Source organism: Cygnus atratus, chromosome 1 (genome assembly GCF_013377495.2).
Source record: "Cygnus atratus isolate AKBS03 ecotype Queensland, Australia chromosome 1, CAtr_DNAZoo_HiC_assembly, whole genome shotgun sequence".
Classification (NCBI taxonomy): domain Eukaryota; kingdom Metazoa; phylum Chordata; class Aves; order Anseriformes; family Anatidae; genus Cygnus; species Cygnus atratus.
The window spans coordinates 61,831,755-61,975,933 of NC_066362.1; the positions used below are offsets into that span (position 1 = coordinate 61,831,755).

General features: G+C 40.0%; 1 protein-coding gene across 1 annotated transcript; it reads left to right on the forward strand.

Annotated features, from left to right (window-relative positions):
* The first annotated feature begins 3,699 nt into the window (after nucleotides 1–3,699).
* On the forward strand, nucleotides 3,700–70,229 carry PTN (pleiotrophin). Its single transcript, XM_050709720.1, has 5 exons — nucleotides 3,700–3,781; nucleotides 58,612–58,721; nucleotides 60,273–60,446; nucleotides 61,506–61,667; nucleotides 70,111–70,229. Exons 2-5 carry the CDS (start codon nucleotides 58,613–58,615, stop codon nucleotides 70,227–70,229), a joined length of 564 nt encoding a protein of 187 aa, XP_050565677.1. The 5' UTR covers nucleotides 3,700–3,781; nucleotide 58,612.
* The last annotated feature ends 73,950 nt before the right edge of the window (nucleotides 70,230–144,179 follow it).

Here is a 144,179-nt window from a genome sequence, read left to right on the forward strand (position 1 = left end):
AGGAACACAGCTCAGAAGTGGTTGATTTCCATGTTTGATGCATTCACTAAATAATTCAGTATCACTAATGGAAATCTGATCTTAGCGGAGGAATAGGGATGCGGGGCACTCAGTTGCCAGGGTTTGGTAGCTCAATAGCTTGGGAACAACAATGGAGCAAAAGGTGAAAAAATCTTTAAGCTGTTCTCCAGTTCTCTATTTTGTTTTCCTGGAATCACATTACATCTTCCTGGAGCTGCTGTTGCTGATGGCTAGAGGGGGCTGGAGAAAGAAATTGATACTTACAGTGTTTGTGAAACAAACAAAGCAAGCTCAGGCCAAGCTGAGCTTTTAACTGGTGCACAAGTGGTTTTGTTTGCTTTTTGAAAAGTGCAGCCTCCTTCTACTCAGCTGTGGGACCAAAACCAGTGAAGCACTTCTTGGGAGAAAATTACTGACTTTGTAGGTTTGGAGTCAGAATTTTTCAAGGGCAGCTTAGAAAAGAAGTGCTAAACTCCTGTTAGAAGGTGACAAGATCCAAGTGTCTCCTTCAGGTTGCTGGTGAAACAATTGACTGAAAGTACAGAAAACAAAACAAAACAAAAAAACAGTTTCAGAGGATAGAATTGTTCGCTACTTTGCAAATGAAGAAAAAAATAAACAAAAACAACAACAAAACCTCAGTAACAGGAAATTTATTATGAGGATCTTTCTAAATTTGGCACAAATCACATCTCATGTTGTGAGCTTCTTTCCCCAAAACTGCCTTGAACATTTACAGATAGAAATATTTGGGATCCAATACTTTGGGATTGCTTACAAGAGCACTTACATGTGGCATGAATAAGAAGTCCTTCTATAATTTCTCATACTCCTAGCCCTCATCTTTCCTTTTTAAAAGGAAATTCAGCTCATTAGGCTATAGTTTTGGGAAGCAAAGTGGATACATGAAAGTGCTTGTTTGATTTCCACAGCTGCTGGTCCATTCTTCACTTGTTTTTTGCTGTTTTGGAACCAGCAGCTGTAAACAAACATTGAGGATGTTAAAGACACTTACAGTCTGCAAGCAATTCTCCTTTCTAGGTTATCTGTGCATCCAGACCAGGAAAATAATAATAAAAGACATTTTTTTTTCTGTATGGATTTTTCTGTATGTTACAAGAAGCTTAGATTAGGCTGTTGTTTCAAAGATCATGTAGGAAAAAGCCTTGGCTGGAAAAAAAAAAAGTCAGGAGAGACAAAACAGCAGAGAACTTCTTGAGGTAACCCCCTCCAACTTCACAGTTCTTTCAATAAGGAAAATATCCCTGTGGCAATTGAATGGTCATAACTTGTCTTCTATCAATCCCTTCATGCTGTCCTGTTCTTTTCCACTGGGAACCAGCACAACAGGAACCTTTGAGGCAGTGATTAACATACAGTTGATGGCTTTTTCTTGGCAAAAGAAGTTACATCGGTCCTTCCAAGATTGTTGTCTTGACCAACTGTCTCACCTCCTTCTGTCTTCACAAGTTCTCTCTCAATAGCAAAGGTTCAGTCATGAAATTCAAGTGTTGTACTCCATTAATTTCAAAGGCATCAAACACTGGGCAGTTTAGGGTAAAGAATATCTTTCTACATCTGGACAGTGCTTATTGCACTGGAAACTTTGGTTAAGCCTCAAGGTGCTATTGAGACAGAAATAATACTAATATTAAAAGACACTTTACTGTTTGTCGATCAAAGACCGAGATACTTTCTTTTTTATTCTTAGGTGCTTCAAACCATTTGTTCCCTGAGCAGCTGTGTTAATCTCATCTGCAGTTTTAGTTTAGCCTTTGAGTCAAGAGCCAAGCCATATCACACAAAACTAATTTCAGTGCATGTAAACTTAGCATCAGAAAATTAATTTCTGAGCTATGGAAAACTAGGCATGGAGAAAAGCTGCAAGGAGGTTTGGTCAAAGATTGCCAATGCTTCTAAAATTCAATGGACAAATTATGCTCCTGAGATCATACACATTTTTGTGAAACACATTTGCTTTCTGCAGAAAGTTTCCATTGTTTGCTGAGAAGTGGAAAATGAAGTTTCAGTCTTTAGCTAAGACTCAGATTTCTGCAAGGAAGGGAAGAAATCTCTTGACTCAGTTTGGTGCGATCCTTTGGTCTTAATCAAGGTGAATTTTCAGGTCAGACATTGTCCTCTCCGTACTTTCTTGTTGCTACTCAGACATGGTTGACCATCTGAAATGTGCTATTGTGGTTGGACAGAGACCCACTGAGGGCTTAAAGTGTCAGCCACCACCAGGTGCTTGTTGATGGGAAGCGTCTTTCTCTAGATGTACGTGGTGCTTAGCATGCCAGGATTTCATTAAGAAGCCCTCAGGAAGGTGCAAGGTAGCTGTCAAGGATCCATTCAACTTCACACACACTGAAACACAAAGACATAGTGTACTATAGAGTGCTTATTTCCACTCAGCTGGCTGCTAGAAAGAATATTCTCTCCATCTCAAGCCACCGCTTTACACTGCTAACCAAAGTTGTTGTTTTAACTTACATCACTGTCATTAAATCTGCCCGTCGTGCAAATCCTTAACAGCTATGCCAGGACTAAACACATAACTCTGTGATGAAAAGAAGATGCCAAGGTGTGGATGGAAGGGAGTAGTTTACTTTACGAAGAAAGACTCCAGGTGGGTGCGATTGCCCACGCTGGGACTAACCGCACAGTGCTTTCCATTGTCACAGATGGTAGGTGTTAGATGATGCAATGTGTACAGTGCCAGACAAATTACTTTTTTAGCTCATTCCTCTGGAAACAGGAGAAGATTCTGAACTGGATTTCTGTGCAAACCTGGAGCAGGAGCCACAAGCTGTAACCCAGCAGAGACCCAAGCAGTAAATGGGCTCAGACTTTCCAATCAAGATGGAGACTTGCTCTGGGGATCAGGAATTAGGCAGAAATTGCCTGGACTTTGGAACAAGTCCACTTCGTTTTAAATTAAGCTGTGGCTTGGGGAACATTCTTTTTCAATGGATGTAATGAACCCAAAAGCTGGAAAAGCCTAAATAAGAGCCTTGACATAACTCCAGCAAAGCACCACAACCAGAATCGTTGAAACACCTCGACAAAAGTTGTCGACGAGGGGGGGGGACCGCCCTGCAAAGCCCGACACCGGCTCAGCCGGGGGCCCCGCGCCCCTCCAGCCCCCCCGGCGGCGGGGGGCGCCCCGGGAGCCCCGTCCTCGGGCGGAGCGGCCCCGTCCCGCACTCGGCCCCCTCCCTCCATCCCTCCCCCGGCGGCGGGGGCGAGGCTGCCCCGCGGGTGACCCTCCCGCCGGCGCCCCCGCCGCATCACACGAGGGGGCAGCGCGGCCACTCGCTCTGCCCCGGCGCCCGCCTCGCCTCCCTCCTCTCGCCGGCTCGCCGCAGCCCAAGCTCTGTCGAGTCAAAGCGCGGAGGATCAGGTTCCCTGCCTCCGGTATAAAAATCTCGGGAAGAAATCCCCCGGCCGGAGAGAGCGGCGGGGCGTGAGGAGGAGGAGGAGGAGGAGGAGAAGAAGGAGAAGGAGAAGGAGAAGGAGAAGGAGAAGGAGAAGGAGAAGGAGAAGGAGAAGGAGAAGGAGAAGGAGAAGGAGGAGAAGAAGAAGAAGAAGAAGAAGAAGAAGAAGAAGAAGAAGGCGAGCCCGTCCGTGGGGAAGCGAAGGGACGCGCTGCGGCACCAGCACCACCAGTAGCACCACCAGCAGCAGCAGCAGCTCCGCACCGGGGACACCTGCGGCGCGCCCCTCTCAGCTGCGGGAGAAGAGCCTCTCGCCGCCCCAAGTAAGTAAGCAGGGACTGGGAGGCGCGACCCCCTCCCGGCTCCGGGGTTCCCCCGGCACCGCATCGGGTCCCCCCTGGTCCTCGGGGGTGCTGGGGAGAGCGGCTGGAGATGATGGTGCTGGTGGTGGGGAGTACCTGTGGCCCCACAGGCACCTGCCCCGGGTCTGGGGCTGCCCACCAGCAGCCCCACTCGGGGTGCGGGTGGCTCGGCGTGTCGGGGAGCGGCAAGAACCGCGGCAGGGGGAGAGGAAGAGGGGTGCTGGTGGTGGTGCTGATGGTGGTGGGGGACGTGGCACGGCGGGGAAGGGAAGGCAGAGTCCTCGGGCTGATCCGCTTTGGGAGGACAAGAGGGCAGCGGGACCCCAGGGTGGCGAAACTCCTGCAGGTCCCAGGTGCCCTATGCCAGGAGTGTCCCGGCTGAGACTCCCGATAACTGAGGTTAAATCGTACCTTCAGACTGAGCACATTAACCAATACATACATTTATATATTATACATATATTTATATATTATATATATACTTTTTTCCTTGGGACTTCGCTTTCTTATCTGTACTTTTATGTTGGTGAAACAACAGATTCTAGCAAGTGCTGATTTACTTAAAACTGCTCTTGTCAGTTTATGTCTTGCATTTCCTCTGGAAGGATGGGTTGGGAGAAAATCTGGGTTAACAATGGTGAAAATACAGTTTTCTCCCATTAAGCATCCAGGTTATTCTGCAAATGTGTTATGGTCTCCAACGCTGATGCTTCTAACTCCTTGCCCTCCTTCATCCTCTCCCTTTTAAAAGTAGAGCTTTGCATAGGGAAAAGGCAAACTTTGAAAAGGGAAAAATCAATTCTTTGGGAGCTCCTCTGCTCCTTTTACATGCTCCAGTTGGCCGTTACACACCTCTCTTCCACACTACAAGTGATCCGCTTTGGTAGCCAATGTCTGCTGTGCATTAGCTCAGTGAAGGTCTGAAGCCACATTATAGGATGTCAGTCCTAGACTAGTTGGTTCTTAGAAGCATTGTGGAAATGTTTGCAACGTGTTAAATCCTTCTCTGTGAGATAACCCTGCCACTATGGATAGCGGTGGGTGCTTTAATTAGATCCTACTTGCTCTAAATGGTTTGTAGTACAGTGGAAGAACTCTTTACCTGTGGCTCATCAACTCTTGAACTCTATGCTTTCTTTCGTCCCCCCTTTGGCCATGATTGTTCTATGCTTCTAGCAAAGTTGAATGTTTTGGCCAAGGAAAAGACTAACTGTGTAACTCTGGTTGTATTAGGGAGGTGGAGAGAAGGAACAGAGAGAGAAGGGAAGGGTATGAGAAAAGTCACTATGAAGAAATACTTGTCCTTAACATTTTCCAGACAGTGGACTTGAGCTGATCTACAAAGCAAAGCGTTTATATATTTTTTCTATGTATTTCTATTTCTTCCCTGCAAAGAAAAAAGAGCTTTTAAAAATAACGAGGTCTGAACTTTTGATCAAGAGAAATGGTCTGAAGGGATAAAGGAACCTGCATATCTGTGACAACAAATATTAATTTGTTATAGTAATAAAAATTTGGAAGTGAATGGATAGGGTATTTCATTGGAGAGGACAAAATGAGGCGGGGGGGGAGAGAGAACTAAAAAAAAAAGAACAGGAAAAAAAAAAAGCAAACAAACTGTGCTGTGCAATTTAGTAACTTTCCCTAAAGAGAAAGGAAATGGCAAGGTTTCATATACCCCTGTCTTCAGTCTAAGCTAAACACTTTGATGACATATTATTTACAAAACTTTGGATGAAATTGAAGGACAGAAACTTACTGACTTTAGCATGCTACAGAGCAAGCTCTTAGGTGGAAAAAAAAAAAAAAGAGAAGCCAGCAACAAATCTTTCTTTTACAAACGGGTAAGTCTTTGTTTATAGCACAGAAGTGGCCTAACAAAAGCAGACTTTTTGCAATTATCCAGATGTCTATCACCAGTTATTTGAGATACAGTCTGTAGCTGATACATCCTTGCTAGCAGAAGGTTGGTTTTACTAAAGTAATACAGAACATGTGATCCCACTACCGTATTCCTGTATACCCATACAGGCACTAAGGAAGGTCTTGTACTGATGGATGTTTTGTGTAGATTCATCCTTCTCTTGCTGGTGTGAACGTTGTTCTGTAGCTGCCTTCCAGCAGTCATGGCTTCAGCAAGGTACTTCTCCATCATGTCCTCTGTTTCTTCTCGCTCATACTAGGAAAAGATAGTCCTGAGTCCTCAGATAATAATTTAAAAATAGTTTTTTGTTTTTGTTTTTTTCTTCAGGAGTTCTGAAAATGCACTCCTACTCATACTCTATTTTATTGTGTTTTGCAGCAGGGAAGATAGGATTATCAAGTGTACCAGTGGAGCACTGAGGCATTAGGGATGTAATGGGTGTTGCTCATGAAATTTAGCACTCTGTTTAGACCTCCTCATAACCTATACTCCAGCAGTGCTGTGTTCTGTGGGAACTGGTCTTTAACAATATAAGCTTTGCTTCGATATTTACAACCTCTTGCTGGTCAGTGTATCAAAAGCATTTTCATTTAGAGGATTCATTTCAGGACTTTAATTGAGGAAGTCTCTTTGTTTCGAGCTTCTTTATAATAAACTATTCAAAATGCTGTCTTTGAATGAACTAGGTCACTGTAACGCGCGCACACAGTGATTCTTGTCTGCTTAGGGTAGCCTGCATTCGGTCGACCCATATCTCTGGTGAGCTTGTCCCTGATTTATCCTTCTTGGACTGGTTTGTTCACAGGGAGCTTATGCTGAAAATTCACTGCTGGAGGTCATTCTCCATTCTTGGCATCTCTGGCAGCCTTAAGCTTAAATTGCAGCCTCATTTTCTGTCCAATCAATACCACTCTTATGTCACTGAGTTTCCATGGTGTCCCCAATCTTCTGTCTACATATTGATGTCTGACAGCAGGAATAGCATTCTGTGTCGCTATATATACTTAGTAAACCTGTCAAAACTATTTAGGGTCTGTCTCACTAATTTATATCCATATCCTGATATTATTTGTATCTGTTGAGCTTTGACTGATGGAACTCGCTGCACTAAGGAATCAGCCCCAACAATGCACTCCAGGGATGGCTCAAGGGATGGATGTTTTGAGAAAGGCAAAAAAGACTCTTCTAGAGTAGCTGGGGTAGTCTAGAATCCTTTGTGCACAATAGATGCATTTTGAAAACATCCAAGTCTCAATGGCTCCAAGTTAATGCTTTGGAAATCATCATCCATTGTGCTGCTCTGAATGCAGAGAGGGTTCTCTCTGATGGAGCCCTGTGGAGGAAAACAGAGAAGTGGGCATTGTCAAATATTCAATGTGCATTTGAGGAGATTTGAGGGAAAGATTTCTTTCTTTCTTCAGAGTCTGTTGTTTCACATCAGCTTTCTTCAGCAGAAACACTGTGGAAAAATGAAATTAAAGGAGTGATCAATGTCTTCTGTAATGTGGAAGTTTGCATTTTACTACAAAAACCCACGGAGCATTATAATTGCATGAGGAATATGTCTGTGAATTGATACAGCAGCAACCAAGCAAGTTGAGAACAGGTATATCTTCCATGTGTCATTAACTTCCCAGGGATGGACACCTCAAATAATGTTATTTGTGCTAGCAGTATTACACACTAAATGGAGACAAGCAGTTTTTTTTTTTATTTTTATTACTATTATTATTATTATTTAGATATGCTTTGCAAACCTTTGATCTTGTATCAAACCGAGATGGTCATGAGCTGGAGAAACTCTTTAATCCCAATGTCTTTAACATGAACTTGATCCAGTCCATGAAATAAGAGTTGGCAGTTAGTATGGAATTTGCTGCTTAAAATTTCATTTGCTCCAAGTTGCCAGAAGAGCTGAATCTGTGGTTGCAAGTTCATTAATACTTTTCAGACTGTCTTCAGGCTCCAACAGTCTTTTCACTAGTAAAAGAGTAAGGACCTCCAAGGCATGAAATGCCCTGTTGCAGGTGATATTTGACATAGAAGTATTAAAGTAGTTCACTTTAAGTTCCCAGCAGTGACTTACTTTATCAAGGTAGAAAGAATTTGTAGGATTTTATCAAACTAGACCAATGTGTCTCACCTTATGTTATTCCAAAGAATGGAATCACTGAACTATTGAACAGATTTGGCACTACCTCCTGTGGCGGCACCATGATGACTGCTGTTTAGAACTGAATATGAACAGTTGAATGTTGAGGGGGAAGGGGGCATTTTTCTAAGACACTTTTCTAATTTCCTTTCTTGCTTACATATGTGGGAGTGACTTCTTAAAAAGTGTAGTCCTCTCACAATCTGCTTTTTAATGTCTTTCAGACCACAGGTTGAGAGAACACAGCTGTAGGCAGTTTCATGGGAGATGAGAAGAGGGAATGTGAATGTGGAAAAGAGCTATATGTATTACTGATGCAATCAGGTGATGCTACCCTTCCACCCCCTCTTCTTCCCAGAAAGCCTCTTGCTTTCCCTGAATAGCACATTCTGGTTTCAGTGTGTATAACCTTATGCTGAGGTTTCCTTATGTTAAGAAAAAATGTATTAAAATGTTAATTTGGTCCCAAAGAGCACAGTGCTTGGTGAGTGCCATTCAATGGCAGGTGCAACAGAAGGGCAGAGGCAGAACAAAAGAGCATTACAGGAGGTGGGGATTTTCTGATAAAAATAGCTTCTGAAAATAAATAGTGCTTGAGGCTCCGGTTCATGATTGTTTAGTAAACTCAAGTTCAATTTTAAACTGGTCCTTGCTCCTGTGAGGCCTGCCAGCACTATTTCAGAGCTCACTGAATGTTTCATGAGAGTGTTATAAAAATTGCCCTTCCTCATTTAGTTTCTGTACAGTTCCCATGTAGCTTGGATCTTGTAGAGCATCCCTTGTTTAGTTGTAGATGATACCATCATTAGATGTCTGTGGGGAGGGAAGAGAAAGAAGAGAAATTCTCTAATACCACAGTCCAAATTCCTGTTTTGGCACTGGTCTGCAGCTAGCTAATGTACATGAAACTGAATTTTTACTGTCTCCAAATATTTTTGGAGCAGCTCACTATCTGAACAAGTTCTCCTCCCAGCAGCAGGAGTAAAACCAGATGGAACAACTGGAAGGGAAAATAGGCTGTGCGTGATCTTCTTTCCTTCAGCAAGCCTCCTGCTACATGCTTGGGATGATGCTCTCAGGTATTGGTGGGGCCAGTCCAGCTGGTGGTGGAGACAGGCACAACACGAGGCATGCAGGCTATAAGGTTGAGGAAGCTTATTTCTGAGGCTTGAGAGCAAACTGATCCTGATTTTTCCAAGCCCATTAAGAAAGATAGACCACTTTACTGTTGTCTTTACCATCTGACTTGCTACCTGCATTAGTCTGTTGCCTTAGGTTGTCCCTTAGGGTTATAAAGGTAAAAAATAGATAGCTGTTCTCAACAGGTGTGTTCTAAGATGTGAGGAAATCCCGGCGTGTTGACACAAGCAATTAATGATACCTGTGGAAGTCAGAATGCCCCTGTCTGATTGCAAACAATGGCCGTGAATGAACTGGCTTCTCAAATTCAGTTCCATGGAATATCAGGCACAAAACCTGCTTTGTTCTTGGGTTTTGTTTCTTGGAATCCTGGGAACAGTGGGATAAGTTTCATGGCCAACTAAAGATGTTCAAACTATTGCATTTAAGGATCCTTGTTTCAGCTGGATCACTAGTGCAACAGATCTATTTCTTATTTATTTTTATTTTTTTAATATTTTCATTTATTTAGCTATAGCTTTCACACATCATGTATCTCAAAGTGCCAGAGAGCCCTAACAGTGTAACACAAATATATATGCCCTTCTATAGTCAGCAACAGAAGGCCCACAGTCTGGACCATCTTTGCCTCTGTGACAGAATTATCTGAAAAATGCTTGACACAGCATGTAAGTAGTTCCATATCAAAATCTTTTTTAATTAAAAAAAAAAAGTAGGATTTTTTTTTTCTTCTTTCTTGCTTGTAGCCTGCAAACAACAATGGGAAGAGTGCTATTTGCTCAAAATACCTAAACTAGTATACTAATATCTCTATGATACTCCTCTAGGCACTTCATTAGATAGTAAAGGAAAGGTAGCATTGTCTATTGCCTTCGAAAGTGATACAGGAAAGAACTTAGACATAGTATGTGAGAAAGATGGCACCTCTAATACAGTGCTGTCCCTTCAGTGCTAAGGCACTACACCTCATAGTCTTCTTTGAGACAACTGAACTTCATCTGCTTCCGTACTGAGATGTTTTCCAGCCCAGTAAATCATGTTCTTCCTGCTAAATGGAGATGAATACTAATATGGGGACACATTCTCCAACCATTATTCAGGGAAAGTTGATGCTTCAGCAAGAGCTTTGTCAGAAGATGGATTATAGAATTCAGCTTAAGATTTAGAAAGAGTGCCCATCCCTTTGTTTGGGTAATAAAATCTTAAAAATAAGACCCAAATGCATTATAATGCTGGCAAATGGTTGTGACTGTTCTCACATTTCTTGTGGCAGAATCTTATTACTTTCATTGAGAGTGTCTTTGGAGTGGTGTATGTATTAGTAAATTAAAGACCAATAAAGTTATTTTTCTGATACTTTGTCTTAATTCTGGTAGGACAGTACTTTGTTTCTGTAGTTTGAAAAATAAAAATTACTTGAAAGTAGCCTTTCTTCCCCATGCTCCCAAATGGAAATAGTTTGAACTTCTTTTTTCTGTATTCCATGGGTGATTTGCCCTTAGTTTTCTTCTGAAAACCCAGCCCTCTATTGCAGAGGCTTAGCTTTCCTTCTGGTGCTGATGAAAGTCCCCTGAGATGCTCTGATTGCTTCCCAGTAGCTTCTGCCACCTGACCGACTGCCTGGTTGGTTGTTCGGATTGCTGCGTTCCCTGAGGTCACAAAGATGTTTTTGTCTGCATGAGAGTCACTTTCTTTTATTAGAAGCCTGCTTAGGTGCAGCTGATATGCAGTAGGGACCAAGCGGTGAAAAGAAACCAATCTACTAGCTCTCTCTCCAAGACCAACAGACTGGATTTTCAGGAATCTTCCAAACACCCTGTGAGTTTTGACTCAGGAACTTTATCACATTTCACTTATTAAATCCTCACTTTGCTAAGCTGTCCCTTCAGCCCATGTTTCTTGCCTGATTTGCATGTTGTCAGATGCTGTTGCTAATCTCTGTAGTTGATGTTTGCTTAAGTGATTATTTGGCAGAAGTGTGTGAGCAGGCGTGTGTTTGATTGCCGTTGGCATGGCAGTTAGTTTGATATGGCATTAGCATACTTGCTCCATGCTGCAGGCTGCCTCCTCTTCTAGGCTTTCTCAAGCAACAGAAGATTAGGAGGTGGGGAACGAAACACAAAACAACCCCAGCCAGCCCCAAGAGATCCAGTTGCAGTATGGGCAGTTTGACCAAAGACCTGCAGAACTCACAGGAGCCTAAAGGTTGTTCCCACTTTTCCCTCGGTTAATAATCATCACATATCCTCCACCAGCAGAGGATTTATAAAGAGCTGCAGGGATTATGGACTGCATAAATAGAAGTAGCTATTTTGAATCTAGTGTTTTAGGAATTTCCCTGCCCTGGCAAAATAGTGTAGAAACTGAGTTTATGAGGTGATAAAGAAGGCAAACTCAAAAGCCCTTTGTGACTTATAGCTTTAAATAGGATGCTGAGGTCAGTTTGTGTTTCGGACTCGTTTGGCCGTTTGGATTATAGAGGTATGTTTGTCTTTTAAAAGCAGTCAGTCTATTCTACCAGTCACTTGTAATTTAAACTACAATCTTTGTAAATCTTATGCATTAGAACAGCTTTATGTGCCATGAGTTATTTTGCTGGGAACAGTGGGATTACTTAGACAATGGAAAAAGCATATGAAACCTTTGCTGGATCAATGCCTTAATCTAGAAGATTAACACAGCTGAAGTGAGTGTTTTATGATACTGTATGTGTTCAGGCGCATACCTTTTATGTGTAGGTGGGGATGACATCTCTTGTGATAAGTTTCAGAGCAATGTGTTTACTGTGGTGCCTTTGGTATCCTCTGTTTAACTGTGAGCTGCTCAAGTATTTTATATTAAAAGTCAAACTAGTGGAGAGCTGATGTGAACTTCTGTCCATCAATATTAATAACTGTACTTTTCCAAGGCTTTCTGATGTAAGCATCTGTCCATCAACATTAATAACTGTATTTTTTGAAGGCACAGTGTCTGCCAGGCATAACCCATTGCCCAAACCTTTTACCTTACAACCTTCTAGCACTGAAAAGTTTGGACTTCATCCTGAGGAGAGGTGGTTGCTTCTGTCTGTCCACTAAGAGCAGCCTCTGTTTTAACCTGTGAAGGGAGAAAACTTTAGGGCATAACATTTTAGGTGGCTTTGTAAAGCTGGCAGAAATCAGAAATGTGGCAATGTGGGGACCATTTTTTCTACCTGCCCACAGCAATCTGCAGAATTGGTAATGTTTTTGTGATGAAAGAATCCCAAATTCAAAAAGGATAGGAATGAGAGCAAGGAGTTTCACCTTCTTTTCCTCCTACTCATAATTCTGAGCTAGGAAATTATTTTGAGGCTACTTTCAAAAATGTATCTTTATAATCTTCTGCAATTGAGATAATATTTACAAACACATCTGTTTGTTCAGTAGCGTAACATGAGAAGTGGTCCTGGCTTTCCTTTGGTTGCTTCTCTGTGCCCAAATGCAGCAAATCTGTGCTGGCTTTCACAAAGGGTGAGTGCTCTTGTGAATGGCTGGAATTTGAATACAGCTATACGAGGAAAGGACTGAAAACCAAGTGCACCGTATTACAGCATGTACTTTGTTCATTTAATCACTGTGTACTATAGTTTAGTTTGAATTATTTATGACTATACCTACAAGGAAGTACTCCTATAATTGAGAACCTCTCTTTCTTGTGCTAATCACAGCACTAGGTTGAGTGGCTATGGAGACTGAACACTTTTATACAAGAAAAAAATAATTAGATGTGTAGACGCTTTGCCCCAACATTGTGCTTTACACACACATCAGAAGTGCCTCTCTGTTTGAAGAAACTTTCCAAACTGTAGGGATGCATCTCTAAAATGTGTTATCTAACTTTAGACTTTCCAATTGCACAACACATACTATAAATGACAAGTTCACTTCTTTCTGTATTGACACTTTCAGCATGTGCAATAAGGCTCTACTTCAAGATGGGATTTTGCCAACTGAGATTTCTCAAGTAATTGTAGGTGGGAATTTCTCATTTTATTTAAATAGGGAATTCTGAAACAAACAAACAAAAAAAAAAACATAGGAGGAGAAGTTTGTGAAGTGTAAATTACATGTCTAAGTCAAGAAAAATTGAAGCTTAAATATTTCACATCAGGCCTATCAAAATAGGAATTCTTGATTACTGAATTCAGTAACTATTCCAAGTCAGTGAAAATATAGTTCATATGTGAACACTTGCAGTATTTTATGGGTATCGAGGGAATGAAAACCAGAAATCAAACCATATATGAGACAGATATGCTATCTACAGCAAGCTTTTCATGATGCACCATGATGTGCAGCTGATGCTGTTCATTTTGGCATTTTGATGATCATGATTTCTAACAAAAAGGATAGTGTAATGTACATCGATAGGCAATGAGGAGTAGAAACTGAAAACTGATCATTTTCTGAAACTTATCCTTTCCTGATCAGCTTAAGTTTCTTTCAAAGTATATATTTGAAAATTAGAATATAACTTACATGTAATTTTTCATAGTTTGTAATTATGATTTACAATTATTTTCATTATAATTATACAATTAATACAAATGAAATTTTGATTCACTTTTTCCCCCAAAGACTTGCACGCTTTCTTTTTCAATTGCTCCGCAAGACACAGTGTTTGGGATTTTTTTATTTTTTTATTTTTTGTTTTCTTCCCATATGATCATAGTTTCTCTTGCAAAACACATTTTAGCTTTGGTTCAATGTTAGGTTGAGACTCTTAGTGTAGAATATGTATAGTTTTCACTTCCTGATGATCGCGTATGATTTTTCTGAAATGGATACTTGTGCTTTTCTTGTTTTGTTTGTTTTCTTTTAAAACTAATTTATATGTCTTCTACTCAGACCTTCTTGCAGTAGCAGAAGTTCCAAGCTGCAGCAGCTGATCCCAGGTAAGCTGCCTGCATTGCAGGGCCCCATCTACTTCTCTAGTTTCCATACTCTGGTTCCCATGCAATCCCAGTTTGCAGTTTTGTTTCTGTTGCAGCAATAAAAACTGTGGAATAGATCTGGATTTTTTTCCTAAGGCATGGGTCATGTCCTGTGAGGAGCAGTAGTCCAATTGCAGAAGATGTGAAAGTGGATGTAAGAGTGTGGGTCACATTGTAGAAAGGGCTTATGTGGACTGTTTAAAACTATTTGCAAGTAGTTTTCATATTCCTTAACTTTAAATGGGCATAGACTTGAAATCGCTTTTCCCCTAACATAAACCATCCCTGTGGACAAAAACCAACTGTTTTGGTTTTGAAGATGTATTTCCATAACTTTCAATAGCTGAGGTTTTCTTAATCTTAATTGTGATTTCCTGTGTATCTAATACCCTTATTTCCATAACCCCAGCTACCATTTGCTTTAACCTCTTTTCTACTTGAACTGTCTAGTAGGTCATTTTTCATAAATGTTACACATTCTCCTATGTTTCTCATTTTCAGTGGTCTTTTACAGCCCCATGTTAAGTTATAAATCAGTGAACTATTTGATTGTTTATTTCTAAGTGTGCTCATAATTCATGCCCTTATCTAGTGGGCACATGTATCTGAAATGTATCCTGACATTCCAGAATTACATTATAATTGCTGTAGTCAAACTCTTTTTCATATTACAGCTTAAAAATTTAGAAACTCTATTATAAATATTTGTCTACTCTGAAACAATTATTGAGCTAAGCACAGGGGTATGTCATCTTTTGTCTCAGGGACTTTTTTGATGTTTAGAATGTAAGTTAATTCAGTAATCATTGGTATATAGTGGCATGTAAATGTGTATGTGTATATATATATTTTCTTTTCTTTCCACTTAGTTTCGATGCCCATGATGATTTTTTTTTTCTTTTTCTGATATTTGTTCAGTTGCCTGGGTAGTTGAGAGGACAAAGGCTTCCATGCTATTGACTAATCTTATTGTTTAATATGAGTAGTGCAACTTGTTACCTTGGTTTGCATTCCTTCTATCAGATGCTTCAGAAATGCACTTAATAACACTGATCCTAGGTTGATCTTTTGGTTACTACCAGCCCCCTTCTGTATGAAGAACTTATTGTTCTTAATATGGGATTCTCAGTTGCTTGACTAATATTTAAAGAGTGACAGGACCTTAGCTCTTATCCCATGATTACCAAGGTATCGTAATAGCTTTTTTCAAAGTCTTTGAAAATCCAAACAATTTATATCTAATGAAGAATAGTCAGGATTTTTAGAGGATTCTTGCAGATTAGAGAGGGATGATTTATCCTTGTGAAAAATAGTTTGTAGGGTTTTTATTTCAGGCTAGCTGGTGTACATCTGCCTTTAACGGATTTTTCTCAGCTCTAGTTCCTAGTGCTGGAATGCAGTTTAGCACAAGCAAATTTCTTGAGGAGTTTGTTTTATTTTATTTCCCCTAACTCTGTCTGGCAAATTCTTTGCTTGTATAACCTTAAGTCTTGCATCTCTCCTCCCTGCTTTCAATTGAAATTTGAAGCAGAGGAACCATTTAAATTCTCTGCAATCTCCTTTTCTGCCCCCATTGACTTCTTTGCATCTCACCAGTCTGCAGGACCCATGAGCTCTTCCAGAGTTCTGCTTTCCCATGTGCTTAAATAATGCCTTATTACTTGTCACTATGTATTTACTTCCTTGTTCCTCAGCCTTGCTCTTGGACCTCTTAATCTCCATTTTACATCTCACCTGTCAAAGTTGTTCTATTAGTTTCACTTGGGTTGGATTTCCATTTTCTTTCTCTTAAGGATATTTGAGTGAATAAATTCATTCAAAAAGTGCCCCCCTCCTCCCTCTGAGTGACCAGGAGTATCATCAGTGACTGCACTTTGGCATCCTTTCAGAATATCTGTGCTCAGTCCTTGCATTCTTTATTAAAGGAAGGCTTGCAGGGAACAGAAGGAAGTGACTCTCAAATGCTGTGCTTGAAGTCTGGTTCTCTTAGGACTGGCAACAATCTCCCAGGCATAATATCCACCATAATAATGTGCTAAGTTAAGATTTCAAAGAATTGTGAGAGAATCCTATATTTGCATACCATGGAAATGTATTGTAACTGTGGCTATTCTCTCTTCCTTTGGAAATTAGTGTAAAAATGTAGCCCAGTTCCTGAGTCAATTATTTTCCATTTTTTTGTGACTAACTTTTCTTCTGTAAGCTTCAAATGAGCTGCCACCATATGAATTGGTTATGCTGACAAGAAATCGTTTATTGAAATCATCTCATTTTCACATTCCCATAAAATGATAATGTCATCGTCATTAGATCACTGTATATTTTACATCGATTATCTCTGGTCTGAATTGGAGGCTTGTATTCTACCATCCTAGATCAGAACATGGTAGTTGGAAACACTCTCCTAATGTACCTCCCAGCAACAAAATGCTCATTGTAGAGAACCTGAAAAGGTAGGTTTATACTTCTGACTCAGACAGTCTTTTTGTTATGTGCTGGGGAGGTGTAGAGTGTATAGCTCAAGACCGTACATTTTTTACTTTTAGAATGACCCCCCCTTAAGCATTTCAGCTAAAGGCTTGATCTACAGTCTGCCAAAGTAACTATATTAAATATATAGTAACTATATGCATATTTATATATTTGTAATGTTATATATCAAGTAGGCTTATTGTGATTTGGATTGGTTGTATAGCTTGTCATTAATGCTTTTTGTTACTGCCTTTTTTTGATTAACACTCAAGCAAACTGTGCTCCAGGAAGCTGTGATACCAGAAATGCAAGCTGATTGTGCTCATGTATATCTAATTTTATGCTGTGATGCTTTCCAGCTGTGGTAAATGGACAATATTTGAAAACAAGTATGTTGTCAGAGGTGGAATATCCTGTGAAAACTACCCATTTTCCCTTAAGTCTGGCTGTGTTCAATTACTCTGATGCTGACTTAGTCTCCCTGCATCTCCTGGAGAATGTTTTAAATTAAATTCTGTTAGTAACACTCATACTTCTTAAATGTCTTTCATTTAACTCCTAGAATTATCCATATTCTGGGCAAAAATGATGTGTCCACCCTTCTAACCCCTTATTTCTATTATGAAAAATCAAGGTTTTAAGGTTACAGGTACTTCAAGGATATTACCCTTTCAGTAATGAATCCCAAAGAAAATCTTGGGCTTTCAAAATGGCAGGCATCTTTTGTTGCATCTTTCATATTGGAGCTACCCCATATGCTCTGTGGTTGTGGTGGTGGGGGCAGAGTTTAGGCACCTCCTGAAGTGCGTTAGAAGACTGTCAGGACAAGCCTCTTCCCCAGCTTGCATCTCTGTCCACAGATGGATTCAGCAATAGTATGTTATCACCAACTAATGTCACAACAAGCAATCTCAGAGCTTCAGTGCATCTTCTTTCTAATTTGGTGCACGCTGGCATCTCTAGCAGAAGTCAATCAACTTACACAGACTTACAGAGCAGAAAGGGAAGGCTAACTGATCAGGATGACAGAAATGTGCTGCTGTATTTATCAGTAGTTTTTGGTTTTGGTGCTACTGGAAGAGGACTTACAGTAATGATTGCTAATCTCAAAGGTCATTTGGGCCTTTTCTTAAATTAATGTCTTTAGAGAAAAGGATCTCTGAAGGAATATATAGAGAGGAAAGGGTTATGAACTGGATGGTATGCTGGATGATGCATACCTACTGTCTTTCTTAATTTTCGGTAAAGCAGTGTGTGCAAGTTAGGTGCATTGCCACTTGTAAGCCCTGTCTCTCAGCATTTCCATATAAGCCTGTTAACTGGATTGGGCTGGGCTTAAGAAAGAGCTCATTTTTATTCTTGATGAGCTCAAGTGGCTTTTATGCAGGATGCTATGAATGGACACAAGGGCTTAGTGCTGCTTGTTACCATGTGACTCTAAATGCATTACCGCTTTTGCTGGGGCACACAAAGTATCAGCAAGAGCAGAAGCCAAGTGAGGTTAGAGTTAACCTGCTGCTTCTCCTGATGATGCTTTTAGGCAAAAATGATTTTTTAGGCAAAATGATTTTTAGGCAAAATGATTTTGCCTGTGCTGCTTCTGAACATGGCAAATGAAAAAGCCCACGAGGTGACAACAAATAGCTTCTGTTTTAAAGTAAATTGTTGTTTAGTCTGCTTTTAATGGTACTCCACTGTGCATAGGCTTTGGGAGTTAAATAACTTGACCTTTCTTAATAGCACACCTGTGTTTGACATTCTGCTGCTGTTGCTGCTGGACCAGGCTGCACAGTTAGGGGATTTAGTGGGGGAGGGAAGAGAACAATTTAGTGTGCTGGCCAGAGCTTGGTGGAAACATTTTTGACAGGAAAAACAAAAGACTGCTGGCCTGGCGCAGGAGCGAGCCTTAAGCTTTGTACAGTGTGTCCATGGGACTTGATGTCTCTGTTAGCACGGCGGTGTCATATCAGCACGCCAGTAATGCATGTGTACCCTGCTGCCCCAGCTCTACTCCTGGCTCGAGGAGAATTCATTATGCTGTCTTAAGGGCTGCTTTTCAATACGTGTGGTTTACAGGCAGCGTGCAGCTCCATGAGGTCCCAGAATAGCAGCCATTGATCTAATTCTCCTTTTTCCCTGTTTGCCTGAGGGAACAGAAGGTACACTTGTAGAACTTGCAAATCACAGCAACAGAGGTCACAAGCGCAGTAAAAGTCAAAATGATCCTGACAAATTGAACAGATTCACTGAAATTGAGAGAGTTCTTCTCAGAGAAATGAAACATGCCATCCTTTGGGGTAAATAAAATGCACTCGTATAAAATTTGGAAACAAAGTAGTTGTATAGCAGGAGAAGGTCTGACAGCAGTTACTGCATGCTGCAGAGGATGCTGAGCATTCACCACTAACCCATTTATCCCTGGAAAGCTGAGCTCTGGTCCTGGTTTGTATTGGTCCCTGATAACTTTGTTGCACATGGGCTAACTTAGCAACTGGGTGCTTTCAGTCATGACAAGTTTTGGCCTGAAAACTTGTATGCTCAAATGAGAATTTGAGAATTGAGTCTGTAGTGGCTGGAATGCATGTGACATTTGGTACTACGTCAGCATCTGTCCCTTTTGAAGCTTTTTTTTTTTTTTTTTTTTTTAAAGCGGAGATATCTTGTAGTATTTGGGTTTGGCATTTGTGATTCCTGTGACATCTACCCTAACTATCACAACAGATGGTACTCAAGAAAGGACTGTGCAAGCAGAGAGATACAAGGCACTCTAAGCTCAAGGACAGAAAACTTCCATGATGTGCCCTGACAAAACCAAGGCAGGACACCCTGAGGAGCTCCCCAGCCTAATGTTCATTGTAAAACCACTGGAGCAACTGTGCTTGGGCTGGGATGAAGGGCTCTTGTACTGCAGGGGCAGAGGATGCTGCAGGAAGCCATTAAGAAATCATGGCCATGTGCTGACAGGGAGTACAGCTGTGACACAGATAACTGGGGTGGCAATGCATCATTTCTTCTCTTCCTTTCTTTCCTCCATGTGGCTAGAACGGGACTGTGAATGCAGAGGAGGTGCTGTGGGGTAAGACACACAGTTTTGTGGAAGTCCAGAGCAAGAGAAGTGAAATGGTGCAGATATAGTGTGATATGCATTTATGGGGTTGTGCGTGGGAAGGCTACATTTCACTTGTCTGCAGGCAGCTTGGTGTAAATAATAGCATTTAATACTTTTGTTTGTTTGTTTCATTTCTCTCCTTTTATATACATGTATATTTTATATACATATACATTTCTCCCTTCCCTTTTTAAAGGGAAAAGAAATCATACTCATATGTGAAGAGCCTTACTGGGAACCAGGAATAGCACAGGGCAGTTTGCATTGTCATAAACAGTTTATTCCTGACTGAATAATCTGTTGCTGAGATGGAGTGGGCCTGTTGGTAAGCAGGTGCGTGTGATCGGAGTTCCATGGAAATCTGTCTTTGTGTCATACTATCAATTCCAGAGATTTCAGGAACTTTTTAAAAGCTGGATGTGATCTGGGCTGATAACAAATGGGGCTAAAAAGGCAAGAAGTGGAGATATATCTTATGCTCCCTGGAACGGACAAGTGGGTGCCGAAGTATCAGACAGCAAGGGAAATCAGTAGCAGAGCTCTTTCAGTAACAATGCTCCAGAAAGATGAGGAGCTGGCTAGTCTGATGGCAGATGGTTTGCAGACTATTTTAGGAGGCTGGTATTATGGTGCTCCTCAGAAGTCTGGGTGTTAAATAGCATCTCTTTCCTATTTTCCCAGTCACACAACTACATAAGATAAAAGCTTCGTCGAGCTGCTAGACCTTGGACTGGTTTTACAGGATCCAGCCAGCCGTTGTGAGAGGGGTTAATTCACACCGTCAGCGCAGAAGACAAAATGGATCTTTGAAACAAATGTGTTGGGGGGGGGGGGGGGGTAAACCCATCAATCATGTAAATACTGCTTTACAGTAATTCACAACTGCAGCTTTTTTTCTTAAGCAAGGGGCTGGCCGAGTCTGATCAATCCCCTGGCTCTCAAATGGTTCTTAGCAGGCAGTAGCTCACTCCTTGTGGGTTTGTATGTACATGAAAGCCCACTTTATATTAACTCTGTGGAATACTATTTTTTTTCTTCTCTAAACCCCTTAGCGCTAATTCAGTGTAATTATACTCATTGAATACAGTACTGACAGCCCCACCCCTCCCCCTTTCCTGTCAGGATATTGGCCTAAAAATCACTAGATGAAGAAAATCCAAAACAACGATGGGATCCTTTGTTCTGGTCTTCTACATAGGTTTTTATTATTTAAATGCAACCCATTGGTCACACTTCCAAGTATTTTTCTTTAAAACTGAAGACTGAAAAAAAAATATTTTCTTCTTTTAAACATTAATGAAGAATTAGACTTTATGCTTTAAGGAAAATGCTAAATGTTGCAAAACTCATTACTAACTGATCATTGGCACTGTTATTAACAGCCTGAGGCTGCTGAAGACCTCATTCTACCTTTTTGGAAATGGGGAGAGTTGCCAGGGAAAGGCAGGGAGCCTCTTTCCACCTGTTCCTTCCCGTGCCTATGTCTGTGTCTCAGGGATAGGTGACATTTTCCCTGTTGTGTTTTCAGGGTTGAAAATAAAGATGCAGGTGTCCTAGCACTGCGTGATCTGGTCCTTTCTAGGTCTGTATGTATGAATGAAAGTCACATAGTGGAAAATATCTGGAAAGCAGTGACTAAAAATGATTTCTAGGGTTCATAGGAGGTAGGCATGGCCATGTGAGTTCTGAATGTAGTGCTCCGGAGAAATGTCTAAAAATGATTCTTAGGCATATACATGAGATGGCCAGAGTAAGGAGACGTTGCTGTTGAGAGACATCAGAATAATGCATTTTGAATCAGTGTCAACATTTTCAAAAGGTGCAAAAGGAAAAGAAATGAAAAGAGGGGGAAAAAAACCTCTCCAACAACCTAATAGCTGGAATAAGTTTGCTTGGTGGCTTAAAGAGCTTAATCCATCTGACAGACTCGAGAAGAACAGATAACCACAGTATAAATATGTTTTAGGGAAGAAAAATTACAAGTTGGAAGGCCTCTAATTTACAGGAGAAAGCCATGATAGGAAAAATTCAATTAAAAACTAATTACAATTTTACAGAGTAGATGATGGGGTGCAGGATGATAATCTCACAAACACTTTCATGGAAGGCAGTGGATCGCTCATTTTATGAAAAGTAGGCAGCAAATGCAGGGTCATGGATTCCAGAAGATTGGCATAAGGAACTAACTTGGGGCTTTTGCCCAAGAATACCTATTTTGACTCGACAGGAGAGTTTTTCCTCATGTGCTCAGAGACGAAATGTAGGCAGGTCAACGGAGCAGAAGTCTGCTTTAAAAGATTGCAAATGTGACATGCTTCATCAAATAATGGAGTTTTAATTTTAACTGTAATACATGAATATTGCAATTTAGGTGCCAATTTACTTCATATACAGGCTGTAACATGTTTTAAGTAATAACTAATGTGTTGCCTTTTATCATATCAAATTGTAACCCAATTGCTGTAGATGTAGAATACAGTCAAACATAATGTCAAAACCAAAGCGAATGGGGAAACGTACATTTTAAAACCAGAAGGGCCATGCTGGGAGGACATTTACCATGAAAAGATGGATTTGTGTGCTCCTTTTATTTTTATTTATTTATTTTTATCACCTTTCTTACCCTGCCTTACTTATAGCCCTTATTTCTGAAATTCTGGTCCTTTAGCACAAATGGTTTTTATCCAAGCATTGTCTTGCTATTCTTAGGACTTTCTGTAAATAAAACCTTTTGGAAAAGTGAATCTGAACAATGAAGGCATACATCTAAGGTGAAACAGATCTGTCTACATAAAGGTCTACCTCTTTAGAGTGAAATAAACTAAATCAAACTAATTCAGAGAAGAGTATCTATGCCACTGTGTGCTATTAGTTACCTACTTTTTACTTGGGGAATGAGCACGGTGTGCAGGGGTAAAGAGGTCTTCTGGACTTTGCAAGACTCAGGAAAGAGAGGCATTAGAGAGAAGGAAGGTTTCAGCTTTATTGGCTTCCTTTGCTGATGGGAGTGAGGAACTTTTATTTATATACTTGTAGTCATATGGATAAGCAAGTTTTGTTTCCAGAGTTGGAAGAAATGATGGCTTTCCTCTCACTGAGAAGAATGAAAGAGTTTAGTAGCTTTGAAATCTAGTTCAATTCAAGAACCTACTATAGTTATAATAAATTGTTGGCTTCATTTAAGAAGATTTTGAAAGATCAAATCCCAAAGAAGGTTTTCCCAAATGGTGAAAAACCTGCTCATTTCTTTCCCATAGAATACTGAATTGTTCTACAAAGTACACTTCCTTGAATTGGATTTTCATGTGTAATACAACTTGGGTAGGGAGGACACAGGGCAAAAAGCAGAAGTTGTAAGCCTGTGATGTGGAGAGTGGTTATAGCTTGCATCGGTTCCCCAGATCTCTGAGCAACCTCTGTTCTCATTTCTTCTACTTTGCTTTGTGTAAAGGTCATGCTTCCCCAGTGACCACTAGGACCCATTACCTTTTCTTTTTTCTCTGTGATTAGCATTTCCTAACTTAATGATGATATCAATGTGGTGTAACCATCTGGAGATACTCAACTTGAAAAGGACTGAAACTCGAGGCTGAAAACTTTGGCAAAGTGCAGGCACGTCTATCCCATGTTGTTCCTGTGGAGCAGAGGGAAAATCTGTGTTTCCAGTGCAGTTTAGATATTTCTTCTCTGGCTTTGTGCAGGTAGCTCTTTGCTATAGTCTTTTCAACAACTTCCACAGGTTAGGCAAGAACATGTTGATTTTGAACTTTCTTTTGTATATGGTTGCCTAGATAGCAAACCTACAAGCACAGGAGAGAACTTTGATTAAATGACACAGACCATAAGTATTACCAGAGCCAGATAATTACAGGTAGGCAGACATCTTGATGAGATTAGAAGGGCAGCAGTAGATAAAACAAACACAGGCATATACCTTATGAGCTATCCTGATTAGCTCCTAATCCTTAAACAGACTTGATTGAACTCTGGCTGGCTGAATTGTTCTCTCTTGGGACACTGTTTCTGAATTTGTATAGCTGACACAGAAGATTCATCCGTACTACCTTTTGGGTAATTGTGAGCTGCCAAGGCTGACAGTTCAAACCCTAGAGCAGGCAAAACTGGGAACAGCAGCCAGGGCTGGTGCTCTCGCGGAACAGATGGTGACCCAGAAAGCTGTATGCTCAGCATTAAGTGCCTAATGACATGCAGGTGTCCTTCATGGTTTGGAGCATTGAAGTTTTTAAATTTACTGTAGGAAGTTGGTTACTTTGAAGACCAAATGAGGCTTCCCACCTCTGTGGAGCCATTTGTGGTGCAATTTACTGCTGCCAAAATCTGTCTGCTTAACAAACAGATGTGCAGCACAGAACTGACCTGAGCTTGCCTACAGTGGGATTTAAGGATGGATCAACCAGAGACATCTTCATTGAAGACAATTCAGAGCCTTAGCCTGAGGCCACCAGAGTGAAGAATCATTTAGACAGTAATTTAGCACTAAGATGTTACTGTTATCTGTTCTTAAAACAAGTTATTTTAGACCAGAACCAAGTGGTTGCTCTGCATTCATGAAATAGCATTATCCTACTAACTTTTGCTATGCCTTGAATGAGTAGTAATTTGGGATAACTAGAAACACCTTTCCATAGTGACCTTTCTTGCTGTTTGCCTCTTCAAAAAATTGGTTTTCAAAGTGACAGGTCCATGGCATTGGGGAGAGAAGAAGAGGTAATGCTTCAGGCCAGAGGAGTGGGGAGGAGAGGCAAAAAAAGTCAGGACATTTACATATTTCTTTATTTTTAAAAAGACTTTGAGTACACTGAGTTGCTGCTTCTGTTTCTTTAGTAGTGGTGATCCTTCCATCGAGCCAAGTAGCTCCAGCAGATTGTGCCTCTGCTGTCAGTGGAGGCACAGCTAAAGTGAGCTTTTCTCTTTGCGTGCTTGAACTACCTTGCCTAGTGTCTCTGGCTACAGCTAGAGTATGAGCCACCATAGAGAGTAATACTGATTATCAAGAAGCTGAAGCTTAAGTATGAACTCTAGGTCTGAGCTCACTGGTCAGTAGAGGTGCTAATACCACTCCAAGGAAGCTTGGCATCTTGTTCGCTGGATTAACAGTGAATAAAGTTTAGTGATTCCCATCTCTTTGGAGATACCTTTTCACTAGAATAGTGTCTTTGATTGTTTGTTTGTTTTCTAAAGGAGTTGAGGGAATGAAAGGAATCATGCCTGATAGCTTTAGGAAGGAGGAAAAAGATCTCATGGTTCAGAAGGGTAATCACTCTGCGAGGGGCAACTATTTCCAGGAGTTATCACTTAATCTCTAGGTAGACTCTCTTCTGAGTAGGACTTAACGGGTAATCTTTGGGCTGGCAGAACTACACTATCATTTCTCTTTCAGGATAAGGCACGAAGACATTCTTAGGTAATAATTTGCCACTTACTGAGAGCTGCCCATTATAGCTTTTCTTCCCATAAGCATCCTGAATTGTCCTGTTGGCTTCTGCACAATTTTTGGTATGCTTGAGATGAATTTTGACAGGTTATTCTGAGAATTCATTAATGGTATGAATATCCCAGTATAATCTTGGAATCTCTTATCTAATACCTCTTAGATTCTAGTTTTAGGGAATTGTTTGCTGCTGCTTCTTGCCTTTCTTCTGTTATGCTTCTCCCCCACCTGCCAGGATGGTGCAGACAAATAGGCTTTTTGGAGCTGTTGCATCTCAGGCTTTCCTTTCTCTCCCTCTTCGTTTCTTTCTGTTGCTGGCACCAACAAGCTCCCTCCTTGACCTCTGTAGGCCAGCATGCAGCAGGACATCTCTCCTTCATCTGATGTTGGGATACATGGTGTTATTAATTTTTTTTTTTTAATGTGCATCTGTTTAAGATGCCCTGAAAGAAGGAGCTCTTTGCCAGTGCTGTCGTAGTGAGGATGTGAAAAATGTAGAAGCTAGAGGAATATGCTAGAAAATCTCTGCTATATCTGAGTGAATAAGCTATTGCATCTTATGTACATCTGATCTCTAGTGCTAAAAATTGCCTTGATATTTGCATAGGGGTAACATACCTACAACATAGGAGATGTGATTAAGGGAACTTCAACACTACAAACACAACTTTGTTTGTAATTTTATTTTCTTTTTTCCTTTAAATGAGCTACCCATCCAACAGGCATCCACTGAAATTTCAGGCACTTCTCTCTTCTCCCTTTAAAATTCCATCCTTTCCTGGTAAACTGTTGAGAAATTCTTTTTGGGAAGAGGCTGAGGAAATAAACCCCCATCCCCAAATAACAACATCTTTCATCGTGGAATCTGCAGTTTTTGAAAATGGACTATGTTCCCTCACACCTCCTGTGCTTTTCTTTTTCAAATCACATAACTTCCTGCATGAGGTAACCTTTTCTATCTCTGTCTGTCTCTCTCTCTTGCTTGCTCTCCTTCTGGCTCGCTTTTCAGCCAAGGTTGCTCTCTGGGTCTGTTGCTCACTGATGAATGAGTTTCATTCATCTTTCTTTTGGGGGCTCTGTGAAAAGCTTTAGACTGCCTGCTCCCATTTTTTCGCTCCACTATTCATTTCCATGGTGATGGAGAAAGAAGGGGGGTGGCAGAGTGGGTGGTAGTGGGGCCAGAGGTCAAGAGTGGCCACTTTCTGACTTAAAGCTTTGAATCCCATTAAAGGTGACACGTAACCTGGAGTAACTCTCCAAGAACTTGGCTGTCAAAGTCATCAAAGCAAAGGGAGGGGGAGGCAGGAGAAAGAGAGAGAGAGATCAGAGGAGGAGGGACCCAAGAGCTTGGAGTTTCTGTCAGGATTACATCTGGCGACTTAATATAGGGGTAGTTCATTTGTGTTACCATACACTGTGCTGCTTCAGTGAGGCTGGGCTCCGAAATCTGCATGCGGATGGGGTGAGTGAGGTAGAGGGGATTCCCCTCTGCCTTTGATCAACAAATGTAATCTTCTGGTTAAGTAAACAGCCCTTCCCCTCCAAGAAATGGGAGGGGGGAATTGAATATAGATAAATGTCCTGGGCATTTTAGATTTCATTGGGTTACTTGCTTTCATTTCTTTCACAGAGGTGCCAGGGGGACTCAACCAACCAACATGAGGGACATTTTCTTGGCATTGTACAAATAGTCACTGAGAGAAAGTCTGTGTCCCAGAAGACAGTATGTAAAGTAGAGGAAAGTGTATCAAGCTGTTTCCAAACATTCAAAATTTAGGTCTTTTTAAACCATTACATTTTGAAACTTGCCAATGCCTATACTTAAAAAACAAAACCAAACACACACACACACACAAAACCGCAAAACTTGCTGGATTTTCTTTTTCACTGAATGTTGATAACAGAGAGGAGGAATTTAAAGGAGGCAACAGGACCTCCTTCCCTGGGTGCATGATGTATTCTGAATTTCCATCCACTCTTTGAATGGTCTCCTCGTGATTGTAATCAGGATCCCGTGTGCAAATTCCCCTTTCTCACTTGTAATGCCTGATGAGCCAGCAGTTCAAAGTAGAATTTGCTGTTAGCTCCTGAGTGCAGGATCTTGCTCCTGGCACTACTGAGTTTCAGATTTTGTTACCCTTCCACACTCAAGATTATCTAGTTCTACGTTTATGAAGGTCTGATCTTAATATGCACTATCAGAAAAGCTTACTAATTTTCTGCTATATAAAACTTTTATCCTTGCTCTCCTGTGTTTTCTGTATTAAATGAAAATGTGAAAAATTGGGTGTTAAACTCCTTTTGAATTCTTTCAAACCTCCCTCACTATATTTCTCAGCTTGTGAAAAATCTGTCTAGATCCCAAACTGGACAATACTGTCCCTGCCAGTCCTGATATGCATTCAGCAACTGAGATTTGTAAAAATCTGTTTGTACTCTGAATTGTATTTGATGTGAAGCCTTCAGCATCCAGGTCAAGTTGGGATGTTTGGAAAGACTTGGTTGCTCCTCTCTCAGGATACATTAGCTAGGTCTGTAGCATCATAATGGTTCTTCTGCTTATCCTATTGTTCACTAGCATACCTGAGCTTCCCTGTGGCACTGTAAGAAATGGCTCAACGCATTTGAGATGGAGGAGGATCCTGTGTTTTCTGTGTTTGTTGTTTATTATTATTTTGTTATATTTTATTATTGTTTTATTTTTTATTTATTTATTTTTTTTTTTTTTAGAAAACTGCTGTTCTTGCTGCTGGAGGCTAGTAGAGTTCTTTGTCTATAGCGCTTTTTTTTTTTTTTTTTTAAAAAAAAAAGCTTATGATTTATTCCTTTGTATCACAAATAATTTCAAGTACCTTTTAAAATAAAAGGTTCTTTTTTTAATTTCTAAGTGCATATTTTTACATCCTTTTCCCCCTGCCAATGGTATATAGGACTTTTTTTATTTTTATTTTATTTTCTGTTTGGCATTTCTTCACTTTCTTAACTAGCATAAAGTGAAAAGAAATACTGGACTTTCAGAAGAAATTGCAGAACTCTTACATCTTTGTGATGCAGTAAAAATAAGAACCGGAACTCTATATAGTTACCACAGGAGATAAAAATGGGGAATTAGGAAGGTTATTACGAAAGTTTGATATTCATGTGTGGCTTTTATTTAATTATTTTTGTTAGAGATAGTGAAGGCATAGCTTGAGATGCCAGAAATATCCTAAACTGAGAAGCAAAGGAGGAATAGATGCTTACGCTACTAAATGAGATGAGAACTCTGTCAGTCATATGTAACTCTAGAGATGTTAAAAGTCCCCTAATTAGGGAGACAATCAATTGTAATATGTATTTCATGCAAAAGGAGACTGCTGAGAGAAACAGATCTAACTTCGGAGACGTGCTGCAGCTAATAAAGGAACTAAACCAGCCAGGGAAAGGATCAAAACAACAGCAGCAGCCACTGGTTCAGAGGTATGCAAACTTGGGCCAAGGGGACCTCAGAAATAGGGCAGAGATGAAGTGAGTGGAGAATAAAAGCATTGTAGCTCTCTTTACATGAGAGGTAGAATGAAGCAGTGCAGGGACTGAGGGGGGAAGAGTTTTTGTTAATAAGGAAGATACTGGCCTAGTTTGGTAGATTTGCACCCTGCCTACAGGCACCAGAGCAGGAAGGCTGTCCTTTCAGCCATCAGATTTGTAATTATGGCATTTGATCAGTGATATCTCTGCTGGATAGTATTGCTCAATGCAGTGTTTGCTTAATGTAAGAGAGCTACAATTTGTCCCAATAGCAGTATGTGTAACAAGCACACTGACCAGTGAGATAGGCCTGTTCTCCACCCCCCCCCCCCCCGCCACCCTTCCTTTGTTCTTGCTGGTGAGATGTTTGTTTGATATAGACCTGCTCCAGCAGGACTTTCAGGTCTGTTAGTCCTCCCTCTATTCCTTTCACTTGAAACAGAACGCACACAATGCACACAATGGAGAGGAAACAGATTTAAGGTGGAGATTTGATTTACCTGCTCTGCTGTGCTCGATACAACTTCTCCACATAGCGTCTTGTACTTTCACCCTCAGAGGTGTTTTCTTGCTTACTCCTCCCCATTTCTTTCTATTTTCATACCCGCTTGTAATATATTCTTCCCCTCTCTGTAGCAAACCCACCTGTTAATGTTGATTCTCCTGTACCAACAGCAATCACAGAGCTAACCTTGTTAATCTGTGTGTTATCTGATGCGTGGGAGTACGCTGCCTTGCAGAGGCTGTAATAGGATTGGTTGGGTATAGCACAAGCAGTTTCCCTTCTTCTGTCAAGCCATTTTGCAAGAGTTAAAATGCAGCATACAGCACTGCATAAGCTAGCTGTATTTTCCACTTGAAGGTGTATCTTGCTGACATGATAAGACCTGGGCTGAAGAAGAATTTAGAAAATCTGGGGAGGGATTTGCTGCCAGTGAATCAGGGGTGAATTGGTTTTATGTCCTATTTAACCTGTAGCATGTCTGGTAGGTGATTGTTCAGAATCTATAGCTGTGGCTCTCACTCAGCTCTAGGGTTATGCATGAACCTTAAAGAAAAAAAAAAAAGTTTAACAGTCTATGAGCTCGTCAGGCCTTTCAGAGAGATCGACTTTGTTTCCTTGAATAGGTAGGGATTTGGGAGAGCTACTTTCTGTACATTAGGTATTAGTATCTCCCTTCCCTCTTTCCCCACACTCGCAAGTACTGTTATTTCTGTTTCCAGTTAAGGAGAGCAGATGGTAGCATTTCTGATCTGGCCTGCAATATCATTCTTAGGGCAATACGTGTTTCTCTTGACACCCATGATTAGGAGCTCTTTAATTCACAGGACTTTTGTCTCTGTCTTGGCTGTGAAACTTGCACACGTTATTATGGATGTCACATAGGGATGTGGATGCTCCAGGGCTGGGAGATGCAAATCTCCATACTACACTAAGTGCTTTTGATCAGGACTTTGTTAGAGTGTCCAGCTTTGTATAAAACCAGGCCTGCTTGTGGAATTGAGTATAAGTGAGACTGTGGGTCTCTTCCTGACTGAGCACTGACACAGGCTGCCCAGAAAGGTTGTGGAGTCTCCATCCCTGGAGATAATCAAAAATCATCTGGACGTAGTCCTGGCCAACTGGCTCTTGGTGTCCCTGCTTGAGCAGGGGGTTGGACCAGGTGACCTCTAGAGGTCCCTTCCAGCCTCAGCAGTGCTGTGATTCCTGTACATGTCAGTTCTGTGACTCACAAATGATTGGCTTGTTCAGGCTTTTACCCCATCTCTGCCCTTCTGTTGGTCAATATGTATGCTACAGATAAGTATACAGATTAGCAGTGTGTGCTAGTAGAGGTGAAGAGAAGGGCATGAACTGTGTTGCATTTAAAGAAGGGGACAAATGATGCTGAACTGGCTTTTTACTTGAAAGAACTACTGATAGAAACACTGCCATTTCAATTAATGTTCCAGCAATGTGCACCAGCTAACATCCTGACAAAGAATTGTGGCTGGAGGGACAATGTTCTTGCTCCTTCATAGAGACCTTATTGTGGTATAAGACATGCTCAAGCTGCAGGAAAATGAGTCCTAGGCATCCTGTGTGGCTCCCTTGGCTGTGGAGGGGGGAAGAAAAAGTTGCCAAGGGCTAGCTTTGGTGGGAAACTAGCTAAATCAGAAACGTGCTTGATTTGGAGAAAGTGCCAAATCTCCAATGTATGTAGAGGAACACTTGGATGTTTTGTAAGGTCTGTGTGGTGTCCGGATGACCTGACTACATGAAGTGTTCAAATATGGCTTTTCTGAAACCCATGAGTATGACTTGCTGCTAGTAAAACTGGTAGGAGTGTTCCAGGAACAAGCTGGTATCATCTTGGTACTGGAATAGCCTGAACTCCTCAGATGCATTCGCTTCTTCCTGCTTCCGGTCTCCAGCCTTTGCCACCACGAGGTCTGCTCTTTCTTTCTAAGGTTATTTCTGGGTCAGTAAAGAGGGAGATATAATCCTTGAGCCTTGTGAGGTAGTTAGCTTAATCATCTGAGCTTGTTCTGGCAGAAAGCTGCTTACAGCAAGCCTGTCTTGTGATAGGGAGAGAAAGGGGGCAGAAAATGGTAGGAGAGCCTGAATCACAGATCTGGAAATAGGTGCTGGAAATCCCACTCTTCTGACGCAGAACTTCCATTGTTAAATCCCTTAGCAGCCTCTGATTTATGTAAATGTTTATGTGAGGTGGACTCATATTACTCTGATCTTCCAGTGGTTTGGAATCTGACATCTACCTGTGACTGTTTTCAATTAAATTCTGTAGGGCTTAGTAGTAATGTCTATTAAATTCTATGTTTCCATCCTTTGAAATCTCACAGGGTGCTTTTCTTTAAGGCTTAGCCTTTAATAAGTTCCAGTGTAATTAAGCTACCATCATCTTGGATTGAGAAGAGAATCTTCAGAAGGATTTATTTTTCTCCATTTCCTTAGGCTGAGTTTCTTAAAATGTCAGACCACAGAAAGTAGTTGCCTGCTCTCAGAGTTTTTTGAGCAACTGCCTCAGCCCTCATGGCTTCAGCACAGTTGGCTGGGCTGAACTGAGCTTCATATTGAGATACTTGTGTATCAGCCTTCATCCTGCAGGGACCCTCCTCAGCGCACAGCCTGCTTGTTGCTGTCTGGCCCGTTCCATTCCTGATCATCATCATCTTCCAAGTCCTTTCTCATCCCATCTGTTTTAGGTTTTTACCGTCTGTGACACAGTCCTAGAGTCTGAAAGGTTTCAGAGTCTGTTTCTTGGGTGACAGAGCTGGGACTGATTCTTTCTCGGTTTAGTGTATCTAACATAAAGACAGCGTTTGTCCCATCCCTGTCAGCTTCTGGAGACTATTTCCCATAACACATCTGTATGTATATGCAACACTTGTAAAGCAGGCCCTTTCCCCCTCACCCCCTTGGGAACTTCTTAGCTGTAGTAGAGAGCCACAGTTGTGTGTTCTGTGCACAGACTAGGCAGGCTCACTCTTTTGGGGTGGCTGTAGCATAGACCATGGATGGCTCTGAAGCAAGGGCCCTACTTCTCTTCCTCTGCTGCAAATGTAAGCAATAATTCAAATATCAAGCATGGGATGAAGAAAGAAACGTGGCAGTATGCCGCATATTGGAGCTGAACCCAATGAGAGATGGATTGGTGTGATGACCAACTGCAAAGCAGAAGTGAGCCATCCCTTTTCTGTGCCCAGGTGTAGTCTGTTGGCAAGGCAGCATTCACTGGGAAGAGGGGTCAGGTCTGGGGGCTCAAGATACGGGAGGAAAGGTGCAAGTGCCAGAGCCCACCTGTGTGAGACCCAGCCCTGGTTCCAAGTGGGCTTTTGGAGGAAATCTGCTCTTGAGTCTCATACTTCAAGTATGACACTTGGCAGAGATCTGTAAAACAGGGTGCTGGGACTTCTTGTGTGCTCACTTCCCTCAGGACCCAGATATGGATGGTGTAGGTGCAAACTGTGCCATGCTTGCTTGTTTCTTATCTATAACTTTTGAACTGAAGTGCCTTTATTGCAGGTGGGGTATGTGGGTATGTGTGCTGAGGCTTTACCTTTTATCTTCAGAAATGAGTATCTCAGGTGACAGGTCCTGTAGAAGCACAGTGCTATGGTGGTTTTGCCCTCCTTCTCCCTCCCTTTTTAATTAAAAAAAAAAAAAAAGAAAGGTCTAAAAGAGTTAGTAGTCAAGGGATACAGACAAATTTGAATCTAAGTCCCTGTCAAACTCTTACTGCATTCACTGTATGAGTGGAATGTGGTTCTTTTTCTGAGAAACTGCAAAACAAGCAAATGTTGACTGAGAAGATCAAGCAAATATTCTGCTCTTTGGTTTGTACTGTAGCAGTATGAAGGCAAATCTGTGGAATGAATCAGAAGTTGAGTATCTGCCCTGACCTATAAGGAAACATGGTCCTTGGGGTGGAGTGAGAAGCTGATGGAAGACACGCTGTCTTTAATTCCCATCCACAGGAAGGGTGGGCTGTGAAGGCAAGCCCTCATCTGCTAGTGAGGATGTAATGCTGATTTGTGTGCATCAGAGCATCGTAGTAACCATCAGTGCTGCTCTGGGGATCTAGGAAGAGCTTCAGACTAACTGCTCTACCGAAGCTTTAATTTGCTCATCACTTTTGGCTGATGTGATTAGCAGTCAAGGCTAATTACCTGCAGGAATGCTCCCTCTTGCCTCCCTGAATCCACACATGAGGAAGGTGGTGTTATGATTCTTGGCAATATAAGCTGTTCTTTCTTCCTTCCATCATAGGAGAAGGTGTGAGTACTAATGAAATGAAGATAGGGGAACACTCTGGGATCAAGTAGCCTCTTTCCTCAACTCTCCTCTGTGTGTACTGCTTTGTGTGGTTTTGTTCCTTCTATTACAAAGAATGGCAGAATTATTCTGAAAAGCAATCTCATGCACTTACAAACATTGTGTGAACCAATATAAGTGTGCCCTGTGACAGCACTTTTTTGCTTGCTTCCTCTAACAAAGAGACGAGTGAAAGTAACTGGCAAACAGATATGCATAAGGTTTATTTCCTTGTAAACGTGATACAGTGACCTAAAGAGGGGGTGGTGAAGAAGGAAGTTAATTGAAATGGTCTGGAACTCCATGCAAGTCTGAATTTAATCCTGCCTTCCTGTGTGCATGCCTGCCAGCCATTCTTTATTGAAGAGGGAGGTAATCTTACTCAAAAGCTGAACTGTGCCTTTCTTGGCAAAAAGTAAAAATAGAAAAGAGCCAACAGGTTTCAGTATACCAAACGTATTGCAAACTATCTAGAAGGGAAAAAGCAACATGGCTAGGCTGGACTTGGGGTTTGTTCCCTTGTCTCCTGTGCCGGCATACATCATAGAAAGTGAATTCAGCTTTGTTGAGCTAATTGTTTAGGGGCAGAATCAAGAATTAAGATTGATGTACAGGGAAAACTAAGAGCACATACCTGAAATCCAGAAAAGCCTGCTGACTGAGTGGTAGCTTGGGTGCTGAAGATTGCATGGCTACAGTAATACAAAAAGATAATTAGGTAAATTAGCTTATTATGAACCCTGTGATGCCAGTTATTTCCAATATTCTAGCTATCCAGGATAAAGCTGAGCTCTATTTATATTTAGCTATATTTAAACTGCACTGCAATCTGAGACTTTATGAGCACTAGCTGGGAACTGAGGTAAAAAAGATCCACATACTATGAATGTAGGCATCTCATATGCCAATAAAGTCTTAAGTCCATTGGGACTTTGTATCCAAGCAGATGCTTGGTTAACCCTCTCAGTATGGCAGGTTACCAGAAAAAAATCATGGAGTTTGTGGGATCTCCATTCTCATTCTTTAAAGGCAACAAGTTCACTTAATGTAGGGTTTATACTTCCTAAAGTGTGCAACCTTACAGAAACGAATACACGCACCTGTAGTTGTATATGGGAGAAAAGACCCGAATCCAGATCCATTGAGCGTTTGTTTTACTTTATGATTTGTGCAGAAGTCAAGGTAGGAAAGATGTGTATGCATGAAAACGTCCAGTATTTCAGGCTTTGTAAACAAAGCATCTTTCAGCTCATGTTTTTCATGGTTTAAAATTGAGAATAACAAACAGCATCATTTTCATAAAGTTTGAATAACATCAAGTAATTCCTTACACTTTTATCAGCATTGCCCCACCATTTGCACTGTTTTGCAAATTTTCTTAAGAGTCATAATGCCAAGAGGCCTGAGTGAATACAAATAAGAAAAAAATCTGTTAGAGCTTAGACTGTGCTACCTTGCTCACACTTTATTGCAGTTTAAACTGGAACTCGATCCCCATAGATATTTTCCCTGATAGGCTTTCCTGAGACTTTTTCTTAGTCCATACTCCAGACATGTATCCTTTGAAATCCATGTTAGACATTTTCTACCTTCTTGTTGGCAGTAATTTCCAAATAATATAATATAGCTATAAAGAGAACCCCCTTCCCCCCCCCCTTTATTTTTTAATTATTTTTTTTTTTATTTTCCCCCTTCTGCATTGGCAGAATTTAACTTGAAAGGAGGCTGAATATTGCCAGAGTCCTCCCACTCCTGTACTGGCCTCCAGGCTCTCTTTGCAAACCACTTTGGAATGTGCCAAGACCTTTGGGACACCCACACCCTGGGAAAGAAAAGAGGAATCATCAGTTTGGTAGCTGTCTTGCATTGGCTTTCTGGCATTGCTATTAAGAATTATCAGGGATATATTGTCACTGTTTTATTTGTGGCCATTTATAGTCTTGCAAAGTCATCTTGTTTTTTTTTTATTTCTTTCGCAATGTGTATTTTTACAAGTAGATAGACTTAAGGCAGGACAGTAGTCACATGGAGATTTTTTACAGTTCAAATTTAATTTTGATACATTGTCATCACAAAGCATTTTCCAGTTTAAAACCAAACAAAAAAAAACAGCTAATGTTGTAGAAAATGTGCTACTCTCTTCATTATGTACAGTGTGTCTGATATTTAAGAACATAAGTAATAATAAATAAAAATTATATTTCAAATAGCAATGCTTTTTTTCCCCTCATATTTTCCTTTTAATGGTTGGGCTTTAACACCTAAAGCAGGGAATGCACCTGTGTGTTGCTTCTGGAGACTTTTATATATTCCCTGGCAACAGTGACTGCTCTGCTGAACCATTTGCATCATGACCTGTTCCCTTGGTGGTAAGCTTCAGCTGCATCACTGGCCTTAGTGACTCCTAATAACACCAACTATTGATTGTTTTGGAATTATTTTGGAGTTACTGCATGACTAGTTTTCTGCCATGATTACAAGATCCATTTTGTGGCTTTGTGTGTGGTTCAGTCACTTATTTAAGATGAGTGGAAAATATTAATGTATCATTTTGCCCTTTTGTTTACACAAATATGCAAATTAAGGCACAAGTCTGAAAAAAAAATGGAGTGATGCTGTAAATTGTTTTCTTTAATGTCTGTACCATAAAACTTTGGGATCTAGATAAACTTTGTATGCAAGATTTGGCTTCTGGATTATGTGAATGCTTTCACCACTTTTTTTACTAGATATGATTCTTGTGTCTGTCAGTCTTTTATCTCTACACTATCCTTGACATTTTCACATCTGAGTGCTTTCATATGTAGTGACACAGACCTTTTATTACACTTCAGTATCCTGATTTCCACAGTTTGCCAGCTAAACTTAGATTATCTGATCTTCTTGACTATTGGTGCTAAGTTCCTCTAAGAGATCAGGCAATGTAGGTGTTTTTTTCTTTTTTTTTTCAAGTAAAAGAAGCAAGAAAAGGACCAAGTGTTTTTTGATACTTTGGAAATACAATATATTGCAATAGTGAAATGTTATGGTGGCAACATTTAATTAGCTGTAACACGAGAGAAATCAAATTGTGACATTTATTTTTAGGAAGATGCCTCCCACAGCGAACTGCAGAATACCTTGCAGAGAGAGGTGGACAAGAGGCTTTTCAGAGTACAGAGATTCTCATCAAGTGACAAAGCAAGAAAGTATCTCTATAAATTTAGTTGTCTGTTGTTTTTGTTCCTATTGTTATTTATTATTACTATTATTGTTGTATATTATTATCATTAAGAATACCACTAACAGAGGAAAGTGGGTGCTCCCACAGCAACAAGTGTGGAAGAGATGCAAGATAGATTTGGAATCATAAGAAAACTACGGATATAAGCAGCTGTTTTTGCAGGCTGCTTGTTAAAAAGAGAAAATAAAGCATGCATTTTTGGTGGAAGACTAAAAATGAAAGAAGTGTTAAAATGAGACAAAGCAGGGAATGTGGCAGCAGCAACTGAAAGAAAGAATGGTGGCAAAAGCTAAAATAAAAATAATTCAATAAAGGATCATCTAAGGAGAGTAAGGATGTAGAAGTAGTATAAATGAAAAACAGCTTTCTTTTTGCCTTTTTTTTTTTTTTTTTTTTTTTTTTCCCTGAAATAGTATTTTGCTAGCTCTGTTTCCCATATATTAGTCTGAATTAGCAGATGTCCTGATTCTCTGGATGTGGTCCCATTTTGCACAGCATCAAGCTATAGGATGCAAAATACCCTGCTGTGTCTTTTACATGATCAGCAGGAATAATAGCTGAAGGAGTACAGAATGGGATTTGTTGTCTTTAGATAGGATGGGTTATAATTAACCCATTGCAGGCAGCTGTGTTTAAATGCATATACACCTATAGGTATACCTGCATGTATGTGTGTGTACTTGAGTAGTTACACCAAATGTCAATAAGCCATGAAGGAATCAGCACATGATAAACACTGAACAGCAAGAACAGCCAAAAAGCTTTGCCTTACGTTGTAGTGCTGTGTCCAGTTTGCCTTTCCTCACCCTTGTCAGACTCTTCATACATCAGTCCATGCTGAGGTAGTATCTGTATGAAGAGATTGGAAATAGCACTTGACTTCTCATAAGGAGATACCAAAAATGGAGTTAACTGTCAGTGGCAGCAGACGTTTGTCCAGCAGAAATGCCGTGTGTTTGAGAATGCCCAATTGGATGTGGAAAGAGACAGAAAGTGGACCAGTCTTGTAAGTACCAGAATGGTGCCATGGCTTTGGCCAGAGTTCACTTCAGATTTAGCCTCTGCACATTCAGATGCCGTGGATCTGAATGTCCAAGGCTCCTGATCAGTGTTTGGTCTCTGAGGAATGCATAATAGTCTGACTGTTGCTGGACCAGGCAAGGACTAATTGAGTCAATGCTACTCCTATCTGAAAACATGCTGAGGAAAGAAAGGCTTAGGAATAAGTGTTAATACACTACTTCTCTCCTTGCTCCATGGCGAGGTGTTGCCCCTGTGATGATTACAGTGCTTGTTTAGAAATCATCCTTTAAAGCTCAGCCAGAGGCAACTTTAGCACAAGTAGGCAGCTTAAAATCCAGCAGAGGGCAATGCTGTATTGCACCTATACAGATATTGCAAATGAGTCTACCTCGAGGACCTTTGAATTATCTTCTCTAATGAGAGATCATGCATTTAATTCAAGATAGATTATAGTAACCTTGTGGTTGGGGTTTTTTAATAAATTTCTGTAGTATGGCTGGGGAAATCTCTCCCATTGGTGGAATATTGTGTTGCCAATACAAGGATGGATAGATTGCATTATATTTTTGAGTTGCAGAGAAGTAAAACGATGACTTGTCATCTTGATAGTTTTGGTGTAAAGTTAATGTCCCCCACTTTTTTTCCTTTTTTTTTTTATTAACCCCCGCATGCCTCCTCCCCCACCCCATACATGCCTATTAACTTCTTTGGCTACTGCAGTTTTATTAGGGCTTTATTATTTCACTGTCATGATTCTTTGCATATTCACAAAGAAGAGGAGACATAACATAGCTCAGTAGTTAAGTAGGACCATATTCTTGGTAGAGTCATTGAAACAATTCCTATTTTACTGAAATTGTAAAGGCCATGCATACCATGATACTTTTCTGTCTATTAAACATCAGTGAAGAAATTTGAAACAAAGTGCCAGTGGGAAGGGCCATTTAGAGTTACAGATCTATGCAGCTCTCTACTGCCTCATGAAGCACGTCATACTCAGTAGAGATCTTACAAGGTCTGCTGCTTCAGTTTTAATTTTAGACAGCTGCAATCTCAGAGTTTGCGTGACTCTGATCCTGTTTGAAGCAACTGCACTTTTGGTGACTCCAGTCTGATCTCTGTGTAGTTCTGGTGCACGGGATGAACACAGAGCCCGTCTTCAGGAGCTCCTTGTTCTGATGGGTGCCCCAGGGCCCAGACAGGAGCCCTTGAAACTGGCTTTGCAGCTGCACACCAGCTCCCCTTTGTTACTGCTGCAGCAGCGAATGGTCTTGGTGCAGTCCCTGGACTGCAGCTTTTACCAGGCTATTCTCCAAATTCCTGAATGAGCAATAGGAGTAAAGGGTTTCAGATGGATTTATGGGAACAAAGATAAAAAGCCTTCCTAAAGGGACTCTGGAGTAAAGTGCCTTTCTTGAGCAAAACTTTTGTACTTTCCTTCTCCTCCTATGTTAGACTACACTCTGCTGTAACCTGCAGAGTGACTAGCAGTAGCAAATGGAGAAGGATTTCACCTGAGAAGTCTGATATACATACATGTTTTTATCATACTTTTCTGGCTTTCTCCTGTTCTTACTTCCAAAACAAGCCAGCAGTGTCTTCCACATCTTGCAAGTCAGTTTGCAGCAGCGGATCAGCCACACTTATTAGGATGCAGGGCAGATGCTGCATTTTCCGAGGTTTGCATTTCTGGTTATAATTACAGAGAGCAAAGGAGAGGAAGGAGGTGCCTTTTCAGTGGCAAAGACAACAGTCTGGGATTTAGAACTAATCTCTGGGCAAACTGTTTTTCCTAATTGATGCGTGCAGCAATGCAGTTGACGTTGCTTGCTTAAAATTCAGAGCCTGGAGCCGGTCACCTTGCTACTTAGTGTGTGCGAGGTGTTCCTAAAGCCACAGACCTCTTCTCAGGAGGAGAAGCCAAGGGGAACGCAGAGCAGGAGCTGTGCAGAGGGTCACTAGGGCTGCCCCGCACTGGCCAGGAGCTGTCTCAGGTGCTGTCCCTGGGTGCCTACTCAGGCTTTTCATTTTTCCCCCAAAAAATCTAGGTGATGAAAATAGTTTCATTTCCTCCTCCATCTCTGTGGTAAACAACAGGCACATACATGCAAAGAAGCATGAAGGAAAAAGACTGCTGTAGCATTCCTCTTCTAGCCAGAATCAAAGCCTCCAAGTGTTTATAAAACAAGCCTCAAAATACAGCTTTTCTTAAGTCTTCAAGAGTGCAAATATAACTTGCAGCCAATGAAATACCATTGTCTCTGCTCTGTGGCAAAGAAAGTGTTTAAATTTTTTTTTTTTTAACGGCATTCGGACTGGGCCCCTGAATACCAAGTCCCAGCTGAGCATGAATTCAAATGACTGAGGCCTAAGCCCCTGATAATGGGGTTTATTAAGGAAGCACTAACAGAGCAGAACTGGAGTGGACTGAATGGACAAACTGAAATAATGGAATGCTTGTGGCAACCAGAAAATGATTGCTTATTGGCATAATTCCAGGATAAACTTCTGCCAAGAGTACACAGTCTTTCCTTGCCAATTTCTTCATATGGGGAAATACAGTACTGAATTTCTGCACATAATAGCAGTGCAAAAGAATAGGAGGAGGAGAAGTGGCAGTCTGCATGAGGAAGAGAAAAAATGTACATCCAAAATGATGTAAACAGCGTGATCCCTTGAGCTTCGCTGATCAGCAGACTCTAAAGAGACCACCTGGGCTTCAGATTTAGGAATATAGTCTGAAATGCAGGTTTTAGCCTGTGGAGTCCTCTCACTTGAATCTCTAATTAACACTGAGTGCAGCATGCAGGGAACAGAAAAATTTGGAACTTTGTTCTAAAACTCCTCCCTTCATGAGCAATTTCTTTCATACACGAAAAAAAGAGGACTGTCTTGCAACTCTGCTGTGAGACACATTCTCAAGAAAAGTCTCTTGAATCACTCAATTATTTTATTCACCAAGAAATGCAATTATGAGATGCAGCTGCATATAACTGCAGGTTAAGTTTAAAAAAAAAAAAAAAAACTAACTGCTGCTCAGACAAGGGAAGAAAGAGTAGTGAAGTTACTCTATATTGTACTGCCTTGTCCTTATATACAGGTCTTTTGCATAGAACATTTAGTGAAAGAGCCCTGATTTGCATCCCCCCTCTGTTGGATTGAAATTTATTTATTTATTTTTTTTTTTCCTCCCAGCCAAAATCTCACATATCTGAATGCTGCAAATATTATCCTACAAGGCATTTTATAGCGGCAGCGTCTCCAAATCTCATGTGAAAGCTAATCGTGTAGTATAAAATACTTAAATAGCTGCTAGGGCACAACAATCTTTTCTTCCAGGAAAATGCCTTTGAGGCCATTAGAAATATCTGTACTATGAAACGAGTTACAGTCTCTGCATGGGAGATTGAGATGCTCACCTGAAAAATCTTTGAGCTGTAGCTAGGACTCTCTTGAGAAGTAAGAATTTAATCAAAACCTCTACTATCAATCACAGAAAGGATCTGAAGACAGATCTTCCAAGCTTCATATTTTTATTTTGAAATCATTATAAAATTCAACAAAAAGCATAACCTTAAATGATTTTTTTTCTTTTAATTTCTACCATTGAATTAGCACTCAGTTTGTGTAACTAACTCATCTTCCAAAGTCTCAGAGGGGTGGTTCTCAAATAGCTTTTGGCTGGATGCTGTGATGTAAGGTCTAAAGCTGAATACAGTCTAGTTTGGAGGGAAGTGGGAAAGGATATTGTCTGGAAACAACCAACCAGTAGATCAACAGCAAATCTGAGCTGTTCTCAGCCTGAATTTTTTTTTCGTAGTTATTATTACATTTTGGCGTGTGGCATAGATATAGCTTTTAAAAAATTGCCTTATTTATATGATAATAAGAACTCAATTTGAATCAAAGCTGCCTTCCAGCAGTAGTACAACCTCCTCCAGGGCTGTAACCTCCGTTCAGAGGTTAAAAATGCCAACTGCTTTCTTCCTAAACTCAGTCTTGTAATTCTGGCATTCACTGTACTTATTCTGTGATGCTGTGATGATACAGTTTGTTACAAGTACAATTCTTGCCACGTCTGCACAGAATGTGGACTTTATTTTAAAAAAAATAATAAAAATATATCTATCCATTGTGGTTTGGAAAGACAACTTTGAGGAAAGCTTTTCATGTCTGACCTGTTGCATTTTTATCAATCTGAATCTTGAAAAAACTGAAAAAATAGGCCTTGGATCATTTTTATTCTTGGCTGGCGATTAACTCTGTACACCACAGATGACCATCTTCAATTCCATTTTGTTTAATACTTTTTTTTTTTTTTGGCTATCCTGTTCTCCTGTTTGGACTCCCAGGATAATGGTGGGTTCAGTCCTCCCTCAGTCAGCTGCCAAAATCTCCAGTTGTTTTGCTGAGATTTTCTATCTCTTGCTTGGACAGTGAATACAGAGATCTCTGGCAGATGCAAAATGGAGAGTATGTGAACATTGTGAAATACATATTTGCCTGTCCACATCTTAATAAGAGTTTGTTTTGTCTTGCACGCTTCACATTAGTTAATAATTTCTTAGTTGTCCGATTATTGGTGCGTATGGTTTTCCCATCCCATTATTCTGTTAAATATTTAATAGTATAAATAACACCCACCATTTTTTTTTTTCTTTGTGCTCCTGCCTAGTTTTCCTCCAATGTTAGATATCAGTCTTTGTTACATAAACATAGATGGAATTAGATATGTGTCTGGCTTTAAAAGGACGTGACTTCTCTTAGGAACTGTCACATTCAATGGTTTGATGAACACTGTCTTCCAGTTTGGAGAGGCGACTTGTTGTTGTTTAAAAAGAATTGTTTTAGTGGTCCTAAGAGTATTCCGTGACCTGAAGCAGCTGTAAGGTGTAGAGTGACTCAAGAATTGATTATTTGAAAAAATGTGTGCACAAGGATCAAGGAGTGAAGATAAAGGGAGAGATCATCTGGGATTGAGAAGGTGAGACTTGGAAGGATAATTAAAAGAACAGAGCTAAATGGTGGACATCAAACTAAAGAAGGGATGTCAGATAATGAGTATTTTTAATCAAATGGGGTTTCCTCATTTTTTCCCCAGGTACATTCCAAGAGAGGAGGAAAGCTAACCAGTCATGAAAACATTTTCCCCTCAACTCCCCCTTTCTCCAACCAGTTAGATGGAAACAGACATTGAAAAAATCACAAGTATTTTGACCTGCTGTGTAGCTGGAAGACAGCTGACAGGCACAGTGACCTCTGAACAGTACTCCTACAACAGCAAGCAGATTTGTTGTTCAGCTAACAGCATTTCGGTGGGAGTATGCAGCTCTGTATTTACTTCCTATATATATATATATATGAATATATATATATATATATATAATATATATATATTAATATAATATATAATAATATATATAACATATATATAATATATATATATAAATTAAATATATATATATTAAAATATATATATATTTTTTAATGGAGTATACAAAAGAGCCCAACAGTCTAAAACACAACGAGGCTGCTCCGAAGTCTTATCCCTATATATCACATACTCTATAAGTTCATCTTCTGCTGTCTGCATCTAATGGTATAGCCACAATACTTCAATTTTCTTTTTGTTTGTTTTTTTTTTTTTGTTGTTGTTTTTTTTCCTGCCTTGGATAGAAATATGAAGCTTAATGCAGGTAAAGTAAGTAACAGGAGTAGAAATGACAGCTCTTCTTAGAGTCCTACAGTGGTTGTGGACATTGGCCAGGCTCCCATAGTTGAAAAGGGAGTTGCTCTGAATCCCAACTCATTTCTTGCTGCTATGAAATGCCATGGTCCATGTCCCTTTATGAATTCAAGGTAGGCTCCTTTCTGGGTGGTTGCTAAATTGCACTGGAATAAGAGAGGCTGTTCTTAAAGCCCTAGCTAAGTAGGAAAGGCTTGGAGTCTGGGGAATACCAGTTGAAGAAGCTGAGGCCTGGGCTTTTCTCTTTCTTTTCTGACTGGTACTATGGTAGGAGAGTGTATGTGCCTCGGAGATGCTGTTTCCTTTCTGACCGGCAGAGGCGCAAATGAGAAATTCGACTGAAAAACACATTGTAGTCCTATGTTACAATGTGGCTAAAAAAATATTCATTTGCATGTCATTATTTTTTTTCCTCATTCATTTTTGCATAGCTGTCCCTTATACCGTGAGATTTTTTGTCATTTGAAGCAATAGTTCCTGTGGCGTGAAAAAATGTGCATTACCTCAAAATGTGTAGTACCTCAAAAAGATTAATAGAGGGCATAGGTGAGCGGCTTGAGGCATGTGCTTTCAGCTTAAATAGGGTTCTGATTGTATTGCATATTTTGGAATGGAATCTGAATAGTCAGGCAGTGAAGGAGACTGGGAGTCATAATAAGTAAAGGAAATAACGAAATGGGCTATCTTATTTTAGGTGTATAGAATATACACCTTTTTCATTATGGATGTCGGTGTTTTTCAAAGGAGTCAAGTGCTATTATCCCTGTTTCATAGATGGAGAAGTGAGGACAGTGACAGATGCTGTGATTTGCCTATATTGCTATTGAGCTGAAAACATCCTCACTGAGGCAGAAGAGAAAAAGAAAATGATAATACAGTGGAGGTAGCTGCCTGGCCTGTATGGTGCAGCTGTATGTTATAAAAATCATATCACAGTTTAAACAGCTCTCAAATTGTGATGCATTCCCCATACCGATATGTGACTACTGGGACTGTGGTGATATCAGGATATATCTGCACACAGGTTCTTTTCCTCATGGTAGAAGTAATAGTCTTTGGCTGTGGTCCTAATTACAAAAATAGTTGTATTCATTGATTGCTTCTGTTCTTTTTTCTTTTTTTTCTTTTTTTTTTTAATCTGTTATCCATAGGCATTGTTACAAATACTGCAGTAAAGAAAATGAGGCCTCTCAAGCTTATTTATTTTCAATAAATAGATTTAGAATAGTGAAGAAAACTTTCTCTTGGCCCGACAGAGACAATGAGAAATTCTTTTCTGTGATGTGTTTACCAACTGGATGGAATATGCCACCCCTTTCTCATAAATTTTCAGAAGCTACCCAAATTCATCTCAGGTAGATGAAAACACATTAGCTGGCCAAGTAGGTGTCAGCTGTGCTCCTTATAGCAAAAGATTCTGTATTATGATGTTTATTTGCCCTTTTCTGGTCCTGTAGTTTCTTGGTAGCCAAGTAGTAGCAATCTAGACACTTCTGTCAGAGGAGCTGCAAAACCATGAAAAAATACCTTGTATGTCTTAACATCTCAGGCAACCAGAAGACTGTTAGCTAAAGCAAAGAAAGTAGCTGGAGGGGTGGGAAGGAAGGCAGAAAGAATAACTGTAATAAGAGCATGTTCTTCCCCAGACAGGCATGCCTGGACCTTCTGCTATTATTAAGCAGTTTTATGTGTATTAAGCTGTGAAGGTGTCGAAGGAGATTAGATGATTTATTGATGGTTGTGGTTGTGGAAACATGACTACAACATACAGGTTCTCCAGGAGAGACGCGTGGATGCAGATGATGCACAGGAGAGTTGAGTCAGGAGCTTGGCTTTCCTATAAATGAGAAAAAATGTTGGAAGAACAGATGTGGGTCTCCTGTGGTCTGCCTAGGTGTTGGCTGATCAAATCCAGGATTGTTTAATCTCATCTCTAGTCTTGGAAAAATGAAACCATAAATAAATTTTGTGTGACTTCATAGATAGTGACACAGCAGGTGTGATTGTTGTGGAAAGAGCAGAGCAGAAAGAAAAAAAAATCACAGAGAAGTGACTTAAAAGAGACCTTCCTGATAGGATCCAGGAATACAGCAGTATGAACTGAAATTTCATTTTTTTAAAATATTTTTATTTTTCAACTAGTGCTGTGGGAGAGGAAGGTTAATACATGAGACAGTCACAGAAGTCAGTGTTTGTTCCCACTGACTCACTCAGAGCCACATGAGGATACCAGAGGAAGTAAATGTGTGCATTGTGGATGAGGGTGAAATAAGTAGGATGCCTTGTAAAGCCTGTATATATATATATATATTTTTATGGTAGGGAATATAGTTTGATACTAATGAGCTCATAAGAACAAAAATAATTTTATTTTAATTTACAAAAATACTTTCATAAACTTGCTGTCTTTTCTTGTTAAAATTGTTCTCCATGAAACATTTCAATTCTGACAAAACATTTTCAGTGGAAAAAAAAAACTTTTTTTTTTGACTTTTTTCTTTGAATCTTGAGTCATTCTGAGTTTATGGTCTGCACTAAAAGGCAGAATTCTCAGGGGTATGTTATCAGCTTGAACTATTAATTTATGTCTGGAGAACCAGAAGTATAAAATATCCACAGCATGTGTTTGCCCTAGCTGGATGCAAGAGACAAGCATGCAATTGATTATGCAAATATCAAAGGCTAGGGGAACTGTTATCCACAAGTTAACTAATTACTTTAGCTTATTTACTTGAACAAAGGTAGATGAGGCATGTTAATTGATCATTGTTTTCAACTTTTTCTTTGTTTACATTTAAATCATTTTCTTCAGTTGTGCCGCTCTTAGTTCCCTGCTCATTTGTATAGCATTGGCATAACCTGCTGGCCTCAGTGCTCATTTTTTCTGGCCCTTAACGATGCCTATGTTGGAAAGAGAACGTGAAGTTGATTACATATTGGAAAATGTAGTCCCCGAGCTGCACACTGCAATTTTTGAAGTGAAATGTTTGACTTGGGCTTATCAGCAGGGTCATGCTGTGATTTTATTTTTCCTTTTAAGCTAACCGTTTGATTGTGGCTTGTTATTATGGGGTGCCCTGTGCTGTAGCTGAGGGTAAATGCTGGTTAAAAAAAAAGAAAAAGAAAGTTGACCAAATAAAATTTCAGCTCTCTAAAGTTTTCCTACTTCTCCCTGGCTGATCTATAGTAACAAACAGATAGTTATACTCAATTATTATTATTTACTACTACACCACTGAATAAATTGCAGCTCCTTCCAGTACTGGTTCTCATTTGAGGTAATTGCCTCCTCCCTGCCAGCTACCATTTAGCAGCTTCCCTGATCCTACAAAAAGGGGAGAGCATTGCTGGAGCTGCCTCCATGTGGGGTGGCCCTTCTTTTCCCCCACACAGGGAAGTGAAGTGGAAGATGGAAAAATGAAAAAAAAAAAAACAAAACTGAGATATGCCTGTTAGTGTAAACTCTGCAATTCTGTATTGCTTTGCCAAACAGAGCAACCTGCTGGCTGCAGTGTTTCATGTGTGTTGGAATGGCGACCTGGAGGCTGGAGTTGAGATGTGAACCCTGCAAGCAGCCGTTCTCCTGCAGCTGAAATACGAGGAGCTTTTCTCCAGTAGGGTTTGGGCTTTCCTACACCGCTTTCAACAAACTTGTTAGCACACAGTCCAAGACCAGTAGCTACTGCTATTTGGTGTTGCTGGTGCAGGCCCCAAAATGTCATGTACAGATCATAGAACTGTAATGATCCCTCAGAGGAAAGTAAAAGGTGCAAGAGAATTGAGGACAAAGATTATGCTTTGTAGAGGATTGCAGGACTCTGAACAAATGCTTTTTGTTGTTGTTGTTGTTGTTGTTCCCTGCTCTTCCTAGATGAGGGTAAAATATCATTTCATTATTTAATTTGATCTATGGAAACTCAGTGTTTCATGATTATTCTAATAGGTTTTTCTTTAATAAAATCATTCTGAAACATAACCATGGTGAGAAATGAGAAGGCTTTTTTTTTTTTTTTTCCAAGACAGATAGCAACTGATTTGTCTACCAAATGATACTATAATTAAAGGTACTTTCCTCAGAAAACTTAGCTTGTTTATAGCCTTAGTGGTTTAAACATAAAACATAAAACATAATATTTCTGTTTGAAATGAGCACAGCATTTCTCTTTGACCTGTGAAAGTGCAACTAAATGATGGACATCAGCAAGCTGGCCCTAGGCTTTGTGCCGTGAGGAGGGCTTGGGGATCTTTACCCATAAGGAAGCATACAGAGAAAAGTGTGTCATTTCCATATCTACTTACAGTACCCAGAAAGGAAAAATAAACATGTAGCATTAGATAAAGAAACAACATTATAGTGGAGGGACAGCTATAACAAAGAAATATATTATGTATTGATAACTGCAGTGGTTAGGGTGGAAGACATGTAAGGAAAAGCTGGTACCTGAAAGACATTTGGGTAAGATCAGACAGAAATATCAGATGGAAGTGGTCTGTGCAACGAATTGGAGAAAATGGAAAAAGGTGTAGAACATGCAAATATCATTGGGTTAGCCCAGGCACACGCTGAAATTGTAAACATGGCCAGCAGCCAGGGCTTGAAAAGTATGTCCCAGTAGAAATCAGAGTAAAAATGATGTAGCTGTAATCAAAATTAATGATAGACAGTAATCAAATAAATACTACTGGTATACAGAGGATAGAACTCATGATTCAGAATTAATTTGGAGGAGTATAGAGAAATGTCTGTGTTTTTAATGTCAGCCCAAAGGTGGATGTAGATTTAGTTAGAAGTCCTGGTAGAGTTATGCATGAGGAAAATATAGTTCTCTTCTATAACAAGAATATTATGTTTCTCATTATAGAAGGGTTTATCTTTCTACATTTAGATTAGATGGCAAAAGGCCCTAATAGTAATAGGGGCTAGGTATCTGTGGATAGGATTTCTTTACTACCTACCACAGGACTATTATACGTTGATGCTATTTTAGAGTTTATTTCAGTATGACCACAAAGCTCATCCTTAAAAATGACCACTAGTAAGAAATGTTAATAAGATGATTCAGATTATATTAAATTGGACTATAAACTAAAAAAGTCTAATTAAGGTTTTCAGTTTTAAAAGACATTTTAAAAGAAATTAGTTGAACTGGTAAAATATGTTGGCCCAATGCAAGATTTTTAATAAAGGACTTTTTCAGATCTTGGTATCAAATTAAAAATAATCTGTTTCCTCAAGAAAGAGAAGAAGGAAAAGAAAGCCCCTAGAAGAATTTCAAGCCTAACTGGGAATCAACCCATTAAAGGGCTATCAGGAGCCTAAAAGAATTGTGGAAAACATACTGATCACCCAGGAAAGTAGTGTCTTGAAAGTCCAGGACTGGCCTGCTGCTGAGAATCAACAAAAATCAAGCTGACTTAAGTCTTTCAAGGGAAATTATAAGCAAATCTAGATTTTCTTTCTATTTTATTTTTTTCCCCTCCTGTTGCTAACAAAGACAATAGAGGAAATGTGTGTGTGTGTGGGGAGGGTGAGCACTTTACAGTGGGGTGATTACAGTTCACAAAGGTCTAGCTCTGAAAGCGAGTAAGCATTTGGCTCAGTTTTCAATACAGGAGATCACGTAGGACACAGAGGCACATGTCAGGTTGTAAATGAGAGAGTACTGGGGAAGCATAAGTTTCTGCAGCTGTTGCAGAAGTCGAACTCCTAAGAATTGAATCCTCTCAACTTCTTTAGAGAGAAAACTACTTCCGTCTCAGAGAACTGCCAAAGTGACAGTTGACATTTTGGGTTCATTAGAAATGATTGTTAAAACATGCATCAAATGCTTCCAGCTTTTGTACAACTGCAGTATAACAAATATAATATTTATATTTTAGAAAGAAGAAATAAATGGATTCAGGTAACTGTTTACCTGTTAATCTGCCCCGATAGACTGCAAAATGAAATGTGTTTTGAATAAGTAAATACTTAAGAAATAGATGTAAATGTAGTAATAGATGTAAATGTTCATTAAACATGGCATGTGCTTACTGAAAGGAGACAGATCTCCCAAACTAGGTCACTTAAAAACTGATTTTTCTAGCTGTGACTAATCTGTGACTAATCAAACCATAACTTATTAAAGTATTTGTTTCGGGACTTGACGATAAATTGTTAATTCAATCGAGAAAAAATATAAGGGGGGTGGGTGGGTATCAATGCAAAAGGTTGTCCTAACATTGGTAAGGAGCTTATAGAGGAACCAAAATGAACAGTGATGTGAAGAGAAATATTGGGCTGTAGGAATTTCTTAAGTCTGCTATAGGGATACATTTTATGAATTCATGATCATGGGATGAAAATGATATTGTAATAAATTGTGAATCATAGAATGCTCAAAATACTGCTTGTGGCCAAGGAGTAATACTGTTTGTGGCCTTTTATATATATTTGTATCATGAATTTTGTTGTTCATAAGATTGAAACCTTAGCAGTCTGATGCAAGAATTATTATTAGTCTAGATGTAGTTACTACAGAAGGAGAAAGAATATGTCTATCAGATATAATAATAGCAGTTAGAATAGTTACACATACACTATGATTCAACTGCTTTTCCTGATATTATGCTAACCCTTCCCCAACTCCTTTGAACCCTGAGGTCAGTGGTTTCATTATAATGTTGGTGATGCTGTGGTGACCTGTCAGCATCTAGAGTCCTTTCCCAGGAGGAATATGATGTCCATGTTGATAGTTCCTTTCTCCTTACTTTGGGATCAGCTTAGGGTTGCTTTTAAATGTTTGCTGACCTGCTTTTGTACCTTTCTGTTTCTCCATTGGTCTGTAGCTCCATGTTATACCCAAACTTACTATATATGTGTTGTCTTTTGCATATATTAGAAATTATTTATTTGTTCTCTTTCTTACTCCTATTTCTCTCTAGCTGCAGGTCTTCATTTCTTTATCTGACCATTGGTGAGATTTCTTTTATAGCTTTGAGGTCTGCACTGCCAAGCCCATACCTCATCTTGTACCTCCCATACACATACTCAACACTGTATCCTGTGTCTCCATGTCTCAAGTCCTTTGCTAAGACACCAGTCCTATATTTCTTTAGAGTACATTATTGTAATAGAGTCATAAAACCTGAGTGGCTCCACACAAAGATAAACAAAAGTAAATCAAATTAGCCATAGCCAGCTGGTCAATCAGAAAAATTGCTGCTGCAGCTAAACCAAATGTGACAAAACTGTGGATAGATTAAAGAAAGCTTGGACAGAGCAAATCATGACAAGCCTCAGTCTCAAGGCCTTGCAAACTCATTACAAAGCCTCTGGCCTGTGTTAAGGAACAGCAATACACACAGCATTGCAATACTTGCAGGGTAACAGCATTGTCAGCACAGATGATTTTATATTTTATTGGAAGAACTGGAGGATATCACAGAATCACAGAATTGAAGGGGTTGGAAGGGACCTTGAAAGATCATTGGGTCCAACCCCCCTGCCAAAGCAGGTTCCTTAGAGCAGGATGCCCAGGTAGGCGTCCAGACGGGCCTTGAATATCTCCAGAGAAGGAGACTCCACAACCTCCCTGGGCAGCCTGTTCCAGTGTTCTTCACCCTCACTGTGAAGTTCTTTCTCATGTTGGTGCATAACTTCCTGTGCTCCATCTTATGGCCATTACCCCTTGTACTGTCCCCACAAACCACTGAAAAGAGGTTGGCCATATCCCTCTGTCTCCCACACCTCAGGTATTTATACATATTGATGAGATCCCTTCTCAGTCTTCTTTTCTCCAGGCTTAACAGACCCAGGTCTCTCAGCTTTTCTTCATAGGGGTGATGCTCCAGGCCCTGTATCATCTTTGTGGCCCTCCGCTGGACTCTTTCCAGGAGATCCCTGTCTTTTTTGTACCGGGGAGCCCAGAACTGAACACAGTACTCTAGGTGAGGCCTGACCAGGGCAGAGTAGAGGGGGAGGATCACCTCCCTTGACCTGCTGGCCACACTCCTTTTAATGCATGCCAGGATCCCATTGGCCCTCTTGGCTATGAGTGCACACTGCTGGCTCATGGTCAACCTGTCGTCCACCAGGACCCCCAGGTCCCTCTCCTCAGAGCTGCACTCCAGCAGGTCGTCCTCCAGCTTGTACTGATATGTCGGGTTGTTCCTTCCCAGGTGCAGGACTCTACACTTGCTCTTATTAAACCTCATTTGGTTTCTTCCTGCCCATCTTTCCAGCCTGTCCAGATCTCGCTGAATGGCAGCACAGCCTTCTGGCATGTCAGCCACTCCTCCCAGCTTTGTGTCATCGGCGTACTTGCTGAGGGCAGACACTATTCCCTCATCAAGGTCGTTGATGAAGATGTTGAACAAGACCGGACCCAGCACCGACCCCTGGGGAACACCGCTAGTCACAGGTCTCCAGCTGGACTCTGTGCCGCCGATCACCACCCTCTGAGCTTGGCCAGTCAGCCAGTTCTCAACCCACCTTACTGTCCACTCCTCTATCCCACACTTTCTCAGCTTAACAATCAGGATGTCATGGGAGACAGTATCGAAAGCCTTGCTAAAGTCAAGGTAGATGACATTCACTGCTCTCCCCTCATCTACCCAGCTAGTGATGCCATCATAGAAGGCAATGAGGTTGATCGAGCACGACTTCCCCTTGGTGAATCCATGCTGACTACTCCTCATAACATTCTTCTCTTCCAATTGCTTGGAGATGACATCCAGAACAAACTGTTCCAACACCTTTCCAGGGACAGAGGTGAGACTGACTGGCCTGCAGTTTCCCGGATCCTCCTTCTTGCCCTTCTTGAAGACCGGAGTGACATTGGCTATCCTCCAGTCTTCAGGCACCTCTCCTGTTCTCCAGGACCTTTCAAAGATGATAGAGAGTGGTTTGGCGATCACCTCTGCCAACTCCCTTAGCACACGTGGATGCATCCCATTGGGACCCATGGATTTGTGTGCGTTGAGCCCACTCAGATGCTCCCAAACCACTCTCTCATCAACCAGGGGGGAGCCCTCCATTTCCCAGCCCCTTTCTCCTCCCACCAGGGTCGAGGAGTCCTGGGGGGGGAGTCCCTGAAGCAAAGACTGAAGCAAAGAAAGCATTCAGGATCTCCGCCTTCTCGGCGTCTCCCGTTACCAGGACACCCCCCTTATGGATGTGTTAAATCACGTGACAAAATCTGGAGTGGGAGATTACACTCATATGGACTAATAATAAGACAGTTGTTTCTATAAGCTGGGGCCTTGCCAGTTGCTTTGGGAAGAACAGATGAAGGGACAAGATTTTGAGTAATAGTTATTAACAGGAAAAAAGCCACCTGCAAAAGGCATATGTGATCCTAGGATATGCTGCATATGCTAACTTCAGTAGGGATAGGAAAAATAAAGGCTGCTGCTCACCAATGGATCCTCATCCGAAATTGTCTGTTTTGTTCTGGATGTTAGGGTTCAGGAAAAGACTTATTCTGATTGGAGCAGGTGAGAAATGGAGAAACTGTGTGTCAGTTAATAGCATTTGCTCCAGGGACTACGACTTGCATTAACTGAGGTCCAAGGGTCTAAGGAATGCAGTGTGAAAACATCAGGGACATCAGGGCTGCCTTGGGCTGCTAACTTGGGTATGGAGAACACAAGCTGCGTTTGCAGGGTCTTGTGCTGGAGAGAGTAAACATTTTTTTTCTTAGGTTGCTGATCACTGCATGAAACTGTCTGTAGTGTTTGTACAAGTGGATGTGTCTGCCTGCCACTGTGCTACACTATGTGGATACCAATTTGGGTCTCCGTTAGATCTGGGATGTGTGTCCATGGGATAGGTGTTTCTTGGAAGAGTTGGTGCACTTAGTCATGTGGACTATAGTTATCACAGGAAATGAATGATTTAATGAATCAGGTTCATGAAAGATGTGTGTAATTGTAAAATCAGGTCAGGAGGCCATGAGGGGTTTGGAGTGGAGGTTCAAGCTCTGCACAGAAGGTTCTTTAAACTCCACACACAGTGTGACATCTGCCTGACTCTCTCAGGTTCTCAGAGTAGATGGATGGTGGATGAACTCATCTATTTTTTGATCACCTCTTTTTTTTTTCTTTTTTTTTTTTTCTTTTCTCCCATTTATTTTTTGGTCTCCCAAGCAGAGATTGATTGGGAAATCAGCTGTAAGATTGAAGTAATTCCTATGCCTCACAGTTGTTTGAAGAAGCCATTTGCTACAGTGCATCTCAGCTGGGCTTCAGTTCTCACCTCGTTACACACTTCATGCTTTCCTAATGCTTTCTGTTTCAGTGTTTAAGTCTCATTAACCATTTCTCTCTTCTGTAGTTCCTGTTTTGGTGCTCTTTTGATGGTTTTAGCAGTGTCTTTTCTTATTAATTTTTTTTTCCTGATCTTGTTCTAACTTATCATTTAAACTGTTCTAAACTTTTTCTTCTCTACCTTTTCTTTGTTGTTTCCTGCAGTTCCTACCACCACAAAATTCTTATTTCTTTCCTTCTCTCTCTTTTTTTTTTCTCTTCCTGTTGGTTGTAAATATCACCTGATCTTGTTACCATTGGTGTAGATGGAAGTCTCATTACAAAAATCAAAATGTCAAAGAGGAGTCCATTTGCTAGTAATATCTTTGACAGTTCTTTACATCAAAGGTTGAAATAGAAATGTTATCCATATTTGTAATTTCATGGGAGCACCTGCCCTTGCTGTTCTATTATGTACAAAACAATGATGGAAATTTCTGTAGTCTCACTTGTTATGTTGGATTTGATGTGTTTGTGTGGTGTGAGATGAGGCTTCATTCTGTGCAACATGGTTTTCCACTTGCTTATAATTAATAGCAAAGGCTGTTAGGAAGCAGCCTGGCTCCCTCTGCCAGAGGGATACACGTGTCTGCAGGTTTAGTGTTTCCTTAGACAACTTGGCAAGGATTTTGGCTGCAGGGAGTCTTTGGCAAATATGCTACATCAGGGCTCCATGGGGTTTTGTTTATAGGGCTTCTGGAGCATTTCAGACTCTACAACCCAGGTATTTTTCCTGCCAGTTTTGTGGAAAATAATATCGATGAGATTTGAATTCAAGTCTCTTTCAATTCAGTATGTCAGCTTCCCTAGAGAGAGATATTCACAGCTCCCAGTGACTCTGTGGGCCTGTGGGGTTGTGCATTACCACATCCCAGGTCCTCGGGGTGGGCAGCAACGATGCAGGAGGAAGCTCTCAGCCCAGTTCTTGTATTTCTTTGCATTTGGTGGCACCCTGAGCTGCAAAGCCCCTGGTGCTGCCTTGCTTCATCATCTGACAGTGCCTTGAGATTACAGAAATATTTGTCCCTCTTTCCCTTTGTGTTTTCACACAAGCTATTAATATTTCTTCAATTAAGGAGTTAGTTGTTTGGAAGAGAGGAAGTGAGAAGTTAAACTGTAGTGGAAATGGGATGTGAGATGAGGTGCAGTGCTTCTGGTGGTGAAGTTTCTCCAAGGAATAGGGGCTAAAGGGGGAAAGATCAAGTCTTTATTGTAACTATGTTTAATTATGGAGAACCAGTTTGTGTGCTGAGTTGAATAAAAAGGCAGATTGGTTATTTTCTTATTTATTGCATAAGGTATTTATGTATTTATTTATTAATTTCATTTTCTTTAAAACAGAAGAGGCTCTAGTTGGAAACATACAGTAAAAGAAAACAAAGCAAACAAACAAACCTTACACAGGATTCATGCGTGCCTCAGCTTCAGGCTCTGTTTGAGTTCCCTGTGAACAGTGCTGGTCCTTTTTTCAGTAAACCAAACTGGGGTTAATGACAGCTGCTTCAGGCACTTGAATGCCAAGTATCTTGTAGCTTGCACATGAACTATATTGAAACAAAACTATTAAATTTTCTCATCTGGCTTCTAGCATCTATCTATCAATCTAAAGGTAGATACTTAAAAGTCCCTGTGTTACAGATTCCTTTCCTGTTGTCCATGTCAATTACAATTATGTTGCTTTTGAACAAGATGGTTGCCAGCAAGGAATAGTGAGAAGTGCCAAATTAAATTTCAGATACATTTTATTCTTTGTTCGTGGTGAGAATTATTTCTCTCTTCTCAGTGAAATGATCTCAGATATCCTCTAAACTCTGTGGTATCAGTTTAGTGGAGTGTTTAAGGCTGTCTTAGTGGCCAGCACTGGTGATGCCTCCTTCTAGGCTCTCGCATAGACCTGTTTTGGAAAAATTAATTAAAATAAAAAATAAAAAGGTTGGGGAGACCTTCCATCCAAGCAACCATTAGGCCACCGTCTTGGTACCCTGCTACCTACTAGAGAGACACCTCTGGGAAATGGGGAGGATTCCCAGTTTTCACATAAGTAGTTGTTATGGCCCTGCTTTCAGGTGAATGATGCCAAAATGTGACAATGCAAATTATAGCCAAGTGAGAAAGAAATGTGTGTAAACCATTTCACAGAGTGGTTGAGGTTGGAAGGGACCTCCAGAGATTATCTAGTCTAAACCCTTGTTCAAACAGGGTCACCTAGACCCTGATTAGATCACCCAAATCATAAAGAAGTTCTTCCTCATATGGTGATGAAACCTCCTGTGATTCAATTTATACCTATTACTCCTTGTCCTATCACTGGCCACCACTGAGAAGAGTTTCACCCCATCCTCTTTACATTGTCCCCTCAGGTATTTGTAGAGTTTGATAAGATCCCCTCTCAATCTCCTCTTCTCTAGGCTAAACAGGCCCAAGTTGCTTAGTCTTAGCTGGCGGAGGAGCTGGCCGAGCCGCTTTCCATCATTTATCGGCAGTCCTGGCTATCGGGGGAGGTCCCAGTTGACTGGCGGCTAGCCAATGTGACGCCCATCTATAAGAAGGGCCGGAGGGCAGACCCGGGTAACTATAGGCCTGTCAGTTTGACCTCAGTGCCAGGAAAGCTCATGGAGCAGATTATCTTGAGGGTCATCACGCGGCACTTGCAGGGCGAGCAGGCGATCAGGCCCAGTCAGCATGGGTTTATGAAAGGCAGGTCCTGCTTGACGAACCTGATCTCCTTCTATGACAAAGTGACGCGCTTGGTGGATGAGGGAAGGGCTGTGGATGTGGTTTACCTTGACCTCAGTAAGGCTTTTGACACCGTTCCCCACAACATTCTCCTCAAGAAACTGGCTGCTCGGGGCTTGGACTGGCGTACGCTTCGCTGGGTTAGAAACTGGCTGGATAGCCGGGCCCAGAGAGTTGTGGTGAATGGAGTCAAATCTGGTTGGAGGCTGGTCACAAGTGGTGTCCCCCAGGGCTCGGTACTGGGGCCGGTCCTCTTTAATATCTTTATCGATGATCTGGATGAGGGCGTCCAGTGCACCCTCAGTAAGTTTGCAGATGACACCAAGCTAAGTGCGTGTGTCGATCTGCTCGAGGGCAGGAAGGCTCTGCAGGAGGATCTGGATAGGCTGGAGCGATGGGCTGAGGTCAACTGTATGAAGTTCAACAAGGCCAAGTGCCGGGTCCTGCACCTGGGGCGCAACAACCCCAAGCAGAGCTACAGGCTGGGAGATGAGTGGCTGGAAAGCTGCCTGGCCGAGAAGGACCTGGGAGTATTGGTTGATAGTCGGCTGAATATGAGCCAGCAGTGTGCTCAGGTGGCCAAGAAGGCCAACAGCATCCTGGCCTGTATAAGAAGCAGTGTGGCCAGCAGGTCTAGGGAGGTGATTGTCCCCCTGTACTCGGCTCTGGTGAGGCCACACCTCGAGTACTGTGTTCAGTTTTGGGCCCCTCGCTACAGGAAGGACATGGACGTGCTCGAGCGAGTCCAGAGAAGGGCGACCAAGCTGGTGAGGGGTCTGGAGAACAAGTCTTACGAGGAGCGGCTGAGGGAGCTGGGCTTGTTCAGCCTGGAAAAGAGGAGGCTCAGGGGCGACCTTATCGCTCTCTACAGTTACCTTAAAGGAAGCTGTAGTGAGGTGGGGGTTGGTCTGTTCTCCCACGTGCCTGGTGACAGGACGAGGGGGAATGGGCGAAAGTTGCGACAGGGGAGTTTTAGGTTGGATGTTAGGAAGTACTTCTTTACCGAAAGGGTTATTAAGCATTGGAACGGGCTGCCCAGGGAGGTGGTGGAGTCGCCATCCCTGGAGGTCTTTAAAAGACGTTTAGATGTACAGCTTAGTGATATGGTTTAGTGGAGTACTTAGTGTTAGGTCGGAGGTTGGACTCGATGATCTTGAGGTCTCTTCCAACCTAGAAATCTGTGTCTGTGTCTGTGTCTGTCTTTCCTCGTGAGACAAATGCTCCAGTCCTCTAATCATCTTTGTGGCTCTACGCTGGACCCTCTCTGGAAATTCTATGTCCCTCTTGTACTGGGGAGCCCAGAACTGGACACGATATTTCAGGTGTGGCCTCACCAGAGCTGAGTAGAGGGGAAGGATCACCTCTCAAACTGCTGTCCACACTCCTGATGAAGGCTAAGATCCAGATCTGACACATTTAAGTCGGACAGCTTTGAGTGACTTTTGGTGATTGGCTAATAACTGATCCTTCAACACCAAGCAAATTATTTTAATTCTTTTTTTTTTTTCTTTTTTTTTTTTTTTCTGTATTTAAATATTTGTTTCCCAAATACAGTTTTGGGGTTCATTAGAATGCTGTGGATAGCCTCTGTGTGCACAAGTCCTATCTCTGTGCCCATTTTGCATTTCAGTCAATTAGCTTAACTGCTATTAAGAAGAGACACTAATTGGTGGGGAAGGAGAAGATAGATAGCAACATGCCAATAACAATTAAGGTAATGCATCGCATATAACCTATGCAAGTCTTTTTCTTAAAAAAAAAAAAAAAAAAAAAAGCTCTTTTCAGATGTTGTGTAAGCCTAATAAGAACCTTGCAAGGTAGACTATGTAACGTTCCCTACTTTGTATGAATGGATAAAGTAGAACACAAACTGTGTGCTCTGTGTAGTTTTACACAGTAAATCACAGCCAGAGGTCAGGAAAGATGAGAGAAGTTCCAGGCTCATCAAGAGACTCTGATGCTTTCTCACAGAGAGCAATAATCATTGACTTTTCTGGGGCAAAACTCATCCACAACGTCAGTGCTGTAGATCAGGGATTTGGTACAAGGGATGGAAAATAAATGTTAAGAATCTTTGTATTCTCTTTGTAAGGACAATAATTGTTAATTTTGCCAATGGCTAATTGTGTTTGACTTGCTTGTGTCTTCAGGCCCTGAAGCAGAGCTTCCCCAAAACGCTGCAGTTCAGATGGTATCCCACTTTTTGCAATCTAACTAAACCTCATTTTACTCTGTCTGGTTGTTCCCCAGAATGCCACAGCAACAACAGCAACGTCGACTGTTCACAGCTGCCCTCCTGGCACTTGTTTTCATTCTGGCAGCAGTGAGTACCACTGAGGCTGGCAAGAAAGAGAAACCAGGTAAGGTCCAGTTAATCCAGGGTTAATCTCTGAGCTACATTGGATGTGTGGAAGAATGTAATATGTTTTTGGTTTTGCTGTGAAATTCAGGGCATTCGTTAACCTTTTAATATGCAGGATAGGGATTTATAGCTTTGACATGTTATTCTATATTATATAGGAAGACTGAAATTAATTTCCATGAAAGCTAGCAGCTTGAGAGCCCCAGCAGCAGGAGTCCTCAGTTCATCACAGAGTGGGTACTGCAAGGCAGCTTTCCTTAAAGTTTGTTCTGGGAATGGGTTCCTGCTTGACGTAAGGAGAGCCACATGGGTGATGAAAGAGCAGTTATCATGTTACTTGTTTGGTGTGGTATATGTAAATACTACACCAATGCTGCATGATATGGAAATCTTTCAGCAAAGGTTTGAACTAACTCTGTGCTGCAGATAGACAGCCAGACATCCAGCAGTAAGTACTGTTAGTGATGAACTCAGACCTCATTGCAAGAGAGACAGGCCTAGAGCGGAAAACTCACATCCGTCAAACCCAGTTTTGATAGTTTTTAAGGATCACATCTTAATGGTGTTTTTCTTGAGGTCTTATTATTTACAGGCTGCTAACATACTGGTTAATAATGATTTGTGAGTCCGTCAGAGCGAGTGTTCCCATTAAAAACGAGTGTTTCTAACCACTGTGGCTGTAAGGAAGCATGAGAAAATATGCAATAACTAAAAGGCAAATCAGTCCATATAAGGTTATTTACAATTACTTGTGTTATTTGGGGGGCTAATTTATTATTTTTGTGAACATTTGGATTTCATAACATTGCTGCCTTTTCTCATCAGAGTTGAGTGTAAGGATTTAAATGAAATCTCGCTTCTTACTTTTCTCCCTGAGTAACAAAACCCCTATAGGTTATCAGCGTTTCAAGCTGTACTGATAAGATTCTGACCATTTACATGCAGGAAGATCAATAACCATAAGTAACTCGCATTAACGTGCTGCGTACCCTTCTCCATGTGGTTTGTTCTTTGCCTTTGGAGACATATTGATTGTAACATGGTGTTCACCAAGTGAAAAGTCTGTAACCCACTGCTCTTCCCTAGAGGTGCTCAAATCCCAATACATGATGTCAGCACATAAATTCCTTATCTGTACAGTGTGGAGTGCTTCAGATGAAACTGAAAATATTTACATCAGTTATGGGGAACAGAGGAGTGTCCCTTTCTGAGTGCTCTCTCCTTCTTGTTTTGGTCAGTGGTCTCTGAGGGGGTCTAGATGACTCCCCATTCTGAAGGTGAGAATCTTCTCTATTAGATGTAGTAGTGGGACTGAATTTGAACTATCCACCCTGCTTCGGAGTCCAAGCCTAAGAGGCTGACTTGGCTCTGCACAACTGTGAAAAGAATGGCAGATCTTTTGCTTGTGAAGCAGTTTTACAAACCCCTTCCTTACTCACCCTTTCAGGTGCTGTGACTGTTTAACATGTTTAGTAAAGAGACGCTGCTCTATCAGCTGTGGGTACTGACCACTTCTCTTGATTGGGTTTGCTTCCTTGTCTTTGTTCAGAGAAAAAGGCGAAGAAGTCTGACTGTGGGGAATGGCAGTGGAGCGTCTGTGTGCCCACCAATGGAGACTGCGGCCTGGGGACACGCGAGGGCACCCGCACCGGGGCGGAGTGCAAGCAAACCACCAAGACTCAGAAGTGTAAGATTCCCTGCAACTGGAAGAAGCAATTTGGAGGTGAGCATCGCAGTCTCAAGAGGCTGGACTTTTTTTTTTTTTTTTTTTTTTACTTAAATGTCTTGAAGGAAGCCTATATTTTCTGCTTAGCTCTGTAAATGTCTGTGAAGGTGGTACCTCCACATTTCAAGTCCATTGCAACTAAAGCATTTAAGGCATCAGAAGGCATCTTCCCCAGAGCAAAGCAGCTCCTCCAGCAGAGAGTCCATATAATCTACTTATTTTAAACTCAGTATTCCAGCAGCATGCTTAAATCTATTTTCCTGTCGTGTACAACCCTATTTAAGGCAGCAATGTAAGCATCATCTGTTCTCTCACAGCTGTGAATCTCTGCTGTGGTTACCACAGGCTTTACGTGACCTTGTGATATGTGATTTACAGCATGGAGCATGGGTGGCTACCACTGTGTGTGCATTGAAAGGAGTGAATGGAGACCAGGGTATTTCAACTATATTATTCAGTTCATAAGGTTCCTTTATAACAGTTCAGAAATATGTGTTAGACAAGATGTCTGTCCAGGACTCTGATTACTCTTGCAAATTTGATATTTTTTTTTTCTTCCAGTAAACAGCTTGTATGGCTTTGACATCAGCATGACCTTACCAAAGCAATCAGTGCAGCAGTTTCAGACTTGACAACTTCATAGTTGCACATACATTCTTGAAACTGTTCACGCTTTGTCTGCTAACCTTTGGCATCATAGAAATGGAGGAACAATCATATAGAATGTGAACGATATTTCCCATTGTTGTTTTTTCTTCTTTTTTTTTTCTTTATTGTGTATCTCCCTATTTGATTGCATTTTCTTTTTTATCTATATTATGAACTGACAATAATTCAAAAGCAAGAAGATTTCATCCTAAAGCATTTCTGTGCCAGGGGAGACAGCCATTGTTACTGCAAATCATCTTTAATTTTTTTCTGGGATTCCTTTCACCAGTTGCATGATCATTTTGTCTAGAAGCACTGGCTGTTTGTGATTTACTATTGGATTCTTAACATTTTTACTTTCATCCTGTCATTCTGTTTTAAAAATTGCTATTTACTTACTCATTGCAGCGGAGTGTAAATACCAATTCCAGGCATGGGGAGAATGCGACTTGAATACTGCCCTGAAGACTCGAACTGGGAACCTAAAGAGAGCCCTTCATAATGCTGATTGCCAGAAGACTGTCACAATCTCAAAGCCCTGTGGGAAGCTTACCAAACCCAAACCTCAAGGTAAATTCAATTTATGGAAAGTTGTACACTAGTTCACTCAGATCAATGATGTCCCACGTGCTTCAGCAGGAACTCAGTACTACAAGAGATTGTACTCTAATGGTCTTTCCTCATTCTGCATTGCTCCTGTCTGCCAGCTATCGGGTAGGCAATATTACTGTGTTGTATAGTCAAGGCAGACTAACAGACAAGAGGTGAGATGAAGATTAGGGACCCAGTTTCAACCTTACACTACATGTGTTGCCATTAGTTTGCTGATGCAGGCCTTCAGAGTTCAGATGCTTTTCATAACTTGCATGTTGACAGGAACACCACAGTAATAGTATGCAAAAACATCTCTTGGTGAGATAAACACACCTTTCATATTGGCATTTGGTATTGAGTAATGAGTAGTTGAGAAAAGGGACTGCTTTCCTTCTGAACACATAGTGTTGAAGGGATGTTTTGCTCACTTCATGCTGAAAAGAGGGTATGCAGATGTCCTGCACATTGTGGGTAGTATATTCTTTATTAAAAGACAGCAGGGAGGAGAGTATGGAATGTAAATGTCTTTTATAACTGGGAGTGACAGTGTAACTCCTGGTATACAGAAAGGCATTTGCCCTGCATTTTGATGCCTGGTGTCCTAAGTTAGACAAGCTTGTGGTTTATTTTTTTTTTCCCTAATCATTAAGGCCTTTTAATATACTCTTTTGTTGGAATAACTGTTGTTATGTATGTAGAATGACTTATAGTGGGAGCTAAAGCTGTGAGATCTTGTTTGAGCTACCAAAGTAATGTGTTTTTAAGTGGATGATGCAAGCTATGCTACCCTGGCATTTATTATGCTGAAAATCAGCTAGGTTAAACATAGGCTTTGAGTACTTGGATAATTATAAAAATAAATGTGATTAGGAGTGACAGGTGGAACTTGGATGACCAGTTTTCAAACTGTGGATAGTGGTGCACCAATGATCTGTAGGGTACCTGCAAGTGGCCTGTTCTGCTTGTGCAACCCAAGAAGTGTCTGATTAGGTGACAGATGCTTTCTGTATGTGTGCGTGAATCCATGTACTGTGCAGTCAGTGCATCTGTAACTGGCCTTCCTTGCACACTTTCCATTGAGTTATCAGACAAGTGCTGAGTCTAGAACCTGTGTAGATAATACAAGCTGTGAAGCAGAAAGGATACAACTAGATTTTCAGAGACAGCTGACTTGGTCACGTTGACAGCAATAAACATCTTCGTTCGGGGACAGAAGTGACTGAGTGGGAATAAAAGTAGCAAGGGTGCTTTGAGCTGTGTGATTTTATTGTTTGTTAGTTTGGAGGGAAAGACATTATTTTTTTAGCAAGTTTTCATGCTTAAGTGGCATTTGGGATTTTACTGAATGAAGCTTCCTGTTGTGCTGCCAGAGGAGCTCAACCACTCGAGCCACTGGAAGCCTTCTGCCTTGTCCTGCCCCTGTGGAGTCAGTGGGCTCTATCGATGGCTGTTGGAAGAAAAGGGAGACAAAGCAGAGCTTGGTGCTGCATTCTTTTGTGAGAATGGTGCTGTTGGGTGGTACAGGGTCATTTCAAGTTACAGTTTTAAAGGCAATGTCCTAGCAGAGCATGTGTAATTTCTGGACTGGGGTTCCTTTTAACTGATTCTGGATTTTAGTGAGTTTGTGCTGCTCCTGAAAGTTGGATCATGACTGGCTGCAGCAAGATAATTATGAGGTGCAAGTTAATTAATAAACCTGACTTCATTTGATTTGAAAGATTGCAAATAGAGAAATAAATACAAATGTAGGTTTGCGGTCATAATAAACATGGGCAGAAATTCTGCTCTCCTGTTTTGTCTCAGAAATCTTACAGCATCTTCCTGTGTGCCACCTGCTTGTTCATCTGCTGTTCACATTAGTAGGAGCACCAAGCATGGAAGTCAGCACTTACAGTTTGCCTGGGCCTTGAGCTAAAGATAAGACATCAATATGCAGATGTGTGAATAACTGCATAGGAACTATGCTGGAAAGTGTGTTGACAGCAGTAGGAGGAACTAGAATAAGAAGTTAGGTCAAGCAGAAGAATACTGTATGATATGTAGTACCCTACTGAACTTTATTTTTGAGTTAAAAATCTGAGTGCTGACATACAGAGTATTTCTGTTTTCTTCCTGAGGGGAAGGAAATTACAGACTGGACTAAGTCCCTACCCACATCTATCTAAAGGAAAATTCAATCTATAGTTAGAATAGACCATATTTAATTCTTTGGAACCAAGAAGTAAGATCTAGATTATTGTTTGAGCACTTGAAATGAACTACAGATACATACTAGGCTCCTTTTTCTCCCATAGCTTCACATCAGTGGCTTGAGACTACAAGAGAAAAAAACAACAACAACAACAAAAAACAACATATAATACATTATTTGGAAGCAGTAATCTTTTTCCTGAGATGTAATGTTGTATAAGGTCTGTGTATATATGCAGCTAGACCTGTAAAAGCTGCTCAACTGCTGTCAGTTCCCACTGCGATTGCCTGGAGTAGAAAGGCAGTGGCTCTCTAGCATTTGTGAGTGCTGGCAGCAGAATAGTAAGTGAGGGTCCTATTGACTAAAGGAATCTGTTCTACTGCTAAACTGTTACATCTCGGACTGGCGTAAGCTTCAAGAACTATATCACTGAGTACATCTCTGACAGCAGTAGCTTGGGAGTGCGAAAATTGGATGTGAACTGACTAAGAATATTTCCCTGAAAAGTAGCAGTATATTCAGAAAAAGGGTTTTAATAATTTTATTGATTAGCCCTCTTTCCCATGCCCTGAAATTTTCCTTTTATTAGATCATTTTTGTAGCCTCTTCATTACATCACTTTTCCTTTTAATTTGGTAATATAAATAGGGTCAGTAAAAGTCCCCATTTAGCTTCTCCAATCAATTGCAGCTCCTGTTACTTTCTGTCACTTGCCTGCTTTTAAAGGCAGCACCTCTGACTTAAGTATTTTATTGTATAACAATTTGCCCATGATAAGCATATTTCTACCGGACTTGCCCAAATTCCTTTTATTATTGCTAAATTATATCTGAGATTAAATGACTGGACTGTACAAAGTGTTCCAAGCATGTTCTCTACAAATTTGTATTGAAAAGGAAAACAGCATTGTAATACTCCTTTTTGTTGTTCATCATTATGCTCAGCAAGTAAACTAAATGTTTTCCTTCTGATCACAGCTTGCATGTGGAGCAGCTATCTTTATCTGAGACCTCCACAATTGTCCCCAAATCTTATTTAAAAGAAATAAAATAAAAATATGATTAGTTAAGAACTCAAGAATGAATGTAAGTGGGTAAATCAGATTTTTTTCATCTAGACTTGCCCAATTCAGTATTGTGCCTCAGATTTCACCAGGCACGTTTCCTTAGTGTGGTTGAAGTTCCTCCTCACCTTCGCTGCTCTTTGAGAATAACACAAATGAATTGATGTCACCTGTAACTGCTGCTCTTCTGTTGCTTATCCACCTTCCAACCTCATGAACATAGAAAACATATGCTGGTAGCATGAATCCCGTATCTCCCTTATCTCACTCAATTTGGAATATGAGTGCTGTTTCATGGGCCTTTGACCTGTGTTTAAGGGAAAGGAAAACTGTATCTATAGAAAAATCCTAAGGGTTAGCATTTTGCAGATTCACTGATAAAAGTACTTTATTTTTTTTTTTTTGAGGAACTTTGTTCTGCAGCAAAACTTCTGATAAACTAAGCCAGGAGATCATCATTAACCTTGGCAATCAATGCCTGCCTGATAAACTGGTGATCTAAGAGTTCTTATGGATTTGTTTTATCATTAGTCATCATTCATGGAAAGGACTTAAAATCTTTATGAAGTACTCTCATTAGTTTGGAAACTAATGTTACTTCCTGGATAATTTTTTTTAAATATATTTTTTTTCCTTTTTAATAATTGCTCTGTATTGGTGTTTTCCTTCTGAACAGCTGACACTCTAAGTATGGATTGTAGTCTTGGAGCTTACAGTTTGGAAGAGGAGAATTATTTGAGAACCTCTTGAGAACCTGAAATTGGATTTAAGGGGGAAAGCAGACGATGAATCAGGACTCTGAATTTTACCTGTATTTCTGTTGAGCTCTTTTCTCCTTCGTTTTGCTGAGATGTTCTCAGCTTGGATGACAGTGGCTTGGTCTTGGGCTGCCGTGCTGAAATACAGTTATCACAGGATAAAAATTGGTGAACGTTCTTGAATGCCGTCTGTTTTTGACAGAAAGATTGTCAGTGATGTGACAGCAGTATCCCAGACACTAGGGTTTGTGTATTTAGTACACAAATGAGGTCATGAGAAAGCCCGTCACAAAGGCTGGAAAAGATCAAAGGATAATTTTTATCACAGGATCCTCTTGGAGGCAGCCACCTCTCCTCTAGCACACACAATTGCATATTCTAATCAGTGTCTGAAGTGCTGGGGATGTTCAAGGTCTCCCTAAACCATCTTGACAGATGTGAAAGAATCAGACACTTCTGTTGAGCAGCTGCTCTGATGGCCAGCTTCCACTGAAGAGCAGAAAATGCTTCCGACAAACTCCATCTGGCCTACTTCACAGCCACCCAAACGTGATTGATGATTGTTTGGATTCCAGCCAGCCAGAAAGTAAAAGAATGGGGTATTGTCAGGATTCAGGAAACATTTTGCTTTTACTGCTGAGAGAGGAGAAATTTATTTTTATTGAGCGAGGTAGCCTGATAGGCTTTATTTCTTTTTTCAGTATGTCTTTCTGTCACTCTCATTCTTCCTGTCTCTCTCCATAATTCTTGTACTTTTAGCTACTTATTCTTCTGATAAAGATGAAACTAAATAGGATAAGCAGTCTACCTGCTCTTTTAGCAATGTACCCTTCATTTTTTTTTACTTCAGCTACTTTATTCTCTGATAACTTTCTCACCCAGATGTATTTAGTTCTCAATATATCTCCCTTCACAACTCTTTATCAATTTACAGTGTATCCGATCTGTGAGTTTCTTAATTCTGGCTCAGCTCAGCCCTTGACACTTAGGAAAATAATTCCAACTACAGCTGGCAAATATTAACATTACTTATGCCGCCATCTTTAATAATTGGGGTGGCAACCAAAGGTTGCACCCTCCAGCACCCAGTGTTTTGGAAGGTTGCTCGTGGGAAGGCCTGCTGTAGATAGTATTGGCTGTAATCTCTTTCCTGTAGTGCAGATCAGGTGTGGCATCTGAGAGTCCAGCAAGGTGTCAGTGCAGTTCCCTGTCTTTGGCACAGTGTGCATGTTCCTACATTAGGGGAAAGAGTGCACTTTGTGTTTTTACTAATTTCCCATTGTTTGATGAGCTTTATTTAAGAGTTAATTCAATATAAATAATCTGCATTACATTGCTTCTTCTATCAAAGAAACTTTACAGGCAGCAACTATGTTATCTTCCTATCACTCCCTGGAGCTGAAGAAGTGTTGTTTCAAGAAAAGTAATAACTGAAAGTCAGAAAGACTAAATGATTTTCCAGGGTAGTACAGTATCAGTGGCAGGTCCAGCTGCCCAGCTAGGAGCTGTTGACCCTTGGCTCCCTGCTCTCTCACTATTAGCTCTCACTGCTGTTCCCTTTGTCCCAGTCTGCAATTATCAAAATGTGACAATTCACTTCAAGGTGTCTGAACTATGGCCTTAACTAGGGTCTTTGGTGTTGATGTTGGTAATCTCAGTGGATTTATGACAGTGTTTGACATTAACTTGCCTTGTGTCTTCTTAGGGGAGCTTGCTGTCAAAGCGTAGAGCTGGGCTTTTGGTAGTGAATGGTTTTATCCCTGTCCCTACTTTGGTGCCAGAAGCAGAATGCAACGTGGTTTCTGAGTGCTACAGACTTGATTCCTACCTGCAGAAAGGACATCTTAATAACAGTGCTTTGCTGGGACAGACCATCTGCACATTGGCAGAATGACTTGGCTGCTGGTATGTTGCAAGGAGCTGACAATAATGTCTGAATTAATTGCTCACCTGATATGCAGCTATTTGTTACTCAGACAAGCTGGGTGCTGCTCTGACAAAACGGAGCACTTGTGGCCTACCCCATTTTGCAAGGTGGGCGGTCTGCTTTTTCTGTGGTGCCCTCCCTCAAATTTGCCTCTTTGCAGCAACAAAATGCCTGCTTCTGAAGAGTAGCTGGAGGGCATGTAGGGGAGACCCGTTATGACTGTGACTCTGTTTTGTTTGAAAGATGTTGGTGTCTCCTGTTTTGGCACCACTCTCTTCCTGTATCTCCTTCTGTAGGTTGCAGAACTCCCCATCTTTAATGTAACTCATTAGTCGTGCAGGCACGCAGCTAGTGTAATAATTAGTATTACAGGAGGCAGAAAAATAGGCTGTGCTCAAACTAATTAGATAAAAAATGAGATTTTCTCATATTAGGAAAAGCTGTTATAGTTAAACAAAACCCTGAAAGGCAAAAAGGGGAGTTTTTTTCCCTTCCCCTGAAGGATGAGGCATGCTTATTCAAGAAAGGTCCCTGGCACTGACCAGGAGCCTGCAGTGTATTTCACTGTATTTCAGTGATCTGAGCTCTGCGGGGCAGACACTGGCAGTGGATGCCCAGTGGGAACAGCATGGTTGGCTGTTATTGTTGTTGCTATCATCATGATTATTTGTATTGCATGAGTGCCCAGAGGCCCCATTTGAAAAAGGGGCTCATTGTACTGAGCACTGCATAAACATTGTGAGTGGCAGTTTTGTCATGAATAATTTATACCTTATGGAGCTGAGAAATGTGAAAACCAAGAGGAGAAACAGTGGTCCAGAGGGGTGAGATCGGGTACTAAATGCTTGGTTGTGTTTCTCACTGCTCCTTCATAGTCTTGAGGACGTGGCTAGTTATTTCAAGATGAAGTAAAACTCAGTGGGAACTTTAATATCTGAGAAGTGTCTCTGTGACTTGGCTCCCTGCTGCAGTATCATCAGGAAATATGATTTTTCTCATTAATTTAAGTGAGAACAAGAATAAGCTATATATGAAAAATAAAACACAATGTTGGCTAGAGTGTGGACCGGCCTCAAGTTGCTAGTAAGCTGCCAGTGCAACCCTAACCTAATAAAGTTCAGATGTCATTTAATGGATTTTTTTCTGCTTCCATTTTCTTATGTTTCTTGGAGTCTTTCCACTGTAGTTTCCCTTGAGACTGCTTTTGTACCTTTGAAAAATTAGACTTTTTGGACAAATAATTTGAATGCCTCATCAGATGCACCATCAATCTGATTCACACAGCTCTGATTCCAGGGAGCAAGAAATGCTTGTAGGAGAGGGAGAAAGAGAAATATTAAGTACTATTTTTCAGTTTCTAGTTGTTCTGCAGCTTTAACAGGTGACTTTGAAAAGAAAAAAGCTGGGAAACTTCATGGGAAACCTAGATCTCCATATTTTCTCACCCCCTAGTTTGTATTTCAAATGCTCTTTAATGTGCTGCTCCAGAAGATGGAAAAACTAGATGTGACAAATGTTCTTGTTTAACCCTCTTGTGCCTGCAGGAGTTTCTTTTAGTGCTTAATGCAGACCGTTTGGGGTGAAAGTTTAAACAGCCCACTATGTGCCAATTCTCTTACATGCTCATTGTCTCACTTTCCTGGCTTGCAACAGCATCTAGCCTCCTTGGCAGTAGTTGCTGCCCTTGAGCCATGAAAATGCCTGAAGCTGTGGGACTTACTGTGATAAAAGATATGCCATCAGCAAATGTTTACACTCATTACTGTTCCCAGCAGTGAAACAGAGAGAAAGCTCTGTTCCTTCCTTTCTGTCCTTTCCTTTTCTACTTCTTCACTTCCTTTCCTTTCAAGCTTTATTTTTTCCTTCATTCTTTCTCCCTCCATCTCGTTTTCCACATCACCTTCTTTGTAGCTGTTCTTCTATCTGCACTTAGTGTAAAAGTTTTGCAGGCAACTCTTCATTGTGGAGCACTGACCAAAGCAAAGTCTGTGTCCCATGCCCTGAGGGAAGATGCAGAAGATGTCCAGGCTGGGGAAGATGCAGAAAGCACAACTAAGAAATGTGCACGTCTGGTTTTCAAAAAACAGCTAAATAAAATTAGGTTTCTATTCACGGTTAACCACAAATAATTGTCTGATAAACAACTATTTACTGATCTCAGTTTGACATAGAAACTGCCTCAATGTAGCATTTTGCTTCTCTGTGGATGTAGGTAAACGCCAAACTTTAAAGGAATTATTACTACTTTGTTTTAAGCAGTATCCTGTAGGCAAGTGAATGTAGACAGTAAGCTCTGAATGTGTCAGTCTATTCGTGCACCTGTCTTACTGGCATTAAGATGGATCTTGTGTGCAGCAGGGACAGAGAGCTGAAGAACCAGCTGAGATGGGGTCCCTCTTGTGCTGAGCGCAGCACATGACAAAGAGCAGTCAGAATGTTCATTCCTTGAAGAATCATCAGTGCAAACATGCCAGATACAGATGAAAAGAAAAAGAAAACAGAAGAGAAAAGAAAACAGAAGTTAGCTTCTTCTGGAAATCACTTTCCAGTTAGCCAGACCGCTTCAGCAGCTTCCAAGTGCAAAACAGACATTGCTTGAAAGGTTTAACAGTTGTGGTCTTCTGAATACTTACTCTTAAGTCTCTTCTCTCTTCAACACATATGATCCAGGATAAAAGAAAATGAGAAGAACTTTCCTAATTCCTTGTCACTGGACAAATAGGACATCTAGCAAAATCAGAAAATGCATGAATCTCTATTGTCTTTTGTGTGTCTGTGTTTAGGCAATCTTGAGGTTTTTTTTTATTATTTTTTTCTCACAAATTTCAACAAATTACATCTTTAGGAAAAAAAAAATCCTGTAATACCTGACTAGTTTGAAGTTAGAAAGCTAAACTGAACAACATTTAAGTCTTACCTTCAAATGACAGGTTCAAATGATGGCTTCTGCCTGTCTAAGAGAATTTTAGAGCTTCGTGGATGGTTTTAGAATAAATTGGATTAATTTTTCCCTGCATTTATTTCTTCCTGCCATACCAATAAGAGAGAAATTAGAGAACTTTTTCCACAAGTGGCTCCTTTGTCCATTTCTTTGTCAGATACGTTAGTGTTTGTTACAGGCATAAATCTAGCTGTTTCCCCATTGATAACACACACAGCAGAACACCTTCCTAGCATATATTCACCCTTTAGGTTGAGTTGTTTGAATGCAGTGTTCAACTGGGAACAAATTCAAGGCTATCCCAAACAGAAGTTTAGCAAAGTGAGAAACAGAACAAAATCTGCTTGGAGAAGAGTGACTGGAAGAGTGGAGAAATTGAGAAACACTTACAGACAACAAGAGACAGTGATTAAACAACACAGAGCTTACTTGTGGGGGATATAATCAATTCTAATACATTAATGAAGTAGAATCACATCAAGGTCATTGATTCGTTGGAGAGTTGCCTTCTATGGCTTTTTAGCTAGTGGAATATTGCTTTTGTTACCATCCAGTACAACTGGGTGTTGTTCAAAGAGCCTTTTAAGAAGAACTCATTTTGGAACAAAATTGCTATTGCAATATTTTTTACTTCTTAAACTGATTTGGAATAAATAAATGCTTTGTGTGAGGCAGGAAATAGGAGCACAAGAAACTAGATGGCCATGAAAGGCTCTCTTCCTCTAGAAACAGAAGAAATACTATATTTAAAGGGTATTTCAGAATCAATAGATTTGCTCTACAATCATGGAAATCACAAGATAGTACTGTTCCTCTTCTTAGAGAGCAGGGTAAAGCCTTTTAGGGTGAGATATTTTTCACCAAGGGATAAAATCCTTTGCTTTGTCAAAATCAAGTCATCTTTCTTCTACAGAGGTTGGCATTTTATCCCTAATTTCAGAAGTGCCCTGTATCCAGTAACTACCACCATAGTAACTAGGTGCTTCAGGAAACTTTTCGCAATAAGAAGCAGAGAGCTCTTTAGGAAACCTGCCTTCCTCTGTACTGAGTGGGACTGAGCACTGGTTCCTGAGAAAACTCTGTCTTGAACACCTGGTGTTGAAATGCATAGGTCTAACCCTCTGTCAGCACAGCTTTTGCTGTTCTGAATGCTTTATTTTTTTATAGCTTTTAGGGACATTGCTTGACTTTCATGTATAGGAGTTCAGCAATGCCACGAGTGAATTGTTACCTTCTCCTAAACCAATGAAAATAAATACCTGGCAAGTCCTGGCTTTCAAAGCTTGGATTCCATTAAAATGCAGTTACTTCACTTTTGTGCCTTATGCATTAAGAGGGGCTTCAAATCTTACATGGCTTCTGTTTGATGTAATTACTTTCCTTTATTGCTTGCATAGTAAGAATAAGGCTCCAGAATAAAGATGACTATTTAGGGAGAGCCATTGCCATTCTAAATTGCATGTGAAAAGTTGGGCTTATCAAATTAATTTGTTTACTTGGTAAGGTCCTCAACTTAAATTCACTGGATTTTTGTTATTGGTAGACAGTATAAGCAGACAGAAGTGGGCCCAATGCTAATCCACGACCGTGCAGTTTTTAATCCTGTGAATAGTTCTTAGCTAATGATTCATAGGTTTATTCAGGTTGTTGAATGATTAGAATATCAAGTGTGTGTACATCAACACAGTTTGTTCTCGCAGGGCTATTTGTACAACGCCACATGGGTGTTTTTATCTCACTGGAAGTGCTCTGGGCTCCGGGGGTGGGGAGCAAGCTGTCTGTGCACTGCTTGGATGCTGCTCTCTGCAGGAACAGCAAGGTGTTCTGAATTAGCTCTTTGCATGCGCCCTGATCCAGGATTCTGGCCTCCTGCTGTGCAAGAGCTCTCTCACAGTGGGATAAGAGGGAAGGGGGAGGGACAGTAGAAAGCACATACTGTAAAAACGGGCACAAAAACTGAGGACTGTTTTGCCATCCTCAGTAATATTCTGGACCATTCATAGCTCACTGTCCTGGTCGTTTGTTTTGCTGCAAGGATGTACAGGGATGGTAAAGCTAAGTATTTCCTTGATGTGAAGCAGGCCTGAGTGGAGGAGACATATCCAACTACTGCTGCTGCATTCCTCAATGTGGCTGTGTGCTGAGGTGGAAGGTGGGCTGGAGAACTAATGCCCGGTGCACTCAGAGAAGTAGGCAAAGAGCTACCTGTGCCCTTTCCCTCCACTGCACAGCCCGCTTACTTCGTGTTGAGAGACAGTGAGAGAAAACACAGCTCCTAGCTCAGTGCTGACCCTGGTATTGGTGTCCATGGGATAACTACCTTTGATAAGGCCTTTAATGGATTTGAGTGTAAAGATCAAAGTTATTCACTCACCTTTGATAAGGTTTTATATCAAGATGTTCCAGTTTGTGGCCCGTGAACCAGATGTGGCCTCCAGGATAATTCTGTCACAGAAAGGCACCTAGTCCTGCTGAGCAGGTCCCTTAGTTGGCCAAAGTCTGTTCTCCTGAAATTCAGGGAAGTGATCCTGCTTTCTGCTTTGTTCCGTCCTCTCAGGATCCTGAACTCCACCACAGGTAGCTCATAAAGATACCTCCCATCAATGTCTGACTCAGTACTGAAAATATTAAGCCACCTGTTTTTAAAGCTGCTGGTGCAGTGAGTAGATTCAGTTTAGAATTCAGATTTAAAAATTTGCATGGTCTGGATTTTATCTATTTGTATCATCTCATCATAGTCACTCTGGATATTATTGGTAGTACCTGTCCGGGCAAACACATCCCCTGTAGCCAACGCACAGCTGATGCACAGCTCCGCGACTCTGTCTTTGCAAACATTGCATTAATCAGCTAGGTGAGGTGCAGGATGCTGTTGTTGCCCCAGGGTGCTTGCAGATGGCAGCATTCTGCTCAAGGTAGCTGCCATTCACCATATTGCTTCCTTCTGCCTCAAAACCGAGCATCAGTGTGATCAAGCTGCTTTGCAATGCCAGCGAGATGTGGAGAGCAACAAAGAGGCTTCCCCATCATAAAAGCTATTTCCAGTGGGCTCAGCTTCACGGGTTACTGCAGACTCTGATGGCAGGCTAGGTTCACATTAAGAGGAAATGGCTGAGCTGAAGGATTTACATCCAATCTGTGCTAAGGTAGATTTAATTCAGGTTATCTTCATGTATGGAGTAGAAACCTGAATGGGATTATTAGTGGTAGTGTATCTCAGTGACCTTTCCTTCACTTTACTGGAAGGGGTATGAGGCTGCTGAGTTTTCAGATAACTGGCACTGTACTCTGAATTGGTCAGGGCTTTTGAGCAGGGCGTCAGGGCTGGCACTGCTGGTGTGGTGACCCAAGTCAAGTCTGGCTGCCTTGGGAAGAGAAACATTGGCAGACTGAGTGAGCAAGATGGTGTGGGTCCCAGTGTGGCTGTGTGAGCTGACTTGATAGCATGTGATAAAAGTTGAGATAGTAGTCTAGGGTGAACAGCAATGAAGACAATGAAAGCCTGAGTGACACATGCATACATGCATGATACATGCATAGTGTAGGTCTAAGCAGTGAGAAAACATGAAGTACATCTTAAAACAAAAATCTACTTCCACATACCGTAGTCTGTAGCCTGACTACAGTCAAAACAGGTGAAGGGTACCCATGAACAGACTTGTGCAAGACAGTATGACCAGCAATATTTTCAGAGGTTAGTACCTTGGTATTGGTGTCTGGGGTAGGATTTTTAAAAGAGCCTAAAGAGACCGGGAAACTTTTGAGCTTATATATATATATATATAAAATATGTATATAATATATATATATATACACATATATATATTGCCACAGCTCTGAGGGTGCATGTGGTTTCATGGAGTAAATATGTTTTTCATCAATACAGCATACCCATCCAAAAGACTAAGCTCTGGTGGTGTGAGAGGAATTAAATCCCAGACAGGAGCCTTTTATTCTCCTGAGGCATGAAGCAGAATCCCTTGTCTGTGTAGGTAGACAAGTTTGGAGGTTTGGATGATATGCAGGTTATCACAAGGTGGCCAATGGGGAGGATTTAGCTTTTTCCCTTTTACTGAGAGGCTAATAGAGGCAGATACAGACACAAGGGGTTCAAGTGCAAATGAATAAACAGTAAGTTGTCTGGTACCTCAAGCCAAGTGCAAGGCAGGTAGTCATTGAGGATGGGGATCTGATGTGGTCACACAATGACTCCTGAATAAAAACTTCTGATAATAAGTGACTTCACCCCAAACATGAACTGCACATACTCTTTGGTAGAGTACTCTCAGTGGTCAGCCCATGGTCATGTCTCCTTTGCTTTTAGTAAATATAGTTGAAGTCTGCAGAGAGACTTTTTGTTTGTGGTGAGATTGAATAGATATTACAAATTCCATTCCTGGTCTGATTGATAAAATCTTTCTGTTTCTGAGTCAAGAAAGGGAGAGAGACCAAATAATACAGAATTCAGGAGGGTCTGTGATACAGTGGGAAAATGAAACGAAGAGAAAGACATGGGTAAAAGAGGCTAAGAGGGGAGACAGAAAAGTAATGTGTGTGAGGGAAGCTTTATCTGAAAGCAAATTCTATATTAACTTATTGAAAAATGACATTTTGGAATGACAGTTTGTAAAATAGTGCCACATACTGTGAATGGCTCTAGGCCACAGGCATGCATACACATATGCACAGACAAACACCAACACATATACAAAGGCAGAGGAAAAATAATAATAATTAAAAAAAAGTTTTCACATTTTCAAACTGAAAACAATTGCTTCTTGTTTTAAGTTATTACCTCTTTAAATGTTTAAAAAAAAATTTAAGGGAATGAGACTTTAGAACTGATTATGTGGCTAAAAAAATGAAACCAGTATTTTATTTCACATTGATGAAAGGATTATTCAAAATTTTTGTCCTGTTGTATAAGCTGAAGAAAAAATGTTGCTTTGAAAAACTAATGGATAGGAAAAACAACAGTCAGAGAAATTAGAGGTCCTAAGTCTACTTTCTCTTGAAGGTACCGTGGCCATATGCATAGCTGAAGAATGTCAACATAGCTCCCTTGGCTTTAATGCAAGTAAGCTGGTTTTACCACAGATGATGATTTCTCAACTATGTTACCAGAACTAGCCAAAGAAAAAAGAATAGTATTCATGAAGAAAAAGACCACCTTAAGGCCCAAGTGCTCATCTTTTACATTTTCTGTGATATTCATTGTTTAACCTGAGATCCTGAGATTTTTTTTTTCTGGTACATTCTGACAAGGAAGAAATAAAGGCAGTATTCAAAGGAGGGAAGTGCATATCAGTGAAATCTAGGTTAAGGCAAACATGGGTCTACTGCTTACTGTTTTGTTTCCAGGCAAGGTGCTCCACAAAAACTGTTTCTGTCTCTTTTCAGTAACCGTTTTGCTGTATTTCACGGTGGTATCTGGGAGGATTTATTCATGTTCCCAGTGAGAGTTATTTCCCCCATTACAAGGTTATATGTGATAAGAATATCTCATCCCCTTAATTCCATATTTAGTTTTTAGGCCTCTCTGTCAGTTTCTTCTACCCATAGAACACTATGCTACCTGATAGCATGGTGGAATTTACTGCACAGTGGTATAATACATATGCTTTCACTTGTAGCTTCACATCGTTCCCTTACTGACCCCAAATTAGTCAGAGCAACACATGCTCCCTCTTTCCATCCCTATCCTATCAGTAATAACTGGCTGGACAGACCGTGCTTGAATGACTGCAGGCCAAACCTCAGCTGCCTCTCAAGTGTATGTAGGTGTTTGTCCCAGACAAAAAGGGACCTGTTGGCAATGGAGAAACTGAAGAAACAAGTGAGGTTTCTCACCATGCTCTGGAGTTGCTGTCATATTCAGGGAAAGCCAAAGACGAACAATGAAATAGAAAGGAAGTAAGGGAGGGAAATATGTGTGGGTAGTGTGTGCAAAGCTTTCTTCCAGCTCTCCACTGAGCCATGACCCGGTTTCTCCAGGAGCTGCCTGCTGTTTTCTTATTTTTGAAGCAAGTTCCTGAGACAATGGTTTGCATGCCAAACAGGGTCAGCTGCTCAGATAGGAAGGGATCTGAACTGGACGTGCATCCCCTTTCCATCTCTAGCTCCCTGATTGTTCTTTTTATTATTCTTTTCCTTCAGTTTCCCCTTCTCCTATTCAGAATGAGGAAACAAAATTAGTTCTTATGTGCATAGAGAAAATAAGGGGAAATTTCAGGGGTATTTGTTGTTGATTTTTTTTGTGGTTATTGTTATCTTGACAGAATCCAAGAAGAAGAAAAAAGAAGGCAAGAAACAAGAGAAGATGCTGGATTAATCGAGCCAACTTGGGCAATGTGAGAAAGGGACATCAGCAAACACGATCAGTTAACGGTTTCACTTATAACTAGGCATTTTATTCTAAAATTATTTATAGCTTAATGGTACAATAGAAGGAAACAAGCAAACAGAAAAAAAATCATTTTTTTATTACTTTAGTATTTTTAATGTATAACCCTAACAACAATTTTTAGAGGCCTGTAATAAAGGACTCCAAACTCATTTAGAAAATTGTCTATTATATATTGAACAATGTAGAGGTTTTTAAAACATTTTTTTTCTCAAGTGTCAGTCTTGTAATTACTCCATGCAAGCAGAACCTGAACCTGTGTAGAGCCCTGCTGAAGCCAGTGGTGCCCTGTGTGGACATAGGAGTCTGTCTGGATGCAGTTTTATTTAAGATTGGGACTGTATGTCTGAAAGAAAAACAGATTTTGTTTCTTAAGTTCTTGTTATTTCTGGATAACTGTGTAAAGTTATTTGTCTGAGGAAACGATAGGGGCATTTTGTTGAGTATTTGTGGGCAAAGATTTTTCTTCTATGTGTGGTGATGCTCCTTCCAAACTGTCAGCATCTATGTGTTAAAACCAGTAACATTCCTCTATCCTTGGCCCTATTTTGGTTGATGGCAGTAAAATTCTAAAATCTTTTAGTGGTTGGATATAGCAGGGTCCTAAATTTTCACAATTTTTTAGCAATCATTTTTCAAATTGCAAAATACTTTTTTTTTTTTTAACACCATATCAACACTGGTGGATGGTAGTATCCACTGTTTTACCTGCAAAAGCCGAAAATGCTTTCTTTTGTTTGTTTATTTTGTGAGAGAGGAGAATATCTTTTTCACAGAAATCTAGTTGAAATTGTGATTCTGCCTGACCCTACTCCCTTTTGTATTCGTAGGAATCTTCCTGTTGATTTTAACTACAGCTGGTTGAAAAATAGAAAGTATGTCTGCTGGGAAGTGACAAAAGAAATCAGTTTGAAAACTGAAGTGGTTTATATTTTTTACCAAAAAAGGGACAATTTGTGAGACTTGAAACCTATAGGAATGATATTAATTTTTATTTCTCTACTAGTAAAACAGAAGGGAAATGCCAACATAGTACCTTTTGCTTTCTTGCATTTTTATATAAGCAAAAAGACCTTGGGAAATCTCAGCCATAATAAAAATAGTTCTGTACTTTATTTATTTATTTTTTATTTTTTATTTTTTTTTTAAGAAAACTTGGGGGGGGGGGGAGAAGAAAACTTATAACCTGCTGTTTTTCAGTTTGATTTTTACCTGTCTCAAATGATAATGAGTCCTGACAGAAATCACAAAGTAGAAAAAATATCTGGCAACGGGTTGGTATATCCCCAGGTAAAGGGTTGTCTTACAAACCAAACAACCTTCAGACCAGACATTTTAGAGGAAACATATAGGATTTCAGTGTCCAAATTCTTTTTAAAATCATTGCTTTTAAATTATAAATCTTAAATTTCAAGTCTAAGAAGTAAGCTTCATCATTTATGTAGACTCCAGGCTTGCCTGCTGGTCAACAGGAAATCACCCGTAGTCTCCCTTGTATTCCTGCAGATACCCACTGACTTCAGTGAAGCTGCATCATGGTGCATTCATCTGGGTAAATCACTCTGCTCTTTTGGAATTAGCTTGTAGAGATGCAGAATCTTTTTCCAGACTAACTTCTCACTTCCCTTTTCTAAGCAAAAAATAAAAAAAGCAGAGCTTGACCTTTTTTTTTTTTTTTGACATGGGGACTATGGCCGATCTGAACCCTCAGTGAGTCAAGTCCTTCTGGATATTCCCAAACCCTTTTGAAGCCAGCTAGCCAAGGCTGCGCATAGCTCAAGATAGACTAGTTACACAAGTATTTCTCAGACTCCTTGGGTGTGTTTTGCAGTCTTTGTTGATATCCTTGTTATTTTGACTATACTATTAGACATACCTGAGACAGTAGTATAATTAAAAATGTCCCAAATGTTGTGGACATGCAGTGACCAAACCCAAAACTACAAGCTGCCGTTCATAAAGGCTTTTATTTGGGTGGTTCTGGGTGCTATTTTTTTTTTCATGGTCTAATGAGATCTACCAATGCTTGTGCCTCAGACTTAAACTAATGCATTGGTAGATCTGATTGAAAGCAAAGGGAGGAAGAAGCTTTCTCACTCACCAAAGGTTTGTCTGTCTAAATGCTGCATCAGTGCAGTTCACTTAAAGTGGTTCAGCTTTGAGTGTAAACACTGTTGCACCGTTGTCCTACACCAGTTAATCTACTCCATGTTTCACAGGCACTCGCAAGAGTTGGGATTGATGCTGAGACCAACAGTTTGACTTTCCTTTAGGAAACTTTAGATATGACTTCTGATTTCCATCTCTGTGAGTAAAAAAAAATAAATTCCCCTGTTTCCCCTGTTATCTTATGGCCCTTAAGAATAACTGCTCATCTGGATTGTTAAAGGAACATTCCTAATAGTTTTTGAAGGAGGCCAGTCAAGATCCCATTGTTGTGATGGTGGTATATGGACTCCATGGAGAGAGTTTACAGAAGCAAATAAGCAAACAAAATGCCATGTTAGGACCAGGAGAAAGCACAGCAGTCCCCTGAGCAAAGGGTGTGAAATAGAGCACTTCTTTGTACTACTCAGCCACATATGCTTGGATCTATATTGACATATTGTTAATAATAATTGTATTTGTGTATGCCATACTTTAGAAACAATGAACAAAATTTCCAGCAGAAAATGGTCTGTGGGAACTCATGCTATGAAGGCAATGATAAAAGTATTTGATGGTAGAACACCGAGGAAGGTTAAAAAGAAGAGGCAAGTCAATTCAACTCTTTAAGGAGGCACCTGCTACCTAGGAGAACAGGTGTAATTGCTTCACTAGTGACATTATTAAGAAAGAAAGAGGCAAATATCTGAACAAAACCTCTTCCAGCTCTATCTTGCTCAGTTCCTACCAGAGTTATTATGAAATTTCCTCTTATTTGTTTTCTAATCCTCTATCCACCACCCTCTGGAAGGCAAGCTTATGTGACAGTGCTGTGGGGTTGGCTACTTTGGATGAGGTATGTGTTTTGCCCTCTTCATCCGTGAGGCACTAGCTGAATTGACTGAAACTCATTTCAAGAATGTACCACTCACAAAGTGATTTCCATTCTCATTTGCTACAGCTATAATATGGTATGAGGAGATGATAAAAATCCCCCAAATGACAGCCTTTTTCTAGAAGATCTGGATGGTCAGAAAATAAAGTAGTGAGTTGCTGAACATTAGCTAAGGGTGAATCTGCATCCACACCCTGGAATCCAGCAAGATTAGACTGAGGGGGATTTGGATTTAGCTCCATTTCCTTCTTCTAGGTAGACTGAACCATGCTTCCAAGCAATTAGGCATGTCTATATCTTGATTTAAATCAGTACTTGAGGACTGGGGCATTTTCTCACTTTGATATGTCTCCTGACAGAAGTGCCCATATTGAAAGAGAATCATTGCTTGTTAGCCTGGCATATTTAACAGATTATGAAGTGCAGGAAGACTATAGCATAAGGTATGTATTATGGTCCTAGAAAGGGAAAGCAAACTTACCAGTTCTCATCTTCTAATTCCATAATGACATTCTGAACTGCATAATTTTTTCAAAGGGAGAAATTTCAAAAGGGAGAAATTTTTTCAATAAGTAGAAATAAAAGTGTAATAATTATAAATACATCTCAACAGGCCATGTAGGGCCCATGTCAAGAAGAGACATATACTAAGTCAGGAACATTTTATGTAAACTTCTTTCACTTTCTTCTTTGAGTAGAGAAGGCAGGATTACTGAGTGGCACATTTGCTTTTATGCTTTACTTGGTTTGTGCCTTAACACAAACTGGACAATAGTGGAGTGTTACTGAAAATACAGAAGAATTCCCACTCCAAGCTCAAAAGAATGTGTCCACCAGAAGGCAACCTGGCTTTCTTTCAGACTGGGAATCAGGATTTTTTATTTTTATTTTTATGAATATATTTTCTGAACTCAGATGCTGCTGAAATTGGCCAGCAACAACATTAGCAATGTAACCCTGCCACATTTCTAAAGCAAAATATTGTTCAGGTACACCATTCTGATATGACACAATATCATTTTTCACATCTCCCAAATTCTTACAGTAAGGGGAAACAGTATATGAATGAGGGTAGGCATCTCTTATTCAATCTTTTTAAATTCTATAGGACATTATCTTCTCTGAACTTTTGTGTTCTTCCTCTGTGGGGACAGACTATACCTGTTGTTTGCCTTCTACTACTCAGATCTAATTTTGATAGTTTGTAGTTTTTCCATTGATTTTGCTAAGGCAATCTACCTCCCGCCCAATCTTCTGCAGACATTTTTGATCCTTCTCATGCTGGAGGGTATATTCTCCACTACTTGCTGGCTTGTAAAACAGCCCAGCAAGCCCCTACCATTAGGTACCTTTTATTGTGTCCTTCTAACATTAAAAATAAATGACAGAATGTAACTTGTTCAGCAGAAGACAACAATGGACAAAGAAATGTAAGAATAAGCTATAGATTCTCTGGGTTCAGTGAGAAGGTGGCTTACTGGTAAAACCTCTGTCATAGCTCAACCTGGGTGAGGCTTCCTAGAGAAAAGAAATGATTCCTATATGATGGAAGAGTAGAGACAGTGATGAAAGAATAGCTACCCTCAAACAGAAGAACCCCTTAGTCAGATAAACAGAGCAAGACGTTGCATCCTCTCCCACTGAATTCTCTTTACCTTCAAGTTAAAGGGAAGAGACAAGGCACATAGAGCTTCAAAGACAGTGAGAATTGTATGAGTGAAGTAAAGCATGGAAAGACCCTGTTCCTGCCCATGGATTTCTGAACTTGGAGAAGGTCTAGATAGTGTTTTTCATAGCAGCAGAAAATTTAATGTGCTTTTGGACTAAAAGTAAATGGTAAAGTCTAATCATTCTCCTAGTATTCCTCTTCTGTGTCTCTTCAAAAATGGCAGTCTGCCTTGAGGCCCCATCACTCTGACCTGAGCAGAAATGAGATACGTCAAGGAAAACATGGGACCTCAGCTATATTCCCTAGGTCCCAGGTGGCTAAAAAATCAGTAGGTATCTAAAAACACGACAAAACTGAAAGCATGGGTCCAATATATGGTTTTACTGATGAGACAAAACAGAGGCTCTCCAAGTGTTCCCATTTTGGAAAGTCATTCAAAGTTAAATACTGTACAAAAGCTTTAGCTTGAATTCTGTGATGTACAGCTAGGATAAATGGATAGCCTCTGCTGGACTGTCTTATCCTAGCCAACTTCATTTAATTAATTACACTGTTTGAATTCCCTCATCATAATCAGCCTGGCAACATGATGCTAACTTCTCTCAATGGGTGAGTCATTATGCTTCCGATGTTATAATTATGTGGCACATCTAGGTTTTTATAGCTGAAGAAAATGCCTCTGGTAGTCCAGAGACTCTTGTAGTTGCTGAGGGGATTTGTAGCAGATGCAGGCTAGTACTGCTGCTGCTTGGAGCTTGAAACCACCTCATCAGCTTGTCACAATCAGATACAGCAGCTCTCTAAATATACATGCATACATACTGCATATATATATATGTCCATATATGGAAAAGCAAAACTATTAAAAAAAATGTACCCATAACTCAAAACCTCTCTCACAAGTCGTGCTGCCATGTTTTAAAGCTAAAGCAGAAGTGAAAGAGCTTTTGGCCTGTGTTATTATTATTATTTTTTTAATACAAGGGTAGTATATAGGCTGAAGAGACAGTTTTCTTCCCTCCTCTATTACAGGGTATTAAGCAATTTAAGGATGATTATGTTGAAGGAAAATGCAAAACACACACCAATGAAATGGCTGATAGGACTTAGTATAAAGGTGACATTCTTTTCTGTCACACCAAGTACATGGAAGGGCTTTATTCAAAGCTTAGAAGTGGAAGAACCGATTGGATTAAGTAGAAGCCCAGATATAAAAAGGTTTTTTCTCTGCAAAGAAAAAGTGAGGAAAAGTGAAAAACAAAACAAAAACAGACAACAACAACAACAACAAAAAAGTAAAAGAGGAATCCTCTTGACACTTGTAGTTCCGGTGTTAAAGAAAAGAAGAAATGGAAGTCAAAATAACGTTAAAGCCTGAATATTGTGTTCAATGGATTTCTAATTCTGTATATATCTATTAAACCAGTGCTATATAGTATCTTCTAATGGGTTACATTCTTTACCCTGTTCAATTTCCTTTTTATTTCCAGTTTGTATATTGATTTTGTAAGCTAGTAGTCTGTTACCTTTTCATTTTTTTTAAACTTGTATGAAAGCCATATATCCATATTGTAGAATGAAAGCATTAATCCTGTAATATCCTTTATTGTTTCCCTTAGCTCTGTGGGATTGTGGGAGGCTCTAGTGAATGTATATGTTTACCAATTGTATCAACATAATTTACTTGCTCTTAGATAAAGAATTAAATAAACTAATACACAGAAATGTGGTGTCATCATTTGGTTGTTGCAACTGGAGAAGACTTTTGAATTTCCTTTAATTAATTCCTAATATTATTAGTGGTCTGCCTCTGCTGTACTAATTTCCTGTCAGCTATAAGTGTTGCATGTTACAGAAATATTTAGCTCTGTAAATTCAGAAACAGTAGGAAGAGTAAGAATCTGTAGGAAGTAATCTACCAGAAACGGTTCTAGCAGAAAATGGCTCTTTGGTTTGGGAGTGCTGAAAACTGTCTGCCCCAAATTCTCCAAACTTGTCAGTTCTATAAGGGAGTTTGTTTTAGTATCTGGTGTAATTGACACAGTGGTGGGCTTAAGGAGTCTGTATAAGGAGTTTGGAATTACTTTTTTTTTTTTTTTTTAAATTATTTTGTCAGATAAGCAATTGGAAAACCTTATTCCCAGCCCTGTCATGCTCAGCTGTTTTACTTTAACAGTGACTTTAATGAGTGTGTGTTTGGTGACAGATGATTAAGCCTCATGAATAGAGCAAAGATGTTAAATTACATTAATGGACTACTCTGAATGAGGAAGAAATTCAGGTAATGTTCATTGTATGTCATTTCTTTTCCTTTCTTTTTGTCCTTTCATTATACTTTTTTTTTCTTCCTAAATCTGCTTTCCTTTCCAAAGCTCTTCCTGCTTTTGTTTCTATGTCCAACTATTAGTTAAAATTTTAGAAAAAATTAATTACTATAAGCCATTCCATCAGTCACCGCCAAAAGAGGGAGATGCTCCATACCAGTTAAAAGACTAGGTGATTATACAGTCTTCTGAAATTCTTTGGAAGCAAATGGACTACTATAAACCACGAAAAACGATAGTGCATTCTTCAAATCATCAATGGACTCAACAACCTAATTTGTTCTTTGGAAAGGAAACCAAGTGCTTACTATTGTTTAATTACAAAAGAAAAGTCTTTATTCCCATTTTATATGCTACTTACTTTTTTAGGTTAGTAAGTAATGATGGTTTTAAAATTCTCTTGTTCTTGGGAGCTATCTGATCTTGTCAGTAAGCCTGAGCTGCTTGAGGACTGTCTCAAGTAGTGCTTAGTGTCCCAAAGCTCCATCATTCAGGACACCCAGGTCTCTGATTTCTCCTGTCCTTCCTACCTCTGTACACAAATGCTGACTAAGTCATAAACAGGCTTGGCAAGGAGTTTTTGGGTCAGCTCTGTTCTGGTGATTGCCTTCATGGAATAGAGTTTTAGAAGGCCATCTCTGTCTTTACATAGATTCTTTTTGTTATGCATGGGTTACATGAATGGATGGGACTTCATGTAGAAGGGACCCGAACTCTGCTACCACTCTGCTCAAAATTTCTGAGACTGGTGGTTCATGAAGTGAGTTTATGGTTACAAGAAGGACTGCCAGTTGTGAGTGGGTGGAGATGTCCATGCAAAAATAGCTGCTAGCAGAACCGAAGCCACCTTGAGAACTTTGAAACCCCATAGCTCAACCTATACACTGCTACAGCTAAAGCTAATAACTTGTTTGTAATTCATCATCCCTCTGGTCTTGTACAAGGTAAAATTGTAATTAATACATAATATTGATGTAAATGCATAATACTCACACATGCAGACACACTTCACCCCTTGCCTTGTAGATGAGAGATGACACCTGATTTTTGCTCAGAGTGGAGATTTTGTACAATCAACTGTTCATGTACAAGATGAAGCATTCCTCCAAAATAATAGTTCAACTCCTTGCCTATTGTCCTCTTTTATGATGATGTGGGAAATCACCCTTGCAGAGGTCTTCTCTCAGGTTATCTTACTTATTAGTCTGTACTAATCACCCCTACAAAAACCCAAATGAAAGAAAAAAAAAACATAATCTTATAGTGAAACACATCTGTTATAAAATCTTCACTGTTTTCTGAGAACTTTTCTCAAGAAACACCATTATGTGTGACTTATGGTCAAGGGAGATTTGACATAAAGTGCAAATATACATGTACACACAGACGAACACTTGTGCACACATGCATACACACACACAAGTATGCATGTGCACACACACACAGAGTCTCTTTTACAGTCAAAAATAACTCCATCCCTTCTGGGTACCCTGAGTTATAGAAGGGCTTATTGCTACACAATCACCATGGAAACTATTGTCTCCATTGGCAAAGAATATTATTATTTGTATTTATTCTGTCTCTTTTTTTTTCTAAGTTGCACTGTAGTCCTTTTAATTTGCTGCTCCACTTCTACCCCAGGAGCAAAAGACAACAGCTCAGATCTGAAAGGTCAGTAACTTTTTTTTTTTTTTTCTGTACAGTAGATAATGCCTCTCAAGATCAGTAATGCTCCCTCTTAAAAAACAACAACTGATAAACATTAAATATTTTCTGTTCATTGATAGCTATGTAGTAATACTATGGAAGGCTCTGGAGAGAGAGTGAAAGAGAAATGCAGTATGCTGGGGTTGGAGGAAAGGGAAAAGAGCTTTCTATAATAGTGACAGTTAACTTGCATACTATTGCATTTTGAAATACAGACAGATTTTTCTTTTCTTTTTTTTTTTAATATATTTTTTAAACTTTGATATACAACTTCAGACACCTGCTGTTGGTAAAGAAGAGGGCTACACCCATGTAATTATACAGTTCTTTAACCATCTGAAAAGCTCTAGGTTTTTTATTACATTAATTCATGTATTGCTACTATTCACTGTGTAGCACCACAAGTACTCATGGGACCTAGATACTCAGCCTTGGTCAAGTGTGGTTGGTGCTGCTGCAGGGTGCACAGTGGGCCTCAGTCCAATGCAGCGGCTGCTTGGCTATGAGTGTGGTGCAAAGTGAATCTCCAGCTGCAGGAATGGACCAGCTTCCACTTTCTCTTCAGAGCACAAAAAGGTGGAGGTAGTGTCCAGAGAGAAATAACATGGTGTAATCTCATTCTTATTAGACTTCCTTCCTTCCTTCCTTCCTTCCTTCCTTCCTTCCTTCCTTCCTTCCTTCCTTCCTTCCTTCCTTCCTTCCCTCCTTCCTTCCTCCCTTCCTTCCTTCCTTCCTTCCCTCCTTCCTTCCTCCCTTCCTCCCTCCCTTCCTCCCTTCCTCCCTTCCTCCCTTCCTCCCTCTCTCCCTCTCTCCCTCTCTCCCTCTCTCCCTCTCTCCCTTCCTCGCTTCCTCCCTTCCTCCCTTCCTCCCTCTCTCCCTCTCTCCCTCTCTCCCTCTCTCCCTTTCTCCCTTCCTCCCTTCCTCCCTTCCCACCTTCCTTCCTTCCCACCTCCCTTCCCTCCTCCTTTGGAAAGTAGGTATAAAAAAACAAAACAAAACAAAACAAACGCTTAAGACCGAGGTGCTGAAGAGCCCTGTTCCCAGTTCCCAAAATAGGATTACCTAAGCAGGAGATGGAACTGGTTGCAAGGAAGGCCAGAAATTCCTCCTCTTATCTTGAGGCAAGGTACACTAAAAAAAGATTTGTGTTGAATTTAGATATTTTAGACTTGATTTTAGATATATTCTGAACATGAAACAGCTCATTTTCAGCCTGGAGGAATGTCCTGAGAATCATGATATAGTGTATAAAGATCCTCAGCTGCGTAATATCTCAGTCCTGTAACAATTTGTAAAGTGCTGTGCTTTATGTGCTGTGGATAATCCCACTGATTCAATAGGGCACTTCCTGGTGTAAAAAGCCAAAGAATGACAGAATCAGAACTTTAACTGAGACTAAAGTAGAAAGTTTGTGTCTTTGCTATTATCCTCCCTTGATGACAAGGGTCCATCAAGCCACCTGCACAACTGAGTGACACAAAGACAAAACACACTCTTCCTGAGATAGAGACTATTTTATAAGTAGCTGAATTTGAGCTGGGCCTGTGTATTGTCATTGCTACTTGCTGTCTTATCAGGAAAGCTCCCTAAATAAGCCACTGTTCTATCTAGCAACATGGGAAGGAAAAGACAACTATATTTTATTTCTGTCCAGTGTGTATCGAAAGCAGTAAGTGCTCTGCAACCTTAATATCAGGGTCACGATAGGATGGCACAAGAAAGCAGAAGAACTAGCTTGTGGAGGAAACAAAACAAAACAAACAAACAAGCAAACAAACAAAACAGACAAAAAACAGAAAAGGCAGCCACCTTCCTACTTTGTAGTATTTATGCTATGAGTCCCTGAAATACATGGATTTCATCAACAGAGATGGAAAACACTCTAATCTTAAAAACAGAAGTATGCATTTTTGTTGCTAGTAGTAGCAATGACAACAGTAATTTAACAGCCATTATTATGCTTTGTACAGTATTTTAGCAACATGCTCTCAGTTAACACCTTTGATTGCAAAACTTCTAAGCAATTTGTCAATGCTAAGTACCCACTATCCCTGTGTATGAGGTAGAGGGTCAATCTCTGATGTTGTCCTTAGGCTCCCTCTGTAGTCAATGGAGCATGACAAGTCTATTCAGAAGGTGATTCAAAGTAGAGGGCTAATTTAACAAATCTGATAGATGTCATGAGGGGCTTCTCTCTTTGCTAGCTGTGGAGGGAGCTTAGGGAAATTAAGGGTTTTAGGCTGATCTGAGTTTTGCATGGTACTTTGCCCTCCCATTAAGATAGCAAGCTGCAACACTGAAGGCCAGCACTTCAAAGATATTTAGGAATTTTAAAAGTAAGGAGTCTTAACTTAAAAGAGCCCCCAAAATGTAAGACAAACGGGCTAAGACCGTGCATTGTGTCAATGACTGTTCCGGTATAAATCTTTCTTGTGGAGGGAGGACTGTCCATGTAACATGGCTCTGAATGGGACCAGAGAGAATGATAGGGGTAAAGCAGGAGAGCTCACTACCTCCTTCTTGGCCCAGCTGATGGTAGTGAGGCAGAGGGGAGAGAAAGCCTCTGCTTTTGTTCACTTGTTTGGCTCAACCACAGTCTGGAGGCTGGGTGAGGGCTGTGCCTCCCGCGGGGCTGAGGGAGCTGAGTCCTTGTGGCACTCTGCAGCCTTTGTGTGACACAGCAGGTGTAATGGGAAGCTCCTCTCCCCGGATGAATGCGCATGGGGATGCTGATGCCCCCACTTCTTTCACAGCCATGCTGGGAACCAGGGCGAAACTGCATTTCTCAACGGCAGGCCAGTAATTCCTGGAAACAAGCGCGCACAGGAAGGGGCCATGGAGCAAGAAGGGGCTGGTTTGGGAATAGCGCTGCAGGACCACTCCTTATCTAGAATGGCCCATTGATAGATTTAGGGCTTCATCCCACAAGGCATTCAGCATCTCCTGAGAGACCTAAAATTGGTATCCTAACTAATTTTCTCTGTGAAAAGCTGTTCTGGACAAAAAAATCTCTATAAATTCTTCAGTTGAAATGGGCTACGTAAGCTTTTAAAAAAATTATCACAGTGCCCACAGGCCCCTCTTATTCACATCCCAGTTGCCTGCTTGCTCTCTATTTGGCACAGGCGAGTTCTCATCAGCCTGGCGTTCTTCCTCTTACACCCATATCAGCTACTGAAGTGACAGGAGCTCCAAGCCAAATACCTGGCATGCGGGACAAAACCCTGCCAGGACAAAACCAAGTATTTATATCTGTGCTTTCAGTGCCAGGTGGGAGGTGTGAACATTAGAGAATGGAGGCTGAAGTCTGTAGCTGGCAGGCTGTGCTGTTGCTCCAGGGGAGCAGGCGCTGTCAAGGGGCTTCAGAAATGCAGATTTAAGAACAGGACTTAGAGCTGATGGGTTGGGGTGATGAATTTGCCACATTTTTTCTTGACATGTCTCAAGTTGGTGCTGTTTTTGCCTCAAAGCCAAGTCATGTCATTTCTGAAAAGAAAGGCTGTACTTGCTTTTAAAATTTGGTTTTGAGTATGATTTTAGCAGTCTAGCCAAATAAAGAAACAATCATCTCTTCTTTTCTGCAGCAGATACAGTAGGCTGGGCTGGGATAACTACTGCTACCAGGGACTGAACCTCCAGCTTTTGGAGATAAAGCATGTGCTGAATTAAGGGACTCATTGCCCAAGTATGTTCAAGCACCCATGATTGTGTCCATATAACCTTAACACTCCGTGAGAACAGTATTCCCGACTGGATGGGCTCTTCTGAAGGTGTAGAGCAAGTGGTTAGGAAATACAGTGTTCTGGACTTTAAGCAGGAGCTAGTCCAGATGATCTGGATACAAAGCCCTCAGAAAACTTCAGCTTCATAGCAGAGAGAAACCCAGAAACACAGAATCACGGAACAGTTAAGGTTGGGAGTGACATCTGGAGATTATCTGGCCCGAGCCCCTTCTCAAGCGGGGCCACCCAGACCAGGTTAACCAGGACAATGTCCAGGTGGCTTTTGAACGTCTCTGAGGAGGGAGAGTCCACAGCATCTCTGGGCAACCTATTTCAGTGCTCTGTCACCTGCATAGTAAAGTGCTTCCTGATGTTCAGAGGGAACCAGTTGTGTTTCAGTTTGTGCCCATTGCCTCTTGTCCTGGAGCCGGGCACTACTGAAAAGAGCCTGGCTCTGTCTTCTTTGTACCCTCCTTTCAGGTATTTATAGACATTGATAGGATCACTCCTTAGCCTCCTCTTCTCTAAGCTGAATGGTCCCAAACTCAGATAAACTTCTGGGCTTAATGTTTCCTGGCAATGTGAGGATTGCAGTCACCATATTTAATTTTTTTCAGAATCACCTACTGAAATATTGCAAGACTTTAATTAGATGTCCAAAAATACCTTTGAGAATCTAAGCCAAAACCTGGAAATCAGTTCAGACTTGTGTTTTTTATGAATCAGATGCAACCAAAGATGCCAAGCTCTCCCTTCCATCACAAAGAGTAAGTTAAAAAACTTTTCCAGACTTTTGCTTTGCAGGTATCTGAGATCAGAGCTAGAGAGAATTAGACCCTTTGGCTGAACAGAGATAATCTTTTTATTATAATGAATTTAAAGCTCTGCAGTCAGTTGATTGAGTGTGATATGATATTTGATATGGAAATCAGGGCTGACTGGGACAGGAATGGGCTTCATCAAGCAGTAGTTTCCAAGGGATGTTACGCTTGGAAGAAGTGTGCATCAGCAGTACGCGCTTGCAGCCCATAAGGTCAACTGCATCCTGGGCTGCATCAAAAGAGTTGTGACCAGGTCAAAGGAGGTGATTGTCCCCCTCTACTCTGCCCTTGTGAGGCCCCACCTGGAATACAGCGTCCAGGTTTGGGACCCCCAGCACAAGAAACATGTGGTCCTGTTAGAGAGAATCCAGAGGAGGTCTACAAAGATGATTAGAGGGCTGCAGCACATCCCCTATGAGGAAAGGCTGAGAAAGCTGGGCATGTTCAGCCTGGAGAAGAGAAGACTCCTGGGAGACCTCATTGTGGCTTTTCAGTACTTAAAAGGGTCTTATAAAAAAAAATGGAGATGGACTCTTTACTTGGGTAGATAATAATAAGACAAGGGGGAATGGTCTTAAACTAAAAGAGGCTAGATTTAGACTAGACATTAAGAGAAAATTCTTCACTGTAAGGGTAGTGAGGCATATAATTCTGCTGGTGCAGATTTTGCTTTTCTGATACAGCACTTTCACCTGTGGAGAGATTTTCTGAGTGAAATTGGATAAAACTTTCCAGGAACTGTGAAATGGACATTCTCTAAGCAAATGGTTCATTTAAATATAAAGTATGAGCGGTGAGACAGAGAGGTTAAGCCAAAAGGAAATGCGAAATCATAAAGCAAAGAAGTGTTCCATCACAGTAATATGTTTTTGGAAAAAGCACCTGATTTTCAGCATCTGTAAATTGGTCTGGCTCAGTCAGTGAGAGAAGAACCCTGTTATGGGATGTAGCCCTCAAAATATAATGGGAGAGAACCAAGGAAAACAGAAGAACATGCTTCTTGCTTAAAGACAATAGCAGGAGTGGCAGACATATAGATTACCTTGTGCACAAGTGAGCAGGAAAGTGGAAACCAAATTACATAGATTTTTTTCAAGCAATTTTACCATCACAATCCAAAGAGTAGAGTATACACCTAGAACATGATCGTAACATGGTCAGAAAGCTGTAGTGCTGCTTTCCTCAGAGATTACAGGCCTCCTTCTTCTCAGCTGTGCAAAGCTGGCCTGGCCTCCCACCTATGAAATGAACAGGTCCCCCCAGATCTCTGACAGGAGTACACAGTCCAGGACTTCTGGGCTCCAGCAGAAAGCCCTTCCTCTGTGACCTTTCTTACCTTCCTACACTCTCAGATGGCAGAAAGAAGAGACACTGAAAACCTGTGGTAAAAACATATGGGAGATTGAGAAAGGGGTAGAGAAAAGAAAGCAAACACAGATTCCCACCAGAAATAGTGCAGATTATAAAGCCGTCTTTAATCCTGAAAACATACTTTATACATATCCATGGGAAGAGAAACAATTGTGTGTAAGAATCTGAATTTTATAATGTCAACCAGCATGAAATTTTGGAAGTACCAAACTGACATTCCTAGGAATCACAGCTTTCTATTCACAGAAAAATGCATTGAACCTCAGCCATGTTATGGTAAAAGAGATGGGCAATTTTTATTTTATTTTATTTTTTTTCAGTCATTTTACCACAGTGACAAAAGGGATAACCCATAGCTAGATCACAAAGTAAAGCTGAATTATGTGAAAAAAAGGACAAGCTGATAAATTCTGAATGAATATTGTGTGAGAAAGATGACAAATTCACAGTGACGCACACAAGGAAAATGAGGCAAAAGAAAACTAAACTTTCAAGCTTGCTCCGTGGTTTCAAGGAGGTTTCTCCTGGCAAGCTGTATAGATGGCAGAATATGTTTTCTTCCTACATTTATCTAGTGCTTACAATGCACCTCCTGGCCTTCTGCCAGAGAAAGCATCTTTTCCTTAGACGTTTGTTTACATAGTCTACCAGGTAGGCTTGCAAAAGAGCACTTGTAAAATTAGACAGACTACTGCTCAAAACAGTTTTAAAGCTCTGCATCAAGAAACTTTAATGAGTGAGAGAATGGGTTAGAGATACATTTTGGCTTGGAACAGTAAGCTGAAATAAACTCTGCTTCCTAAGCATCATACCATACCAAGAGCTTGGGGAATTTAACTTGCTGTTCTTTGGTGAAACACCTCTATTTCAATACTTTGCTCTCTGTCACAAGACATTATGCTCCTTTAAGCTACTTGCTTTCTAGTTTTCACCTCACAAGAAGAGGCTGCTCCATGAAACATATTCAACAGTCACGGGATGGAGCTAAAGGCTTTTCCCTACTCATTGACTTTCTCTGCGTGAACTCTTAAAATTTTAAACTTTCATAATCCCCTTTAACTGCTTACATTGAAAAGTTTTGGAAGGAAATATTTTTTTTTTTTTCCTTCCGTGGAACCGAAAGAACACATGGCTCACAAACAAAAAGCTAGCACTAGTTGCTTTTCCAAAAAGCTGGTCTGGAAGAGCCCTGAGCACCACTTCAGACAGTTTTATGCATAATCACTCTTGACCCTTTGGAAAATGCTTGGGTTTGAACTAATCTGTGATGTTCCTTTATCCAACCACAAAATCCCAGGGGAGGGACACTCTGCAAGGGACATCGCATTTACAAGCACCATTTGGCAAAGCTTTTATCTCTATTTAAAGAGCAGACTGTAAGGAAAGAAGTGGCACGGTGGAGAGAAATACAGTCAATGTTTTCAGCATGCAATCGCTGTTCTTTCTCTGTCATGATTTAGGAGTCTTTTTGGTGACAGTAGGAGATTGTGGTGATGTGGTATTAGGACTCAAAGATATGCCTGTAAAAATGCTTCATTTCTTTATCAACTGTTTGTGTTAACGATGTTGCAGGGAGTCCATTTGCTATCTGGCACAGGTGGAGAGCACACCACTATTGATAACCATTTTACATAAGGCTTATGCAGGTCATATTTTTTCATATTTTCAATGCAGAATACTATTATTAGCTTCCAGAAATGCTCAATACATGAAACTGCCACCTAGACCAGGAGACCAGCTGGAAACCTACCCCAGTAACTCCAGCCTGGGAAGCTGTCAGGTACTTGGAGGATGTAAATTCAAAACACAGCGGAGAAGTGTAACATGAACCATCAACACTGCTTTCATGTACATAGAAGCATGAGAAAACTATATAGGGGAGAAGGGGAACAGAGAGACATAGGTTTATGCAAGATGGAGGTTGATGTCTGAGTAGCAGGAGAACTGCAAGACAGCTGGGTCTTCTGTTCTGCAAGCTGGTCAGCATGCTAGGACTGGCACTGTATGAGATATAATGAAATGATCTAAAGCCAACTTACTCATGTACATATATATAATAAATACAAAGATAGAACTATATAAATAGATATATAGAAAAGGTAAATACACATGTATATTTAGATACCTGGCCTATATCTAAATATATTTTGCATAGACTATATATGCATTTTGTGAGTTATTTTCTTGTGAACATAGTGTGTGCTTAAGTTGTGGGACTCTTTCTGGTGAGTTATTATTGCTATTTTTTCTTAACAGGTTCAAAAAGTGACTGGGCAAATTCATAGTAAGAAATAATCCATTCAGACTACTAAATGCAAAGTTGCCACCTGTAATTTAGGAAGTCTCTGATGTGCAGCTGAAGAGTTTGCAATAGACACAAGCTAGGAGTTGGAGACTGTCTTACTTGCTCTGTTCATATTCTTTTCCCAGGTACTATTGGCCATTGTCTGTACTGGCATCTTCTTTAGAACTGGGCTGATGCTTGACTCCTAAAAGTACTTCACAGTCTCATCCCCTTCAGGGTGGAAAAGGGCAAAATATGTTAGATATACCAAAGGTATTGAGGTTCAATGACTTAATAGGAATAGAAAACAGCACAAAGTATTTTGGCTAGATGGAACCAACACAGAGCTAGCTGGACTTCAGCTCTTACCTGGTTGTTTGTCTTCCTGCTTTCTGTAATGTTTCCAATGTTAAAATATAAACCCATTGAATCCCTTACCTTTATTAAACACATTGTATTTTGGTATCCCTGCAACAGCAATCTAGTGTCAGGGAGCATAATGAAATGGGGCTCAAGTAGAGCAAATGGAGGGACCTGTGCCCAGAGACATGCCTAGGGAGTCTGACAGGGTGTCCTGCTGCTGCAGTGCACAAAGGTGAGGGCTGCTACCTACCATTCAACCATTTCTTCCTTCTCGTCTTTTCTGGGCTTGAGCAACAACATTGCCACAGGCTTGGGTAAAGCTGGAGATGTCACATATTAGACCTATGTTAGTTTTTAACCTGTTATATTTATCCCAATTTAATTGGTATTTTTAAAGGGACAGATAATTCTGTATCTCTGTTGTTCTTGAACAGATCCTACAAACTGTTCTACATGTGAGGGATTCATTGTTGGGAGTTAATTGCAAGCACCATCCTGCAGGGATTTGTTATGTGAAATCTTGTCCTGCATTGACTGTTTTCTAGCTGGGCACATGCAAAAATGGTGTGAACCCTAATCTGTGGCCCTAAGTGATTCTGTGAAACTTTTAGGATTGCATAAATAGCAGGAATAAAATTTTCAAATTCAGAAATTGACATAAATGAGCTATTTATTCTGACTTCCTTACCAGCAAAACACACTGTTACAATTATTTTCAGAAAGAAAATAGAAAAAGGAGATCTATGTATCTAGAATGAACCCATTTATAATCTGAATTTGTATTAGTGGAAGAAATTTCCCACTCAATTCACTGAGAGGTGGTTTTTTTTTTTTTTTTTTCATGACTCTCCCTGAATTTTTCCTTTGGCTAAATTTCCACAGAGCTACATGGGAGCCTAAGCTACATGAGAAGCTGACAACCAGAAGAATTGAATGATCATGTCTTCAGGTATTTTGATCAGTTATAAAATGCTTTATTTCAGTTCTAGTAAGCTGGGAAATTTCAGTGACAGGAGAACACCCTTGCATAGTTAATTATTTTGCCTAGTCTGAAATATAATATGGAAAGTTACCTTTCTGTCTAGGGAACGTGTTTTTTTTTTTTTTTGTGTATGTACAGTTTGAACTTGTGCTGACTTTATAAAGTGGCAGCATGTACTCTGAATGCAAAGCAGTGACTGCTGAAAGGGGCTGGCATGTACTGTGACCCCATAAACAAACAATAAAATTTTACTACTGTGTCTGTATATTGCTGAAGGGAATATGAGCTTTCCAGGAAAGCGGAAAAATCCATGTGATTTCGTGAGACTAGTAATAACTCGAAACATTCCCCTCCAGTCGCTACTAAAAAAATATAGCTGGCCTACCATACAAGTGAATTTGATCAAAAGACATATTGTTCACTGATAGTGAAATGATTTGTTCTCTACTTATTTCTGTGAGTTCAGCTTTGAACACATCATTACTGATATCCCCCCCACCCCCCCCCCCATTACTCCCAATCTTTAAACTGTCATGTAATTTTCAAGGCACAACACACTCCATGAATTTATCTCCTCTCAGTCTCATACCTGTGAAAACACATTTTCACCATTTAGCCATCTCTGCCTTTTGAGATGGCCTCCTGCAAACTGGGCTGACACCAAGTCAGCCTCCTGTGATTTTGCAGGCTTTCAGCAGAGAGCCCAAGGCTGACTCTCTCTCAGTCAAACCATTGTTTCTTCCCAACAACGGACAGATTAGAAACAGATCTGCTAGGTGGAATAGAGAAGATGTTTTAGTACCAGACAGGTAGAGATCTTTTTATTTCTATTTTATTTGTATTTGTATTTTTTTCAAGGGGACTCTGACACACTGTACAGTGCTTTGCAGGTCATTGCATAGTGCAGTCTGTAGCAGGGACATCTATAGGCCTGTAGCAGGGTTATCTATAGGCCTGTCAGTTTGACCTCAGTGCCAGGAAAGCTCATGGAGCAGATTATCTTGAGGGTCATCACGTGGCACTTGCAGGGCAAGCAGGCGATCAGGCCCAGTCAGCATGGGTTTATGAAAGGCAGGTCCTGCTTGACGAACCTGATCTCCTTCTATGACAAAGTGACGCGCTTGGTGGATGAGGGAAGGGCTGTGGATGTGGTTTACCTTGACCTCAGTAAGGCTTTCGACACCGTTCCCCACAACATTCTCCTCGAGAAACTGGCTGCTCGGGGCTTGGACTGGCGTACGCTTCGCTGGGTTAGAAACTGGCTGGATAGCCGGGCCCAGAGAGTTGTGGTGAATGGAGTCAAATCTGGTTGGAGGCTGGTCACAAGTGGTGTCCCCCAGGGCTCGGTACTGGGGCCGGTCCTCTTTAATACCTTTATCGATGATCTGGATGAGGGCGTCCAGTGCACCCTCAGTAAGTTTGCAGATGACACCAAGCTAAGTGCGTGTGTCGATCTGCTCGAGGGCAGGAAGGCTCTGCAGGAGGATCTGGATAGGCTGGAGCGATGGGCTGAGGTCAACTGTATGAAGTTCAACAAGGCCAAGTGCCGGGTCCTGCACCTGGGGCGCAACAACCCCAAGCAGAGCTACAGGCTGGGAGATGAGTGGTTTGAAAGCTGCCTGGCCGAGAAGGACCTGGGAGTACTGGTTGATAGTCGGCTGAATATGAGCCAGCAGTGTGCTCAGGTGGCCAAGAAGGCCAACAGCATCCTGGACTGTATAAGAAGCAGTGTGGCCAGCAGGTCTAGGGAAGTGATTGTGCCCCTGTACTCGGCTCTGGTGAGGCCGCACCTTGAGTACTGTGTTCAGTTTTGGGCCCCTCGCTACAGGAAGGACATGGACATGCTCGAGCGAGTCCAGAGAAGGGCGACCAAGCTGGTGAGGGGTCTGGAGAACAAGTCTTACGAGGAGCGGCTGAGGGAGCTGGGCTTGTTCAGCCTGGAGAAGAGGAGGCTCAGGGGCGACCTTATCGCTCTCTACAGTTACCTTAAAGGAGGCTGTAGTGAGGTGGGGGTTGGTCTATTCTCCCACGTGCCTGGTGACAGGATGAGGGGGAACGGGCGAAAGTTGCGACAGGGGAGGTTTAGGTTGGATGTTAGGAAGTACTTCTTTACCGAAAGGGTTATTAAGCATTGGAACGGGCTGCCCAGGGAGGTGGTGGAGTCACCATCCCTGGAGGTCTTTAAAAGACGTTTAGATGTAGAGCTTAGCGATATGGTTTAGTGGAGTACTTAGTGTTAGGTCGGAGGTTGGACTCGATGATCTTGAGGTCTCTTCCAACCTAGAAATCTGTGTCTGTGTCTGTGTCTGACATTTTCATGCTCACTTTCATCTCTTCAGGTGCTCCCTGATCCAGAGCTTGTGGCTGAGCTCTCACTGCTCAGCCACCTCCTGGAATTCCCCTTTGCAATTGCCATTGGGTCTCATTTTCACCTCTGGCACAGTCTTGTCTCTTGCTGCTTTTATTGAAAAATCAAGTGAGGACTGAGGCAGTGTTCAAGGAAAAATATTACTGCAAATCATTTTATTGTGCTTATAAAGCCTTAGGTAAGTTGGCAAATTTACTTTATGGTCTTAGTAAAGAAAGCACACTACCATCCTAGGCACTTTATTTTATTCATCCTTTTCCCATCTCAATGTCATTTAATTCTGATATTTACACCAGGGGAATAACCAAAAAGCTTTCTCTGTATGTATACCTACATAAACTAACATCCTATACGAGTTAAGTTGGAGAGCATGCGGATTGCCCTGGAAGAGCAATTAATGCAGAACATTTACTGACATTACATCACATCAAAAACAATTACACTTCCATTACACTCATCTACTTTACCCCTTCCTGTGTGTGTGCTTGTTGAATCCTGTCCATATTTAATTTAGAAATGAATTAGTTAATGAGGTGGTAGCATCAGTTACTAGCCTGGCAGCAAAGCAATGAAAGCCATCCAGCAAACGCTTTCTGATTTGGAAGTTTTTGGTGAAGGGAAGTAAAAATAAACCGGAGCAGGCCTTCTCCATAAATCCAGCTTCCCTTAGGAATGATATGACTAGAGTTTCCTCTTGCAGTGAATTATCTTCTCTTCCGTCTCATGGTATATGGGGTAATTGACAATAATAGCTACTGAGAGAGAAAAAACAAAACAAAACAAAAAACCATTTGCAATAACTATTCCAGACTTGAGGACAGGCTTAAAAATCTACACAGACTCCAGACAAATTCACTTTGGTGAAACAGTAAATAATCTGGGATAAAAGTAATGTTCCAGAAATACTCTAGCAGTGCAATTATTCTGGAATAATTCTAACACAGTATGTGATTTTGCAACTTTTTGCTCTGCAGAGTTTTCTCAAATAAATTTCCCCTCGATGGTGCAGGTGAATGAGGACAGAAGCACAAAAATACTTCAGCCAAGCTTCTTCAGGCTTTCTTACACTTTCTCTCTCTGCTGAGCGCTGGGGTCAGTAGCTATTTGGTACAATGCTCTGGGAGCCAGCTGCTTCACTTCAGTTTAGCTGAATTTCAGAGTAATGAAAACTAAAAAAAAGGAGAGGAAATGCCTCTCCTCAAAGGAACTTGCTTTGGAAAGAAGGCTTAATTCTGCTATTCAGTGAAATATTTTTCATTTAGTGCTGACAATAGTTACATTTTCCTGACCGTGCAGATAAAACTTGTTTAGCGAGGTGTGTTGCAGAGTGCTGGCAAATCCAGCTGGCCAAGTTTACCATGGCAGTGCCTCTGTTTTTCAGCTCTGTTCATGTCAGTTTTACATGGGACAGAAACAGAGCTTCCAGCACTCATAGCCAAGCAAAGTCGAGTGGCATCAGGTAGATGTGTCCCTTTTGATGGAAAAGAGCATATATTCCAATAACAGGAATTAAAAGTGAAGTTCAGAGGACCAAGCATGGACATGAACTAGGAATTTGTTAGGGGGAGAAAGAATAATCCATGCTATCAGGGAGATAGCAGAAATGTGCCTGAGTCCAGCCCAGACAAACAGAGCAGAAGAGGCGCTGGTTCCCATCACAGCAGATGAGTGCTGAAGGCCACACGGTGCCTCGGGTATGTAAATGAACTCAGTTTGAAGAGAGCAAGACCATCTGAGCATGCAGCTCAAATGCTGTCAGAGCTCACTCACTGAGCAAGAGCAAAAGCAGGCAGCATCAGTAGGGCATGTGATTTTGCAGCAGTTAAGGGGGAGGAAGGTAGCAGTGCTGTGAAAAGCTGCAGTGTGGACCAATTTCAGGTTGGTTTATATTGGCATTGCTTCATGAGAGTTAAGGAAAAGGAGCAGACTTGAAGGAGCTAAGCATGTTTATGTCAACAAGTACTATAGGATGTTTCTATCACAAAGCTGTGTGTTGTGAAGAAGGTACTTGAAAATACTTGAAAAGCAATGAAATTAGGAAATTTTGTTTTGACAGTAATGCTATGAATTCTGTGGATGGAGAGGGGAGAGAAATAGGAAGACATGGATGCTGTTACCTCAACAGTTTATTTGCTTCTTAGTATTGCTCTTATACTGTTCTTTAGCCTGGTGTTGGTGCCTGGCATTTTGAACAGTGATGACTGTTAGGTACAGCTCTATCTAGCACGCACAGTCAGAAATCAGTTGGTAGTCTGCATTTTAAAAAATGACAAGTGACTTTAATAGCTTGTAGCTTTGAATTGTGAAGGGAAGAGCAAACAAAGCCTTTTCTACTGATAATGTTTATACAAGTTCTAGGGCAGTCTGTTTTATCCTTTCCTACAGTCAAGATAAAATAAACCAAATCAGACAGACCAAAGAAGGGAAGAATGAAAAATTTTTTTTTTTCTTTTCCGGCCTCTTCCCTTCAGTTCTCCACCCCTTATTCTCTACAACAAAAAATTTAGTGAATCTTGAAAGATGGGAAATCCAGCATCACAGATTACAAGGAAATGCAGCTCATCTGCTTTCTTTAACAGGAGACAGAACTGCCTTCTAGTCACAGCCTCAGCCAGCCCTTTTTAGAACCCTGTTAACAACAATCTGGCTAAACATGGCAGTTTGACAGGGCTGGGCTGATTCTTATTGTTTTGCTGTTGCCTTTCATCCAAGCTGCCATCATTCTGCTGTTTGGATACTTTGATTGACTGTTTGCAAGTGCCATGTTTTTGACTTGGGGACCTTTCTGTGGTCAAGTTACATGCAGCTTCATGGATGAGAATTTAAATGAATGGAAGTCACAAAATTAAAACATTGAAGTTACAATCCCCACACCAGTGTTCAGTCAGCCACAAATTCAAAACATAGTAGGGAATGGTGAGAAGAGGAAAGTGAGAATTACTTCAACACAGAGTTTTGCACCACATATTTTTCATGGAATAAAATCTATATTTTGCTTTATACAACAATCAGAACTTTTTTTCTTTCTTCTTTTTCTTTTTTTTTAATGTTTTTAGTTCTTTAGTTCTGACATTGTACCAAATTTTTGTTTTATTTCAAAATAAGGTGCACAGGAAGGACTGGGTAGGCATGCATGTGTGCTGCTTCTCAGTAAACTACTGTTATTTTTATTTTGCACACATCATGGATATCATATGGATGCTTGAGAAAGTTTAATCATGGCCATAGAACCACGAAGTTCTTCAGTTACACTCCTGCATGGATTAATTTACAGTATGTCTTAGTTTATAATAACTAAGACTCCTTCCAGCACCTGGACTGTATGGTTTGGAGATCATCTGAGATACATTATAGTCTATACCAATGTAGACATGCACTAAATGGTAAATGACTGAATAACATTGCAGTAGTATTAGCCAACAAAAGCAGTAATAAAGAGATTTGGCAGTAGGAATAGAAAGAACAATGATATGAGTTTTGGATACTGCGAAGATTTCTAAGACACTGAAGAAACAGCAGCCACAGCTACTAGCAGCAATATAAATACAAGACTGTAGGAGTCAGAAAAGAGAAGACAGCACAGAAGCTCCTGCTATTATTATTCATTGCGAAGAAGGCCTCTTATTCAAAACTGGGAAGAGAGGGACTTTGGGATCTGACTTGTTAGAGTTGAGTGCATGGAGGAAGTTGGAGCTGTGACAGTCTCTTAGGGCACCCTGCCACAGAGTTTGCCTTACACTTTGCCCTTCCAAGGTCATATTTAAAACTCTAGTGGATGCATGCACTTACTGGGAAGCCAATGAGATTTAAAGACAGTCTAAAAACATTTGAGCTGCCCTCAGCCATGCGTCAGAATAGCTGCTGTACTCAGCACATCACCAAGCAACTTGGAGGGGTACACAGGGCTTTTTAATGCAAGACATTTTTGTACAGTCCAAAGATTCTGTCATGACACATGCCAGCAGTGATTCACTGCCTCTCAGCTACCACGTGATTAACCCCTCTCTCATTCATTCTCTCTAATTATTACTTCTTCCTTTTTTTTTTCCTTTTTAATCTTCATGTTCTTTTCTTTTTCCTTATAAAAATGTCAACTTGTCAAAAAAGAGAGGAGCTGGAAAAAATTCCTCTCCTTTTCACCTTGTCTGGCTTCTTTCAAACTGATCTATGCAAAGCTGTAGTGCAGCTTGACAAGATCTAACTGCTGAGATTTCACAGACGCTGGGGGAATGGAGGTGGGAGGGAATGGGGATTTGTTCCAGTAAGGGCTCTGCTGCAAGCTACTGCATCTGCAGGGGCTCTTGCGGATGCCCTGGTATCGGAAGAGGGTTGCTGAAATGGAACAGAGGGAACCACATTGAACAGGAAAGCAATGGATGTAGGAACAGAAAAATATGACGATAAATCTGTTTAAATGTAAGAAAAGGTACTGATTTAAACATTTCTGTGACGGGACTTGCCCCTGAAAAGGAAGCAGAGCATCCTGAGTCATTATTTGGTATGTTTTATTTTGATGGAGAGGACGTATTTTACAGCCTGAAACTGTGTTGAAGGATTACTGTGTTACACGCAGACCATCTGTCCATGACTGTATTAGACATGATAACATTCTTTTCTTCACAGCTATTAATACCATGGCTCCAGTTGGCCTGCTCCTCTGCATCGTCTGCCTGGATCTGCCTGGTAAACAGGCAGCGTAAGAGACTGCTATATTCCTAAAACAAAAATATTATGTTGAGTCTGAAAACCTGCACTACAAAGTTAGTGAAGTGAAAGGAGCTTCTGTCTTCTACCACGCAGTATGCAAAGACCTGGTAGTTTGAAAATTTGGTAAGTTAGTGCTCAGTGGCAGATCTAGACCTCTTTACAGTGGTGGTATCATTTTGACATTCACTGCATGACCATGGCACTAGACCAGGACAGAGCCTTGTTCTTAGTTTACCCTTTCATATCATTCCAATGATTCTTAATGAAGAGAAATATTTGCTCAGTCATTCCTGATTTGTTGCTTTCTAGTGCATGTCTCTAGTTTCCTGCCAGGAGCAGTTATAAATGTTGGCATACTTAGGGAGAAACATAATATTTTACAGGTTACACTAGTAGCGTGGGGAGCAAAGGCATGATGAAAAGTGAGATCTGCAGAAACAAACCTGCTTTTGTAACAGCTAGGTTTCAGCTTATTTGCAGCTTTGATTGTGACACCTTTTGTTTTTGCAAAAGGGAGCAAGTTGTAAGTAGCAGTTAAGCACCACAGAATACACAGGGATGAAGATACTCTGTGATCATATTGTGACTTTCTTCTGCCACCATCTGGAACAGCAGTTGAGTTCACAGCTGGAAAAATCTCTCTCCTCATCTTTTTTCTCAGTTGTTACCTTTCCAGAAAGCCAATAGGAGCTAAGTTTCTTTTCAGCAATTTTCAAGCCCAAATTCTTAATCAGAAGCTGTTGCAGGAGATTCTCCTAATCTTAAGTTATACCAGACTCTCACTGTCTTTTAGGAGACAGGAGTTCATTCAGGAACTACCCTTGGAAGATCCTTTACAGTTTTCCTACAGTCATGTACCCAACACCTAAGTCATGGGATGAGCAGCCATCAGGTGCATTGGTGACCACTCTTCACCACATATTTTCTACTCCTTCAGGTTTGGCTCCCCAGGTGAACACCACCTTCCCTTTCTTGTACATTCATCATGCTTATCCCCATGTCCAGAGCTCTGTTTTCCCTGTTTTCCGAGAGCTCAGAGCTGCTAGAGCTGCTGGTGGCAGGGCTGGTCTTGCGGAAGGAACCCTTCTTCCATCAGCATCCCAGAACAAGTGGTGTTTCTCCCAGAAGCCATCCAGCTCCTGCAAGCTGAATATGCCAGAACAGTCACACTTTCAGGGTATTCTGGAAGCTTTTCTTCTTTTTGCATTTGAACCACTCACCTTTGATTAACAGAGCTCTGAAATGGAAAAGTGGCTTGTCATAGTGATCATCACTCCGGGCCCCCTTTGCAGATCGTGAGAAGTGATGGGAGGCTTTGAGTACCCTGTACCTCAACCAAAAGGAGGCACAGAAAAGATTCATAGGGCTGGCACTTTGGAAGTGCCTATGCTTCTTCTATTGTATCCAGAGTGAGCCTGGAGTACCTTGCTGATCTCCACATATCCAATGTGTAGGCAATTGCAATTAATTGAGTCTTTCCCAGCCTAGACATTGGCTTACCTTTCAAAGGATTGAATATATGAACTATATACTATATACTTCTATATATAACCCTGCATTTCATACAGTGGTTGATAATCTTTATTTAAGATTATGATCATAACCTCCTATGTTAACCTCATGGGTCTACAGAAAAGTAGGCCTATGTGCAGGGAAGAGTGCCCTAACTGCTGCCTCATGCTGAGCTGTAGCAGAGAGGCTCCCTGCTCCAGGCACTAACCAAGGCAACACTGAATGGAGGCAGAGGAAACTGAGTCTGGCTGACCAGCGCTTTTGTACAGGGAAGGGGTTGGGGTTCAGTGGGAGCAGTGGCTAAAAGGAACCTACTGGGAGAAACTATATGAATAGGGAGATGATACTTTGAGGAGGCATTTGGAGCCAGGCATGGCATGGCATTCCATGAGGATGGGAACACAAAGCAAAGAAGAGAACACCAGGACCCATAGCTCTAGTCCTGTGTGATTTACCTTCTGTCTGGCCATTGTCTTCAGTGGAGAGGTTCTTATCACTTTAGTTCATAAATAATGAGACACCCTACAATGCGGGTTGTCTCAATTCAGAGGAAGTGCTGTTACACAATTACAGTGGGTGCAGTGTAGTTATAAAAAAAAATTGAAAGAATGTTCCTCGGACATAATGGCAGCATTCTGCCAATATTCTGTAACTCAATAAACAAGCAGTAGAGCACTAATTCATAGCCAGGAAGTGAAGGAAGTGAACCTATGAGTTAATGTGCAATACTGTATTGCATAGACTTAACCAAGGAATAATTTGTAAAAATTGCTGATGGAAACCAAACCAAAGGAAGGAAGATTTCTATGACAGAAGATTGCAAGGGTAGGTGACATCCCCCTACTCCTTGGTTAGAGTCCACAGGGTGTTCTATCTTCCATCTGAGCCTGGATCCAAACACAAATGTAAGCCCACGGTTTGCTCTTGGTAATGAATTCTCCTTTGAATGTGTAATTTCTATCTGAATAAATACTCTTCACTACAGGGAAGGATAGAACAGTTTAGTGCCAGGTTGAGAGGAAAGATAAAGAAAAATGAGTGAAAACACCATATGTGGGGAAATCAAGGGGCATTGTATTCCTGGGGCCAAAGAAGAGTTTCTCAGGTTCTCCTTGACTCAGCATGTCAGGTCAAATCATCACTTTGATAAGAGATGCTTTTTTACTGGGGCTGCTCTTTGTGGTTAAATGTTTTGCACTTTGGGTTTTGATGAGGAATGTGTGAGGCTGTAAGCTAGTCAGTGCTTTTTATTCAAGGCCAGAGTTTACAGTAAAGGGCTAAGTTACTGTCATGCCTCAGTCTGCATTTAACTTCAAATAAAAAACAGTCTTGATCACTTCATGCTTCTTGTCCCTCCGGGTGATCACTGGGCCTTTTAACACAGTCTGCATGGATATGATTCATATACTTATTCAGATTCGTCTCTGGTAATCAACCAAAAACAGTTCCAAGGGAAAAGAAAGGGGTTTTTATTTTATTTTTTTTCCCCAGAAAGCATCGCCAAGTGATTTATAACACTAGTATATACTAGTATATGTAAGTCCTGAATCAGTTTGCTTGAAACCAGATTCAACTCTTTTTTTTTTTTTCCTGCATTCATTTCATTTGAATATAGAATCAGTTTCAGGAAAGCTGTTCAGAGCTGTTCCACTTCTGTGGATTAACTATTAGCACAAGAAGACAAGAGGGGCTGACCTTGCCACTGCTTTGAGCATGCAGGTGCAGTGTGGATGGCCTATGTTGATGACCTTATGTGAACAGCAAAAAGTGAGAAAAGATGCAGTGTCTTGCCACTGGAGAAACAGACTGTCCTTCCTCAGCAGTTCTTCAGAGATATGGACTAATGTAATGTGAAGTAAACTGATTTTCATGTCATTGGAGCTGTTAAGGCATGCCTGGGAGCCTTTTAGTGGTACAGAGTAGGCTAGCTGTCTCAGAAATGGAGGTCATGTTCCCTGGTAAAACTGATCACTCACCTAGTTCTCTTTCAGGCTTGATGGACCTGTTTCATAGTTTTTGTTTCTTGTTTGTTTGTTTGTTTCCTCTTCAGGAGAAAAATTCTTTAAGCTTTGCTTTTGGAGACATAAATCCTCAATCCCATCACAATGACAATGTAGAAACTGTCCTTCCATGAGTCTCAGATGTTCCTTTCTCTTGCCATGACCAACCTGCAATACAAGTATGATGTGATGCTGAACACTGAAGCTTTCCTGTCCTGAGGAAAGATAATATGTAGAAGGTAAGATCAAACAAAGTGGAAATCTCTTCTAACCCATGAGATGCAATGCCTTGTGCTGAAGTGAAAACAGCCTGTCTGATAACTTTTTTTTTTCTTTTTTTTTTTTTCCAAGAGAACAGTGAACCAGGAAAGTTGCTCTACAAAATATATTAGTTCTCAGGCATGAAGAGTGGTTTGCTTTCTTTCTTCTCTTTTCTTTCTTTCCTTTCTTTCTTGCTTTCTCTTCCTTCCTTCCTTCCGTCCGTCCTTCCTTCCTTCCTCCCTCCCTCCCTCCCTTCCTTCCTTCCTTCCTTCCTTCCTTCCTTCCTTCCTTCCTTCCCTCCTTCCTTCCTTCCTTCCTACTTTTTCTTTTCCTTTGTGCACACTGAACTAGGTTCATAGAAAACCACACAATTTATCTCATAAAATATCCTGCCTCACCTGGGGAAATATTCTCCAGGTATAGAAAAAATGATTCATTAAATATAAGAAGATACCTGTGGTTAAAACAATTGAGACTGCAAAGCCCCATTTTAAGTTTCTACTTTTGAGGTACCTTCAATATATGTTGTTCATTGGGGAGGGTAATTTCACAATGAAGAACTCAAATATCTACTGATAGAACCCATATAGAGTTGTAGCCAGCTAGAATATGAATGCTGTAGAGAAAATAAAAATGGTAGGTACTATTCATCCTGCCAGTTCTTATCCACATTTTATTTATTTATTTTTTTTTGAGCATGTCTTTTTCTCCCTTTATTCCTGAGCACACTGTGTTGCAACAAGCAAATAGTTTCTGCTTTGTGGACTCTGTCATTCCATACTTGGTTGTTTCTTGACAACTGGAAATCCTTACTGGGACATTTCATTTTTCTCATGTGAGCTTTGGGAGCACCATGGAATAACATCTAATCAATGCTAATTCCTGTAGCTTGTATTAACATTAGTTACTCAACTTTGGGAACAGAATGAATGATCAGCAAATTTGCAGATGATGTGAAACTGGGGAAATACTTAACATGCTTAACAGCTGAGTTGTATTCCAAAAAAAATTGATCATTTGGCCAAGAGGAACCTCCCAAAGTGCAGGGAGGGGAGTGCAAAGTTCCTTACCTGGAAGAAATTGCAGCAGGCATCAGTGCAGGCTTGGGACAGACTATGTGAGCAGCTGCCCCACTGAACAGGACCTGGGGGTTACAGTGGATGACAACCATATGAGTTAGCAGTGCGCTCTTGTTGCAAACCACACAAACTGCATGGCTGCCAACCTTAGGGGCAGCGTGACCAAAGGGAGGTGATAATTCAGCACTGGTGAAGCCACACTTCACAGTTTCCAGTTTAGGGTCTCTCCAGTCCAAGAGGGAAAGGGAAAAAATAGAGGGTAAAGTTGAGGAATGGATGATCAGGGGCCTGGAGTACAGACCTACAATGAGAGGTTTGAGCTGGACTAGTCTAGCCTGGTGAAGAGACTTTGGGGCAAAGTAACAGCATAAAGCTTCTTGTTCACACATTACAGAGAAGCTTGAGAAAAATTCTTAGCAATAGTGGCAGATGGTATAACAAGGGATAACAGTTACACATTGCAGCTTGGGATGTTCATGCTAGATATTAGGAAAAAAATTCTTCATTGGGAGGGTGTTGCAGCATTGGAACAGGTAACCCAGAGATGTCAGAAACTCTTTGTCCTTGGAGGTTTTCAGGACTCAGCTAGACAAAGCAACAGCTGATATAATCTAATGTTGGCCACAGTCCTGCTTTTTATGTGAGACAAGCCAGGAGGTATCTAGAGATCCCTTCCAGCCAGCACTCTGATGACTGTATGAATTTGAGGGATGCAGTAAGCCAATCTAAAGAATCGTGTTGCAGTCAAATTTTAATTGAAAAGCCTATAGGTATGAAGTGTTACTGAGAAGTGAAATGCATCTTCATGTATAATGTGGAAACTATTCTCTCAAATTGTGCTTTACATATTAGAAAGCTGCAACAGAATACATGACTCCCAGATGAGATGAACCTAGGGCAACATTTCGTACAGGCTTGAGCCCCCATTCTGGAATATTTCTGGCACATGCCAATGTTTAAGTATAGACTTTGTTTTAAGCCTTTTCATCTATCTGTTGTTTGGTTAAAGTCCAGGAGTATGTGCATAATTCTTTCATGAATCAAAGCATTCATGAGGCCTTAGCTGGCTCCTGGTGGTTGTTCAATTTCTGAGGTACCTCAGCTGTGGCTTGCTCTGAAGAATGTACTCAGACAAACTGAATGTATGTTTTACATCGTGCACATCTGTGTCCCATATTCAGATTATGAATTCGCAAAGTAGCATGTCTGTCTTCTAAGTGAAACTTCCATGAAAACACAAGCTGCTCCCATGTCCTCATGAGTGCAGTCCTTTACAGAAGGAAACCTCAACATCTGCAGAAGCAATAACTATTTCGATGAAAGTGTTTGCTGTCTCTTTCAAAATCCACACAAACAGCTGAGGGGCAGTTTTAGATGTAATGTAGAACTTGCAAGAAGTCCATGACATTCTCTAATACTTCATCAGGTTATTGGCTTGTCACAATAGAGACAAAAATTTTATCACTATGGTTGATTCATTATTTACCAGACTGACTAATTTGCTGTTTTTTCACAGTAGCTAGTGTCAGTATGAGTGCAAACTGTAGAGTCTGAATTCAAAGGGTGTTTGAAGTCTGTGGAAAACTTTCCTAAGTTTTTTTGTTTTTTTTTTTGAGTACCCCTGTACAAAGCTCTGGTGAGCATTATAAGTTGAGACATTCTTATTTGACTGCAGAGCCTGAATAATATGCATATCTATAAGAGCATATAGCTATGTGAGTTTAAGCCTTTTAAAATTCCAGATGCCCACCAGGAAGTTCAATGTACTTTTTTTTTTTTTTTTTTTTCCATGTAAATTTCTGATACTCTTATGCCATGGAGGTGGCTGTTATACCTATTGTAGAGTGATCCATTGCTCTATTCAAGCCCCATTATATGACCAATGTTTTCTTTGTCTGATAAGCTTGAAAGAATTACAAGATATTACTTCCAGCTAAGTACAGGTAAGTTAATGAATCTCCCATTTGATAAAGACTTCTCACCAGTAGAGGGCTAAAAACTGTAATAAAGTTTACATGTATGTAACAGGAAGTGAAGTTACAGGGCCCTACTGACAATTCTTGTCTTTTGTCTGCTTTAAAAAAATACAGTAGTTAGGGACTGAAAGGTTCCCAGTTTGAAACTTGGTTTCAGAAAAAATGTAAAATTATATGTTTAATTAATGCCAAGATCTTCTGCAAATCCTTTGGTTAGCATCTTGTTGTCCTGTACTGTCCTTGGTTTCAGAAATTGATATTTGCTTAGTGTAACTGAGTTTGCATTACTGTAATATGAATGACTTGGTCCAGGAAAGGAAGAACAACAAAGTACAAGTACTGTGACTTTTTGTTTGATCTCCACTCATGCTTTAATTTCCCTATCAGTTATGTATTATAGGAAGCCAGAGACAGAATTAGTGTCAAGAAAAAAAACAGAAAAAAAATATTGCTTGAACATGCAAGATTCTCCAGAGTCAGCTCATTCAGCTATTATACTAAATACATTTGTACAAGGTTTCCTTTGTCTCATCATTTTATCCTGAAGCTGTGATTTAGTCAAATGAAGGAATGGAAAAGTACCACATGCTATAATGGATGTGTGTGCAAAACACCCATTTGTGCCTTTTCCGAAGCTGTTATATTGTTTGGTTTTCAGCCCATTGGACAAGCTACAAGGCTCAGAGATCATTTTGTACCTCTGCCGGCTAACCTCTGTGAAATGGTAGTGCTCATTCTCACCTCCTCTATTTTTACAGCACAAGTGCTCCATCCTCAACAGAAGTAATATGAAAAGAAACAACATCTGCAACAGCTGTGTCTCAGTAGCTACCCCTTAGAAGGACTCATGGCTGGATACTTCAGAAAGCTTTAGATCTAAATTTAAAGCAAAGGCAGCAACCCACTTCTTGAAGACAGACAAAACATATGTTTTGAAAAGGAATCTTTTGTGAAACAGCAAGCAAGTAATTAGAAAAATAATGTTTGGGCATAGGCTGTAATCAGGTATTGCTATTAATTTCTGTCAAGTTGTTATTCTTAAAAGGGTGTTGCTGAACTAATATGAAGCAATATGCATATATAATTAGGAGAGTGCTGTGTAAAATACAGCTTTTTTAAACAATCCCTGTTACTAACATGAATACTTGATACTAAAACTGCTGTTTGGTGTGTGGCTAAGCATTAAAACTCACAAGCAAATATATATGGTTTGGAAAGAGAGGCTGAAACTAAGGATGAGATTCAGCTCCAAACTGTAGACATCTACATTAGGAATATAAAAGAGGTACCTCCATGTTAACTGGGTCTATAAGTGCCAATTCTAGTCAAACAAGAATCAGGGTCTTATTCTGTTTTTTTGTTATTAGTTAGTTCTAACTATTATTATTAGACTGTTATTGATAGCTATAGTTATCCAAAATCTGAGCTCACCATCTGGGCCAACAGTTGTGCAACAGTAACCTTCCTGGGCAATGACAGAGCTCAGAAGGTCCATTTGTAAAAGTCCTCAGCTTATGTGTCTTCTTAAGGGAACTATCATTTTGGTGACTTACTAGGCTGGTCTGGGATTTATGAGGATGAGCCAAAGTATTTTTGGTTTCTTTGGTCGGGGTCAGTTCCAATGTTATTGTCTTTGATCTCTCTGGTAAAAGCCCTGGGTGTAGACCCCATGTGGATATGCAAACTCTTGGGATACATTTATGTCTGAAACTGATGTGGACACACAAGGTTCCCCAGTTCCTTGTCATTTCCAAGAGTACACTGTCTTTTTAAAAGTGTTTTTTTTTTTTTTTTTTCCCCCCCAGAAACTCTGGTTAGAAGATTCTAACATGCTGACGAAGAAGTTTTCACTTCCAGTTGTGCAAAAGACTCATGGACCTAGACAAAACTATAAAATGTCTTAGTTTCTACCCAACCACTGTGTTCTTTGGACTTAGGCCAGATGCTTTAGGCTGTCTAGAATTTCTCCTATGCACAAGTCTTCTGCACAACCTGGTGTGACTACGACACTGGTATTTGCATTGCTTACTCAAATGTCAAGTGAATTCAAAGAGTTAATAAAGAAGACAACATCCTTACACTGAGAAAGAATACATTAGGGACCCAGTACAATTCAGACATGTTCCTAATCTGTATCCTTCCATTGAAGAATACTGTTAAATACTCTGGTTATGAAAGCTTTCAGAATTACACAGATTTCACCAAATAATGATAATTTACAGTAGTTGAGAGCTTGGTTATGTTCATATTTTTAAAAATAGTCCATAAGACAAGAGCAGTGAATGTAAATCCTGTTTGTAGTTCATTCTATTATGTATCTCACTGGTGTCCAAAATGCTTGTGTGGTTCTCTTTGATGTAATAACTTTCCCATTTCAATTTTGGTGTCTTCATCCTACCTGTTGTGTTATGAGGTGTTCTTTTTTTTCCCCAGAAAATTATCTTGCAGCAGAAGACCACAGTATTTTGGGTGAAACAGTCAGTGGGTAGAAACTGCAATCTGGACATTTTCCAGGGGAGATCAAATTACGCAGCTTGCTGTAAAAAGTACAAACAAGTTTTAGTCTGGATGGTGCTTATCTATTTTTGCAAGTGCATCACTTGGAAAGCATCTTGCTCAGCTGATCTATATAGCTGTTGTAGAAATGTAAATTTTCCCTCCTCCAAACCAATAATGGGCACCTGGCAAGCTTGCTTGTGCACCCATGCATTCAAGTCTGGCAGTTTCCATGGAAACCCATCAAACTGTTGCACCAGTTTTCTAACATGCTGCCACTTCACAAACTCAGGACAAGCTGTTTTTCACAAAATTCTTGTATAATGCTATTTTGTTTTCTCTCTGAAAACAATTCAGTAAGACTCAATGTTTGCAGACTGCAAGAATTGCTTTTTATTCTGTCTATAACAGTTCATATATATTAGAAAATGCAGGCTGGGGCTTTCACAAACTCACTGAAAATATATTTAAAACTATCGTACTCCCCATCTTGAATGAGTAAAATGAAAAATTCCTTTAAAAAGAGTATATTTATACTACAATTTCATTCATACACTGCATATGTCTCTAGTTCCCCTCTGGGAAGATATTTTACTTCCAAACTCAAAATGCGAGACATAGCTGCCTCTTTTGAGAGGCTCACATGCCTCTCAAAGGCATGTTAACCTTTTAAGTTAAAGTTTTATAAATTTGTTCAGGGAGTTAAAGAACATGGTCTCTGTGGGAACAGAAAACTCAATGATCCAAGAGGCCTTGTATATTGTATGGTTTAAAGCTCATCTGTTGACTAAAAAAAAACAAGCCTTCTTTGATTATGAATAAATCATATTTCAAGCTGTATCCTCACACACACAACAAATAAAGTTTCAGAGGAGCTTCAGAATACCAGAAGGACAGAGGACTCTGGTACTCTCTCATTAAGAGTACAGCAAGCCTTGTAACTTTCAGATATGGTCCACACAGATAATCTTCTAGGTTTTTCATTTTGGGGAAATTCATGGCAAATACCCTCCCCACTATGCAATTCAACATCTATCTATCATTCAGCCAGTGACAAGGATTTCCTGTGAAGACAAATATTCAGATATGACAATTTTTTATTCATACAAACTTCACTTTTAAAAGTTATTCTTGAATCTTAGAATCTGCAAGTTCATGTAAATGAAGAGTATGTCCTGGCACTGATTGTCTTTAAACAATATCAAGCCTTTTTCTACCTTTGTTTCTTCCCTATGCATTGCAATTTTATTGATATCAGCAGCTGGTCCTCATACAAATTGGACAAGCATCAAACGCTATGAATTAATCTTGTGGAACAGCAAAAAAATGTTAGTGATGTGTGTGAGGTGAAGCTCAAATGAAAGGTTCAAAGAAAAGGACAATTTGTTGGCAGGAACCATAGAATTAATGCACAGCAAAATTTACAAGAATGTCTTTTCTAGTGAATATTTATAAAAGAAATCAGATGAAGCTAGAAGCTAAAGAGGCATAAATGTGACAAATGACCATTTATCAAGAAACATCTTTCAGCTGAGGAAACCTGAGACTGAATGGTGCATATTGTAAAAGATTGAATACGCTTAATATGGGCTTGCTTAATGGAGAAGTTTGTCTATGCCATTTAGCACTAATTTAATGCTAATATGCACATTTAATAACAATTTATATTAAACAGTTTCCTATTTAATGTTAATTGAAATCACTGGTGTCCTGTTCCAGATAGTACTTACTGTCACTTATTTCAACTAGTGACAAAAAATGCAGTTTTATTTTGACCTAAAACTTTACAGGAAACCTAAAATGCAGGAAGCACAAGTCAGTCACTAGAAGTAGAAAATTTAATTTATCTGTGTTAATTAAAAAAAAAAAAGTGATCATCAAAGACATAGAAACGTAATTAGATACTACAAAGCACAAAGGATATATCCAGCTGACTCTGAAATGACGGTAAACTGCAGTTCTGCAGTTCTGGTTGTGCATGGGCAGAAAATGGTTGTATTGAGGAAAGGGATTCTGGTTTGACCACCACCATTTCCAGAGCAAAGCCACAGTACTCACCTTCTGGTTGTCTGGGGCAGATGCCACTGGCTGGACAACAAAAAAACAGTGGCATAACCCTTGTCTAACTGTACGGATATAAACTCAGAATATGTCCCACAAGGTTCAGTCTGCTTGTGAACTGTACAAAGAGCTTCATCATCCAACAACCTGTCCCTATAGGTATTGAGAATGCTCAGAGTTCTGTGCTCTAGGACCTAATCTACTTTTTAGATCCAGGTTGTAACTAAATTGGAAATTATATTCTATTTACATTGCAGTTGTTACTTGTATCACATGAACTCTCTCTGCAGCCTGTTCATAAATCATCTTTGTCCCTTCCGTCTTGCATGTACATGCACAGACTAAAAAGCATGTTTAATGCCTGAGGGAAAGTTCATAAAATGAAATATATTCATATGCTGTGTTAAGTACAGCTGCATCATTATATACAAACGGTCTGCCAGTCTAGCTATCTAATCTGTAACTGATATCAGGGTCTTAATGCCCTGAGTTTCGCTCTGTTTCTTTGCTACCCTTTTATTCCATAGGACTTGCGACTCCAGTTTGACACAAGTATCATGATTATGTTTTCTGTATGTTGTCTGGCTGGTTTATTTCAAAAAGTGCAATGAGTCAATTATACTATTGCCTGTTTTCTAAGTGCTGGAGAGAAACTCTAATTGCTTTCTGTCAGTAAACTTAGGCATGGCTATTTCCTAAGTCATTTCTCTTTACCAGCAGAATAGTGTCCCACTGAGAATATTGCCTCCTTATTGTGGAAACTTTCATATTTTGGTGGTTCACAAACAGTGATGTTATTAATCTTCACTGTATTTTATAACATTTAAAGCAAAGAAAAGCCTAATTTATAATGCTAAGGAATAAAATTATGGCACACTCTTTCTCTGAGGGGAAATAGGTTTCCTGCATAATTTGTAATTCCTTCCCACAGTGAATATAACACGTATCAGGCTTTTTTAAAAGGAAAGCTAATTGTAGAGGAGTGGGAGACCCTACAGATGAGGTTACTTTACTGTTTGCCTGCTTATTCTCGAACAGAAAAAAGAAAAAAAAAAAAAGAATGAATTCAAGGGTATGCTAACGGTAATCGGTTTGTTTTGGATAGGAAATACAGGAATCCATTGTGAGTGCAAGTGACGGATCATCCTGTTTCTGATTCTGCTGACACACAAATGTCCATATACCTGAATCAGTCTGAAGCATTGTACATGTCAAATTGTTGCTCTCCCAGTGCTTGCATTGATAATCCATCTTGTGCACTAAAATTTGACAAGCATAAAATTTTGAAAAGGCCAAGTCTGGAGTCTCCTGAGATTATTTTTGACCTCAGCTTTGACAAGAAATCAAGGAAATCACTAGCTGTATGTATTCTGCAAGTTCATTAGGCAACTGAGGCCAGGCAAGTTGCTATTAGTAGGGTTAGTGATAGCAACATTTCTATAGTTAATGGAAGCCATCCTTGACATTAGAGGCTGGCATCCACATGATGGTTTGTGTCACTGCTGTGGCAGAATAGATACATGCATGTGATCCATTTAGGCACTCTGTGGACAAATAGTGTCTTTCCAAAACTGCAAATCCTTTTGCTTTGACAGCATGTGTCCATATGCTGCTGGGGGCCTTGATCCCTGAGGTTTCTGCATTTCAGAAGGACACGCTTCTGACACAGGGCTTTAATGAGGTTTGTTGTGTGTTCTTCTTCATGGTGACCTGAAATCTCTGAAATCTGAGATTGGAAGATTCAAGAAAATACTTCAGACCAACTGTTGCCTGAGGAATGCCACCTCCAAGAACTACAGTGGGAAGGGGATACTCATCCAGAGAGGAAATCTAACTGTGGGCTTACTCCCCCCTTCTCTCTCTCTGACATTTGCAGAAGCACTGTAATGGTACACCTTTCTTAAGCCAACATTTGCCTGTGCAAAATGCTCTCTTCCTTCTTTCCATACTATTTTGTCTGTCATTCCACCTTCATTCCAAAAATTTCTTAGCCAAAGATCTGTATTTTACCATTTCTATTGGAAATATACTACACCTGTGGCACTCCTACTTGCCTTAAAGAGTGTCTTACACTGAGACAGTGTCAGTGATGGAGCTACTTATACAGCATAGGTATCAGAATCTACTCTTATATATGTACCAGATCAAGAAAATCCTTAACTGAAGCTTAGGAAAATGTAGGAGCTATATGGTAGGCAATGATGGTGCCTGGAAAAGCAACCACTCAGAAATTAACAGTACAGGTATGGATTGGAGTCCTCTTTCCCAATTTTATGTCTTTGAAGTAGAGTTTATGTGATATTTACAGAAAGAAAAGGAGGAATAACTGTAACGAATTCTGCTAATTTAGTTTTCATGAAGGAGCTCTGTGCTATCCATTTCTTTTGAGGGCAGCAGAGAAGAACAAACCAGCAAAGATGACAAAAACAAGAGAGACTACATTTTAACAGATGGATATTCCAGCTTAGTGCAGGACAGTGGGAGAAGCAGAAGTAAAAGCTAGCTGAGATGCTAAGGAAGCACATATATTGCAAAACACCTTTGTAATAAATTGTTCTGTAGTTTCGTGTTTGTTGACTTTTTCATTTGATTACAGCCATATTTTAAAAGAAATATTTTGTTGTTCAAGTGAAGTGATGAAACAGTCTCTGAGTAATTTGATTTGTCACTGGGCATTTCATTCCTAAAAGTGTGGTGGCCCTGAAAACCCTTCTGGCACAGCAAGAATATTCTAAGACCTCTCCTGTCTTCTGCAAATATAATAATTATATGCTTTTCTACCTGGTTTGCATGGGCTGTTTTGAGCATCAGTGCAGCAAAGGTGCTTGACATTTCCACCTTTGATAATATGCTTTATGCTTGTATCTCCAAAAAGCAAAAGTATCAATCCTGATTAGCAAGCTTGCCAAATCCAGCTCAACAGAAAAATTTATGAAGCTGCTTCTGACAATCTATAGTAACTATTGCAGGCTTTGGATGAATAAAAATAAGTATTACTTATTAATACAACCTTACAGAACTTTGTGTGGTGGTCTGGTTCAGTTTTCTAAGTTTTGATGGTTTTACTTTTTTTTTTTTTTTTTTTTTTAAGTCACTGGAATTTCAGGCGATGTGCTCCTATTTTGTTTCCTACTCAATTTTCTGTTTTAGCTATACAGTATATCAGTTTATTTTTTATTTAAAATTGTTTTTAAACACTTGAGCAGCACAGTCAACTGAGCTAAATGAGTTCATCTTTAGAAACAGACTATAATTCATTATGAATTATTGTGAACCATATAAACTATGACAATCTTAGGCACCTGTGCCTTTTTGGCATCGTAAGACATGCAGAGTGCAGTGATAAACCTTTCATACCTTCAAGGTAATTTTCCTCTTCTGTATTATCCTAAAGTTCTCCAGACTTAATCAGCACTGAAATTAGCCTATGATTTGAAGGAATGAATGAAGGGAAGCAGGAAATGACAGAGGTTAACTTTGACGGTATTAAAAGACAAGATGCAGAGAAAATATCTTGTTTGGGTATGAAAAAGTGCTAGCTATACCTAGAGAGAAAAAAAGATGAAACAAGCTGTTTTTTAGGAGGTGAAATGAAACTTTAGTCCAGCCTTGAGTTATATTGTGACTGCTTTTTACTTTGGAGGATCCCTTGTCTAAGGGTAATGTGATGGCATTCAGCTGTTTTGGAAGCTTTGACAGTTTGCCTTAATACTACAGAAAGAGTAAGAGGGTGCTTAGAAAATGAGGTATGATTTGGGCAACACTGGGCTTCAGCACAGTTAACATCTTAAGTTAAGATGTTAAGATGTTAACTAGGTCCTTTTGGAAACTATATTGAGTGTATGCTGTATTTTTTCTTCAATGTGTGCCCTTAACTTGTTCCCTGGAGAAGCCTTCTAGTATACATGTATACATTTTGGCCTTATCTAAGGCTATTTGTGGTCATTTGTAGTCATCACCAATTGCTAATGTTTTACACTTACTCTAGGTAAAAGAGGATGATAGGCAAGTAAGCCTATGAGTTCCCTGTCACTGGTGCGCATTTGGAGAAATGCTAGTTTCTCTGAGAGGGTCCTGCACTGTGCTGTTAAAAGCAATGTAAAAGATGTGAGTGATGTAAAAATGTTGTAAGTACATGATGTAACATTCTGGCTTTGAGGCTTTAAAGCAATACAGAATCTATGACTGATGATTTTATTATCATTAATAAAAACTGTCAAGGACATTGGCAGGTAGCAGAGGAAGACCATCAGTTTGATTTACACTGCATTCACTTTTCTTACAAAAAATAATAAAAAAATCTGAAGGGTTTCCAAAGCAATTACTTCTATTTAGCATTGCAAATCACCATTTTTTCCTCTTCTGTGAAGAAAAGAAAAGAAAAGAAAAGAAAAGAAAAGAAAAGAAAAGAAAAGAAAAGAAAAGAAAAGAAAAAAGAAAAAAAAAGAAAGAGGAGAGAAAAGAGAGAAAAGAGAAGAAAACAGTGGCTCTGTCTTCTTGTGCTGATTTGGGCAAAATTTTAGAGGAGCATCAGTTGTCATTTTACTGAATTCCTTTGGTTTCTATCTGACACTGACCTGCTGCCCTCCCCAGGCAAACATCTCTGCACTCAGTTATACTCAAGCTGATGACACTTTCTCATAGGAACTTCTCTTGAACCAGATTTCAGCAACAAACAGTTAGTTGTCTTATCTCTTTGAGCTATATGGACTCAATACCCTGCTGTTTGGATGCCTGGCATAGGTCAATTTCTTAATATTAGAAGTTGTTGGAAAAGCTGAATCTATTTAGTGCAATTTTCTTGTAAAAACCAAAATGATTTAACATTCCAACAGTTAAAGCTATTTCTTTTATATTTTAAATATTTATGAAATCTTTATTTTCAACATTTTGAAAAAAAAAAAAAGTGTCTCTGTAGTTGGTGAAGAAACATCCCACTAAAAGGACTCTGAAGTCATAAACCTTAATCTATAAGAAAAAAAAAATCAGTTGGAAAAATGTAGAAATTTCTCCTTAATTTGGAAAGTAAAACATGAAAAAATAATTGTCATTTTTTCCTTCAAATTTTGTCTGAAATACTTATGTATAGTAGTGTTTGTTTCATGTTTTTCATTAAAAAAATGAAATTATTGCCATTGATTAAATTTAATATGTTTTTATAGAGTATGCAAATGTAAGGTATGTAAATATGCTAGTTTCTTCTGAAATAGATGGGTAGAGCTGGCATTATGCATTTGTGTTAGCTTACATACATAAGGGATGAAAAATCATGTGTCTGTGCCAGACTGTAGGATCAAAAGCCACACAAGAAACTGAAATCTTAGTTCTTTTTTTTTTAAAATTATTTTTATTCATGTCATAACACAATTTATCTCTAACTAATTGTATAAATATTTGCAATTAAATTGGTTATTGCCTTCTCTGAGCCCATCTCCTCCTTTGATTGTGTTTGAGCTTCTAGTGAAGGAAAATTATGCTGACCTTGTGACATCCATAGCAAAATATTATCTTGACATTAAAAGCAGGGTCAAGTGAGGGTAGGTGCCTTATTTCAAGAATAAGCTTTTCCAGGAAGCCTGTCCAGTGAAGTAAACATTCCCATTACTCCAGGTTCCTTCAAGGGAGCATTAGCCAGCATACATATGTTGTTATCAGTGCCAAATGGTGCAAATGCCCCCACTGAAATAAAAGTGAAGGAACTTTTTGCTTCTATAAAACACCTCAAACAGGCAGAAGGTAAGGTAGAGTTATATTTTTCAAACTTTCAGAAAATAACGACATAAAGAAAAAGTAATCTGCGAAAGCAACATGTTCTGTTCTGCAGAAAGTTTATTTGGACTTTTTTCTCAACTTGAAGCCATCTGGTACCCTACACATCTTAAATGACACTCCTGAGAGACAATTCCTTAAAATATGAAGCACGTTTTAAACTGTGGAGGTAATTAACCCTAGGAAATTTTCTCCTGAATTGTGATGGATTCTTCATTCTTGAAAACTGTTACATTAAAAGTGGTCATTCTTCCATATAGGAGACAGTTGTCTGAACAGAAAAAAAAAAAATGGTTCCTGGAAGCCATGTGACCTGTGTAGGGCTGTTGGCCAGACTAGATGATTAGAGTGGTATTTTTTATGGATGTGTCTGTGAGACTTTGGATGTGTCTGTGAGACTTTGCTTACTGTTTACTTGCTTATACTCTTGCTTTTGCTCGAGAAGAAGAGAATTTATCATTGATGATCACTTACATTATTTTAACTCACTTTTTTTTTTTTTTTTGGTTGCTGGGCACTTAAGAGAAATGTTAGTTACAAATTTGTGTGGAAAAAGGGGGAAAAATTTTGGCTTTGTTTCCTTCTTCACCTGTCCAGTTGCTAGCCAGGATCATGGATGAGAGAGAGAGAAAGCTGTAGGCAAGGGCTAGTCCAGTCTGATAGGTATATTGTGTGATGGAAGTCTCCTGATGTTCACTCTGCTGGAAGTCTTGGCAGCTCCAACCTGAGCAAAATCACAGGCACAGACCACAGTAGGGTGTACACCATTTTCAAAGCATGAAGGAATAATTTTACTGTTGTTTCGGCTTTGGGGAAGTGCTTCATTCCTTTGTTCTCCAGAAAAAGCAGCTACTCAGAGAGGTGAGGGCTAGGCTGCAAGTAGAGCAAGGGCTAGGAAGGAAAGTGCAGTGTTGAACAGCCCCAAATTACCTTCCTGATGCCATCAGCAAACGGAAACTGTGCGAAGTCCATGATGTTGGTCCTGCTCCTTTATCAGGTGTAGAGTGAGGAGGGGAGCCATCACCCTGCAACTAGCTCTTTCCTGTGCTGACTGGGAGCAAAGAAGCACACAACCTGTCTTGATGATATTTGCATTTGCTTATGCAACCTGCAGAGAAGTGTCTTACTATTAAATTACTGCAGTTTGCATCCAGGTTGGTCTAAAATTTAGCTTTTCATGTTTGAGAGCTGAGATGGATCTGTGAAATCCTTCTGTTCTTCTCCACATCCCAGAGTTTTTTACAAGCCAGTTCTCTTGGGGTATTTTTGGTTGAGGAATGATTGCAATGAAAGCATAACTTCTTTGTTAATGTTAATTTATAAGCTCTTATGACCAGAGCAGTTAAACTGTTGCTGTTAAAAGTGGATATATATGGCAGGAATTTATGCATATCCAGAAAGAGCATGAGTGTGAGCCCAGTGGAAAAATAAATACTGGCACTGTGCTGAAATCTTGAAGTGCAAAATGCTATGACTAAACCAGTGATGCTGTTTTATGTAATGTCTCCTTTAGTGAAAAGAAAGCAGGACACATATTCATATTACATTTTCTTTTTTGAATTTTTTAATACTGTGCGGAAAAGCAAAAATTCACTGTGACTATTTCCATCTCTGGTGTGCTGGATCAGTAAATTAGTGGCCACATACAGTTATTGTTTTTTATCATCTACCTACAGCTTTTCCTGTCCTGTCCCCCCCCCCCCCGTCCCCCTATCCCCCCCCCATCCCCCCCCCCCCCCCCGAAGGTAAACAGTCTGAATTTCCCCAAAAAATAATAGAATATTTTGAGAGTTCTGTTGCGGAAACATCTTTTCAGTGATTTGAACTAGACTTTAATTAAAGCACAGAAGGAGAAAGAAAGAGCAAGAACATGTAAGAGAAAAAGATAATAAAAAATAGCTATCCATCACCTATCTAGCTTTTTTTTTTTTTTTTAAGAATTCTTCTAGTTTAAGTTAATCTCTACATTAACTTCAAATTTCTGATTTCATAATTTCTATTAGTTTTGGCACAATCGTACTCTTTTACAATCTGTCATGACATATCATTACACTGAAAGTGCACTTAACAGAGGTAATGAAAGATGTGTCACAACATCTTAAATGATGTCATTCTCTATCTTTGGAAATCTTTCTGAAACAGATGTACTGCAGCACTGAAGAGGAAAGATCATAAGTCAAAGATGCTTCTCAAATGTCATCCTTATTGTATCCTGATGGAGTGGTATCTGCTAATCTCTAGTTTCCACACTGAGAAAATTTTTCTTTAAATTGATAGGGAATTGACATAACTCAGAGGTGATACAAGGAGACCCATAAAGGTACCTAGATGCAGTACAGATAGTCAAGAATCACACAGAAGATGAATTTCAGGCATATTGTAAGATTTTAACTGACAATATTCAAACAATTCCACCTTATTATTTCCTCTAACTCTCAAGGAAGTTGAAGTTCCCTGCAGCTCTAGCAGTAGGCAAGAGTGAATACAGTTGATTTGTCAATGTGCCAGTGACTATTTCAGGATAACCTGTAGAGTAGCTATGAATCCCAGATTTATTTCTCTCGTGAGGCACTGAAAGTGGTTTTATTGCAGATAAACTGACACTGGAAACAAGCTCTCCCTTTCCCCTGTAGCATTCCTATGAGCAGCAACTGTTTGCTTAAAAAAATAAAAAATAAAAATCACAACAGAGCTGTAGGAGCCTCTGAAGGATTGTGTATAACTTGAAAGTTTCAGTGCATAACAAATAAACACTCAAGAACTATCAGATACGTTTCTTGTGCAAAAGTAAGCCACTCAACGCACACTCACACACTTACACAGGCATCAGCCTGTGTCCACGTGTATATACATGTACCTATATGCTTACATACAAAATGTATATCAGCACATAGACACATACCACCCATGTAAGATGAAGCCAAGGTATTTCTATTCCACTGTAACCATACAAGTACAAAAGCTTATTATGTACTCACCTTCAGAATGTAATATCCAAAGAGGGAAGAATGATTAACCAAGTGTTAACCTCATACATTTATCATGTCAGTATTCAGGGCAACTTATTAACCTCAAGAGAGGATTAAAAAGGGGGGTAGTACATTATACAGACTTGGCAATTTCCTAGAGAGAACGAAAGTGAGGAAGGGCCTAGCAAGCCCTTTCCTGGTAGATCCCTGTAATTCATGATCTCCAGGAACGTAGAAGAGAGTTCGGAAAGACCTGGGACTTTTGGATCTCGTTCTTTTCCCCTGGGGCACATACCATTCCCAGGACAAGTGTAGCTGTAATTCTCTCATTTGCTCGAGAACTGGGGTCACTTATCAGGAGCAAATTGTTTCCCTGTGAGGGATAAATTTTCCTATTCTTCTCATATTTGGTAGGAATAAAATGCTCCTAATAATTTGAAAAACTGCAGCTCACTCAGTTTAAAGAAATATTTTTATTTTATTTTTCAAGGGCCTTCTCTGTTAGCTCCATGCCTTTGAAACTATCCACAGAGCAACAGAATGTGACTGTTTTCTAAATTCCTCTTGAAGTTTCATTAGATTTTGCTGGACCCTGCAACAAGATATGACAAATACTTATATAAGTGCACTTTTTTTTTTCTAAAGTTTATTTTCCTCTCCTCTGTTGCCTAGAGCTAATATTTGTTTTGTGTGCCACCTTGTAGAAGTATTAGAAGACTGTGGGTATGTGTAGAGGGAGGTGACTACAGTTAAGTAGTAACTCTCCGCATGTAAAGAACAATATTTAATTTATTCTTGAAATCACAGGGAAAAAAGAAAAAAAACTGGGAGAAAGTGGCGTTTGTTAAAACCTTCCCCATTAAAGCCTACAAAGGAATTATCAATTACATCAGCCTCAATATTGATTGCATTTGTGATGGAATCACAAATTGTGATTCGTGAGTTGAAGCATTAACAATCAGCCCCTTCAGCAATTTCTGTCAGGTGAAAATGGAGAGTGCTGAGGTGAAGAAGTAGTGGGGGGTATTTTAAATGTCTCGTGCTTGTGTGGTGCTTGGCTTCGGAAAGCCACGTGCTCCCAACACTTTCCTGAGACACGCATGCATTACAAGCAGAAGAAAGTTCATGTTTTTAGTCCCAATATCCCAATTTACCCAACTCCCTCTCACAGTGTACAGACAAAATGCAAAGTGAGCCAGAATCCAGTACCATCCCTGGGATCCAGGACATAAAATGGAAACTTTGAGTCCAAGTTTCTATTCCTCTATTTTACAATTAAGCAAATAGGATTGAAAAGTTATAAAGAGGTAAAATCTGTCTCTTTAGGCTTAATGTTTTGCATATTGAAGCATAATTTAGTCATATCAGTTCAAAAGGAATGCAAAATGGATCCTATTTAGACATGACAGTAATTAGACATGACAGTAATCTACCTGGTACAGACTGGAAAGCAAATTGAGTGTAAAGCAGAGTTGAGCAGCTCCTTCCCCCCCTGGGCTGGGGGAAATTGGAAGTTGGACCCTTCTCTGTCTTTTCACTGAATTAACTGGGGATACAGCCCATGACAATATGACAATGTAAGGACATGTTATCATCGGAGAGGTAATATATCTACCTTGGTGATTCACTACCAATTATTTAATCAATAAAGAACTGATTTCTTTTTCAAAACTGAGCTTCTAAAATTTTCATGATTACTTAATGGAAGGGACAAAAAAAAACCAGCTAAAGCCTGTTGGCTATTTGGAATTTGAATATACATAAATTTCCATTCACAATTAATGTAGCAGTACGCTCTGGATGAAGAGCAAAATCACAGGTTCTGCCTGAAATGAATTTTAGATGACTTGGAGGCACCCTGTTTTGTACTTTGATTGTCTACTTATGACATTAAAAGCCCAGAGGGATCCTAGAGGGGACACGTCTTGGATCCTTTATGCTAATTCAAAGTGAAACTGTCTTAGCTACAGATCAGAAGCATTCATTAAATTAGTAATTTCTTTTAAAAAGTTAGTGTAATTTCTTTCTGTGTTTTTTATGTGTTTTTTATTTAAAAATTCAAAGCCTCATTAGAGCTGAATATGGAATGTATTTTAAGTTTTTGTTTGTTTGTTTGTTTGTTTGTTTTAGTAGAATACCGCAAATTTGCCAAGATAGCATGTCAGATAGGATGGATTTCTGGTCAAAGCAGTAGTAAATCACTGTTAGGGATGGAACAAGATAAGAATGGGAACAGCAGTTTTTCAAGAATGAGTAGCAATAGCTTAACTTTAATTAGTGTAACAGGAAGCTAGATAGCTGGGAAACTTTAGAGACAGAGGAGTTTGGTTTGATCACAAAGCAGTGGGTAGATGTGTTTTATACCCTAGATTAAGATAAGGCACTACTGTAATATTTGATTACCCTATGTAAAATGTATAATGAACTAAATTTAAGTGAATAATTAAAATAAAATAAACACCATAATGGAGAAGATGTTCTCTTTTCACTAAGCTTGTGCTCATGTAAAGGTTATCATCTATTGATATTTTAAAAATACCCTTTGTGACTTTAGCTAACGATTGTAGGTAACCTCGGTAATATTTTCAGCCTTATTAAGTCAATTCCTTTTAAATGCAATTGTTGGCTGCATATTCTTTATATCTCTGTGTGACAGCATATGTACAAAATGTTATTTACTAGTCATTGCATTGCATGTTTATAGTTTCAAACAAAAATTCTTTTTATCCACTGCTGTAGCTTGGGGTGGGTTCCTTGAACTCTCTTGATTCTCAGCTAATGTCAACATGTGAGAGAGGAAGAACCTATCTGGTTCATGTTCCCCTTTACACATTTTTTACTTTTTTACTATTTTTATTATTATTATTATTATTATTATTATTATTTTTTATGTACAAAGAATGTGCAGCATTGCCAAATGGATAACCTGATGGATATTGACATTATAGCTTGCTGTGTGGAGCTTGTGCTTGGGATGAAGCAAATTCCAGAGCAGCAGGGACCTGAGCCTGGTTCCTCTCCATCCTGTTCCGAAATTAGAGCATGGTCTGTCTGATGTTACTAAATATTTTTAAGAGGTCTGGCTTTGAAACCAATATAAGAGGAAAACAAGTGGTAAAGCTTCAGGTATTTTCTCAAAATACAATTCCTGCTTGATATTTATCTAGTCCCATGTATTCTGGTGATCAGGAGAGCATTGCCAGAGGAAATGAACTACTGCCAGGCTGAATTCTACCCCTGCAAATTCTGCTTTGCTCAATTAGCCCAATCATTTCTATAACGCTTAGAAACAGCAACCAAGAGTTTCTTCAAATGGAAGGAGACCTGTATTCTTATTGCTAGTAAAAATCCTCTACATTTCTTCCTCAGCCACCAGCTGTTTTCTGTGAAAGGTTGAAACAAACTGCTAGAGTTCTTTGAGTCACCTCATCTGGAGGGTAATCTTCAGTTGTCATTCTCCACAGAAATCATAACAACTGGAAAAAGGTAAGCTAGTAGCTCTGTATGACTGCTTCCACTCTTCTGTTTCTATCTCAACTTTCACAGGGTTAGCAGTATTTTACCCATGTTGTGTATTCACCCTAACTCATCCACTGTTCATTTTCTTCAGCTTCATCAAGACCAGTTTTTGGCTTTGTTTGTAAGGTGTTGCACAAAGGAGTCCATAAGCAACACTTCAGTGAAGGAAAAAAAAAAAAAAAAGGAAAATCAATTTTACAATTTTATCTGGTCTAGGAGCTGAAAACAGAGGTAAAGGGGATGTTAAAATGTTGTGAAATCGATGCAGAGGTGGGAGGGGGGAGACAACCACACTTTGCTTTTGCCCAGTGTTCATGCTACCCTTTGAAGATTTACGTCATTTGGGGATTGTCTTTCCCTCTTCCTCAAAAGCCTGGATCAGAGCTGTTTGCCCTTGGAGGCTTCTTCTGGTTAGCAGGAGTTGTCCTCCCACACTCCTGATAGCTGTTCCTGGTGAGGATGAGTGAATTAAAAACCTGAAAGCACTAGAAATGTCAGAAATATACTCTTTCTTGTGATATTTTAATGAGGTTGCAGCTTATCGTAATCAAGAAATTCCCCACTCTGGAAATGAAAGGGGTTTATGTTAATCTGCTATGACGCTGATTGTTTTCCCAGTATGAAATGGTGGTGTGTCTGTGTAGTTGTGCAACAGCAACCACAGCCTGTGCCAGCTTGCTGCTGCAGGGCCTGGAGGCTCAGAGTCAGGTTTGGGAAATGGGGGACAGAGAGCTACTGCTGTCCGATGCGAGCTGTCTAGGTCTCTTTTAGGGACATTGTAATAAAGCTTCTCCCTTTGATCACAGATTTGTCTTCAGGGATGGTGCAGCTCTTTGCATTTTCCTTTTGCATTTGCAGTGGTTTGTGAAACCAGGAAGACACCTCATTTTTAAAACATGCAATTACAGTTAATGAGAGTCTTCCTCTGGAAATATATTTTTATGGGTATGTTAACTCTCTCCCTCAAATGTTGCTTTCATAAAAACTGTCTGTTTTCACTGGAAATTGTATTGGTTTGTGTTTAGAAAGTTTAAAAAACACCAGACTGGACTTTCATTATGAAGAGACTTTCATTATGGGTGAAAGTGTTGGGCAGTTTGGGATTAAAACTTTTTAATTGCAGGATTTTCAAAAACTTTCCCAAAGAACATCACTTTGAAATGTTGTACAGTTGGACTGTACGAATAACCAGGAACATATTTCATAAGAAGTGGAAGCATATTACCAAACTGAGAGAGCCTGGGTTATCTTTTAGTCACAAAACTTGTATGTCCTGAACACATTGTCTTAATTATACATACAATGGTCTTTCATGCAGGGATATACCGTGCTCATTCAGGTAATGTGCAGGCCGTGCTCTATGGACCCTGGAAGTGTATTAGCTTTTGGGAGGTGAATGAACGGTAAAACAAAAAAGAAATCTTATTGCTAGATGGCAAAAAAAGATCTTTGCAGGTGGCTGTATTTCAAAGAAAAAATGTTTTTGGTGTACATAAATGAACAACAGGTAGAAAGGTGTCTTCTGGATTGAAGGGGCAATTCAGGAGCCTCAACAGTACACTAAAGGCTTCAGGAATCACTCTCTCAAGAAAATTGAATTTGTCTTGAGATAAAAGTGGGGATGAATAAATACCTTGTGCATCCTGAGATAAATAGGAAAAACAGACACTGATTCAAGGTGATGGATTGCAAATAATCTACTATATGTGTGTATTGAAAAGAAAAACTCCAAAGGCAAACTTACACATAAAAAGTATAGTCCTACAAAACTGCTTATGTGCATCTTTGAAAAGCTGCATTTTCTATGGGGTGAGCTGGGAACATAGCTTCACAAAGGACAAGCCAAACAGAAAAGACTCCTTTGAACGTGGCCTGGGACAGAGACAGTCACTTCAACAGTTCCTACCATTGTGGGAAGTTGCTCTGCATTAGGAGGCTAGAACAAATACTAAAAAACACCTCAGAAGTTAGCTAGTCATTAAAATAATAATATCCAATAATATCCAATCTGTGCTTCAGAAAAATAAGAGACTGGTTCCCTTGTGTTGTTGGGCCTGCAACAGTTCAGAACTGAATAATTCCTTTACCTGGAAGAGTTGTGCAGGACCTAGTTGAACTGTGAAGCTGTGTGCCTTTAGGCACAGATTTTTTTTCTCCATCTCTCTTTCTCTTTGCCTGAGGCCCAATAATTACATCTGTATCTTGGGAAAATACAGACATACCCCCCACCCCCAAAGCCCCCCCAACATACAAAATCTCCTGTCTGGACTGCCTTTTATTTCTTTTCACATAGAGGGAGAAGGGCATGACTAACTTTCAAATCTGTTTGCCTGTATGAGGGGCTGAAGCTGCAGGAGGCATGAACTGTATTAATGCCAATTTGCAGACTTAGAGAAGACTCTGGAAAGTGTAGGAGGCTCCACTTTTCTCAGAGGCCTGGTTTTCCTGGACAGAAAAGATAGCCAGTAGGTAATTAGGGACTAAAAATCTTTTCACTGCAGTTTTCTGAGTTACCTTCCTGTATGCAAGCAAGGAAGAATCTCCCCAGTTTTCCTGTTTTCATTCTCCTTATTATGAACACTTTCCCTTTGCTCAACTCACGCAGGCACATCTGCTGTGGAAATCTTTTCTCCAGCTGGAAGGATGAGACATATGGAAACTCTCCAAAGCTGTATGTCTATGTCAGCATATGGGGCTCAGCTGAACATCGAACATATTTTTTCAATATAGCTAAATGCAAGATCATTAATCTAGGAATGAAAACTCTATATCATATTTATGTAAGGAGAAGATTGTATTTTGAAAAGCATGATTGAGATAAAGGGCTGCAGGGTCAGGGTGGATATTCATTGCAACATGAGCTCTAAGGATGAGTAGTAGCAAGAAAAAAGTGTTTGCAGTCCTTGATTGTGTAAACAGAGAAAGATCAATCAGAAGAAGAGGTTCTGTTACCACCACATGTGGCATGACTGTATACAGCTTTTGTATTTAAACCAAGACTATATAGAAAGCAAAGATTCTGTTCCACAGAATGTTTCAGGGTGTAGCTATTCTTTTTAACCCTGCAAAACTGAAATGGTTAGACTTCTGCTGTGTGAAAGTAAGAAAAGGAACATAGGAAGCCAAGCTAGCTGGAGATAAGCAGTGGTGCTGCTCCTGTGGGCCACCATGGACTGAAATTCAAATGGCTGTAGTCTCCATGGGGTGATATGGAAACTAGGTACTCGACGTATGGTATGTTTGAGACTCCTCAGTGGTCACAAGCAGCAGCTGCCTACTTTTTCTGCTACCACAGAGATCCCACAGTGGGGCCTGGGCATGTCCATCCTGTCAGACAGCCACTCAGGACAATCAAGATGATGGTGCTTCCTACTATGTCAAGGCTCAAGCTCTGCGGCATCTGCTCTACCTGGTTCAGATCAGGGATATGAACCTGAAATTTTCGTGCCAGGAATGTGCTATGTGTCTCATAGCACACTACAAATGACCGTTTTCTCAGTTTGGGTCTGCTGAGTGTTGAGTTGCAAAAACTGGAATAACTCCTCCAACTGGAGACAATCAATGTAGAACACTAGTCAGTGATTGGGTCAATCCCTTGGATTATGGGAGTTAAAGATTCAAGATGCCTGCTTTGAACTGGGATCATCTGAACACGTGTCAGCCATGTCCCTGGAAAATATTTTCATTGTTCATCTAATTCTGAGGCAGTTCAGAAATCTCCAATAAATCAACATATTTTCATGTAAAGCTTTGACTTCATAGAGAAAAGGTGTTTCAAATAAAACAGTATTTCCAATCAGCTCTACTTCACATTAAAACAAACAAACAAACAAAAAAACATATTGGCAAACTGAAACTTCCAAAAAAGAGCTACAACAACTATTGGAGTCCTGAGAGTATTCTTTATTACAAAAACTCATGACATTTAGTGTTTCCAGTTTATCTTTAAAGGTAAGTGGTGTCTGTTCACAGCAGATAAGTGCTTATATGTGGAGCAGATTTACTAGAAGACAACAATTTAACCTTCTGAAGGCATAAAAAAATGCAACAAGGCTCTCATTGCTGGAAGCTGAAGCTACTCAAATTCAGAACAGAAATCAATGCCAAATGTTAAAGATAAGGATAATCAGCCTCTGAAACACCTTCTAGAGAAATGGGTTATATCTGCCAGCAACTGTAGTCATTAAACCAGGATTATTTTAAAACTGTTTCAAGATTCAGCAAAAAGATTTTTTTTTTCTATAAAATAAGTTTTAATTCAACTGGAATTTCAGAACTTGCTTTACGAATCATTTGATAGTACCCCATAGTCTGTCTTATGCAGAAGGTCAGACAAGGTGATCACACTGCTATTTTTCTAGATAAAGTTTTGCAGTTACTTTTTCAGGCTCATATGTTACAGTGAATTATAATAAAAAATGCTAGGTCAAACAAAATGATTTCTCAATAGATTTCCTGTCAAAATCTATTTAAATGAAGCAAAGCTTTTTTCCATTCCCTTCCTTAAGTTTTTTCACTTACTAAAATGTAATTTAGGTGATTTTTCAAAAATATTGCTTCCTTTTGACATTTTCATCAAAATATTTAAATTATTCATTCTAAAACTTTGTCTTCCTTCTTCTCCAGATAAAACTTGTTTGAGAAACTTTACACAAATAGCTTGCTTGACTCAAATATTTATTTTTCACTCCTACACTGAAAACGTCTGTACCTTGTTTTCTGGGCATGAATGACAAGACTTCGAGAAAAGACATCTGAACTCACTTTCTGTTACTTTTCCCCCCTCCTGAAGGGCATTCAGTCCCTGAACTTACAAGTCAGCTTTCTCCCTTGAAGATTTGCTAAGCTGTAGTCTTAGTTCTAGAGAGATGATGCCAAAAAAATTGTAGATTCTTGTTTATATGGATGGTTGCAAGTTGTTTTTATTATATAGTTTCAAATTAGCACATTTATCAGGATGAAAAGGGAGATAAATAGCTTATGGGGCAAATAAGTATCACTTATTTCACATAAGAACATACCTCACTGCTGGACTGCTGGATGGAGTGGGAAAACTCACCAGTATCAGTGATGATTTCTGTAGAAGAAATATATTTTTTTCCTGCCCAAGTTTACTCTCTTTTCACTGGGATTTTATAGCGCAGTTCTAAAGGGTATGCTGAGATGTACCTCTGCAACTTTCCCAAAGGTGAAAGAGAAGGATTATAGAAAGATTTTAGTCATAAATAGACATTTTTTTTTTTTTTAAGTCCCCTTTGATTTCTTACTATGCATGCTGTAGATGAGGAAAGCTCCCAGCAATATGGAGAGGTGAGATACATAAAAACACAGAGATGGCGTTCTGGAATGACATCCCTCACGTTTTTTAATGTGCCATGGATTTAACACATTTTTAAAAATATGTTTCTTTTGAACATTCCCTCATTTAGTGTAAAATGCAAAGCTTACAAATGGATTAAGTTTCAAAGAAAGTTCAGTACATGCTTTGGGTTATCTGAGCCTCTGCCTGAACTGTTGTTTTATTTCTAAAGTAAATAGTCCATCTAAACAAACACATTTCAGCTAGAAAATGGCAGTAATCACCTAATCTCATTATTTTCAAAATTTTGCATACTTTGACTCTAGAATAGAAAAAAGGTTCAGAAACCACCTTCTCTGGTTTTGTTATTTCACTTTGAATAGTCCTAAAGGTCAACAGGGGTGTTATGACCCAAAACATATTCTGAGTAAGGTTGCTGCCTACAAAGACATGAGTCCATGATCATATGTTGCTTCTTACACATAGAGAGCATCACCACTAGCATCTCTGTTACTCCAGAAGCCTGTGTCCTTCAGCTTTTACCTTGGAGAAAAACTTAGTGACAACCCTTCACCTTCAGCTGAAGGATGAGAAGAGAGGAAAAAGGAAGGGTGGCAGGGCTGGGGATGTTCAGGTGAGATCAATAGCTTAATTTTTATTCAACAAATGGGGCTGAGTGATGAAGCCTTAGTTGATTTGTTATCTCAACTACCAGGCCTGTTTCTGCATGTAGTCCTTAATAACTTGCTTTGCGCTCATGATCGGCTGGGAAATGGGGTTATAAAGCTACATATGAAACATCTCTCTTCTAGGGCTGGAGAGCAGAACCCTTCTTGGATCCTGATCTGAAGAGCCTGATGCAGTGGACAGGTGGTGGAGCAGCCTGGGTGGCAGCCTGGGGTCCCCAGCTGGGAGAGCCACCTGCGAAGCTCCTCCACAGGAATGTTTTATCATTGCATTGCATTTCCCTCTAATTAAACAGCAGGCAACAATCATCTGCAGACATAGACGCATTAGTAATGATGAGCATTGAAAGCAAGTGTATTCCCCCCCCCCTTTTTTTTTTCCTACTGCTATAATTATTCTGTTGGGTTTTAATTGCTCCCGTTATATGTCATAGATAGGAATGGATCTTCTGGGTTTTGGTCAGTTGCAGACCTCTTAAACATTCATCTACCTCGTTAATAAAATTGTTGGGTTAGAGACACAAAAGTAGCTGGGCACTGCAATGCCAGACATTTTTGCATGCTTCCTTTCAGTGAAAGAGCCTTGAAGGTCTCCCTTTGTAAAGAGCTGAGGGCTTTAGAGAGGGAGTCCTGAAAGCTGGCTTGCTGCGGAGGACCTGTTTTTCTCACTAGCTGGCAGCGAGGCAGTGTGGAAAAAGAGAAGGCTTAATAATATTGAATATTTTCTTCTATGTTGTGTTCACAGATGCAACTTTTCCCCAGCTTGCTCTCTGTTTCTTAGATTTGAAACAATAATTTAATGGCACAGGAATGCTTGCCTGGCTCTAGACGACCCTGGTTCACATCCCTAACTGTCATGACAAAAAAGATTCAAGCGTACATCTTCCATTTCGTTCTATAAGAATGATTGATCCAGATAAAACACTTTCGCTTATTGGACTAAACAAAGTTAATCTAACCACCTAGCCTTGTGGTTGGGGCACTGACAAGCAAGGGGGAAAGTAAGTGCTGATTGATGTCCCAGCTAATATCAAAGCATCCACTGGTATCTGCTGCCCCATCTGAGTATCCTAATAGCAGTATATGAAGGGATCACTGGGATCCAAAGGGTTTCTACAGAAAAGTAGGAGTGTTTCAGCTATGATATACAAGGGGACACTGCTGATGGTCTGGTCACTTGGCCAGTGTAGAGAATGGCTGGGAATCAGAGCCCTGCATCTCTCCAGGACACAGGAGCTGGGCTGGCATGCTCTGCCCAAGACAGGGAGGATGGGTCAAGGTGGGTCATGCTGCTTTGCTGTGGTGTGGGCAGCTGAGACCAGCTGGTAGGTCTGCAGACAGACAGAGCGATATTTGCTTATGAGTTAGTTAATCCCAGCACAGCTTGGGGATGAACTGAGCCTTCTCATTCAGCACTTGGCAGGCTGAGGCATTCTAGCAATGCAACTGCAAGTATTTAGGAACTAGGGGTGTTTTTACCAGCACTCTGTTTAGTCTTCCACGTACTCTCCTACACAGGGAGCCAGTGCCCAGCACTTGCATACTCAAAGTCCTTGCTCAGTTGCCACCTAAGTTCTTTGCTCCTTTAAGTAACTGCATTTTTCTCTATTATTTGGTATGGGTGTTTCTCTGCCCTCATAGCAAAAAGTATGGGCATGCCGGGTAAGGTCTGTTACCTTACTGTGTTATAATTCTTGCTGAAACTTCTGGTCTGTTTGTTTATTACGTCAGAAGTGTGGGTACAGGGGAAATTAGACCTGTTTGGCATTGCTGACTTCTGCTGAATATGCTTGCTCACTTTTTCCCCTTGCTGTGGGCTAGTGAGCTGAAGTCAGTCACCCTTCTCTTTTTCCTTTGCTGTCACAGACTCAGTATGGAAATGTAATAAAGCCAGGTTGGAAGTTACTTTACACTACAGAACGTAGCTTGGACTGTTTAAAATAACTTGTTTATTACTAATACAAACAACAAGGGGAAAAAAAATTTCATCTTACTTTTTCTGGCATGACGATATTACATCTATCCAATTCTTTTCTACTTGGCCTTAAAATCAAATTAATTTGCTCTGTGCTTTGCTTCAATTACTTTTTTCACATGCACCCAACAGTAAGGTGCTAAATGAAGCAGTGAAAATGGGAAAACACCTGTTTCCTCATACCTCCCTTCAAAGGTGCACAACATTTTGGGTTTTCTGGCCAGCAAACTGGGCTCAGTCCTTCCTGGAAGCAAGCTGGAGGGGCTCTGTGACCCTACAGAAAACTCCTGGTTAAGACAGCAGCAGTCAACATCTGATTGCTTTGCGTGGGAGTTTTCAGTGAGACATCCTGAGAGTGTAATAACTTTTACAATTGATAGCACTTCTTAGAGCCCTTCTTGTTGTTATTTAATTGATTCCAGGCTGGTGCTTGCTAAGAAAAATACTGTTTGTTGGGTCTTGAGCTGTTTATTATCCATTAATAACCACGTGGGTGGACAGCTGTATTGTGCTGATCAATACACAGAGCTGTTCTCCTGAAAGCGAGGGGTGCAAAGAATCTGGCACCCAGGTTGTGCAGAGAGGAGAGCACCCTTCTTGCCTTGCAAAGGTCCTTGACCTTGCTCAGGTGGCATAAACCCTTGCAAGGGACCATTGCTGCTTGGAGTCTGGAGTGGCATGGGTGTACCAGGCACCAAGTAAAGGCTCAGCCACCTCCTCCCACCTGAGGAACAACACAGAAGTGGGACAGCAAACATCTGTGCTCTAGACTGAGAAAGAAAGATTGCTTTCCAGTGTTTTCCTGAAGTTTAGAATAACAGATTTCATTTTTGTTCTGTTTAAACCATACTCGCTGCACAATTACGTTTAATACAAGTTTTAATATAAATCTTGCAAAAATATTTATACTAAGGAAAAGGTAGTTATTTATACTTCAGCTTCTGTGCTTGCTTGTGTACAGTGTCCAGCATGTCAAAATCCTGGTCTTCAGCTTTTTCAGTGAGACTGAAAAGTATTTTCAGTTGTGCATATATATTTGTATAAGTATATGAAGAAGATATGTAAATATCAGACATTGAAATATGGAATTTCCAATTCATGGAGAACTCAGAAATTAGTTTTCTGTTTTGTTTTGTTTAGGCTTAGAAAAAAATATATTTCTTCCCATGAAATAGGATATCCTGCAAAAAATATGTGTTTAAAATTGTGTGTTATATGAAGCCTGACTCCCACTGACTTGTCATAACACCATATGGAAATATATACAAAAAAGCAATGGATATATGATGATATTGTGTTAAATGAAATTTTCATTTTTACTTATTTTTTCATTTCTGGTTTTGGATTGCTTTTCTGACTCATGTCACTAGAGGTATGACATTGAAATCAAAATTCACAGTAATAAAATTTCCTGACAAATACGTGGGTGAGATGTATTCAGAAACTGTTACTGGGCTCATATTTGGTCTGAGCTGAAGGTTAGTTTTGAATTTGTTTCACGTGAACTGCTGACCTGATGAAAAATAGCAGAAATGAAAGATAAAAACTATAGTCCTCCCTACCAAAGTTCTACATTTTTATCCAGGTTCTTCATTTAAGTACTTTGCTCTGGGGCAGCAGTAGTCACCACTATTAACGTATTTTGTAATCAACAGATTGTGAACATGTTTAGCCACTGAGGATCTAGCAATGATTTCAAGGCAGTGACCTAGAGATGAGAGGTACTTTATCTCATTAGAAGATAATCAGCACTTTTTGAGCCCCTTGGGAATTACTGTTTTATGATTAGGCCAATAACTTAATGGAATATAAACCCCTTAGAAGAGGTAACTCTGAACAATAGGCAAAAGCTAATACAGCATGTGATAGTTTTTGCAACTGAAATTATTTTAAACTAAAGTCTCAGGGTTTCTTCTGACAAATTAACAACCAAGGGTGGATTTTTTCTTTTTATCATTATATTCATTGCTTATATCCATCACGATCACAACCTAAGTGCCCAGTGTAACAGGAAGAACATCATCTTGTATGGAATTGAATCCAAATCTATTAGATTTTTTGTCCCTTCTGCCCAATTTGTAAAGGAGGGGAAGGGAGGGAAGGATGTGAATGGAAAATGTGTACAGAAACTTCCTTGTCTTTTGGGGTTTTGTCACATTAGTCCCTTGCAATCAGATTAGCAGTTTCCTTTGTAAGACTTGTCTCATTTCAGGTTAGTATTCATATGTAGTAATGTTATTGCAAAGTGACATTCCTAGCACAGTCAGTAAAATGCATTCTAATAAGGAGTGATGGAGAGAAGCTAATGTGTTGCGGATGTCAAATGGTGTTAGCAGAGAGGCGCTGCTCTGCCCTTTCCAGTTTACATTGCACCAAGCAGGAGTGGCAAAGATTGGAACGTATTTCTTTTGTTCACTTCACCTGAAGAGCCTGTGTGGGGGGTGAGAAAGGCAACTCCATGTCAGCCATGAGTGATACAACCAGAGCAGGGAAAGAAGACTGTTTTCATATGTCCTCAGGAAACTTATCTCAAAGGTGGCTCTGCTGTGCTCAAGGACATGCAAGGCTGGACATTGCAGCATCAGCAGTAGCCATTACAAGAACCAAATGTCCTCCCAGAGGGATGCAGACACTCCTGAATGCAGAGTAAAAGCATAAGTAACTATTATTTAATTTATTTAATTTTCCTTCATACATCCTTTGAAACATAACAGATTTCTCCCCTTTCCTCCAACCTCTAAATTTTATCCCATGTCTTGCACAGCCCAAATCCAAAGAAGTACATCCAAGATTGTGACTGTAAGTGTGAGCACGAGTAACTAATTAATCACTAAGCAGCAATTTTCCCCACCATAATAGCAGTTACTGTATCTATTGTTACAGCTGTGTCTGTAAAATTGCACAAAGACTGAAACCCTGGGGCCAATGCGTACCTGGGTCAGGATTAATCTTGTTTAATGGAAGCTGTTTGAAAGAAGGTTTTCTGAGCTAGTCCCCTTGCCTCTCCCTATCTTTAATACAGGCAGAGACTACTCTATCCAAAGATTACTTAAACCATTTTAATAAGGATCCTGTCCTAGAGAAAGTTATGTCTCTAAATTGCCCGTACGAGTGTGCTTTACTATTGACATCTGAAGTGTGACTTATCTCATCATCATTTCTTGCCTTTCGTAACTGTTCTATGCTGGCTTCATAGTTCTTTGCAAACACCATTGACTTTCACTTTCTGACCTCTTCCACTCTGAACTGTATCTGCTCAGGGATTAACACACATTTTAACCTTTATCTTTTAAAATATATATTCCTCCCTTTTGTACATAGCTTCCATTTACAGGGTCCAAAGTTTTAGTGTAGTACTTACATAAATGTTCATAAATACATAATTGCGCTGATTGTCTTTGGAGAACTTTGATGAACATTTTAAAGAAAGTCTTATGGCAGTCTTTTAAGACAACTTGGACTTTTCCTAAAATTTTTCAAAATGAGGCAATACTTTGAAATTGACCCCACAAACAAACAAAAAAAGAATTTAACAAATCAGAATTTTATAGTGGAAAAAGTTTCACTAAAACCAACCCCTTTATTTTGTAATTGTCTAAGTCCAGGCTTCTTAGCATGATATGGGATCCACCACACAGAAGACATTTGCCCACCCTTGTGTACAACTGAATTTTTTTTCCAAATGTGTCACAGAAAATATACCAACTAAAACCATTGGAAACTTTTGGTTTCTTTACCTTTTCCTGCTTTAGGAAGGAAACATAACAAAATCTGTGATTTGATATCCATATTTGAAATATCACATCTACTATTCTAATAACTAAACCTGCATCCACTGAATTTTGTTCTCATCCTTACCCATTGGCTCCTGGCAGGAGAGCTGAAGTCTAGTAGCTTAGCCCATGTTACCCCAAAAGGCAGGTTGGCCGAAAGACCAAGGAGTATCTTAATTTGTGCCCAAGAATGTGGCTTTCACAGAAAGAAGATCTTGTGCCATGGTGCTGCTGGCATTCCTCTGGACCTATCAGAGGTCTTCACATTTGCAAAGGGAGGTGAGCTATATCTTCTGTGTTGGAGGGATTTAACTGCTTTGACCTTGCTCCCTATTCTTTTTTTTTTTTTTTTTTTTTTTTTTAGGTTGGAGTTTTATCAGGAAGAATTTTATGAGGCTACAGATCTATTATTGCCATACTCACAGAAAATGATTTGGTGCAGCTACCACCAATAACACTTCCATTTATGAATATTGCTGCTGTGCTGTATGCATTCAATCACCCTTGCTCGGCCCTGCTCCAGAGCATTTTTCAACAGCAGGTGAAATCATAGTAGTGATTATGGTGGGAGGCAAGGAAAGCCTTTGGTCTCTAAACTGCAATGAATTAACTCAAGAGCTTTTCGAGGCATTCTTCCTTGCCTCCTTCCCTCCCACATTGCTTCACATTTTTAAGCCAAAGGCTTTGCTTTCATAGTGATTTATTCAGCACCTTTAGCAAGCTGTTAATGAGAGAGTGAAACCCACAGAGTTAGCTGAGACACTTCAGAGAAAGGAAAAAAAGGAAGGGGGGGTGGGGGGGGGGAGGGAGGGTGGAAAGAAAGAAGGAAGAAACAAAGGAGGGAAGAGGAAAGAAGGAAGAGAGCTATGATTAAGGACAGAAGGAAAGGACTACTCTTTTTGCTCTGTTTCTTTGATATCTTTCTTGCTTCTTTTATTATTCCCCCTGGTTCTGTGTGTTGGTAGAAATGAAGTTGGCAAGCTCCATCGAGGAGAAGGCGGCAAAGTCCATATCCTGGCACAGCTAAGTAGGTTCCCATGTCTAGACAGTGCATACAATGGCTGGCAAAAGGCCATAAACAGAGTTAATGGATTTACAGAATAGTAGCATTTCTCTGTATTGATTTTCTCAGGGTGTTTCCAGAACACAGTGAACAGAAAACAGTTATACTTCACAATCTTTTCTGCTAATAAAAGACCTCAGAGAAAAACACTGAATAAAAACACTACTGGTCTGGGGAACGTCATCTGAAGTTCTCTCTCCAGAGGGGGGAGGATGAAGCCACTAGATATTACATTATTAACCATAATTACTGGCTATATAGAGAGGTTCAGATGGTGATATTTATTGTGATTGAGTGTGAGTCTACATTTTTAAAGAAAAAGGTAACCTTGTTCACATCCCAGCAGTGAAACAATGAACCTGAGAGAGTGACTTAGTCAGGGAGATGAGCAGTTTGGCACCAACTGTATCCCCTTTTCCTTGTGTGTGATGAGTTTTCAAAATATCTGTGGTTAGTGCATCTGAACCTTCTCTGGGAAGACAAACAACAGCTTCAGTGCTCTGGATTTGTATGTACTCTTATTGTAGACTTTATGTAATTTTAGGTGAATTTAAAGCCTATGTACAAATAAAAAAAAAAAAAGAAAGAAAGAAAGAAAAAAAAAAGTACATTCTGGAAAAAAGGTGGGGTTGGATACTGCCCTCCAAAACATATAAAGAAGGGATTTAAGTCTTGGCCTGTCATTCTGCATTTCAAATAGGATTGGCAACTCTACCCATTTGGAAGTTAACCCTCATATTTACAGAAACCTCTTCCATCTGTTACAGCTCTCACCATCAGCATCTTGAGGCCGCCTGAAGCCATATGTTGGCAATTATAGGATGGTATAACGTGTGTGTGAAAGAATTATTTGGACCAGAGTGGTATACTGACAATTCAAGTTATGCATATGGTTCTGTGATATGCTGGTTAGCAAAACAGGAACTGAAACCAGTAATCTGCTGGGTAAGAGACGGAATTGAATAGAAGAAATGGAGTTGAACAGAAGAGATGATTCAGAATTAAATAGATGGTGGCTTGGAAAAAGAGTTCAAAGAATTATTTGTGTTTCTAGTTTGAACTTGACAAGTGTTTTCTGACCATTGGGATCTATGTGTGAAAGACCTGTAACAGTGTTTTCCCACCTTGCAACACTATCAGTAGAGTGTATGGTTTGCAGAGTGCAAGAGATTTAAATACAAAAAAAAGTGAATGAATATATTCAAACATAAATTTAGCTGATTATTTTAAGAAAAACAAAGGTGGGCTTTTCTGTCTTTTGTTGTAGAAAGATTATGGACAGCATGATGGTGAAACGGCTGAACATGAGCTTGGACTAAAGGAACAACAGAGGAAAGAGCAGTGGTGGGAAGTCTCAGACAGAGGGCAAAAATGGGTGTAAGGTCTTCAGAAGATAGAAACAGTAAGAATATTAAATATTAAAAAAGGATATATTTAAAAGGAGAATGGAATATCTTATTAAAATTAATTCTTTCTACTCTGGAGTTGATGGATTAATATCCCACCTGCATCAGCTACTAATGTATGAAGTATCCTTACAGAGGTGATGTACCCACTATGCCTGAGAGACCCTCTCTTGATGACACTCAAATCACTCGTCAAATTACCAGACTAACTGTCCACCAAAAGCCCAATTTACCCAGGCAGGAATGGTCTCCAGTCATTACCACTGGCTTTTTCTTCTGCATCTGAGCCCTGTCTGGTCCCATGTTGGGGGTGAGAGAGTGTTCTGAGACCCCGAGGAGCTAAAAATATGCAGCCTATGTGCTTTATCCTATTCCCAGATACTTTCTAGGATTGCCATGCAGCTAGGTTTGTATTCATAAAGCAACAGTAGATCAAAATATATTTGGGTGCTAGTGGTGCCATCTTCCCCCAAAATTCACTACAAACTTCCTTCATTTTGGTTTCACAGGATGGGTACAAAAGTCATACCTATTCTCTTTCAATACTGTTAGATGGCAGAAATATATGGAGGAACGTTTTCTCAGAGATCCTCATCAGATTACTGAGGCGATCTTGCAGTTAAACGTAAAAGTCTTCTGTGGGAAGCAGAGTCACCAGAAGAGGTGAACTGTATGGGGAAGAGAGATGTGGACAAGACAAGGACAAGTTAAATAGTTCTCTAGACATCTCATGAATTTCACACTTGCCAAGAAGGCCAATGGAAAAGAAAGTTAGAATTATTCTCTTAATTACTACAGTCACTCACTGCTGTGGCTACTGTAGGGAAACTATTTTTCTTCATTTGTTATGCTATTTTGCATTTCACAGGGTATTTCACTCAGTAAAAAGAAAACAAAACAAAACAAAACAGGGATTCCACATACAAAAACATTTTTATTATTGTTATAACTTGTTGTTTAATGTAATACTTAACTAGGAATACAACTCAGCAGAAGTACATACATAGATATTGCATGTAATTTTAGTTGTGTCTTCAAGATATTTCAAACCTCTGTCCTTCATGAGTTGTTTTGGTGAAGCACCTTCTTCCTTCATCCTGCATAACATGTTTGAATGTTGCTGAATAAAACATATATTTTTCCTCCAAATGGAGCACATTACATCCAATTTCCCAGTTAATATGACTTTATCAAACTTTGCTTTCATTGTGTGAATGTTGTATATAATATGTATATATCTATACAGCATATAAATATATAATGTATATATATATATATAGTCAAATTGGTCAGCTTTACACAGCTAACCATAAACTTGTGCTTATCTTATTTATATGAGATCAAATGTACAGCATCAAGAATTTGACCAGTCCCCAACTTGTAAGAGCATCGGTTCCCAGTCTAACCATATGACTTTGGATATCATATACATGCAATGCATTCCCTTCTCCTTTGCCGTATTTTTCACTTTTGAGGAAAAGAATGCAGTTGTTTTAACTTTTTATTTTTATTTTTATTTTTAATATATATATAAATGAATGACAGGTTTGCCATACCCTTAAGTTAAAAAAAATCTCAAGAAGAGATGAGGTTCTTCCTCATACATAGAGTTTGAAGAATAATTGGACATTCATTGTAGATATATTTACATTATAACCTAATCTGAATAGTAGTACACATACTGTATTATTTCTGTACGTAGACAAGATATGCTGTTGGTCATGTTAAAACACACTTTCTAAAGGTATTTACAAACTACTAGTCTCTAACTTACCAACCACCTCTGTAAAGTGCCACCAAAATTAAGGAACAATGTATAAGGAGGTCTGTTTATTGGAAACCATGGCACTCTCTCCAGTATTGTTTTTATTGTTACTACCACTACTACAATGCTGTGCTTCAGAGAAGGGCTGTGTTTAGGGTAGAGGTGTAACGACAGAGCCAATGGTGGCAGAAATTCCTTCCCTACTCCTGCGGCCTACATGAGCCAGGAGGGGTGGAAAAAAAAACAATCCAACCATGACCCATCTATACTTTTACAAAATTAGGTCATGCCAAACTTGTGCCCCTGCACTTTCTTTTAAGCTGCCAGGTGAACCTGTCCAAAGGCTAAAACCTCAGTGAAATCCTTCCTTCCCAAGTCCACTGTAACACACATCATGACCTTACTGCCTCATACACCACCCACAGCTGGTTCTCACAGAGAGTAAGAGCACTTTGGGGCATCTAAAAGAAAAGAGTTTCTATGTGCTTCTTTGCAAGTACTGTCCAAAGAAACCAAACCAAACCAAACCCCCTGTCTATCCCCCCAAAACAACAAAAAACAACCAAACAAAAAACCTATAAAATAACTCTCTGTAAAAATAGGAGAAAGATGAAATTGCATCCCATCCAATTTCATCCCACCCAATTGCATTTTTGAGGTTAAACAGAGCTTTGGAAGGGGAAAAGACACTTTTTTTTTTTTTTCTTTATTCAGTTGATACTGGAATGAAATATGTCTAACAAATCTACCCAGTATCCTGAAATATGAAACCCAGGAGGACTGATATGCATGTGTAACCCACTAGTTCCGTGATGTAGAAAAAGGGGCCATAGCAAAGGAAGGAAGCAAAAGTAAAGGAGCAATAATTGCATCGCTTGTGGTAAATGATTGATGTCCAACTCAGTCTTGCTATAATTACTTTCTTAGGCATGGTTTCTGAGTGAACACTCTGCTAGTAAGCTTGGGAATAAAAATGGATTCAAAGGAAGGGAAGATTGCCTTACCATTGTACTAGGCATAAGATAAATCCATGCATGTTGCTTCTTGATATTCCACTATGAGAATATTCAGTCTTTGCTATCATCCACTGTTGTTTCTCATACGTACATAATAAAACTGGGGAGGAAGAGAATTGATTTGGCTTTGTTTCATGTGAGGAATTTTCTTCTTTCCAATCAAATCCCATGCAGAAAAAATTTATGAAACTTCTCACTCCACACAGTATGTTGGACTTCGGTGGAGAGAGATTTGCATCCTGGAGAAGGCAGTATTTTTGTTGGGATTAAAGAATTTGAATACCAGCATTCACAGTGTCTTAAAAGTAAGAGAAACTGCACACCTGTAGCTAAAACACAGGTGACAAATAGTAAAGAGAGGGAGAAAGAAAGCTTTTTTTTTTCAAGACTGTGTCAAAAGAGGAAAGAGGCAGAGCAATGAAAAAAGAAGCCACTGCAAATTAAGGACCATCTATCAGCTTCTCTCAGGGAAAGATTTTCTATAAATTAAAAAAAAAAAGATTTCTTAGAAGTCTTTTATGATATACAGGAAAGATAAATGGAATATTGTATAGAAATATATACTTTCATTAGCAAGTGTTTCTAGACAAGTTGTATAAAAGATCTGTAGATCCAGAGGGGAAAAAAGGCTTGCATCTTTTTAGCTGATCAGTTTCTACTCTTTACCTTGCTGTCAACTGTGAGTACAGAGCCATCCAGGAGGAGAGATTTAAAAATATCGAAGGCTACTAGACTCTAGACCTACTACCTGTCAACAACCTCTCCCCCACTCCCCGACCCAGAGACAAAGAGCTTTTTTTCCTGCTGTTTCTTTCACAAGAGTTTGGCTTTGCTCAGGAAGCATCCTGATTTTTTCAAAAAATAAATATCTTTAGGAATTTTTTGTAAGGTCAGGGAAGGAAAACAAATCTTAGCAGCATGTTTCCTGCCTCCCACCAACTGCATAATGCCAGCCTTGCATCATAATGTGGCTGTGACGATGCTTGAGCAACTTGGTCCTGCAAGGCCAGTACGAGAAATGGTTTTGGGTAACAGGAGTGGCCAGGTGAGGTGCTGTTATCTGAGAAGAAAAACTCAAAGTGTGCCACCTCAGTGACATTGCAGAAACCAGGTGCTCTCTACCCAGGCAGCTGCCACATCAACAGGAATGCAGAGCAGGGATCAAAATTAAAAAAATAGAAATAAAAATCTATGGAAGTGAGTTTACTAGCAAACCTTACTG

Coding starts and splice junctions, on each gene's coding strand:
- PTN (XM_050709720.1), top strand. CDS start 58,613: ATGCCACAGCAACAACAGCAACGTCGACTGTTCACAGCTGCCCTCCTG. Junction 58,722..60,272: donor TGGCAAGAAAGAGAAACCAG/GTAAGGTCCAGT, acceptor GTCTTTGTTCAG/AGAAAAAGGCGAAGAAGTCT. Junction 60,447..61,505: donor CTGGAAGAAGCAATTTGGAG/GTGAGCATCGCA, acceptor TACTCATTGCAG/CGGAGTGTAAATACCAATTC.